General features: G+C 43.8%; 7 protein-coding genes across 7 annotated transcripts; 4 read left to right on the forward strand and 3 right to left on the reverse strand.

Moving 5' to 3' along the window:
* The first annotated feature begins 3,036 nt into the window (after positions 1-3,036).
* On the forward strand, positions 3,037-3,417 carry LOC139664493 (cortexin-1-like). The gene has a single exon (XM_071543341.1). It carries the CDS (start codon positions 3,037-3,039, stop codon positions 3,415-3,417), a length of 381 nt encoding a protein of 126 aa, XP_071399442.1.
* Positions 3,418-4,863: 1,446 nt separating this feature from the next.
* On the reverse strand, positions 4,864-78,134 carry fbn2b (fibrillin 2b). Its single transcript, XM_071543342.1, has 65 exons — positions 78,068-78,134; positions 74,470-74,810; positions 66,814-66,896; positions 66,447-66,548; positions 59,152-59,247; positions 58,439-58,534; positions 48,704-48,901; positions 45,075-45,200; positions 39,220-39,345; positions 35,165-35,317; positions 33,378-33,662; positions 32,987-33,130; positions 32,486-32,605; positions 32,134-32,259; positions 31,866-31,988; positions 31,073-31,348; positions 30,827-30,880; positions 30,577-30,702; positions 30,183-30,308; positions 29,760-29,879; positions 28,799-28,936; positions 28,629-28,679; positions 28,263-28,388; positions 27,841-28,068; positions 26,975-27,100; positions 26,683-26,811; positions 26,284-26,409; positions 25,775-25,900; positions 25,391-25,513; positions 25,057-25,182; positions 24,670-24,795; positions 23,893-24,015; positions 23,335-23,457; positions 23,068-23,193; positions 22,506-22,628; positions 21,833-21,955; positions 21,081-21,242; positions 20,812-20,880; positions 20,468-20,593; positions 20,127-20,252; positions 19,830-19,979; positions 19,642-19,713; positions 19,316-19,441; positions 18,423-18,548; positions 17,821-17,946; positions 17,539-17,655; positions 16,964-17,092; positions 16,683-16,802; positions 16,298-16,423; positions 15,888-16,040; positions 15,695-15,760; positions 15,453-15,578; positions 14,718-14,837; positions 14,489-14,611; positions 14,172-14,303; positions 13,911-14,036; positions 12,911-13,117; positions 12,475-12,600; positions 12,088-12,210; positions 11,698-11,814; positions 11,025-11,153; positions 10,137-10,256; positions 9,095-9,326; positions 8,261-8,417; positions 4,864-8,009 (listed from the first exon to the last, which is right to left on the reverse strand). Exons 2-65 carry the CDS (start codon positions 74,646-74,648, stop codon positions 7,632-7,634), a joined length of 8,712 nt encoding a protein of 2,903 aa, XP_071399443.1. The 5' UTR covers positions 74,649-74,810; positions 78,068-78,134; the 3' UTR covers positions 4,864-7,631.
* Positions 78,135-104,752: 26,618 nt separating this feature from the next.
* On the forward strand, positions 104,753-120,617 carry LOC139664476 (ceramide synthase 2-like). The gene is made up of 11 exons (XM_071543319.1): positions 104,753-104,770; positions 105,832-106,008; positions 109,093-109,210; positions 111,566-111,684; positions 112,470-112,527; positions 112,804-112,854; positions 114,559-114,651; positions 115,647-115,775; positions 117,221-117,327; positions 117,935-118,091; positions 118,333-120,617. The coding sequence occupies exons 2-11, from the start codon at positions 105,833-105,835 to the stop codon at positions 118,537-118,539; spliced, it is 1,215 nt and encodes a 404-aa protein (XP_071399420.1). The 5' UTR covers positions 104,753-104,770; position 105,832; the 3' UTR covers positions 118,540-120,617.
* A 633-nt stretch (positions 120,618-121,250) lies between these two features.
* Positions 121,251-123,782, reverse strand: LOC139664480 (kelch-like protein 23). The gene is made up of 3 exons (XM_071543325.1): positions 122,792-123,782; positions 121,930-122,341; positions 121,251-121,554 (listed from the first exon to the last, which is right to left on the reverse strand). Exons 1-3 carry the CDS (start codon positions 123,780-123,782, stop codon positions 121,251-121,253), a joined length of 1,707 nt encoding a protein of 568 aa, XP_071399426.1.
* A 507-nt stretch (positions 123,783-124,289) lies between these two features.
* lsm7 (LSM7 homolog, U6 small nuclear RNA and mRNA degradation associated) lies at positions 124,290-126,534 on the forward strand. Its single transcript, XM_071543337.1, has 4 exons — positions 124,290-124,316; positions 124,569-124,659; positions 124,905-124,976; positions 125,722-126,534. Exons 1-4 carry the CDS (start codon positions 124,311-124,313, stop codon positions 125,862-125,864), a joined length of 312 nt encoding a protein of 103 aa, XP_071399438.1. The 5' UTR covers positions 124,290-124,310; the 3' UTR covers positions 125,865-126,534.
* An 812-nt stretch (positions 126,535-127,346) lies between these two features.
* Positions 127,347-137,104, forward strand: tmprss9 (transmembrane serine protease 9). The gene is made up of 16 exons (XM_071543339.1): positions 127,347-127,426; positions 128,316-128,543; positions 129,192-129,319; positions 129,405-129,472; positions 129,585-129,760; positions 129,932-129,976; positions 130,701-130,814; positions 131,012-131,177; positions 131,463-131,737; positions 132,032-132,174; positions 133,299-133,540; positions 133,786-133,937; positions 134,037-134,205; positions 134,718-134,983; positions 135,636-135,772; positions 136,523-137,104. The coding sequence occupies exons 2-16, from the start codon at positions 128,399-128,401 to the stop codon at positions 136,682-136,684; spliced, it is 2,388 nt and encodes a 795-aa protein (XP_071399440.1). The 5' UTR covers positions 127,347-127,426; positions 128,316-128,398; the 3' UTR covers positions 136,685-137,104.
* A 177-nt stretch (positions 137,105-137,281) lies between these two features.
* timm13 (translocase of inner mitochondrial membrane 13 homolog (yeast)) lies at positions 137,282-139,381 on the reverse strand. Its single transcript, XM_071543335.1, has 3 exons — positions 139,169-139,381; positions 138,887-138,955; positions 137,282-138,485 (listed from the first exon to the last, which is right to left on the reverse strand). The coding sequence occupies exons 1-3, from the start codon at positions 139,286-139,288 to the stop codon at positions 138,387-138,389; spliced, it is 288 nt and encodes a 95-aa protein (XP_071399436.1). The 5' UTR covers positions 139,289-139,381; the 3' UTR covers positions 137,282-138,386.
* Positions 139,382-143,415: the final 4,034 nt, after the last annotated feature.

Raw genomic sequence — 143,415 nt, forward strand, 5'->3', positions numbered from 1 at the left:
CCTCTGCTGAAGCCTCTCCTCTCCTCCTCTCCTCTCCTCTCCTCTCTTCTCCTCTGTACTTCTGCCCGTTCACCACAGGCACTTATGCTCCATCCATCCATCTTTCCCTCCTCTATTGATCTTCATAATTCTCTTTCCATCTTCCTCTGCTTTCTGTCCTTCCTGCTTTCCTTTTTTTTTTTTTTAAATCTCGATACATCTCTCCAAATGTCTGTCTTTCCATCTTTCTCCATTTTTCTCTTTCCTTCTGTTAATTTCTCCTAGTGCACTCTCCCAATTAGGGAAACAACAACAAAGTCACTGTAAATTAATTATTACAACAAATTCAAATCCAATTTAGAAAACGGTAAATATTCATCTCTGCACCTCTGTCCATTTCCATCCTCCTCTCTCTTTCTCTCTCTCTCTATCCATCTTGTGTATTATCTCAGCGGTGTCCTGCATAACACTTTCCTGCAAATTAATCAATTGTGACAAAATAATTATTGTAATAAATTAAAATCTACTACTACTATTACTACTACTATTAATCTCTCCTCCTTTCTCTTTGACCATTTCTCCCCCCCCCTCTCTCTCTCTCTCTCTCTCTCTATCTATCTGTCCCACTACTATCCATCTTTGTCTGTCTACCCCCTCCCACTGTGCTCTCCATATCACGTCTGTCTGAGCAAATAGCCCAGTCACCGCTCTATTCAGATGGGTGAGCTGGTAAAAATGGATTGCATATCACATTTCCTCTTTGATTTGAAACCTAGTCTGCCACAGGAGATGTGATGTTAGATTATTCATGAAGCATTATTCGGTTCCACAACACTTTTTCTTTCCTTCCATCAAGTGAGCAAATGAATGAAGGGGTCAACAAGTGAACAAATGGCCCACAGTAACACTGCGCTGACAAATGACAGCGATGTAATGCCGTATCAATGTTTATAATCATGTATTCATTACTGCTAATGTGGCCGTAATGACGCTGTAATCAGCTTACTAATTGACTGTCATTACAGGGGATGTTGGTGCTCTGTTCACTCCGCAGCTGGCTAATGTCAGTGTCACTGTTACTTATTGAGCCGAGGGTCATAATAATTATTTCATATAATGAGATGATGTGGGGGGGGAAAGATTTAATCTTCTCCTTATGGTCTAGCTGGTCCCCACTGGAAACAATTAAGCCTAATGCAAAAGTTGAGGCATTCTATATTTTTTTTATTTTGCATGATTTGACTGTGTGCAGTTGTTATATTAAAACAAATGAAATGTAATCATGAGCATATTTTTGTTAGTGTGATTTTTTTTTTTTTACTATAATGGACAGTGATCTCAATGTGTTTCTGACCAGGTGCCTCTTTTGCTTTCAGGCAGCGGAGGCGAACGACCTGCAGAGTTAATAGGAGCTGCAGTGACTCAGTGGCTGCTCGGCTTAAACAGAAACACCTGAAGACTCCGACTCTGTCCAAGTCCCACTGTCCTGCCTGCTGAAGACCACTGGAACAGCACCACAGATTTACTCTCTATTTAATAGACTGCATTCTCTATCAAAGACGGCGCTGACTACAGGCAGTTCTCATTAATACCTGACAACAGACAAAAACACAGGACTCAGCTGCCGGACGACTCACCTTCACAATACCTTCTAACTCATTTCCTACCTCTTGTTGCTTCTCCTCTTGTCAAAAGAGGCAGTTTTTGAAGAGATCATCCCAAAGGGAAATGGGAAAGTAAAGGATTGATTTGAACACTTGACAGCTCTGCAGAGCCTGACCCACTTACCACGGTCCAACTAGCCAGGCTGAGGGAAAACAGCTTATTTAGCAGGCAACACCGGCAAGCTATTGCACTGTTTTACATTCAGGGCCATTGATCCACTGACCTCCTGATCTAATTAGCCACACACACACACACACACACACACACACACACACAGATCCACACAGACAGACACTCACCTGGTGTTGACGGTCTCAGCAGAATCTATAAATAGCCTTGTGTTTGTAACAATTTGGGTCTCGCTGTCAGCTCTTTGACACAAAACCCGTCTCTTCTAGCCAGGTTGTGTTTCTCACACCGGCACACACTTGTACAAAAACACACACACACTCACACACACTTGCAAACATACACTCACATACACACACACTCAGATATACCCACCTGGATGTTAGAGGCCCATCTGCACACAATTAGCTCCCATAGCGAACACTGACCTCCACTGTGATCAGACGGCTGGTGTTAGAGCCGCACGCATGTGGGCTGGTGTGTATCTGCATGTGTTTGTGTGTTGGCGTTAGCAGGTGGCAGTGTCATGTCCTCTCTGCTCTGACTAAGATTGAGAATGACACCTGATGTGGCAGAGCGGCTCCGATAAACACGCATAACATTAGCCGCCTGAGGGTTGGCCACTCACACAGGAGGCCATAGAACTTTATTAGACTGCTTAGTCGGTTACGCAAAATGTGTGACACTGAGAAGTAGTTCATAATAATTTGAAAGGTGTGTGTGTTTGTGCGTGCGTGTGTCTATCACATTGTCAGAGCAGATTAGGGCCAGGCCTGTCTGGGCGATGTGACGTCGGCTGACCTAGATCTGAAAAAATAAACCGGCCAAGGAAGGTGTGTCTGCAAGTCCTGATGAGAATACACACAGCGTAGGCAAATACATCACAGTCTCCACTGGGGATCGAGCTACAGTCCTCTTACTTGCTTACCTACCTACTTTCTTATCCACCTATCTCCTTGCTAAGCCCAACTGCTCTGTAAGGATAAAAGTCCATTAGCAGTGCTTCCCCCAACAAACAGGGTCGACAGTATAAAGCACCTTATAAACTGCTCTTTGTACTTCCACCTCCTCACTACAACAATCGACAACCACCCTCCCATTCAGTCAGTGTGTCTGCTAATATTTCACCAACTCTCGCCCGGGTTCTCTAAGGTTTTCCAATACTGGCTGGCCGCACAAATATAAGGCTTTCTTCGTCTCTAGCCACTTAACCAAACTCCCAACCACCAGTCTGACCTTCCCCTCTGTGGGCCGACACGCCTCATGAACAGCTTCCCTTCCTTCTCCGCACCTCCACCCACCACCCCAACCATCCAGTCAGTGTGTAAGCCGTGCCTCCGGGCCCCGTGGAGGATGAACGATGCCCCCACCCTGGACTACGAGTTGCTGCTGTCCCCGGCCGGCTCCTCCCTCCCCGGGAGCCCCGTCGGCGGCAGCAGCAGCCCCCCGCTGGCCCTGGGTGGGGTGGACGCTGAGCAGCGCACCGCCTTGGCCTTCGTAGGCCTCCTCATGCTCTTCCTGGTCTTCCTGCTGGTCAGGTGCTTCAGGATCCTGCTGGACCCCTACAGTCGCATGCCTGCATCATCCTGGACCGACCACAAGGAGGGGCTGGAGAGGGGCCAGTTTGATTATGCACTGGTGTAGGGTGAAGGGTTAAGAGGGTGGGTAGAGGGGGAAGGTTTAATTGCACACTGCTGTGTATTTGTATATGGGAGGATCTTTTAGAGTATATGCTAATTTAGATGTGGAGATGGACAGTAACTAGGCATTAATATTTGTACAAAGTGAATGCACTGTAAGAGAGTTTGTCGGGGGGGGGGTTTGCCAGATTTTGGTATAAGCCTGGCTAAGTATCACTGTATTGCAGTCTGAGTACTGGTGTAAATATGAGGCTCATGAGAACCCTTTGAAACCACAACAACTCTGGTTCATCAAGAGCCACGCAGACCACTGGGAATCCCCGGGAGCCACACACTCACCCAAACCCAGACCTTGGACCATGAAGGAGAGAGAGGATGGATCGAGCTGCACAGCTGCCTTAACCTGATCTACTGTTCTAGTCTAACATGCAGCCACATCACAACATCACTTCCAGGGCTAGGTTTTCCAAATTTTAGGTATCAAGATGCTTACAGTATGATTTTGGGAAACCCACCCTCAGTCACAATTTAGTTCATAATGTCAAAACCATTACTGACTCAACATGCGGAAAACTAAAACACAGGCAGAACTTAAAATGATGGTGTTTACACATAAGCAGCTGCCCCTTTAACAAACCAGGGTCCATTATAAAGCATCGCAGAGAGAGAAGTGCTGATCAAGGAGCACAAGTCCTCACGTCGTTTGTATTCATTCTGGTTTCTGAAACTAACCGAAAACCCTCGAACAGCACTCCAGTTTCAGATGCTTTATGAAGGCCCAGGCAGGTAGTTTGTGTCTCCATAAGATCTTGTCAATGTATGTTTTGTGTGTTATTGTGTCTATGTATAACTGAGAAGCCATATCTAAACTATATAATCTCTTATTACTGCAAGTAGACTTTAGTTGTTTGTTTGCCCTCTTTGCTTTAGTCAACCTGCCAAGCGTGGTGATGATGCTGTGTACCGTTCAAACTGCAACTTTTAGTGATATCAAAAAAAAAAGAAGCTTTATTTTTCTATTCTTGACTCAAGTTTGGGAGTCTCCTTTTTGCTATCGTTCTCAGTGTTTCCCCTCTTACTGTATCTGAGTCAGTCTTATCTTTGGACTGTGGATTTTCGAGGTAGTCATGCAGCCAAGTCTTGGGAGGCCACATTGGGCGGCAAAGCGGGTAGCTTTGCTTTTTGTGTTTTGTAAGTAGATATTTTTCTGACTATCTGCTTTGTTTTTGCTATACGCTGGGTTGAATCAGTGAAAATAAAAAGGATTTTCTTCTTCAATTCAATTACTCCCTCTAATTTCCGTTGTTCATTGAACTGTGTGGACTGTCCACATCGTTCATCCTGGAAAATCAATAAAACATTTACTACTCCTTACTAATCACCTTTATCACTTCGCCCACAGACATTCACCCACATGACTGAAGAAAAAAGGACACACAGGGCACAATCCTTTAAAAATATAACCCACAATACTTTTATTGCCATTTATGTCACTGGACAAAAGTTTACAATATTATGTGAATCACTCTAATTTTACAGATTGCCATTTGGTGTCATAAATCTTTGGTTTTGTCTTTGCACAAAGAAGAATCACTCAAGATATTATAAGATGTTCCATGAGGGCTGATCAATTTATCCTCAGCTAGTAGACATGGTGTGACTGGATGATTGTCATTTCAACTGTCAGTTGGGCTCTGGTATCTACAGGTGTACAGCTTGTAATCTTCACCATAATGAGAACATTTGAACAACTAGAACTTCAGGCTCCTTGTTTTCTGAAATAAAAAGCACTCGACAGTTTGATCAAAGTTGACGATGACGACAGCATTGTTGTTTCAAGTTTGACACTGAAGCTGAGATACAGTACGCACACGCAACATTCTTTTCTTTAAAATGTAGTGGCAAATAAAATAAAAGAAAAAATTACAAACTGACAAAAAAAGATACAAAGTATACAAAGGTTCCCAGGTTAGAAAAATGGTTATGTATTATAAATATTGCCTAGGCTGTGGGACAGTGCAGCAACCTTGGATGTTCAGAGAAAAAGTGTTTAGTGTAGCACCATAGATACTAGCATGTGAGATGGTCTTGTCATGTTTGCATTGATCCTTTTGGCATTGTAAAGACAGTGTCAGCTTCCCAATACTGAAATAATAAGACAATGGAAATGTTAATTCTAATCCTATGGTCTGACATGCAGTTTCATCTCTTTCACCAGAAAGCCAATAGCGATGAGCTTAGAGACTAATAGCTGATTCGACTGGTGAACAGTGGTTTGAAGGGACACGGTCAGTGATCAACAAACAAAGAGGATGCTGCATTTTGTTTTTGTTTGTTTTTTTCTGAGCAAAACAAAGTCACCAGCACTTAAAGGCCTTCAATCTTGGGTTTACTATAAGTATTTGGTTTGGCAGCCTTGACGTTTTTTAAAAAAACAACAAAACATAAAAAACATCTACATTTCACTTAAAAATATACAATTTAATTTTCAAGAAGCAAGTTCGATAATATTGGTTTTCAGCATTGAGACAATACAAAAGACAGACGAACACAACAATAAAACCTAGTAAAAATGTCACTTTTGCAATCTAGATTCAAGACTGCATTTTCTTTGTACAGCGTAAGAGATGGTATTATCTAGCACCTTTTTTCTCTTTGAGAAAAAAATCATGAGATATGAAAGATGACCTGACGGGTTTTTGATATTTGGTGAGGTTCGGTGTTCACCTGTGCGTGCTCTTACGCTTGTGTGTTAAATATCTAAATGCACTACCTTTAGTAACAGCTTAGGTAATGCTAACGTGTCATGTACCTTTGAGGTTGTTACTGTAGTCAGTCTCCAGTTGTGTGTCTCCATGCGTGGGAGATGGTTCACCCATGTAAACGACGGTCGGACCTCAGACATCCAGCTCACGGTGAAGCCAAAGACGTCGCATATTCTTATTGTTGCGTTAAGCCTCTCAACGCTGGCTGTTGGCTACTGGTCTAGTCTCCTATATCACCTCAGTATAGGACTGTGTGGAAAAACTGATGCACCATGCGTAGCACCAAAAGGCTCTGGCAGCCCCCAAGGGAAAAGACTTTGGACTTAATGAAGAAGCTGGCTCTCAGGTCCAGAATCAGTGCACCTGAAGTCTGAATCTCTAAAGGATAAATACAAATCTGACCTGATCTATCTTCTTTTAAGTCTATGAGCCACTGACTGGCGGTCTTCTTGGACATGATGGATGCTGAGGGCTAATAGCACCCTCTTTTGTTCTAAAGACAGCATCACAGCATGGTTTCCATATAGGGGCATACTTAGTGAGAAGCACTGAGGTAACCAAACATGACAGCACACACACGCAAACACGCTAATCCCTGCTTGTCGTCGCCTGCAGGCGCGACAAAAGTCAGAACAGAATACAGCTTGTTGTTTCTAATCTGAAAATAGTTTGGCATCCAGCTGAACAGACCGCTATGAACTAAAGAACCTGAAATGCTGTGTAAATGTTGCAGTCCTTCGTGTGAACATTTTTCGAACAGTACAAATACATTAAATGGCACACTACAATACTGAGTAGGGCGGACGTGACAAACCTTGTTCCCCAGTGTTGTGATATTTCACCTAGATTACAGAGAGGCGAGGAAGTGCTTGGACCAGCAGCCGACCCCTAATCTCCGCTAAACTAAACAACACGATTTGGTATTGCTGATCCTGTACTGCAATTTAAAGACCAGGCATGTTGCATGAAGACAGTTTTGGCCACTCTCAGCACTTTCTCAATTTCTACTAAAAACCATTTTGTGTGTAATTTATTTTTTTGGTTTGTTTACTAGAAGTGCTTCATGGACCTGTCGGCCACCTGTCAGCCATTTTGTTTTCGTTCTAACGGGACGTCTGGAAGGGGCTGCGGTCCAGACACTCGGCACCTCTCTGCCATCTCTTACACTGCTCTTTCAGTGGAGCGTGAGTGCTGGGTCGGGCGGGAGTGGACGGGCACAGGGGGAAGTGTAGTCAGGGTAACAAACATAAAACAACAGACAATAAAATAAACAGTAACAAAGTGGTGGTAGAGTTGGGCCGGTTGACTCAGTCTTTCAAAGCCCTCGATTACCCCCGGTCGGTGGGGATGGTCCTGCGGGGGGAGTTGGGGGGGAGGAGTTACGGGATAAAAGGTCAGGTTAAAAATCAAAGGTCAGGGGTCAGTCCAGGGCAGGATTGCGAGCGCGCTCAGCTCAGTGCAGGTGGATTTGGAGCTTGATGCGCAGGGCGTCTCCTATCTCTCCCAGTAGGTAGTCGCTGTCATGCTGGTCCTCCAGCTGGCGTAGTCTGCGGGGCCCGAACAGCGGCAGGCTGGCGATCTCCAGCCGGTAGGATCCCGGTGGAGGCGGCCTCCTGCCCAGCCGCAGCACGCTCTTCCCGTCGCGGCGCTCCAGCAGGCGGAAGTGCTCGTTGCCGTTGCCGTGGGTGATGACGTAGCGCACGTGGTGCTCCAGGGGCTGCAGGGCGGGCAGGAGCTCCAGCAGAGGCTCCTTGTTGATCAGCGAGGCCAGGGAGAGGTTCATGGGGATGGAGGTCTGGGTGTCGACGCTGGCCATGCTCACCACTGGTTCCTATAGGAGGAGAGGGAAGGAGAGGGGAGGAGGTTGAATCATTGAAACAAGGAAAATTTAAACTTCAATTCACATAATAACAATAAAAAATTCACTTTCGATGATTCCAGACAACCATGGCAAACAATATCCAGATTATTAATTATGTAGAAACTTCCTGAATTTATTGAAATGAAAGTGAATGAACCCTGACTCTGAAACTGACAGGAACTGAGAAAAGCAGAGAGAGAGCAGTTTATTAATACAAGTACCTGGTTGAGGTCATTATCACCAGCGTTGCGTCTGTGTCTTCCACCCTTTCCTCCTCCGTTGATCTTACACTCGTAGCAGGCCTCAGGAGACAGACTGTCATCATCCTCACCCTCCACATTGTACTGGCCTGGGAAACCTGCCCCCGTTATACAGTGACTGGAGAGAGAAAGACAGTGAGGGAGATTAGTATGTCTTGCAACTACAGTATAAGGGACAAACATTCAGTTAATTTCAAGTTCATGGGCAATACTCCCTGCCCAGACAACAAAGTGAAAAATGTCAAATGTTTGCTGGTGGCAAGATATTCCTATGAGATAAACACTTCTATCCTGCTGGTCCCGTATTCAGGACTATCATTACATTTTGCAGCCAAGCTTTGTTCAAATCCACAGAACTTTAATTTAAATTCTAGTCAAGATCCCAAGGTTTCTAAAAATACCAAATATGTCATGCTGAAGTACAGGGAAATGTGTATAAAATGGTGCTCAAGGGATCTAGATTTTATCCATTTGATGTAATGGTGCAGACATTAAAAAAACGGTGCCTTGGGTTTGAATATTTCACTTTGAATATTTCAAAATATAAGCCAGCCATGACTTCACTGCAATGTTGGAACAAGTGCTGTATGTGACATTGTTGTGAAGTATGGAAAAAAAAAAATTCTAGGGGAAACTCAGGGTGTAAGGAGTTAAAGCAACAATGTTGAAGTAACTCCTTCAGCATTGTTGCCCATCAGAATTACCCAAAAGGTTGTCTAGTGTTTTCACAGCGATTACTGTATCAAGCCTCTGTCCTCTCCTCACTCAATTCATGTAGCATGCGTGCTGCCTCACCCCTGCCCAGCTCTGTAGTATCCTCCCGGACAGCCACACAGGTAGCCTCCGTCTGTGTTGGAGCAGCCGTAGCTGCAGGGGTTGCTGCCCATGGAGCACTCGTTCACATCCTGGCAGCCACCGGCACCCTGCTCAAAGTCAAAGCCAGATGGACACACACACTTGTAGCTGCCCAGTGTGTTGTAGCAGGACGCAGAGCCACACACTGATGCTCCCTGACACTCATTCTCATCTAGAGAGCAGGGAGAGAAAGAGGAGAGACACGAGAGAAAGAGCAAGAGGGAGGGGGAGGAAGGGGGTGAAGAGATGACACAAGGTTAGTGACAGTCTAAATATGCATCAATACTTTCACATAACAGATCACGATCAATATTATGGTTTATCGTCTTTCATATCATGATAAAATAATGATCCTGTTGTGCATCCTGATACACAACTCTAGATTAATGATAAAAAGCAAACACTGATCAAAATCTCTCAGAAAATGACATCTGAAACAAATTACAGAATATTACATACTTTATATAACCAAGTAGTCAGATGCAATGAACATCACTTTCATTATTTATTTTGGCATATAATCACAGATATCACTTTATATCAATGTCAAAATATGATTAGCATGATATTCATTTTGTCCTTATTGTTACACTTTCAGTATAACAATGAACTCATTCGGCCAACTGCGTCAGAAGTAAAAATCATAATTTGATGCCAAAGTAACAACCTCTTAACACTAATAATGATTAAAGGAGAAACATGATCAGGAGTCTCGCTTAAAACTGTACTGTAACCAGAAAAAGATGTTTAGAGTTGAATTAACTTCAACCATATGTCTTTTATAGAAACAATATTTTTACACAAATCCAGGATTGTATTTCAAATCATATCATGAGCTGAACCCCACGATAAACACTGAACGTCTTGTAAAATGACACATGATCTTGATGAATTCCCCCAGCTCCTCTGTACGACCCCGTGCCTACACTTTTATTACTGTTATTATGAGAAACATAGACAGTCTGAGTCAGTGTTAACTCACCCACACACTGGTTCCACTGGTAGTGCTGGACGTAGCCCTGCGGACAGCCGCAGCGGAAACCTCCCAGCATGTTCTGACAGCCGTGCTGACAGCGGTGGTTGCTGCTGCACTCGTCCACATCTGGGGGAAATTAAAATAAAGACTGTTAACGTTCTCTGATAATGTGAATGCCACCTTTAACCCATTAAATCTCTACAAAATCTCTCACAAAGTGAAGAAAAAACAACAGATTTTTTACTTTTCACACCTTTAGTTCAGGATTTGTCACACAGTCACAGTGAAACATAATTTTGAGAGCATCTTGCTTCCATAATTCTATGTATTTCTTGTTGAAACAGGATATTGGGACATAATGCATGAAGGGATCATTCAAAAGTTTAAAAAAAAAAGTAATATCCTTTAGGGGGAGAAAGACAGTTTTATGTGGTGGGAAGGGTGGAGGGGCGGGATTGTTACATTTTTTATTTTTATGTACGCCTACTGGTACAGTATGTGGTAACTGTTATATTATTATACTACTATAAGATACACTGTTTTCCAGAAAGTAAAAGTAATGGGATTTTGACATTTTTAAATTTTTTGGCATTTATTAAAAAATAGGTGTAAATCATGACATGGAAAATTAGGTGAAAAGGGTAAAAGGTGATTTCATATTTCATTGTGACTTTAGACAGTTTACACTCATCCACAGTCTTCTACTGTTGGCCACTAGGTAGCTTTGCTGGAGCTGAAGGGCTTAGTGCCTTGCTCATGGGCACTTCAACAGAGCGCTTCCCAAGACTCAGATGTTCCCAGCAGGTTTTGGGATTTGAACTGACCCTTGGTGAGACACCTGCCTCTCTAAACATGAACCTATAACATCCCTGCTGCAGGTTTGGGTCTGCTTACCCTCACACTCCAGGCCTGTGGTGTCCAGGGAGAAACCTTTGGAGCATTCACAGTTGAAGCTTCCAGGTGTGTTGATGCAGGAGGCCCGGGAACCACACATGCTGTTCTGGGCCGTACACTCGTTGTTGTCTGTGGGGGAGTGGAGAAACAGATCATTAAGGGTTTAATCAAACAACAGCATCTTCTTTTAAAACCAGTTGTGTTTCTTAGTTTACCTGTAGTCCATTTTAAACACAGTGGGAGCTACATTGTTTTTATCCTGATCATTTCACTCAAAACCCAGCTGCAGGTTTACTTCACTAAACATGACTTTATTTTTCTCATTTCTTTTGTGATACTCTATTGATCCACGAAGTAGACCTTTGTCATCCCTTGAGGTCAGAGGTCACATTCAGCTACAGAACAGCGCCACCTGGAGAGATCCAGTGTCTTGCTCATGGACACTTCAGCAGTGCAGATGTGCTTTCTGTCATGGGGTTTTGAACCCTGGAACTGAAGGAACTGAAAGTCTCCCAACTCACTACACAACCTTGCCACCTCCAAATAAGTTTGCATGTTAGCAGGTGGGAGATTTGCAGTCAAATGTCACCTTTAATTTAATTTTATTTCCTCCATCCACCTCCCGCTAGGTGAAGCAGGGTGCCATGCTGGTTTACTCCTGTCCTCTACTCACCGATGCAGGCAGTCTGGTGCTGGGTGAAGCCGGGAGGACACTTGCAGGTGAAGCCTCCAATGGTGTTGACACAGAGGAACTGGCAGTTATGCTGCTTGGTTGCACACTCATCCAGATCTGGGGGAGAGGGAAAAAAGCACTTAGTACCACAAAACCAGAACTGTATACAGGGATGAAGCCACAAAGCCATGAAGCAGGTTTATAAAAATGACATGAGAGCAATAGTAGAGCAAAACACAGAACGCAGACCATTTGGGTATTTGAACAGCAGGATTACTCAGACAGATATAAAAAAAATATGATCTAATAACCTCTCATGGAACTTTATGCAACATCTCATATTTCATAGGATGTTAGATAATAGAAGAAATAGATCCAGAATGCACCCACCTTTGCAGGTCTTTCCGTCCGGCTGCAGGGTGTATCCTCTGGGGCAGGAGCAGAGGTAGCTGCCCTCTGTGTTTTTACAGAGGAAGTTACAGGGCTTCGGAGACTGGGCGCACTCATCCATATCTGGAATACATCATGAAACAGCATTTAGCCCAGGGGACACAAAAACTCCAGGACAACAACAACAATACTACTACTACTATTACTACTACTACTACTACTACTACTACTACTACTACTATTACTACTACTACTACCAATAATAATAATAATAATAACACCACAATCAAAATGTTGCATTGGAAGTACTCGATTATTGATCCAATTACACATGTCAATATGTAATAAAACAAACTGCAGCATTAGCAGGACTGAAGTCAGCCTTACCGACACAGGCAGTTCCGGTGAAGTCGGTCTTGTAGCCGACGTTACAGTGGCAGCGGAAGGATCCGATGGTGTTGATGCACTGGCCGTTCTTACACATATCGGGCATCACCTGGCACTCGTTGATGTCTGGAAGTATGAAGACATTTAAAAAAGCGAACTGGAATAGACAGACACTCACACTGCCAAACACGTAACTCACTGAAGAGCTCTTAGTCTCATTAAGCCCCTTTACGAGAGTCAATAACTTTAAAGTGACAAGAGTTATTTTGGAAGGTCCATTTGCGCTCTGAACCATAGAAATTAAACTTCAAAAGAAAAAAATTGCATTTAACATATCACTCATCTCACTGCCCCCACACCTATGGAGATAGTCTCATTATTTTTACAGTATACACTACATTATACTATCATTTAGTATTATTACTGAGCCTCTCACCTCTGCCGTCAGTGGTGTATCCGGGCCCCAGCGGGCACATCTTCTTGTACTGCACGGTGCCAGGCAGCGGGCACAGCTCACACTGCGGCCCCCAGCCGCGGCCAGTGTTACAACAGCACTCAGACTTGGTCACACTGTTCCTGTTGGTGGACGACTGCTGGCACATAGTCTGCAGAACCTCGGTGAAACAGAAGCCCTGTCGGTTGTCTGGAGGAGAGGATGAAGAGGGGAGAGGAGGAGTGTTTGAATGAACGGATACAAATGAGCTGCCAAGAGAAATACCGGTTCCTTCTGTCTGTACTCTTTTTTTGTGAAAATATAAAGAAATTAAGCAATATTAAGTAAAATAAGCATTAACATACAGTATAAACCACTGTGAGATTATACAAACATATGCTGCTGACAATATGAACACATGTTAAGTATGGGTGGAATGGGTGAAGAATATGGGGATAGAGTATGGATTAAATGATCACATATATTGCATATATGGATGTTACACAGTTACTTACAGATGCTACTTACAAATACAGCACTACTGCTTACTTAAATATATTATATCTACTATTTACTACGGAAAGAATAGGGAAATTTTACAAAAGCATATAAGCTTCATGATAAGTTTACAAACTTCATGATTGTACGGTATTTCCATGTGCTTAATTTGAAGTGCACATTTGTGGTCAGGTAAACGTGTGGATGTATGTGTGTGTGGGTGTGTGTGTGTGTACATTTGTTGTGTGGATGTCGCTGTTGTCGGGTGAAAATGCAATCACATCTCCAAAATGTCAAGTTTTCAGTAACTAAGAAAAACAGCCTTGTTTTCCGCTTGACAGCCATGTAATTTTGAGTTTAATCATTTAATTTTCAATTTTAAAATGGCTTCATAAACCCAAAGAGGAGCATGTAATCTTTCAATTAAAAAATTAAAACATAAAAATCACCAAAATTGGAGTTACACCGACAGCGACAATATGTTGCTCAGCAGCAGTGATCTTACCAATACACTCAGTTCCAGTGGAGCTGGGTTCGAAGCCGTCGTTGCACTCGCAGCGGTAGCTTCCCACTGTGTTGACGCAGCGCCCGTTCTTACAGATGCCAGGCTTGGCACGGCACTCATTCAGGTCTGCCAGTGTACAGAACAAAGGAAGGGAGGATGAAGAGGAGGATAAATGGAGTAATCAGAAATCATAGCAGCAGCACATATTGTGTGGGGACTGAGGGGAAACTCTCCCTCTAGTTTAAAACACTTTCAACTCACCCATACATCCCTCTCCGTCCGGTCTGCGCTGCATGCCAGGGGGGCAGATACACATGAAGGTACCAATCAGGTTCTTGCAGGTCATTCCCTTGGAGTCACAGTCATCCAGACCCTCCGAACACTCATCCTGGTCTGGTGGAGGACAGTGTGACAAGACCGATACGTAAAACAACCACAACTAACAAAACGGAAGACGAGATTTCTTTTGCTAGTCCCCTTTCACTGATGATAATGAAATAATATACTGCAAGGAAAGAGAGAGGTGAAAGCAGAGATAGCAGGAGTCAAACTCTAAGATAAAAGCGTGTGTCCCTCACCTCTGCACATGCGCTGGTCGTCCCGCAGCACGTAGCCAGAAGGACACATACACTCGTAGGAACCGAAGGTGTTGACACAACGGAAAGCGCACAGCAGGGGGTTCTGGGAGCACTCATTGATGTCTGGAGAGAGAGAGAGAGAGGGGGTAGTTAGATTTACTGTGAAATGATGCATAAATTAAATTTACTTGTGGAAGTGTGTGTGAGTGTGAGCGTGTGTATGACTGACCTTCACAGGTCATCATGGGTCCGGGCTCGAAGCCCTCCTGGCACGAACACTCGAAGCCTCCCACCACGTTGGTGCAGGTTCCATTTCCACACGGGTTTCCTATGGAGCACTCATCAGTGTCTGCGGGGAGGAGATAGATGGATTAGGTCATTAAACCACTGCAATATTTATGCCTTAGATTTTAAAAGCAGTCATTAGCTTCATTTAGTGTTCGCCCAACAACAGGGAAAGCGGCAATGCAGGAAAAGACAAGGAAAATAATATCCAAGCTTAAAGTGGTAATCCGCTAAATACTGTTTTTATACTGTTTTTTATACTGTTACTGTCTCTGACACTGATACTGTTTCTGATTTTGGTCATGTCTTTGGTACTAAGCGCTCATTGCTGTCCTTGGATTTTTTGTTTATATAGTTGAGTTTTTGTAGATGCCACTCTTTTCTTTGTCTGTTCAGCCATGGTGGCTATCGCTGCTTATGCTAACTACCAAGTTCTACCATTTATTCCAAACAAACCACTGTTGCTGCTGCTGGAAATGTAAAATACATCACTTTCTGTGTGCCAGAGGATTTTTCCCAGGAAAGACTTACCAGACACCAGGTGTTTAGAACAGCAAATATAAAAGCTTTCATGAACTGGGTATAGGTTGAATCACTATTGTGTATCAGTTCTATTTCTATGAAAATGTTGCAGATTATTACTTCAAGATGGAGTAAACAGGAGAGGCCTGTGTCTCACCGATACAGTTGACTCCAGTGTAATCCAGGTTGTATCCGAAGGGACACTCGCAGCGGAACGACCCGTCTGTGTTGATACAGATTCCGTTCTGACAGATGCCTGGGTTGTCCAGACACTCATTCATATCTAGAGGGAGAGAGACAGAGAAAGGGATTTTTCCAAACATGTTTACAGATCTTCACTGTGGGCCACATTAGATTAAAGACTGATTCAAGGGATTAGATTGAAGTTGTAGCGCTCACCTTCACGGGCGTCGCCCAGGCCAGGCAGAGCTCCATGGCCGTACGGGCACAGACTGTCAAAAGCAGCTGGAAACAGAACAACAACAGTTTGGCTGTGTTAATCTGCAGTTTTCATTAGTGTGCATGTGTATGTCTAAATCATAGTTCAGTGTGTGTGTGTTGGTGTGTGTGTGTGTGTGTGTGTGTGACTCACCCTCGCTCTCTCGGGGGCACAGCTCACAGGGAAGCCCCCATCCCTCACCAGGCATCTTGCTGCAGCAGCACTTGGCCTTGGTGGTGTTGAAGGCTTTGGGGACGGAGCATTTCCCTGCCTCAAATTTGGTGAAACAGAAACTCTCTCTGGTGTCTGCCATAAGAAAGCAAGAAAGTTTCAGTAAATGCAGTACTCCTCTTTTCTACTGTGGATGGACAGGAATTGATCTATTATCCATGATGTGACACACAAAGGCAAGTGCTGTTATGTTTAAAAAAAAAGTCTCTCCACCTTAGTGAGGAGGATAAAATATCTCAGATCTCTACGCTCAGGAAGAAATAATTCACACAGCAGCTCATCAACGCTCTCTGCTGTGGCCTAACGTTAGCGTTTTGTACAGTTTCTCTCACCGAAGCAGCGGCGTCCGTTGTCGGAGAGAACAAAGCCGGGCTGGCAGATACACTGGAAGCTGCCGGGGGTGTTGGTGCATGTGCCAAACTGGCAGATGTTAGGCTCCACCTCACACTCGTTGATATCTGGGAGGGGAGAGAAAGAGAGGGGAGGGAGGAGGGAGGTGAGTGTATGCAGGCGTGTGTGTGTGTGTGTGTGTGTGCTGTACCAGATGGCTGGGTCACTAATGTCTCAGACACCCTGATGTTGAAGTGTAGGTGTGTATCAAGACTGGCTGTTTGAACAGGTGGGTTTGAGTATGTATGGAAGACATAGAGTGTAGTGTGTGTATATCATTGCATGTGTGTGTTTGTGTGTGTGTGTGTGTGTGTGTGTGTGTCTTACCTATACACTGGTCATTTTGCACCTCGTATCCAGGAGGGCAGATGCATCGGAAGGATCCGTCCAGGTTCTGACAGGTTCCCGGAGAACAAGTGCCGGGCAGACTCACACACTCATTGAAATCTGCAGAGAAAGGGGACAACGTAAAAGTCAGCGAGTGTGTGTTTGTGTGTGTGACAGTCAGAGAGAAAGAGAGGGAGAGACATAGACAGAGACAGTGATAAAAATAGCATCAATACCCCAGCCTAATAACAGTATCCCTGAACATGTAATCACTCACTTACCGACACAGTTCTTTCCATCTGGAGTATGCTCATAGCCTTCCTGGCAGAGACACTGGAAGGAGCCCAGCCCGTTGACACACTGTCCGTTCCTACACACTTGGCCCTGGAGGGCGCTGCACTCATCGATGTCTGCATGGAAAACACACGCAATCAGAGGATTAAGCGTCTCCTAACACACCTTTGATTCTGGGCAGTGCACATGGGCAACACTGCCAGCAACAGAAAACAAAGTGAGACATAGGGGCAGAAATATTATTCATATTTTTCCTGGCATCAAGAATTTCTGAAAAAACATGTGTTGTGTATAACTGCCTTAGTTACTCAGTAATGGTTCAATGATAACATTTTAAATATAGTCTAATATACTTACCTACTAAGCCAAGGAGCAGTAAGACTAAGAAAAACTACTCTTGCATCCGGCCAAACGTAGCTATTACTGGCACAGAAATGGATAGAAGATTTTTTGTTGACATAAACTCTAAACCCTAGTCATGACTTCAACCTTTAAAACATAGAAACTCGTAACAGCTGTTTTTTTTTTGTGTGGCAGTATATCATGATCCGGAGGTACGTACCCATGCAGTCGTTGTTGTGTGTGAGCTCGAAGCCGGGGAAGCACAGACAGTTGTAGGATCCCACCGTGTTTTTACAGGTACCGTTACCACACGGCTGTCTGTCACACTCATCGATGTCTGAAATATACACATATACACATAGAACAGTATTGAGAGCGGGTTAAACACTGAAAAAGTCAGGCAGTTGTATAGTGGTTGTAGTGGACCATCCAACCCGCTCTGCAACATCATAAGAGGCACAGTGTTGTGTGTATGAGTTTAGTTGTAGACTGTCCCTCTCACCCAGGCACATGGTCTGGTCTGCAGTAGCCTTGAAGCCGTTGTGGCAGAGACAGCGGTAGCTTCCCTGGGTGTCAATACACTCTCCATGGCTACACACATTAGGAATCTCCTGGCACTCATTACGGTCTGAGAGAGAGAGGCAGAGAGAGAGAGAGAGGGAGGGAGAGAGAGAGAGAGAGAAAGAGAGAGAGAGAGAGAGAGAGAGGGAGACAGACAGACAGACAGACAGGCATGCAGACAGACAACAACAGACAAAGAGAAATAGATGGAAAGAGGATTAACACATTATACAGTATATACAGTATATTACATTAACCACACTTTATTTACAGTCTCTCTGTAAATGTGTTTCATTGAAGTCCAATGTAAACTAACCTACCAGAGGCAAATAACACATAGCAGCCCTTCAACACACTCTGCATCACCTCAGTGTGCTTTCCCACTGACCAATAAAGGCAAACTCTTAACAGTTTACCCTCCACAGGGGAAACCACTGTGTTACACTTTCCTCGCACCACCAACACAATAAATCTACCTGTCCACCCCCCTGTTGTTCTGAGATGGTAAAGTCCAGCTAGGCCTGTCAGAGAGGCCGGACTCACCCACGCAGGCCCCGCTGGGGGACAGTTTGAAGCCAGGCGAGCATTCGCAGCGGTAGCTGCCCGGAATGTTGATACAGTTGGCGTTGCGTTGGCACAGGTTGTCCCCACTGTTACACTCATCAATATCTGAGAGGGAAGAAGAAAGGGAGAAACAGTGGACATCAATCACAGACTCTATAATTGTCTGGTGGGGGCAGGCTGTGATGTAGCTTACAGAGTGGGCAGCAGGACAGCAAACACAACGGCGCCATCTTGGCTCTGGTACAGTACAGCCAGTCGCTGGCTGCCTCTGGGTGATTGAAGGCCCTGGCAGGCGACTGCGGGCTCCCATACAGAGCCAATATACTTGTCTTTACAAGGGGATAATTCATGTGGGAAAGGGCAGCATTAACTCCACTGAGTGGAGTGCTTGTAAAACTGCCTCCCTGCCAGTGAATGAGTGAGTGTGACTGTATTTATGTGCATGGGTGAGCATGTGTGTGTGTGTTTGTGTATATGTGTGTGTATGTGCGTGCTTGTGTGTATATGTGAGTGTATGTGTGTGTGTGTGTGTGTGTGTGTGTGTGTGTGCGCACAATTGTGTCTGTGTTTACATTAGTGTGGAAATGGCAGTAAGTGTTTGTACTTAAGACAGTAACTGTTTGAGAGAAGCATGTTTGATGTGTGTGTGTGTGAGAGAGAGAGAGAGAGAGAGAGCGAGAGAGAGAGAGAGAGAGAGGGAGAGGAAACAGGATATGCATATTTGCCTGGATATTTGCACTATTGTCTCATAATGATGTAAGTAAAAACAATGAAGATATTTCATATTTCACAGCTTGATATCATGATGATCACCTGTCGCACAGAAAGAAGATTGACAGAGAGAAAACGTGTATTTGAGGCCTGAGTCTTACCTTCACAGATGAGCAGTATGTTGTTGTAGCTGAAACCCATGGGACATTCACAGCGGAAGCTTCCTATCTGGTTGATACACACTCCATTGGCACAGATACCAGGGATCTCCCTGCACTCATCAATATCTGCACAAAACAACCAGTCAGAGATTGATATAATGAATGAATGATATAATGCAATATAGAAAATAGTATGTAGTCAAATCCTACACTGAAAGTGGCTCTCAAGACGCACATGAGCCACAGCATCAAAACCAAGTCATGTTTTACAGGTCAGTACTGAGGTATGACCTCTGATTAGAAACTCAGACCTTATATGAACTTACCAATTGGTTTGCCAGTGTGGATGTCGATGATGAAGCCAGGAGCCTGGTTACCACACAGTAACTGGTACTCAGCTGAAACAGAGGGGAGAGCGCCAATGGTATCAAATAACATGTTTTGAGAATTATGATAAAAATGTATACTAATGTATGGGTGGTTGTATTGTGTTGGTGTTAGCATTGACACTCACAGGTGGCCGGTGTGGGACAGGCCTCACAGGGCTTGTTCCAGGCTTTGCCCACATTGTAGGCGCAGCAGCACATCTTCTTGGTCATGTTGAAGGACAGCTCGTTCTCACACGTGTCGTTGAAGTTACGGTAACACACACTCTTCCTCATGTCTGCATTACAAGGAGTAAGAAAATCAAGAAAATTGTCATTTAAAGTTTGTTTTTATAATGAATTTAAATTTCTCATTCTGAGTAACAGGATGAGAATATATTTATAATGTCTAATTTTCTTATCAAAGAGATGGCTCTCCCACTCACCCATGCAGTTGTTTCCTCCATTGACCTGCATGTACTCAGGTGGACACACGCAGGTGTAGTTGCCCAGAGTGTTGTAGCAGGTACCAGGCCCACAGATCCCAATGTGGGTTGTGCACTCATCAATATCTGCACAGAGAAAGAAAAGACACAAGATATGATGACAGATACTAATATAATATTACAGGTGATCCATATGACATGAATGGAAGACCAAAAGATTAATGGAAGAGAATGGATAGAGAATGGATTTGTGAGTCAATACAGCTTGGCGAAAAAGAATGACTTAAATAGCATATAATGAAGTTGAATGAATTCAATTAAGTTTCTCTTTCAGTCCTTACCCTCACAGATGCGAGTCTCCTCATTGAGATAGTAGCCTGCTGGGCATTCACACTGGAAGCTGCCAAAGGTGTTAACACAGTTTCCACCCTGGCACAGGCCCGGCAGCTCCTGGCACTCATCGATATCTGGGGCAGACAGTGAGGATCATTGATGGGTGCATAGTTAGACCAATGTGACAGCTTCTAGTGTCACTTAATGCACTGATTGTATTTAAAAAATTCTGATATACAGTAGAAGGAAAAACTACTGTTTCAACGTGTTGATGCTGCACACGCTGTAGTTGCAGTTGCTGTTGTTGAATAAAAGCAGAACTAGCAAATAAAGAGAGAGATGGATGACTCACCTTCCAGGATAACAGTGATGGGGTTGGGTCTGAATCCCTCTCCTCCAGGGCAAAGAGTCTTGTATTCCGCTACAGATAAGACCAAGACGTATGTGACTGTTACTTTAGCTTTCAGCAAGGCTAAGAAAAGTACAACTATAGCCTTTTTTTTGCTAAGACAGATGATTGTGTCTCAGCAAGACAAGGCTATAGAATAGAATAGCATGTGGATGCACAATTTGCTGTAAATGCTATACTCAATCAATCAGTCAAAGCACTATAGTACATACTGGAGTTGGGGGCGGGGCAGAGTTCACAGGGGTTTCCCCAGGCTCCTCCCAGGGAGCAGCAACAGGAGGCTCTGGTCACGCCCACTCCGATCTCCGCACTGCAGGAGATTCCTCCGTCGCCACGGGCCAGCGTATCCAGGAAACAGTTGCCAACGCGGGTATCTGAGATAGACGCACATTTGCTCGTCAATACATGAATTTTTACCTTTTACTGACAGGATTGTGTGTGAGTGAGTCAATGAAATGAACAGCGCTTTGGCTTATTGTCCCTCATATGATGAAATGCTTTTAATTCAAATGATGACACCACTGGTCTGTTTTGACAAAACTTGGAGGGATGATAGATCTTGGCACTGTGTTCTTGTGTTTAAAAAAATATTCTGATCAGCCTGATGGGGAAGCTATAATTAAAGGTCAAAACTTCAAACTTTGACTTAGACCATTTACACTCTTTAATCTTACTTTAAAATTAAACTTTAATTTACGGTCAAATTTTCGAAATTTGGAATGTCTTAATGTCCAATTTACACAAAACCTGCTACACACTTTACAAATTACACTGATTGGACTAATGAAGGCGCTTTAATGAAAGGTCAAAATTCTAAACATAAATGTGACATCACTAGTGTGCTTGCAGGGTGATGCGTTAATATTTCTTTCTTACTTAAAACCTGTTTTGTTTATTTATTAAGGGTTTGGCTCACCTCACCCTTGCCATAGACTTAAACCTGCCAGTTCTCAGTGCCACTCACCCACGCAGCCGACTCCGGTGGGGTTGAGCTCAAAGTCAGGTGGGCAGTTACACAGGTAGCTCCCTGGGGTGTTCACACACAGCCCGTTGATGCAGTTCACTGGGTCTGCACACTCGTTGACGTCTGCAGTATGTAATGACACACACAAGCTCAAACATACACACACAGACATATTCTGAGCTACATGAACCCATTAGTTCATATAGGCTGCTGTGAAAGGAGAGATACTTTTTCTACTATCCATTATTCACACAAGTGACTCTTGTTTATGCCACAAACTAGCTGAGGGTGCACATTTGAAGGTGAGCTGTAGAGAGATTGAGAAATGAAGGGAATAACGGATGGCTAAAGTAGATACCTAATGGTTGCCAAACTGCAACGTGAATATATGATAGTTGGCATAGTGTCAGTTACAGCCCAAATAAAACATAATATAAATGACACGGTCTCACTCAAGGTAGTACTGTGTCACATTCTTCTGATTTACTGCGATCATTTAGTGGCTGTCTCAGTTAATGACATTTTCTTCCGCTTAGATGTCTGTTTATTTATCTAATTCAAAGAAATACTATGGTGCATGAATGTATCATCATCAGTGAAACGTAGCCATGCCTGTTCTAGTCTGTAATATTTCTGTGCTAAGTGACTACAGCCACAGAGGTCGTATACTGACCGGTGCAGTTTCCTCCGCTGCGGTCCAGTTCGTAGCCGTCGTCACACACACAGCGGAACATCCCTGGAAGGTTCTGGCACGTTCCAAACACACAGATGTTCTGGAAATTACACTCATCAATGTCTGGGGCAAAGGGGACAGAGAGGGAAAAATGTTAATTACACTTCCTGTAAACAAGAGAGGAAGAAAAGAGGGGGAAAAAAAAGATGTGCGGAGAAGTAGATAAAATAGAAATACTGAGAAATTGTGTATTTTCTCACTGCATGTACATTATCTGCTAGGGTTAGACTAATATATCGGCTTGCTGAACTATTGGGCCGATATTGGTCTTTTATTGAATATCAGATATCAGCCGGTCTATGTCATCCATGTTTCCTCCCTGACCACAGCTAGTCAACATAAAAACAGTCTGTAAAAACTGCAATTAAATTTTATTTGCTTTGCATGATTTGTTTATTTCAGTTCAATTCTGTTTTTGTAAATGAATTCTTCATTAAAGGCCTAATCTATCCCAGAGTTTCCCCTACCACTGAACAGGTGTGGTAGGTAGTGAGTACGGTACCTTGACAGGCCTTGCTGTCCTCTGTAGGAGTGAAGCCCATCTCGCACTCGCAGCGGTAGCCACCTGGAGCGTTCAGACACTGGCCGTTCTCACACAGGTTCACGTTGTCCGCACACTCATCCATATCTGAAACAGAATGGAGGCGTGGGTTGTAAGAGAGTGGATTCAGTGAATTCTATAAATTCTGCACGCATGAAGCCCACTGCACATGCAGGAGAGCCAGTATTCATCAGCATTTCAGTGACGTGTGTGTGTCTGCTGTCTTACCTGAGCAGGAGAAGCCATCTCCATTGAAGCCCTCCTTGCACGTGCAGCGGTAGGATCCCGGTGTGTTGACACAGTCTGCGTTGGGGTTGCAGTTGTGATCCTCTGCAGAGCATTCATCCTGGTCTGTAGAGAGAGAGAGAGAGAGAGAGAGAGAGAGAGAGAGAGAGAGAGAGAGAGAGAAAGTGTAAGAAAATAACTTAAACTAGAAGGGTACTTAGAAGGGCCAAGGTTCGTGCTATTGTTGCTTGTTCGTGAGTCGGATCCGGATCTGCATAAAAATGTAATGGGTTCTTCCTTGGCCCATGCTACAACCTTCCACAAAGTTTCATGAAAATCGTTGTAGTAGTTTTTCCCTAATCCTGCTAACAGGCAAACAAACAAACAAATGGCATTGAAAACATAACCTCCTTGGCGGAGGTAATTAAGCAAAACGCAAAATATTCATGGGCACAAGAGACATTTTTGGTCCTTTATTTTACCTGTGAAACTGGTCCCACAATGTAAAACTATCTGGTCTCTGGTCAAACCACTGCTGTGGTAATGCGGGAATGTACTCACCCACACACTTGATGCCGTCTCCCACCCAGCCGTCTCGGCAGCGGCATTTAAAGCTTCCAGGAACGTTGACGCAGGCAGCGTGCATGTCGCAGTTATGAGCCCCGATCTCACACTCATCAATATCTGGAGGGAGATGTAAATCCATTATCCAATAAACAGAGAGTAACACAGACTTTTGTACTGATTGTTTTCACTGGCAACATAAAACAAAAGTAGTTAAACGTCCAATTGTGGTCCAAATATAAACAATAGGGTAGCCTTTCCCAGAAATCTAAATCATGGGATTGGCTTTTATTCTGCATCTGACTGATGGAGGTCTTTGCAAGAAATGAGTGTGTAAAGATTTCATGGTTTCACTGTCTGTTGGACTGAAATGCTCCTGTATTTATGACATGCAATGAGATGTGAAAGTTGTGAAAAGCTTTTTCCCATCTACACTTTAAACTATAAATCTTGATAGGATATAGTTAGTCATTTATAAACTGCAGTGAACTAGCTATGCTTGCCAAGCAGAGAGTTTTTAATTGTGTTAGCAGTGGGGCTGGTGGCTGAGTCTCCAGATACTGTATGCCATAAATAAATGATCAGGTCCAAAAATCTAGACCATGGGCTCCTATGTATGCATGGATGAACCGTCTCTCTAAACCGCTGGCACAGATATGGACACACAGAGGCCAGGACCTCTCAGTGACAGCTCAGCCCCTGGTGTGTGTGTGTGTGTGTGCGAGTGTGTGTGTGTGCGTGTGTGTGTATGTGTGCGTGTGTGTGTGCGCGTACCTGTGCAGCCCGTGGAGCCCTTCTTGACAAAGTATCCCAGCTGACAGTGGCAGATGAAGGAGCCTTTGGTGTTCTCGCAGTCGCCGTGGAGACAGATGTTTGGGTTCAAGTCACACTCATTCACATCTGGACAAACATGGGACGGACAGACACAGACAATATGTGAATGTTCTGGCCTTGGAGACCAGAGTGACAGAAAATGAGACTGACAGAGCAAATCCCATAGATACCCAGACGAGAAGAAAAACAGATGAACTCAGAGAGACTGAACGAATATATGAATGAGATGGAGAAGAACAAAAAGAAAAAAAGGAGAGACAACTATAAAGTAAATGAGAAAGACGGTAACATGTGAGTCCTGAGTAAGTCTTTTTTTTTCACTCTCACCGATGCAGGTCCTCATGTCCATGGAAGCCATGAAGCCATCGTAACACAGACAGCGGTATTCTCCAGGGATGTTGGTGCACTGGCCTCCATCACAGATGTCTGGGCTCTCCTCACACTCATCAATATCTGAAAGTAATTGATGAGCAGGAATACAAGTTATTGCACACAAATATTTTAGAATCTTGTTTATTGCAATATTGTGAACCGTCACACTGTAACTTAATAGCATTTTGGTGTACTTTTTTTTATTTAATGTGAACTTTATGTCTAGGTACAGAGTTGATTGAAATACACATGCAACTATGTATGACAATGATATTTCCTGTTTGATTACCTGCGCAGGTCCTGAGGTCAGGCATGAGAGCGTAGCCTTCACTACAGCTGCACTCGTAGCTGCCCTCCGAGTTGGTGCAGTGGGTGTCACAGCCTCCGTTCATAATGGTGCACTCATCAATATCTGCAAGGAGAGATTACAATTACAATTTAGGCATTCAGAAAAAGTCACTTTTTGTCAATTCAATAGTCACTATCCTTAAAAAGAAAAAAACACAAGTGACAGCAACACAGTGCAAATAAGTCAAAAAGGATGCCCAAGGATGCATTAAAACGTTGATATCAAACATCACATAAACATAAAGCGTGAACCGTCCAGTGTCTGACATGCACTTCAAATTCATATTTCAGTGTGTATTTTTCGGATATATTATGTCCCGCTCACCAACGCAGCCCTGCCGGTCTGGTGTGGCCTGGTAGCCCGTGTCACAGGAACACTGGTAGGTTCCCACGACGTTGACGCAGTGGCCGTTCTTACACAGGTTGTCACTCAGCTGGCACTCATTCACATCTGGGAGGACACACAAACAATCAGAGCTATGTTTTTATAGCACAGTATAGCACATTATGCATAATATGCGATGTAATGTATAATGTACCTCAGGGTAATGAAAACTAATATTCATTCCTCGGGTGGAGAATAGGTTTATTAACATACACCTCAACATTTTAACATTATCTTGCTAATCGTTGAGCTGAATTTGGCGTCAAGATTCTCCATAATAAACCTCTAATAAGAGCAGTACGCTTTACTGTGTGAAACTAGCTTTCCAAGACCTTACTGATGTTACTGGTGTAGCTTTTAAAATGGATTCCAGATGAGCTGAGGATGATGTATAACACCCAGTGTCGGTGTATTTGTGTGCGTGTGTGTGCCAGTGATGTATGACCCACCTTCACAGGCAGATCCATCGGTGCTGAGCGCATGTCCGGGGGGACATTCACACTCGTAACTCCCTTCTGTGTTCAGACAGGTTCCTCCACGACACAACAGGGGGTTCCTCTCACACTCATCAATGTCTGTCAGCAGAGAGGAAGGGAGGGACGGAGGAAAGAAGAAGAGGAAAGATGCAAAAGAAGAGGATGAAAACAGGAATGTGAAAGGAAAGAAGGTAGGCATGGGAGCAGCGGAAAGAGTAGGTGAGCTGTCAAAACGGACTGTGATTTCATGACATGGAGGTTACTGAGTTCAGAGTGCATTGTTTGTTACTGCGTATTTGTGTGTGTGAATGTGTGTGTGTGTCTGTGTGTGTACAGTAAGAGATTCCGTGCGAGTGTGTGTTCCCGACTTACCCATGCAGTTCTTCATCATCATGAAGCCGCTCTCGTAGCCCTCGAAGCACTCGCACTCAAAGCTGCCAGGTGTGTTGACACAGGTGCCGTGGCCACACAGGTCCGGGGAGATACGGCACTCGTCAATGTCTGAAACACACAGATATTCAAAAGAGGATGCTTCATGAGGGCAGTTCACGTAAGGAGTATTAGGAGTAAATCTCAAACGGTGACAGAAACTTATCAGTTCAATCAAATCAATTTTCACTCCCTCTTCTTCTTTCTCTCTTCCTCTCCCTCTTCCCTTCCATACCTGTGCAGTTCCTCTCCTCGGCGGTCAGAGCGAAGCCGCTGCTGCAGCGACACTTGAAGCTGCCGATGGTGTTCCGGCAAGTTCCGTGAGTACAGAGACCCTGGAAGACCTTACACTCGTTCACATCTGGGGAGAAAGACATACAGCATTAACACTCATATTACACAGATCAGTATATTTACACACATTCATTTCATACTCAGGTCCAGATTCACTAAGATTGGGTTGTGTTGAAAGCAATTGCCGCATTTTTGGTGCCTCAGCAGTTTTTTTTTGTCTTATTCACTAAGAAATGTATACAAATCTAATTGGGGTGCAAATTGCAGCAATGATAGCAGCCAGTCTGAATGGCCAAATCTCTTTGTGCAACGTCTTCACACCATCTTTCAAAAGATCTTCTGTATGCTACAATAATTTGCGAAGTGTTAGTGAATTGGGCGCAATCTCAATTTGCATGAACTCACCTGCAAAAAACGATTATGCGAGCAAACTAATAACATTTACATAGAATTTAACTATGTATGACCATGACAGGAACAAAGAGGCTTTATGTTTTTGAAGTGCTATTAGGAACGCTTTCCACTCATTGCACATGGTTAGTGAATAACATGGCAATATAGCACACGCTCTTTCCTGTGCAAACCTTTATTGAATCTGGCTCTCAGTGGTTCTTTAGATGAATGGATATAGCATGGCACTAATTCCCAGTGAAAACAGCTATGTACGCACTCATGGTACTGTGGCGCTTTGGATAAAAGCATCTACCAAATGGCATACATCAGAACATTAAAACAATTGTATCTTCCACAGTTCAGTGAGTTGAGTATGGTAATTTGTCTCTTCACAAACTTGATCTTCTGTCCTACCTTTGTAGAAGGGCCTGCCAGTCAGAATGTCTCCTCTGTTGGCGAAGCCAGGCCCTCGGGGGCAGATGGACCTGTACTCGGCTGTGTCTGGCTTGGGACACTCCTCACAGTCGATACCCCAGGCAGCGCCCACTGAGCAGCAGCACATGTCCACCCGGTATCGCCCTGGCAACGGCTGACCACACTCATCCTCGTGCCACTTCATGTAGCACTGCTCGCTACGCACGTCTAGGAATGGGGAGATCGGAGGAAAGTGGTGAAAGAATGGAGGAACTAAGGTAATCAATAAGAGAGTCCAATCCTATAGCGCTATACTGTACCAGTGTTCAGTGCTTAACTTGTATAATGTACATTTGTCCATTGGAAACTGATGATTCATCGGCTGGTATGAGCTAATGTAGGTGATTTTTTTGTCCTCTTACCAACACATGTGCGTCCGCTCCCATCCAGGGTGAGACCCTCGGCGCACTCACAGCGGAAGGAGCCCTGGGTGTTCACACAGCGGCCATTTGTACACACTCCAGGGAACACCTCACACTCATTAATGTCTGCAGGGAGGAGGACATTATGAGAACCATGATGGCAAGGTGGAACACACACATACATGCACATATGCACACAATTTTACACTCAACTGAAGTCTGCAGGGAGAACATTAAGGCACATTAAAAGGACAAAAAGGACAAAAATGACTTTATGGGACTCAGTGTTGGGTGAAGGGAACACCACTGGTCCATCACAGCTGACTGTTACTGCTCATGTGTTCTGATGTCATCAAGTTATCTTACCTTCACAGTTGAGGCCCTTCATACGAGCAAATCCTCGAGAGCATGCAGTGTCTGCAGAGAGATGAGAAGAGTCAGAGATCTAATAAAAACATTGTATGCATGAAATAAATTCATACACATGTATATATGTATGTATGTATGTATGTATCTGTTTGTGTGTGTGGACTGACCAATCTCGCAGTGTTCACAGGGGCTTCCCCAGGCGGCTCCCAGCGTGGAACAACACTCAGACTTCAGCGTAGCTCCGTTGATGTTGACCTCGCAGCGGCCATCTTGGATGTTCAGCCAGCACGTACCCTTCATACTGTCTGTAGCGCCGAAGAAGGAGGAGCAAAGATTGAGAAATACTGAGATAAACATCAACATGTCACCTACAACTTCCTTTAGTACAACAAAAAATCTGTCTGTGGGCGGGAGGCTGAGCTGAGTAAGGCCCATGCACCATTAAGTTTAATCCACTGCTATTGCATTCCTAATGGACTGAGTGAGTGTATAATCATAACAGTGACACCTTTTCTCCCAAACCACAGGGCCACCCAAACACAAGGCCGCAATTTACTCTCTTTTTTCCACTGAGTGATGAGCTTTAAACATAAAACAGAAATGAACCAAACCAGAGGAATTTCTAGGCCTCTGACAGAGCCAGCTCATGCAGTATGTATGAGTATTTATTTAATGACTCATACTCCAGTCCGGCTACAATAACATCTGTATTCTATATTAGCATATAGATGGCTCTGAATGATTTACCAAACCTGACAAACCTCCAAACAAGTGAAATTTTTAACCTTAGCAAAGGTCTTAAACAAATACCATATGTCATTTTGAATCTGCGAGGATCTCTATAAGGTAAAACAATCTCCATGTGAATCAAGGCCATGCATGCAAATATTTATCTAATGAATCATCTGTGCATGTCAGTTTGCCGAACATCTGAAGATGATAATGTCTCTGGATCGCTTCTCAAAACCTGAGCGACATCAGTGTTTATTTATAATACTGAGGAATAAAGCTTGATTAAAATGATTAGAGTAAAAGATCATCGTCTCACACAAGCTCTTCTTAGGACCCCACGGTGCTGTGCTAATTTGTGTCAGGCATTTGGGAGGGCGGCCCGGTGTCATGTCTTACCCACGCAGATGGTGTTAGTGGAGTCCAGCTTGCTGCCGTGGGAGCACTCGCAGTTGAAGGACCCGGCCACGTTACGGCACACTCCGTTGACACATGGGCTGGACTCGCACTCGTTGATATCTAAAACATACGTACGCACAAACACACACCTCGGGTCAGGGCTGAGAGGCTGTTTTGAATGGATCATTATCATCATCATTTGGCAGGTAGAAACACAACAGTATGCATGTCTCCTTTCCTTGAGCCATATGTTTACTGGAAATAAACTGCAGCACATCTGGTAATAATGTCAACTCGTAATGACCTTGAAAACGGGCAAAAATGACCTAATTTGTGCATGTGAAAGAGCATGAGTGTGTGAGAGAGAGAAAGAGAGAGAGAGAGAGAGAGAGAGAGAATGTGTGTGTGTATGTGCACGCTCACCTTCGCACGTCTCAGAGTCGGGTTTGAAGACGAAGCCCTTGGGACAGGAGCAGGTGTAGGAGCCGGGGGTGTTCCTGCACAGACCGTTGTCACACAGCAGACGGTTCACCAGACACTCATTGATGTCTGCAGGGAGGAGAGAGAGAGAGAAAGAGAGAGAAGGCACTAATGGATCATGATCATTCATTGTTGCTTCATTACTATAGCAGCAGGAAAACAATTACTTTTGCAGCACGAAGGGAATGGGTTTCATACAGTTTAAAACCAAAATGTTATTCTTGGTGTGAAATGGCGGACCACCATGAGTCAAACTGCTAACGCCTCTCACAGTTAGAGGAATAATAGTTAAGACAGGAGTAAAGACATGGATGCACACAGTCCCTAGCAGACTCACCAACACAGTTCTTGCCACTGGAGTCGGACTCGTAGCCAATGTTACAGATGCAGCGGTAGCTTCCTCTCAGGTTCTCACACATGCCATTCTGACAGATGTCCGGGTCCAGAGCGCACTCATTGATATCTAGGGGAAGAAGGGTCACATACTACAGCGTTATTCTACAGTTGTTATGAAATATTAGTGACATGATAGTATTCCATAACAACACTGTAGGAACATTCACCAACACGAAGAACATATTTCTCACCTCTGCCATCAGCTGTGATGCCGATGCCACTGCTGCACACAGCCTGGAACTCAGCTAGAAGATACATGGGGAAAAAAAACATACACACACCTGTTAGTCACACTTAATAATGAGTTGGACATTCAGTTTTTCTCAATAGCGACTTAAAAAAGGGAATTACTTTTACCTAATGCAAAACATTGTCAGCTCTTGGTTCCAGTAAAAAAAAGAACCATCACCATATTCAAACAATCTAGCCAAAGTTACCTGAGTTTCGGGCGGGGCAGGGTTGGCAAGGCTCTCCGAAGCCATGTTCAGGATTGGCACAGCAACACTCTGACTTGGTCACTGCGCCGGGGAACGGCCGCGAACACGTGCCCATCTTTATGGCGCCGTAGCAGGTGGTCCTCATGTGTGTGTCCACACACACTCTCCCGTCCACGTCGATAGCCAGGCCGGGTGGGCACTCGCAGCGGAACGAGCCCTCGGAGTTTATACAGCGGCCGTTCATACAGATGCCAGGCGTCAGGCACTCATCGATGTCTGGTGAAGTGAGGGCAGATCATTTATAAGACACTTGTCAATTTCTGTTTAATAGATGAGGCAGATGTGATAACAGAATGGTTTATTTAATTAACAATGTTCTATTAATTCCGCCAGAAATGACTTTAAAGTTAACATTTTTCTAGAAAGTCAGTTTTATGGATAGTGATGTTCTCTATAACTATCCACATGTTTTTTCATGATTCTAGATGCTTAACATACGGACGATACAAGAAATCTCAACCATCTCGGGCTATTCAATTCAATGAATGAATGATGATTACATTTTCAGTGATCTTGAGGGTTCACAATAAACTCATGAGCAGCAAACTTCATAAAACACAAGAAAAATATTTATACATTTTAGTAAATACTTTTGCAGAATAACAGCTTAAAAGTCAATTTCAGTCCTTTGATGTGTCCCTTAAGATTTGTCCAAGAGACCATCTGGAGATTTTCAAACAACGGCGAGTCTGTCAAAACTCTTTGAGGCAACCTATTTGGCAGTCACACATACCAGTGCAGTAGCGTCCGTTAGGTGCCAGGGCGAAGCCGGGCTTGCAGATACACTTAAAGCTGCCGTCCTCATTGATACACATGCCGTTGAGACACATGTTGGTGGTGGCACACTCATCATGGTCTGGAGGAAGACAGGAGGGGGATTAGGGTCAGTTGCCAACACAAAATGGCTGTATCCTTTTACCTCATGCACTGTGTCTCAAACTGGCGTAATCACAGTGAATGAGACTGTTTGCCTGTCGGTATTTTGTGTGTTGATTCCTTACCAATGCAGTTCTTCCCGTCAGGAGTGAGCTCAAAGCCAGCATTGCAGATACACTGAAAGCTTCCCTCTGTGTTGACGCAACGCCCGTTACGACACATCACTCCGTTCACAATGCACTCATCAATATCTGAGGAGAGGAGAGAAGGAAGAGTGAAAATGAGTCAATGGAAAATGGAGTTCATTCTATCAACCACCAAACATACTAAGCTGTGTGAATGACTTTGTACCACTTCAGTGATACATGACTGCTAAATTAACATGGAAGAAACATTTCGGGGAACTGATTACAGACATATAAAGTACATTGCATGACAGTACATTTTCTCTGGGATAAGTTGACGGCCGGAACGTACCAATGCAGGCTTGTTTGGTCGGGGTTCCATTGTAGCCCTCGTGACACTTGCAGTGGTACGATCCAGGTGTGTTGACACAGTCTCCATTGATACACGGGTTACTCACACACTCATCCACATCTGAAGACAGGAAGAGAGAGCACACATGGAATTGAGAGGAGGAAAGGAAGAAATATGTTCTATCCTGTTACTATGCATCTATGACTCTGACTGTCAAATGTTAATGGATCTAAATACTGAAAGCTATGAAAGCTCATACACATTCTAACTGGTTTCATACTGTCGATTCTAGCCAGCATGCAGCATAACCTGCAGCACTTGTAAATAGTTCCTTAAGCGGGCAGAAGATGGCAGTGCAGTGCATGTAATTAACCGTGGCACTGACACATTCTTTCTGCCTTTATGTCTCAGGGAAATCAGTGAGAGTTGAGTAAAATTTAATGTCGGTGTGTATACACTGCACAATGTTTGCATGTGTGTGTGTGTGTATGTGTTTCTTACCGATACACTCCCCACGGACATCCTGCCTGTAGCCCATGTTACATTCGCAGCGGTAGCTGGTGGGTGTGGGAATGCAGCGTCCATTCAGACACAGGTTGGTGAAATGTTTGCAAACATCAATGGAGTCGTTCACGGAGACGGTGCCTGAGAATACACAAACATATACCATAAACAAAACAAAAAAACACACAATACAAAATACAACATACAAACACAAGCAGTCAAAGAAAGTTGTCCATGAACTTTCAACACCCTAGGAGTGAAATGCTTTAAGTGAAAAGCCAACTCGATTAGAAATTAACTCATTAAAATAAGCTTAATACTAATAATTAATATGCATCATTCAGAGCCAAAGATCAACTCACTTATTCAGATTCATAAATTGACTCACCGATGTTCGGTGGGGTCAGAAGTCCCCCTCCGTTGCCCCCAAATCTTCCTCCTCCGTTTCCTCCAAAACCGCCTCCGTTCCCTCCGAAGCCTCCTCCTGCAACTCCTCCACCTCCGTTCCCGCCGATGCCTCCATTACCGTTACCGTTGGGGAACTTGTACCCATAGCTGTACCCGTTGCCGTTGCCGTTGGGGAAGTGTCCGTTGGGGAGGTGACCATTGGGGTAGCCGTTGGGGAGACCGTGTCCCTGAGGAACACCCACAATACACAGACGCCTGAACTCATCTGCAGGAGAAATAGAAATCATAGGGAAGCAGTTAGTGGATGGATACTTCCTTATTTTTCATTTGCTATCAGTCAGGAGGGAATGAAGAATCACATTTATTAGTTCTGAAGATGGAATCAACAAGAATTTAATGTTTAAACTGGTTATTGCTGATGTAGTTTACTCATTCAGACTCAATAGTACTCCTAAATTTGAATCAACCTGGCCACTCAGAGGTCTGCAGTGCATGTGCTTGTCATCAGTTTGAAACCAGGCCATGACCTTCTTCTCTCCTGTAAATCTGTACTGTGTACTGTCTAAAAACACAGAATTCCCAAAGGTTACTGTTCTTTGCACTGGATTTTTATGTTATTTTGTAAGTTTATAGCAAAGTTGACCTTTCTAACTTTGAGGATTTTCCAGGTTTCACATATGCTATGACTGGAGCCGTGCCTGACCTAGTAATAGCTGAAAAATGTGCATGCATATACATGAACCCCTGCTCTGCTTCGGCATATATTTCATGTTATGTCCTCTATGTGCTGTTTTTCATCGATGGCTATGAACTGGTGTATGTATGTGCGTGTGCCTGTGTGTGTGTGTGTGTGTGTGTGTGTGTGTGCATGTGTTTTCCTCTTAGTTTGGCAGTCATGCAATACTAGATGTCAGTTGAACACCTTAAACAGACAAAAGTTGGGGATGCACCCACACACACACACACACACATTGAGTGAGTAAACCTCAGAGGATGTAAAAGACTCCAGTTGGAGCCAAAGCAAGGTCTCCCACTATAATGAGAACTAGTGGGAGTGAAGGAGTGTGAGTATGTTCCTCCACATGTGGATACAGACCAGAAACACACGCGCATACACACACACACACACACATATATACACACACACACACACACACACACACAAAACCAACTTAGTTCAGCGCTGCCAATGGAAGAAGCAGAAACATTCTGTAACGGATCAGATATGGATCACACAGTCTCACGCAGGGGAAGAGCTCCACATATTCCAGCTTGATTGAAGAGACGTGGGTCATTATCTTCACACAAATCTTTTCCATCTTTCTCTGTTTGGTTTTGTTCATGACATCATGCTCATCAGTTTGAGTTGATTCTCTTGCCTTTCTCTCTCTCTCTCTCTCCCACACACACAAACACAAAGGAGCTCCCTCTCCAACGGCGTCAGTCTTGTCTAGTTTACCCTCATTGTGTTAAAGTCATTTGGCTTGCGGACCATTTACGCTGTCATGGCTTTATTTACTGTGGTTAAGCTCATGCCAAGCAATAGACAATCTATCGTGGAGATTGTCAGTTGTTTTTTATCATCTGAAGAAGGTGATGGATAGTTTGTCCTAAATTCAAGTTCATATGCAACACTTTGTTCAGCAGTGGGATCAACTAACAGAGAGACAGCTGGACCATATGGGGTTGTCAAAAAATGAAATGTGGTTTGTGCATGTATGTGCAGTCCTGTGTGTGTGTGTGTGTGTGTGTGTGTACTGTACTCACCAGACCCCCTGACAGGACACATCTCTGGGATCTGTCCCAATGCCCAGCAGCGGCCCGTGTCGCAGCAGCACTGCATCTTGGTGTACTGTCCGCTCTGCTCCGCAGCACAGCGCCCGTTAGCCAGAGCAGAGAAACAGGTTCCCACGCGTTGATCTGAGGGAGGAGATGAAACACGGAGAGAATGAGACGACTGAAGAGGGGGGGAGCAAAGACAGTAAAAGAACAAAAGGCCATCATACATGAAGGTGAATAGATAACAAAAAACCTTATATATGGCTTACAGAGCCAAGGAGAAAATGTCATCTAACAGTAACCTGGTAACGGTAACAGTAAACTTTCGGTAATGACACAGTATGACAAATAATCACATAAGGTGTAAATTCTCTATCCACATATGAATGCAGGTGTGTCAGTATGTCTGTATGAGGGAAAAGGTTACAGGTAACAGCCCCTCTCCAAACACCAGTGCTGGGAGTCAGAAGGCTGGCCTGCCCTTTCCATGGTAGCAAGGGAGGAAGCTTCTTTATGGGCTGAGAGTGGGAAAGGTTGCCTGGGGTCCCGACTAACTGCAGGCATCTGAAGGGCCTCCTAAAAAGGGGTCCTATTTGTTACAGTTTCCCAGGTCAGGGTCAACGGGGCGGGTGAGGGGGCCGGGGTTCAAAGAGCGTGTGTAAGGGGTAAGTGGAGAAGGGGGGAAAGGGGGTCCCTGGGTATTTGGACTGGGTTTCTGTGTGTGTGTGTGTGTGTGTGCGTATGAGAGAGAGAGAGGGAGAGAGAGAGAGAGAGAGAGAGAGGGAGAGGGTGAAAGAGAGTATGTACGTGAAAAGATTTGTGTGAAGATAATGTCCCTCGCCCCTTCCATGTGAACGTATGCGAAAGAGAATTTTTAGTGTATTCAAAGAAAGAAAAGGGGAAGAAGAAGAAAAAGTAAAGGGGGGAGGGGGGGTTGGGGGGGTTGGAGGGAGGAGCGCAAGTCGATTAACTCGCTAATGAACCAGCAGTCTGGAATTAATCAGTTCCATGTGGAGCAATCCTTGCCAATTAGACAGAACACGAGAGGCTGCGCCGTGTCTGGGAACCGCACACACATACAGTACACATAAACACATTTACATACACGTATACATACAGATACACACATACTCTTACACATGCCCAGGCACATACACAAAACATACAAATACACACACATATACATGCTCGAACACATACATAAAAACACATACGTACACAAACACACTGCAAATACAAACAAACACAAAACATCCCATAGGACTAACCCAGGTAGGGGCATGATGGAGGGCAGAGAGAGAGGGAGGGGGAGAGGGTAGGAATGACGGAGAGGAGGAGGGAGAGAGAGAGAGAGAGAGAGAGAAAGCAGTGAGGGGGTTGCTGATGGGGATGATGATGACTTAAATTGGATCCAGACCGTGGCTTGCTCGCTAGCGCTGCCCCGCTACACAAGCATATGCTTTCATTTGGTGGGGCGTTTTTACAGACTGACTGGACGGATTTTTTTTTGTTTTTTTTTCAGCAGGCTTTCACCGTGTGACAGGGCATTAGGCTCTGATTACTGTCAGCCCCCAACAGCTCCCACTGGCCTACTTCACCATGGTACATCCCGCAAAACACACTTTATCAGCCAAGTACACCTGGAGCAAGATAGCCTGAAGAAGCCCAAAACCATACATCCTGGTGTAGTCGTGCTGCTGAAATCGAGGTTAAAGCAAAGCAAGAAATCAGCCCCATAAAAACAATTCACTCTACGCTTTTCACCTTCTGTGTTCTGAACCCCCCCAAAAAAAGGAAAGGCAAAGGAAAAGAGGACGGGCAGAAGGGGGATTTAATCAAAGTATGTGGGTCACGTTAAGAGGAAACCAGTGGAGCCTTAAGTCTACAGTATCTTCCTCTGCTCACTCGTGCAGGAGCTGGTGGAAAACAAATCCACAGGACCTGGAAGCTCACAACAAAGGGACAGTCCATCATAGTCTGGTTTCAACCTAGCCTGGCATTGGTCTTTAGTTTTAGTGTGTGAGGTGCGAGTTTGGATCATGCTTGGTTTCGTTTTCACTCAGGTTTAGCCTAGTGTGGAATATCCAGAGATGGTTTGGACCTGACCTGGTCTAGTTTGGTTTGGGTTTACTTGGCTTTGCCTCCGTCTCGTCCGAGTGGGACTGAGACAGAGGAAGGATATATGGGGGTTGTGTCTGTTAATTTGCTCTCTCTTTCTCTTTCCCTTCAGCAGGCTACAGAAGAACAATGTGAAACCACAACTAAAGAGAGAAAGGTACAAGATCCAGAAGTTAGATGAGGGGAGAAAAAGGGGGAAATGATAGAGAGAGAAGGAGGACGAGAAAGTGAGAACAAGAAGGACCGCATGAGACAGAGGGTGAGATGAGCTAGAGTTGGAGGTAAGGAGTTAAAACGAAAAGAGAGGGCGGGAGAGACAGAACGAGAGAAACGGTCCAAACAGAGATGGAGACGCGAACTCCGCCAGAGTCAACAGAGAGGATTTCTACTGTAGATCACTGGAATGTTAGCTGAGGGAAATAGCTCTGCTGTGACCCACTCTTTACACAGAAAGTAAAGAGACAGAGGGAGAAAGAGAGAGTGATATACTGTTGCAGGGCAAAGAGGGAAAAAGGGGAGGACAGTGGAGAGGGAGAGAAAAAGAAAAATATGGACACGCATAAAGACAGACAGATGGAGTACTTTGGGGAGGGGTCATTAGACCACTGGGTCAAGGTGTGTTCCCATTTCTCTAACACACACACACACACACACACACACACACACACAAAAACACAGGCACAGACACACCAGTCAGCCAGCCAACAGCTCATTTCCGATGTTGCATGTTCCAAATCAGCTCCCTCTCCACTCTCTCCACCGCTCTGCCCCTTTGTTTAGGAACACACAACCCAAATAGTTTGAATAGTTTACTTCCTCCATCACCCCTTCTTCTTCTTCTCTTTCCTCCTCTCCCTCCATATGTTGGCTCTAGGCCCTCTCATTTACTGCTTTGATTTCCCTTAACTCTCTTTGCCTTTTTCTATCATTTCCTTTCTGTCGTTCGACCCCCTCCTCTCTCTCCCCCCCCCTCCGTCAGTGCCTATATTGGTTCCACCTCGCTGTGGTTAGCAGTGCCATCTTTTGTTTTTCTCCGCTCTGCTAAGCAACACCAGATGATACTGGTACCTCGAAGCTAAACAATCTGCCACATGATACACTACCTGTGAGATCAGCTCCCACCCTGCTTGTGCATGTACACATCTGGACACGTGTTTGTGTGATTGTGTATATAGTGTGTGACCCTGATCATTGTTCTCTTGGTATTTTCAACCTATTCTTTCTCCAAAACATCAACAGACAAGCCCATTGTTTTCCACAGATGATGGAAGACGGATCGCGTGAAAACTAGAAAACAACCTAAGAGGGAGAAAATAATATTTATAATGGAAGATGGGATCGAAAGAGGCTCTGGCCACATGCATTTTCAATTACAGCAATCAAATGGTTCTGCTTTGCTACAGGAGCCTTTAGCCCTCTGATGCTGATGGAGGGAAACAGACTGGCCCTGAGCTGTCCATTTTGGGGCTAAAGCTTGAAATAATATATTAACACCTGGTTGCGTTTCACTGTGGAAGCCATTTTGGTTCAGACGGAGGGGTGAGGATTGCAGGAATACATTAACACCTGGTAGTGTTTCACGGTAGATGTCAGTGAAGTATGTGCGTGTGTGCGAGCGTGTGTGAATGAGTCAGAGGCGCACCAACATTAGAGCAGATTAATGCTGTCAGGGCCAAATAGTGAGCGCACGTGTCTGCGCCTGCACATGGCGACTCACAGCTCTGTAGGCCAGCTTGACTCATCAGAACACCATTCGCAGGAAGGAGGGACGGAGGGAGGGAAGTTACGGTCCAGATGTGAGGCATTTGGCTGGCCAGGGGGTGAGGAAGCGCACGAATGAGATAGAGAAACAGGGGAAATGAGTGTGAGGTTGTGTGTGTGTGTGTGTGTGTGTGTGTGTGTGTGTAAGTGTGTGTGTTACTCACCCACACATCTGGAGCCATCTGTGCTGGTGATGTAGCCTCGTGGACAGGTGCAGACATAGCTGCCAGCGGTGTTGGTGCATTCTCCTCCGTCACACACACCCGAGATGGTGCTGCACTCGTCAATATCTGAAACACACAGTTACATCATAAATTCCACAGTTCTTCACATCACAGGACACAATGTACTTGGCATCGGTTCATTACGCCTTATGCCATTGAAGAGAAATTTTGCAATGTTCTTTGTTTAAAAAAGATGCAGTAGCAGGCTGAAGCTAAAAGTTTATTGCACTGGAGCAACAGTTTCTCCCTTTGGGAATATTACGCAAACCAAATGAATCTGAGATCTGCAGTCTAACATAGTGGAATTACCTCATGCGGAGAAGCCTTTTGGTGTGTTGTGTTCAGTCTAAAACTCAAGCCTGTGAGTCACTGCACACTCATGTAAATGACAGGAATAGGCCAGTAGTAGGTCCTGTAAAGCTCAATGGGTGAAGCATGGCTCTAACACTGCCAAGGTCCGAGGTTTGATTCCCACTAGGACAGTGATTCTCAACCTTTTTCAAATCAAGGACCCTAATTTAGTCCACATTAGAGCCACAGACCCCCATTTGATGAGATTTTGTCTCTCAGACCCAAATCTGAGAATATTGTTATTGTTAGATATGATTTTGTCCAGAATTCCATGGCTGTCTGTATTGTAGATAGAGAGATAACAGTGAAACTATGATCAAAATAGTCATTCTTCTACATTCTGTTGTTGTAAATGAAATAATGGTGAAGTTTAACAATTCATCAGTTTGCTGGGGACCCCCTGGAACCCCCTCAAGGACCCCTGGTGGTCCCCGGACCCCACGTTGAGAACGACTACACTAGGGCAACCCATGCTAAAAGTCTGTAATACTATAAGGCAAAATGTGTTGCTCACCATTTGTCCTGGATATCTGTGCAAATGCTGATAAATCTATACCAAGGTTCACACTAGATGAAGAAAATTCAAAAACTACTCAAGTCAAAGGGAATAGCACTAGCTGACCATCAGACTTCAAGAGTGTGCCAGCCCATATAGACCAGCCTATGGTTTGGCTCAGAGATTTCTTTGAGTATGTATGAAAGCACCTGGCTCCAGTGCTTGGCAGGGCCCACCTCGGCGTGGTACACTTTATTACAGTATAAAGTCGTATTATTCAGAGGGAGGGGGGCCTCTCTGCTCCATGATGGGGGAACCCAAAGTGAAGTACCAGAAGGTATTGGGTTTTTATGACGTGTCACACTTATTTATACGCATACGTAATTACTGTACCACTATGGGGCATAATTACAGCATAAGTGCAGACGTGGTGTGTGTGGAGTATTGCGTGGTAACGGCGGCGGTGTGTGTGTGCGTGTGCAGTCAGTCAGTGGGGTATGCATTTAGTGCAGTGTGGAAAAGGGAAGGGTGTGTTAGTGTTTGTGTTTCTAGGAGTAAAAGAAAGTGAGCGCATGTACAGTATATCAATGTGTGTCTTTCTCTGTGTGTGTGTCTCATTGGGTGTGTGTGTGTGTGTGTGTGTGCGTGTGTGTGTAATGACGCCTGCCGTGGGAAGCAAAGAGGCTGTCCGTCCCCTGCTGACTCCTGTCCGACAGTGGTGGCAAAAGGCCGAGGTGAAGCCGTAAAAGCCCAGCCAAATAAACCTTGTGTCAGCAGCAGCATTAGCAGGCCAGACATTACACTCTGTGGGACTGACCGTGTGTGTGTGTGTGTGTGTGTGTGTGCAGGGAAATGTCTGTCACCTGGATAAATGACCACTACCCAGCCATCAAAGCTGCAATGTGTGCGTCTGCCTGTCTGTGGGTGCAGATATATGCATGCAATATTTATAACACTACTCAATGTGTGAAAAACTTTAGATAATGTATGGATGCAATTAACCCAATTTCCCCACTGGGATCGTAAAGTTTAATCTAATCCAAGCTGATGTGTGAAACTGTCTATGCGTGTGTGTTTGCACAGTGTGAATAAGTGTGAGTGAGTGAGTGCGTGAGGCTCCGTGAGTGTCAAAGCAACGGGGAGGTCCTTGTGTGTAATCAGAAAGTCTCCCACATGCCGTAAGTGTTCCTTTGTTCAGCGCTAACAGCTGGTTTTGAGCCAAAAGACTGTATTTATGGAAGGAAAATGGTAGGAGCAGAAAAAGCAGAAAGGAGGAGGAGGAGGAAAGGAAAAAGGAGAGACCGTTAAGCATAGTCTGCAACTGAAAGCCGGCCATGAAACCAGGTGGGTTGTTGTGCCCAAAACGATCAGACACCCTTGACATCTTAACTGCACTTTATCTTAACTACTCCAAAACCTCACTATAGTCTCACTGGGACGGCTCTCAGTGAGGAGGCTGTGTTTGTGCATTAACTAGGAAGGCATTTCCATAAAAACCTCTCCCAAAGGACCTGGGCTGATTGTATGCAAGATTTCATAAAAAGTGGGTGACTTAAGATATAGGTCACAACTGCACTCTTTTTTTACAAGCTTTAGAAAAACAGCACTCCTTCTGTTCTCACTCTGCAGGCACTTGAACCAATCGCATGATAAATCCTGAAAGCTTCCACCATACCAGGGCTGGGTTCAGTTTAGCCTACTTATTCAGTTCCAGATGTAAATTGAAACTGCCACAAATACAAAATAACGTTAGTGCTTTCTGATAAGAAACCAAAGATTTCCAGAACTCTGAAGAGGATCCATTTCTTGAATTGAGCAAATTGGAAGTATACGACCAGTCAAAAGTTTAGGCACACCTGATTGAATGTTTTTCATTATCTTGAAGCCATTTTGATTTAAAGGCTTATGCTTAAATGCTTGAAATTTGTTTCTTAGACAAATATAAATAGTGAAGTTGATGCCTATATATAAATTTCTTTCCAAAGCCTCCATCAAGACAAAGGGCGGCTACTTAAATAATCAAAAATATAAGATAGTTTTGATTTGTTTAACACCTTTTTGGTCACTGCATAATTCCATTTGTGTTATTTCACAGTTTCGATGTCTTTTACTATTATTCTAAATAAAGAAAAATGTGTGTGTCCAAACTTTTGACTGGTTGTGTAGATTGACAACAACCCTGCTTCACATCAAACTGATTTGAGTTTGGCTGAAACTACAATAAATAATAAGTCCAGTGATAGAATTTCCAAGCCTGTGTGGGCCGATCTGTAACAGTCTCCGCTATTGTGTCTTGCAAAACCAAATGCAGCAACTGCACAAGTAGTAAAACAAAAAAAAAAGACTTCAAAGTTCATGCCTTGTCACGCCGAAAGAATTGTTGGTATGGAAGTGGATACTAGTATATCATTTAGTGGCATTAATGAGTATAATTTTTGCTGGTATTAAATCTAAACCTTAATCATGACTTTTGACCTATGAAACTCATGATAAGCAGTCACTGTTGTTTGCCTTTAAAGGGCAGCATTGTCCTGCCGCTGTCCTCCCCCTCCGTCTACCCATCAGCCCCCGCACCCCACCGCCTCCAGAGACCACGGCCACCTCTGCTGAAGAGAAGAGAGCCGACAGTCGGCGTGAGAATCACAATCTAGCCATTCAGTGTGGTGGAACAGAGACACCAGCCGGTATGTGTGTGTGTGTGTGCATGTGTGTGTGTGTAATTTAAGGTACAAGTCTCTCACCCCTGAGTAACCCTCAGGGTCTCTGAACCAGCTGTTCTCTCTCTCTCTCTCTCTCTCTCTCCTCTCTCTCTCTCTCTCTCTCTCTCTCTCTCTCTCTCTCTCTCTCTCCCTCTCTCTCTCTCTCTCTCTCTCCTTGTCTCTCTTCTCACTCACCACATAATCATCAGTGGCTAATTCTGTTAACTATGGCATGGTAATGAAATTTGAAAAGGATGGTGACCTGGGGAGGGACAGAAAGGATATAGGAGTCTAGAATCCACTTAATGGACATGTTAATTAAGCCTTTATAGAGTGTGCATGTGTGTGTGTGTGTGTGTGTGTGTGTGTGTGTGTATGTGTGTGTGTGTGTTAGTCTTTGCATTCTGTTGTGAGCGCACATAAGCTGCCACATACTTTTCTAGTTTCTTTGAAGCTCCTAATCCTGAGCTCCTCGCGTGTTACCACCTTGTCTCAGTCGAAGCGTCCTTGGGACTAGTGTAGTGTAATTTGCACGGTCCTCTGGGTGCTGTAGACTGTGGATGGAATTTGACTACAAGATCCACACCCAAACCCTACTGAGCGATGTTCAGCACCTCTGGAAGCGCTCACACTCTCCTTACTGTAAGTCCCGAAGCATGGCTGTCACCCAAAACCACAACTGAGCTGGGATTCTGATGAATTCAGTGAAGTCATCTTTCCCCGTTTTCCTTGACTCCAACATAAATCATCCCTTGTGCATCTCTCATGCTAACGGCTTGTCACGACGCTGAAGGCGGTGACACTTGTTTCCAGCCATAGTATTATTAGGATGTATGGTGCACTTGTGCGTCTTATCTGGTACGGCTCGGAGGCACGCTAGAGGTGAATTTAGAGCCAATAATTCAAACGCTGATACAAAACTGAGGCAGACAGTCCAACCTTGGCCTTGTTCAGCAGAATGGATGTCATCTGGCTGAAACAGTTTAAGAGCTCTCTGTAATCCTCCCTAAAGACTGAGAACACATAGGCTTCAGTCCAACAGCCACAACCCCTGCCTGGCTAACTATCAGACTGTTTAGCCTGGGCATTGTTTAAATTCCATCTAATCAACACATTGTAATGTGAACCCACTGTGCTGTGTGTGTTCATGTGTGTGTGTGTGTGCTTGTCCAGACCAGACTGCTTTAACTCTGAACGTATCTTCACATTTTAAGCCCCCTTAGAGGATTGTCAACTGATGGCAGCAACCCACAGTTAACATAAAATCCACAGCCATAACTGTGTCACCATTAATTCAACAACATCTAACTTACATTAAATCTACATTAAATTCTGTTGAGTTGGCGGAATAACATACTCAAGTACATTGCGCTCAAATAGTTCATATACTGTATGTAGTTCATATATTGTGTAACTTGGATGTTGGACAGGGGAATGTGTGTGACAACTGCTACAACCAATGACTGCCATAAAAATAAATAATGTGACGCTTTACTGACTCCCAAAGGGAAGTTCTCATTTCACTTGTCCCCATCCATGAGGAGGAGAGAGTGGAGGATCAGCTACAGAGCAGCAGTCTTGGAGCTGGTAGGGATTCAGTGTTTTGAGCAAAGACACTTCAGCAGGGAGGATGCTTGCCGACACGGGGACTTGAACCCTCGTCCTCCGGCTGAACGTCTGTCCTAGTTCCTAGTCACTGAGCCACACTGGTGCCTCTTTCTTGGAAGAAATGTGTGTTTGAAACCCAGCTCAAACTACGCTGCTGTACCTACCTCATTAATATATCCCTTGTCACTCTTCACGTCGCAATAAAGACAATAATGACACCACATTAAAGATGGCTGCTGGTCTGGTCTGCTTCATATTGACCAGAGCATGTGCTTTCTATGTTGTGTTTCATGTTGTGTTTCATGTTGTCCACTGTTATGTATGATGCACACTTCACTGTACGATAAATGTTCCTGTATCTTGTGCCATTGCTGTTGAGTGCAAAACTTGCATCTCCAAAAGGTCGGTTTTTAAGGAATTAAGAAAAGAACCCATATTCTCCAATTGACAACCATGCATTTTTCATGTGACAACAGCAATATCTATGCTGCATGACAGACTCACCATTAATACAAAACATCTTTGGCCCTCATTTGTTTTTATAATTAAAAAGTTTAATACGTTTTATAAGTTTCTTCTTTCTCTTCTTTCTCTTTCTTGTTGACCAAATGTTACTGAACACCTTTTGTTCACTGACTCACCTTCACATTTGTGGCTGGTTTCACTCTGACGGTGGCCGGCGGGACACTTGCACTCGTAGGATCCCACTGTGTTGATGCAGTTACCTCCTGCACACAGACCTGGCACAGCCTGGCACTCATCCACATCTGAGAGAGAGGGAGAGATGGACAAAGAAAAAGGATGAGAACAGTCGTGGGAGGGGAGAGGGAAGCAAGAAGTTGGGGGAGAAGGGGAGAGCAGGGGAATAAGACCCTTGGTTTAAATAATAAATAGCAGCAGCAGGGCTTTGGTTTAGGAGATGCAGTATACTATGCTCTTAATACGCTGAAAACTACTAAAATCTTTACTACCCACTAACTCCAAACAATACACAGTCCATAAAATACAAAATTTACATCAGTTCGCTATGTATGTAGCACTGTATTCAATCATAAACGTGACATACAGCCCAAGATTCCCTCTCTGTCACTAAAGCGCTGTCTTTCGTTCTCCTATTAAGTGATTTCGCAAAGGGAGTGGGGCAGAAAATGGGGAATAACTTGGCGCTGGCTGTGATTTCTGAGACCACTTCCAGACAGACCAACTACAGCTCTTGTTTGAACAGGAAATGGCTTCATAAATGCACATATTTCCCAGCATTCAATGTGAGTCACTCTTCGTTGGTACTGGGGATATGTCAGTGGGTGGGTTCTGGACTAGTCAGTCTGTGTGTGAGGGACTGTGGAAACCTGTGATCCAGTCTAAGTTGGGGCACACAGACACACACACACACACACACACACACACACACACGCAGACAGACACACACACACACACGCACACACACACACACAGAGTGGGCTTCTAATAGTTCACCTCAGTGCCAGTCAGTAAGCGGGATGCTGGCAGGGATTGCAAATGTGCAGCCAAGGCCTCCAAAAACCAAAAATGCATGCACATATGTGGACACACACACACACACGCACACGCACACACACACACAAAGACACCGCCTGTTTCTAATCATCTGAATACCTTCAATCTCTGCTCCTTTTTAACAAAGGCTGAAAATATGGTCTGGTGTTAAGGAACTCTCTATGCCAAAGGCTGAGAGAGCGAGACACAGAGAGAGAGGGGGAGAGAGAGACAGACAGAGAGAGAAAAAGAGGGGGGTGGGGGGTGGGGGAGAGGGAGAGAGTGTACTGGCCAACATCCTGATGCAGAGCCTGGAATGCAATCCTTACATTTGGATTCATGGTCATGTGTGCTTTGTACTGCTGCCAGCAAGACTTTGCTCTAGGCTCTCAGGCGATTAGGTGTCTCCTTTGGTCTCTGTGTGTGTGTGTGTTTGCGTGTGTGTGTGTGTGAGAGAGAGAGAGAGAGAGAGAGAGCAAGTGAGAAAGTCAGAGAGAGACAGACACAGAGATGCAGAGAAAGAGGAAAGGACGGTGAGAAAGAGAGATAGAGAAAGAGAGAGAGAGGGGGGGGGGAGATATGCGAGTCAGAGAGAGATGAGTGATTAATGGAGAAGGAGAGATTGATGGGAGGAGAACTGGGCGATGAAACCTGCTCATACTGGCATACCTTTAACAGATGAGCAGCCTGGCAGCCATGTCCAAAAGGAAGGAAGTTATAGGGCTAAATACAAACCAGTGACTGATGCCAGATGTATTACCTTTTTGAACAGCTGTCATAAATAACGTATACAGACTTAAAGTGATAAGCTGGGTGCATTGCTATGTTATTATATCGTTATGTTATGTTGTATATATACATTGCTTTGGTGTGTTCTGTTAATGAATTTCAGCCTATTTGCAAAGTGGACATTAATCACTGATGCTAGATATCCAGTATTTTCCAGCCCCTCAAACTAGAGCTGAACAATTAATCGAAAAAAGAAAATCAAAATCGCAATATGAACTGCAATTTTTGGACGCCTGTCTGTTTTAGGGCTGCAGATAATCTTTGGTCCATGAATTAAGTACAATATTGATGAAAACCTTTCATCATACTCAGACTCAGTAAATCCTGCACACTGACATCTATTTTCTTTTAACAAAATACAAACAGTTTTTAAGTTTAAAAAAAATTATGACAAGAAAAACTTCTATTCTGTCAAATAATTGCAATTAGATGTTTTGTCACTATCTTTCAGCCCTACCTCATACTGTATTGCTACCAGAAAATCCAAATCCATTCACAGAATTGCATTTGTGCTAATGGTTAAAATTACAATACATAGACCTCAAGTTATGAATAAATTGTATTCGTAAAACTTTCCCCTAGCACTCAAAGCCCTTCACATGTTGAGGAGGCTCTATCTCTTTGCCCACCATGTCACCGTAGTAATTACACTGTTGTCAATACGTTTAAAGTGTGGCCAGGTGGTTTGAGCTTCACTACAAAAACACGCTTAGACAAAACCACAGTCCCCTTGTGTGCGGGCGTCAGCTAGACATGTACCATTAAAGTCTCCCTGGGGGGATTCTGGGTGGGTCCATCTGAGAGGAGCTGGAGGGGGGCAACTGAGAGTCTAGCTGGGCTCATCTAGCAGGGGACACGACCTCCACATCACATGTGTCATATATTGATGCAGGCTTATTGCTTAGTCCAGTCAGGACCATAGGTTATTAGAGAGGCATGTAGGGAGGCAGGGAGGGAGAGAGAGAGAGAGAAAGAGAGAGAGAGAGAGAGAAAGAGGGGAGAGAGAGAGAGAGAGAGAGAGAGAGAGAGAGAGAGAGAGAGAGAGTTTACACAGGCAGACCCTGGACTGGGGGGTTCTGAGACACCAGCAGGAGGAATGTTGATGAAGAAGGGTGAATCTCAGTTCATATTTGCTCTCCATCTCTCTCCACCTCTCTCTCACTCTCTCCATGTCTCGCTCTTTCTCTCTTGCCCCAACTTAGCCTACCTTTGATCTTTGATGTATATACTGTATCTGTTTAACACAAGTATATACGTAGATTGAGTGAATAGTGTGTATAGCAGCGCAATAAGCAGCAGGGTAAGACATGAAAGGGTTTCTCTTTCAATTGGTCCAGTTACATGTAAATTAATATTCTGATATCATTCGGGATACAAAGTATTCCACTTAAGACATGGTACATGTATGCACCATATCCTGTTAACAATACCCAGGATAAACTTCACATCATTCAACATCTCAACTATGAGAGATACCCCGATATGATAGCTGGGATATGCTGAGACTAGCCAGGATACTGAGGTAAAAATAAGGCAGTATTCTATCTATGCCTCTATATAGGCATATTTGTGACTGGTATATGGAGATATAAGCAGCTTCTCCTGAATAAGACCTTAACTGGGAAATATAAGCTAGCATCCGGCATACTGTGTGCATGTAAACACCCTTGATGTTGTTGACTCTGGGTCGGGGATGTTGCTGGCAGGAATTGCAGCTGAGATGATGACAGATAAAGTAATGGTTACAGTGTTTATTGTGGTGATGGTGTGTGTGAGCATGTATGTGTGTGTTAGCATGTGCATCCCCCTTCATCACTTAACAAGTTTAAAAGAAGATCCTCCAGGTGTGTGAGTTTGTAAGAGAGAGAGAGAAAGAGACAGACAGAGAGAGAGAGAGAGGAGAGAGAGAGAGAGAGAGAGAGAGAGAGAGAGAGAAAGAGAGAGAGAGGCAGAGTTTCCCTCTGACCTTGGCAGGCTCCAGTGCGGATGTTGGGGATGAAGCCTCGTCTGCAGGGGTGCGGCTGGGCGGGACACTGCTCACACGGGTGGCCCCAGGCCCGGCCAATGGTAGCGCAGCAGAGGGTCTTGGTGCAGACGATGCCGCTCAGCTGTCCCTGGCACATCTGGTTGTTCACCTGGGTGAAACACGGCCCGGTCCGGTAGTCTGGGGCGGGACAGAGGCATGAATCCTTTGTTAACTGATTGATTATTTGATTGATTGACTGACTGGATAATACATTCATTCATTTGCTCTGACACATCCGGTGTAACATTAAATGAAACCATATAGAGTATATATATATGAGACGTTATTTCTCATTCAGGGACGAGGCATGATTCCTGGATTCAATAATCCATTCACTAATTTGCTCTGACACATCCAGAGCAAAATTTAATGAAAACCCTACAGAGGATATATACTGTATGAGAAGTAATTTAACTCCAGAGGAAAAAAAGTAAGAATGAAAGTGGAACTTTTTTTTTTACACAACATTAGGAGGAGCAACAACTCACAGGAATGTTAAGTTTCACTGAAGTTTTTAATCTTTGGATTAACAATCGGCTTACAATAAGATGCATTTTCATATAGCGGGGTTTACCAGGATTTAAACAGAACAATATGAGCGGTGGTAGGAGCATAACAGACCATGTTTTAGAACATGTGATTTAATTGAGTCAATCTCTTAGTAATTCAGTTACAATGTCAGACTGAACTGCAATACACATCCACACAGCGGCCTTTAGCAGGAACTTGGAGAGAAGAGTGGAATGGCTGCTATGAATTTAATCTCTGAGAAAATAAGTTAACCCATTGCACTGACACACTGAAGCACATTCCAGTGCATTAACTGTGGCTTGGTGGTGAGCAGAACAGTGGTGGTTTCTGTTCCCATAGATGTAATAGTATAGCCAGCTAATGGCAGGTTGGAAGCGCTGGTTCCCATCAATAATAATTATCCCATGACTATCATTCCTGGTTAGGACCTAAAGTAAAGGTATTTTCACAATACTAAACCAAGTGAAACCTCATTAAACCGTTATCTTTGGTGAACTTTTGCCAACTTAGTAGAATTATCTCAATGATAGATTTTTGTAATAATGATGTGTTAGTTTATTGTTCCCTGTTAGGAATTCTCTTTTCGCTTGCCCCCCCCCACAGGGAGGTCAGAGGTCAGAGCTGGTGAGGGATTGAGCGTCTTACTCAAAGACACTTCAGCAGACGCCTGCTGAGGATTGTCTCCCCACTCTGTACACCACCCTGCGTATTATAGGTCATATTCATGGTGAAATCACAGGAAAAGCTGAAGAGTGTGTATTTACGGTAGAGCGAATGCGTATCACAGTCATTCAAACAGATGTTGTGTGTGTGCAAACACGTTAATGAGAACAAAATGTCCTTAGCTTCAACGATCACCTTGCCTCCTCGCTGCACTGCTGTTTGCCAGCGAGACCACGGCATAATCTTGTTAACTGCACTTCACAAATCAGACACAGTGACCTCATGCTGAAACCATTTCAGCAATATGATGTCCGTCCTTTCAATCACACGGAATATAACTCAACAAAGCGCCTAATGACGGCTTCCTTTGTGGGTGAAACCCTTATTAAGTTTACTACAGTGGCGCCAAAGTTAATATAGCCTTCATTAAAAAGGCAGATTGTTAGATTGTCACAGTGTAGATTAAAAAGAAACTGCATGGTTGGTTAGCCAAGGCTCTGACAGGGGTGAGGGAACCTGAGCTGTGGGGAGGGAGAGTCTGCTGCTCTCTGAGGGGCAGAACGATGCACAGACAGATAGGAATCGGTGGCAGTGTCTGGTGCGATTCCTTCTGTAGCCTTATTGGCATTATTGGTTCCTGGTGCTACATGAAAGGTGGATCGCAGAGAATGGGAGAGAAAGAGAGAGAGAGTGGGGGGGGGAGAAAGTAGGTCAAACTGGTTATGCAGAGTGAAGGTTGGGGCTCACGCCAGCTCTCCTTCTTGTCCATCTGTCTTTATTTCTCTCTGCCCACCTCAGGTCTCTGTCTTCCTCCCTACCTGCCTGTCTACCTACCACTATCTATCTCTCTCGCTCACAAGTGACCAGACAATCTTTCCTGGACAATTTGAGGCTAGGAATGCGAGTCCCCCTCTGAGCTGCCGAGACCCACTGCTGAGCCTTCGGCCGCTCACATCTGGACTGGGTTAATGCGGCCCGGTCGGCGCAGCAGAGGGACAACCTCTCGGCCAGATGCGTCCATTCATGTCCCAAACTCCAATACACCAAGCCACATGCACACACCTGCGTACACACACACACACACTACCTCCTGCTAACTCTTCTTCCACTCTTCTTTCAGTCTATGACAAATTTACAGTTAATACCACCCTCTGAAGCCAAAACCTACTGCTGTTGGATATACTGATAACAACTGCTAACACTGTATTTACTACACACTCAATCTACAGGTCGTCACGTTTTGGGACTAGATGATTAACAAAAGACGCTGGAGACTCAAGAATGACAAAAGAGAGGAAAGGGATAGCAAAGGAGAAAAGGGGGAAAAAATAAAAGGAAAAAGATTGATATTTCAGTGTCCCTTCCAGCCTCCCAGTCTTTGATGTTGAGAAAAGCACGACAGTCCCCTCTAAGAGGAGACTGGACTCTCCCAAAGTCACACCAGACAACCGCACACAGCAGCCAAGTTCAGCAAAGCTGCGTTTGCGTGTGTGCCTGCTTCAATATGTATGCACACAGTCTCTCAATCATTCACCCACTCTCTTTCTCCCTCACACACACACACGCACACACACTCTTACACACGTCTCTGTACATAGACACGCGCCTGAAGAAAAACACGGCATCTGCGATTTCCGCAGTGTCGGGCCAAACAAAAGACTGAAGCAGCAATCCCTGCTTTCTTTTAATGGACTGAATAACAAACAGCGAGGAAGGGCTGCCTGCCTGTCTCACTGTCTCCCAGACGGCCACGAGGACTCTCGCTGCCTGGCGACCTGAGCTGGCAGGCTGACCACGAGTCCACACACACGTGCGTTTGTGTGAATGAATGCGATCGAGTGTTTGCTTTGTATAGGCTTTTGTTTGTCTAGTGAGTGAAATTATGTGTGGAGAAAAACACATTTATGCCAGTGAGATTTAGTCCATGTGTTGACACGTGTGTCAGTGCATGACGGCATGACGGCATGCACATCTGCATGTATGTATGAGTGTATGTATGTATGTATGTATGGAAATCCAGTGGACATGTGCGTGCGTGGGCCAGTAGGTTAGGTGAGGAGAGTAATCCAACATCCTGGCTCGGTCCAGCCGACAACATTCGGAAGCAATTTGGTCTGATTACAGTTCAAATTGCTCAATAGATCAAAAACACTCTCCAGATCCTCCCTTCTCTACTCTATTTTCAATCACGCCGTCTCTAATTCCTCCCCCAAATGCACACTCAACTTAAATCCACATTTAGTAGCCTCTGTCTCCCATCCAGGTGTCTCCAGTTTCATTCATAACCTCTATACCACCCAGCACAGCCAGCACATCCAGCATGCATCACTGTGAATCACAATCCTCTTCTTCCCATAATGAAAAATCATCAGTCCACCCTGTGTTAGACTCAATGGAGTCTCATCATTCTTATGGGTTTGTGTTTTCATTTCATAATCATCACCAGTTCTAATAAAAGCTGCCAGTAATCGCTGGCCAGCTGCAACCCAGCCCAGAGTTTGGGTAACAAGGCCACAGATGCACCCAATGACCTTTCACCTAAATCAGTCCTCACAGATTAGCCAGCCAATCACATAAGGCGATGTTAATATGATCTGGCCAATCACATATAATAAAGTGTTTGTAGTCAAGCCAACCGTATAAGAGTCTAGTATTGTGGGAAAACGCGACCACTCCTCAAAGCCCCTTGCGTTTTTCTTCCTGCTCTGATGAAAGTTGGATGAAAGGAAAACAAAATACTGTAAAGGCCAAGGTGAGAAAGTATTTAATCCTGTCTGGAACGCAAAGTCTTCTGGGAAAACGCTTTCCCATCGAACGTGGCCAGCTGTGAGATCAGAGAGATGGGAGGGAGCAGTGACCTGAGCGCTGGAGAGAGAGAGAGATGGAGAGAGAGAGACAGAGAGAGAGAGACAGACAGAGAGAGAGAGTCAGAGAGAGAAACAGCGATGGAGAGAGTGTGTGTGTGTGTGTGTGTGTGTGTGTGAGAGAGAGGAGAAATCCCATTTCGGAGTGATTAATAACGGCTGATATATTTATAGTATTCCCAGGAAGGGAGTTTGGTGAAGATAAGAAACATGAGTTGATTATATGGGAATCAAGCCATCGCCATTCACACATACTTTCCTCTGACAAGAGGTCAACTAGTCAGATGAATAAAGAGAAGAAATACTGCACATACACTAGCCTCTGTGTGTGTGTGTGTGTGTGTGTGTGTGCACGCGTGTGTGTGTGTGCTTCCTAACCGGATGTCCTCTCTAGACTTTATACAGCTGGAAGATTTACTCCAAGCCTAAACAGACAAGCATCTACACCTCACACACAAGTCATTACGTTACTTCACCTGTTAAGAAAGGCTAATTATCTTCTGTGTGTATGTGTGTGTGTGTGTGTGTGTGTGTGTTTATGAGCACAGACTGAGCACATGTCTAGCTGGCGGGTCTTGTGGAATTTCTGATCTCGTTGTTTGCGTCACTGTGTCCTTGTGCTGATGTGAATATAAATAAATGATTCAAACGCATGGGCTTGTTTGTTTGTGCATATTTGTGTGTGTGCGTGCTTGAAGTGTGTGTGTGTATGTGTGTGTGTGTGTGTGTGTGTGTGTGTGTGTAGTTTATCTTCATCTTGGCTAACCCTAGCCATCTCTGTTAGTGTTATCAAAGCCATTATCAACAGGCTTTAAATCTCTCTTTTCCTTTAGCCCTAATCATTCCTAGAAGAGTCTCTGTTCCATTCATTTCTTCCACACCGAAGGCACTCACCCAAACGTGACTAAATGCTTAACACACAGACACGCACACACACACACACGCACAGACACACAAACACACACATGGGGCAAGAACTGTGGGAGAGTGGCTGTGGGAAAGATAAGCCCTCAATAGCGGATAGCGATCTACAGTGATTTGAAATGCTTTTGGCACCAGTCTAGCTCTCCGGCTGCCTGCTATACAGTGCATGATGTTAATAGATAGCATTGTGAAAGAGAAAACCACAAAAGGTTATTATACAGAACACACAGGACTAGGTGGAAAAACTACACAAAATACACACAGGCTCTCATTAGTTCACTAAAGTGCAACTGCTCGCACCATTTTAATAATTATATGGCTATTTAAACACAATAATTTTGCTAATGTGCACATAGTGACCCTGGAAGTGTGTCCATAATGTTTTAGTGGCATCAACAATTTTCTTACACACCCTAGGTCGTCATTGTTTCTAGAATATCTTTCCCATTGTACTGTAAAAATCTATTTCTACCTCTATGGCTGCTTTTGTCGTTTTTTTGGGAAACTTCCTGTCACAGCACTGCTAAGGAGTGGAACAATAATCCACTATTGAACGCAGACCCAGCCAGGCAAAAAGTTGGTCAGGCAAGTGGGCTCCGGTCTCCATCAACACCCGCTACTCAAGGGAGGGCCATGTTCAGTGAAGGGAAGTCTTTGTAGTCCCTTTTTCGCTGTAGTGAGAGTAAATCAACTGATTTTCCATCGGGCGAGATCAAAGACAGCCTTCACCACTGTCCTGAGAGGCCACTCAAATATTGATTTGAACAGAAGAGAGTGTCTAAATTTGGCTCGGGCACCTTCTGAGAATTTCCTCGCTGTTTGTTTATGACATGGATCATCAAAATTTAGTGCGCCCATGAAAGGCAGACAATAAAAAGCAGCATGCGAAACGTGACTTCCCTAATTACACATAAAACATAACATGATGATGTCATTAGGAGCGCGTAATCATACGTAACATCTGGATGAGGCTGAGGGTTCATTATGTGAACAAAGCCCAGTGAGACACTTTTCCAGACATGGATTAAAACATAGTGCTGCTGGACTCTAAACCGCTCTCACTCAGCACCTACGGCTCTCTGTTGCTGTTAGATATTTGCTGCTGTGCCGCCTGGACACCGCTCCTTTCTACATATGGAAAACACTCTCATGCTTCACAACATGGGTTCATATCATGAGGACATTTCCTACTGTATTAGCATATACTGTCATTTATAGGCTTACTGTAGATCAAATTTAGCAGGGCTCCATATTGTCTGACTCAATAATAAATTGCCATAGGGAATATTTTCCACTGAGACACACCGAGTGACCTGTGTCCCACCCTTTCATCAGGGCAGCCATGTTTATTCCTGTCCAGCCATGTTCTGTCCCCTCTTATCCAGAGTCAATAGAGCAGAAATAGCAACACTTCCTACATTTCCAGGACCTCAACATGCTCCTGACGTCATTGGCTGGGGGGCAGAATAGCTCCTCTGCGATTACTGGTTTATTTGGGCTGGACTGGGTAGTAGGCAGTAGGTCTAACCACTGGAGGCTGTGTAGGCCCATTGAGGACTGGACTGGACTGAGCTGTGTTGGAGCGGAGCCGGCTTAATGGGCCAAGACACAGCGGACACACATCAAGTCCCTGTCCCTGTACATGCATGTGAAATGGTGTGAAAACATGCATTAACACATTAATATATGCTTTGGGACGCATTAGCACACTTATCTATGCATGTAGGTACTCACATAAATATGTATACAGGCATGCACACACACACACACACACACACACACACACACACAGCTGTTGCATATTGAAAGAGGAGTTGGTGTTGGAGATGGTGGGAAATTTAACTGATGAGAAAGTGGCTGTCAGTTTACACTATAACTCATACTAATCTAGCCAAAGTCAGCAAGTGTCAGCCACATACATACACATACACACAGGCGCACAAGCACACACACACACACACACCCACACACACACAGACATGCAGCAGTTTCCCATGACTCCATCACACATACACACACCCAGTTCACCAATATTGGTTGAATTTCACCGCGCCTTCATAATTTCAGCTGAACTGTCCTCTGTCTGAATCACACAGTAAATCTACTGACTCATGGCCTCAGTTACACAAATTCTAAAACCACATTGTACAAAGCTGTAAGGTTACCAAAAGGTTACACCTTCAGTACTTCACCCTCTTCAGTCCAAAACACATATTTAAGAAGGTTTGCAGGTCGTTTATCAAAATAAATTCACAGGAGAGCTCTCTCTAATGATATGCATTCCTTAAATTTGGGAATAGAATGCTATGGCAGGATGCTAACAATGGGAAACTGAAGGACAAATGTTTAAACTTTTTTCCCCCAATGTAACAAGCAACTTGAGAAGAAATCTAAACAACCAAAAATCAAAAAAGGTCTAACCTTCAACTTTCAAACCCGCCACATACTGCACAGGGCCCACAGCGGTCTAATCTTACGTTTGCGTAGCTGGGTCATCCTCATGGCCCGGGGTTACCATCTTGTCTATCCTCAATAACATGTTGCCTTACAAATTCTTACTGTAGTTTATGTGAGAATTACAGTTCATCTCCTCTCTCTTTCAGAGCGGATGAGGTGTAAATAATTAAGGAAAGGATGGACGGAGGGAAACAGATGACAATTGTAAAGTCTGTTCCCGACAACAACAAACAGACTTGAGTCATGATTTTACCGAAACCAGTGTGGAGACCATGGCAGAGAGCGGGCTGTTTGGCACCACACACACACACACACACACACAATGCTCCAAAAATGGGTGTTTCTCGTGTGGCTACTGGGGTCCGGCCGTCTCCCCACTCCTCTAACATGGAGACGAGACTGTTTGTGCTCGCCTCCACCAGACTCTGTGTACACAGCTGGGGAGTCCATTTTCATTTTCACCCCATCCCTCCCTCCCTCCCTCCTTCCATCCCTCCATCCTTCCCTCTCTGCCTCCCTACCTCGCTCCACTCCTCGTCAGGAAATGTCCACCGCTCCACAAAGAAAGTCTATTCTGTCAGTCCTGTGGGGATGGAGGGGGTGGGGGGGTATTTATTGCCAGATGTCTGCAAGACTCCATCTGAAAGACTCAACCCCCCCTATGTTGTGTTTTCCGAGAAAACAAGACCCCAGAGTTGCATGGAGAAAAAGGAAAGAGGGTGGGGGTCTGGGAGAAGAAAGGAGAAGGGTCAGGAGAGTGAGAGGAGGGCTAGAAGCATTATAGTATTTGGTGAGAGGGTGGCCAAAGTTAAGAGCATGAGAAATCAATAAGAAGGAAACAGGATAGAGGAAGATGGGAGAAAGGGAGGTGAGGGTCACAGCAGCAGTGAGAATTTGAAGAAAACAGGGGTTCGGGGGCTTGTGGCATTTTCTAAATAAGCATACATAGCAGTAGGTAGGAAGGAGGAAGAAGGAGGCGAAAAGGTCAAGGAAGCAGAGGCAACGAAGGTGAGGGAAATTGCAGGCCAGGAACTTTCCTCCTCTACCTCGGTGTATGCAGCAGCGGGGGAAGGGGAGGAGCGAGGGAGGGAGGGGAGAGGTGGGTGAAAGGTAAGGGTCAGGGGAAAGGTGAGTTGAGCCCTGCAGGTTTCTGTCCAACTCTGAGCGATAGTGCAGAGCCGCTGGTGCTGCAATAAGATGAGCTGAAACCAAATGCAGCTGATCCAAGTGAGCTGACCCTTCTTTCCTGTATGTGATTTCTCCATCTATCCATCCATGCTTCCACCCATCCATCCATCCATCCATCCATGTTTCTATCCATCCATCCGTCCATCCATGCTTCCAGACATTCCTCCATCTACCAAGGGAGAATATCAGCCACCCAAAACCCCCTACCCTCACTTACCACCCTGACATCCCCCCATCCCCCAACACACATACAGACACACACACACACACACACACATCACAGGCTCCAGGAGACAAACACCCACTGCCTGTCTGCCCTTACCATACATATGAAGTCATCCGAGATAGAAGAGCCTCTACGTTCCGAATGCTCAGAAAGTGCCGAAATAATGAATTAACACAGCGAGTCTAGACTGATAGGAACGTCACACACATCAAACACATCACAACATCAAAGCCCGAACAACTTCCTGGTGCGATATCTTCCAGAACACTTATAGCTGGGGGAGGGAGAGGGTATTGATAAAGGTTGGCATCTCCTCTGCTCTCCCTAGTCAGATCCCCGCTGACTCCCAGGCTTGATGAAGGCCAGTCAGTCAGGGTAAACACAACCACAGGGTTTAATTTAAGGGTTTTCCGTTGCACCAGAACCATTCTGTGCCTGAACTGGCCCTACTACGATTATGGCACAGCATCAGCATCAGCATCAGCACGCATTGGTTTTTCCTACTGGAAAACTGAGTGTGGACTAGTGCCAAATATGTTTTAGATGAAACTAGACTGTGAGAAACGCTGATGATGGCCAACGGCTGAAATACATTAATCTGTTGCTACTGCAGCGTTTTAAGAATAAATGAAGACATATTAGTCTGTACACTTGGAGTCATTTCTTTTTAATTCAGCATCTGTTGCACCTTGCACCTGGTCTGAGACATCTGACCTGTTTTGAGTTGTGTGCGCTATTTCCTGGTCTCTGTTGAAGTGTGAGGAAAATACAGTGGAAAAGCATACCATACTGTATCAGCATGGAGTGAGGATGGGACCTTACCTCTCTCGCACTGCGGGCCAGTGAAGCCGTAGACACAGGCACATCTGTTGGGCCCGATACAGCGCCCACCGTTCTGGCAACCATTCTCACACACGGCTACAGGAGACAGAAGAAAAGAGAGAGCGGTGAGAATGTGATTTACAGACAAGTAAGAATTACACGTAGCACGTCTCTCAAATACACACACATACACACACACACGTCAACCCCCAAGCTTATAATATTTCATCACTTTCTCACAGACACACAAGAATAACTCCAACATACCAACACGCACATAGACACCCGTCCATACCAACACTTACACACACCACTTTCACACTAACACATACAGACACATATTTGTATTGCTATACTTGTGAGGACCTTCACTGACTACATTCATCCCCTAACCCTAACATTAATCCTCTCCACCTTAACCATTATCCCTAAACTAAATGTAATCTTAGCTCTAACCTTAACCATAAACCCAAGCCCTTGTATTTGAGGCCCAGTGTCCTGATAAGGACAGCTAGATGAAAGGAAATCCTCCAAAGTGAGGACATTTTGCAGGATTTTCCTCACCTTTCTATCCTTGTGAAGACATTTTGTTCTCATAACAATAGAAACACAACAAAAACAACAAGAACACTCACACATACACAGACACAGACACAGACACCACACACACATTCACACCCAGGTGTGCTGACTCTGCAGCAGCTTGCACTCACGCTGTCCACAGTGGCTGCCTGTGTAGCCCTTCTGGCAGGAGCATGAGTCCTCCTGGCAGCTGCCGCCGTTCATACACCTGACGTTACAGGACTGAACTATTGGGGAGAGAAAAGAGAGAGAGGAGGGGGAGGAATGAGGGAGAGGGTAGTGGGGGGGCAGGAGGACACAAGGGGAGAGGGAGGATGAGGGAGAGGGTAGTGGGGGGGCAGGAGGACACAAGGGGAGAGGGAGGATGATGGGGAGGCAGGGGGAGACAAGAGTCAACAGATGCACTTTAAACCTGAACATGAGGTCTTTGGATTTCACCATCTGTTAAACAACACAAGCTGTCTTGTTGCCACAAAATGAATAAAAGGAAGAACTTTGAACATCAAAGATCTGCTTTGAGTGAATTACTCCTTTATATGCAAAGTTGTATCATTTACTAGAGCTTTGTGTTTTATTGGTAATACTTCTGAACACATCTGAAACACTACACTTCTACTGGGAATTATGAACAAAACCTACATTTTCAGGAAAAGAGAGGGAGCAGCAGGGGATCGATTGGCCGGTTAGTTTGCATCATCATAATACCCAATCTAAAAGCACATAAAGATTTGTTTCCAAACACGTGAGCGTTGAAGATTGTCTGGACGCTTTAACACATAAAGAGGCTCCTGCCACTTCAATTGGGTTTGCACAGCGCTGGTGTTTCTGCTGAAGCCTTAGATCAACAGACAGGACTCAAAGGCCCCCGGGCCACAAACCAAAGCTAATCAAGCAGACTGGGGGTAGGCTATAAGTCGAGCCAGCTGTATGCTACAGTCAGTCAGGAATGTGCTGAGAGGAGAGAGAGACCGGGTGGTGACGGGGGTGAGAGGGAGGGTGGAGGGGAATAGGTGCAAGTCAGACAGAAAAAAACAAAAAATGAAATCCCCCACAAATAACAGGATGTATAGAGGGAGAATACGATATAAAGCAAAAGAGAGACAGGGAGAAGAGAGGGAGTAACTTTTGGTAGTAATGTAGTCGGCGAGTGAACAGAACATAAAGTGCTGTGGCGTTATGGGTAGTATGATGCGGAGCAGGAGCCTCCTGGCTGGCAGACTGCTATGCCACAGTGTGAGAAGACCAATCTGACTGTCTCAAGCACGTAAGAGAAGCTTTCATAAGAGGAACTAATTGGTCTTCCTGGCATTCTTGCTTTCCGCTGAGCCAGCCTCTTACTGAACATGAGACGAGAGATGACGCCTGCTACACCGGCTGTTACAGGACTGTATTCTCTTAATGTTCCCTCACATCTACTTTCTCTTTTATCCAGCTTCAAAATGATCTTTTATTGTCTTCTAGCCTCTCTCGAAGCTTTTATTTTTCCATCTTTTCCCCCATTTCCCTTTATTGCTATGCTTTTCTCTCTCTGCCTCTCTATTTTTAACTTTAATGCTCCCCGGTCTGTCTCTATTCATCAATTACAGACATTAATTTCCTTTCTCTCTCTATCTATCTCTCTCTTTATCTCTGTGTCTGTCTTTCTCTCCGTCTCTCTCTTTAACATTTCTGGCATGCAGAGCTAAGCTGCAGAGGGGAAATGACTGAGCTTCCCTGTAGCTGAGCTTGTCTAATGAGACTTTCTGAGTTTGCACACTTGCCAACAGGAGGCATTTCAGCCACTGTAATCCACCCACTTATTCTGACTGTACGCAAACACAGTATGACTGTATGAGTCTGGATGACTGTATACACTCTTAGGTAGCTTTCACTATGATTATCCGCGCCTGCCGTACTGGCAGACTTCAACTAAATGAGTCAAATCACAATAGCAAGAATCTTGGATGTGGACCCGGTGTAGTTTCAGTAAATGGGAGTAACTGGAAACGGTGTAATTCACTCAACCTGTCAACAACCCTTGCATTCTCTGTATATGTTTTTAATGAATCTAAAGTATAGAAACTCTTAAAAATCTATCTGCGTCTTAATGTGATTATACTATTCCAACTAGCTTTCTCACATGCAAGACAAATCTTGGCAGTCTCTATGTACAGATTTGGCAGAGACTACTTATTGTCTGGATTGTGTCTCGTGACGACACATGGTGATGGATTACAGTAAATAGTTTGGGACTCTGGGGTAGGGAGGCTTTATGGGTTAGTGTACTAATGTGCTCTCGCTCTCTCTCTCTCTCTCCCTCTCTCTTTCTCTTTCTCTCTCCCTTCCTCTCATTCACTCTCAGCCCCACATGGGAAATGCGTCCAGTCTTTCTCTCAGGTTTCAACCTCAGCTCAACTTAGTTCAAGACACTGCGTTAACACTGCGCTCCACCGAGGCACTTTCCCTCCAACAATAGAGGCGGGGATGTGAAACATGAATAATGACCCGAGTGACTGATTACAGTTTTCCCTGCCGTGGAACAAACCAGTGGAGGGAACCGTTCCAGCGTGCTGTAATGCAAACTCCATCAAAGCCGAGGGCAACTTGGGTAAACTCATCCATTTTTCAGCAAGTCTTCTCCAACCCCCCGAAAAAAAAAATAGTGTTTCTAAATAGGTCAGGGGCGGAGGGAGAAGGAGCTGGGAAGGGGCTGGAGGGACATCAGACGCAGCAATAAGAGCCTCTCTGTCCGTTTACTTTATAGACACTGAACCCTCTGCCCTCGGGAATGGAGGATGCAGGGATAGGGGATAGAGAGATGGAGGTATGAGCTGGTGAGATTCAGCACATGTCATGTGTTTTCTCTGTAACAGGAACTGGAGGGGAGAAGCAGGAGCAGGAGGAGGAGGAGGAGGAGGAGGAAGCAAACAAGGGCATTTGGAGACAGAGGGGGATGATCTCACTGGCTAACTTCGCCTCTCGCCCCCCTCCTCATGGCACTCCATCCCCCGCAGGTGGAGAGAGATGGTTTGCCCCAGTGACCCGTGCCTGGAAAGCTGCACGTGCAGAGCAACAGGGTGGGAAAGAGTGTGTGTGTGTGTGTGTATGTGTATGTGTGTGTGTGTGTGTGTGCGTGTGCGTGCATGCTATTCGAGTCTTCCAGACGTGAGCGAGGGGTTGGGTGTAGCTTTACGGCACCACAATGCACCTCTGTATTCTGGTAGTGTTGTCGGTGAGCTGCTCACATCTGGGTGTTTTTTACGAGAGGCTGGGAAACACAGGAAGCCCAGGTTTGTGTGTCGTGTGTGTGTGTGTGTGTGTGTGTGTGTGTGTGTAATATGCGCGTGTGTGTGTACATATGCGTCTGATGGAACACTGAGCAGCTTTATAGCTGTGTTTGGTCCTGATTTACAAACACCCCTGGGACCAGTGACAAGTCAGCCACCGCTTCAGCATGGATGGGCAATGTAGTGAAATACAAGGCTGCATGCTGAGATGCTGTCAAGGCAGGTTGAGGGTCAAACATGAAGTTTTTTCCACTCTAGGTGACTGACTCACAGTGCTGTACCTTGTTTTCAGGAGTTAACTTTGTACCGCACACACATCATCAATTTAGTGTGTAAATTAGGCCAATTTCCTCGCTTATGAGAAACATACCTCATACCTAACATAACATAGCATTACATTACTTTGAGGTCTAGATGGACTTTGTTGAAACAGCGTGGCTTCTAATTAAAGAGGCCCCTCTCCGGACTGCGTTTCCCAGGGTTCACCAGTACCCCTATAGTCGACAGCCAGTGGAAGGCTGTTGGTCTAAAGACAGCTGTTTCTGGGCATTTGGGAGGGAATGTCCATGGTAATCATTGGGTAATTATGGTTATGGGAAGACGAGGTTATAAAGATGACCCTATATGATCTGCAGCACAGCTGCTCTGCCCTGAACTGACAGTGGGTTTATTACAAGGGTGACTTAAAGCTTGGTCTGAACCATTGTCTGCATCTGGACACCATGTCTGAGAGCTAATATGTGTCTTCACGTATCAGTCAATGTGACTCACCATGAGCATGCAGTCACTGAGCCACCTTGGCTTCACAAAGATTTATTTTATTCTATTTTTGGAAATGTGTAAATTTCTAAAAGTCTGCCAGGTTATCCACGGAAACATGTGCATGTGTTGTTCACTGGCACAGAGCACAGATTCCAGGAAGAGTCATAAAAAATATCATAGAAAACCATCTGTGTGGACAATAATCACAGACATGTGGATTACATATACAAAACAATATAATCACAGACGTGTTGCTGATTTATTCAAACCTCTGCATTCCAGAGGCAAGATGGAGACATAACGATGCTATCTATAACCCAAACCAGCAAACCAGGGTGCCAAAGTTAGGCTGTATAATTAAGGCAGAGGAAATTAGCATTTCCAAATAGATCTCCATAGAGCTACAATTTGTTTCCAACTGCACTGAATTATCCTGTTAAAAGGTGGACTTACTCCAAAGGCACCATTTGGGAGTTGCACATTTTGTAAGACAAGATCTACAGTGAAGAGTGTTTCCCTTTCTGTTGGGATGGCCTAAAGCCTTGGAGAGGGATAATGTTGTGAAAATACACTTTTCAAGTTAGTAATTTGTTTAACACACCTTGCACAGTGAATATGGCTCTTCGGGAATTCAAATCAAAACAAAGCTTTACAACCGAATATCAAATGGACTAAAATAGAAATATGTAACAAAGGCTTAAACACAATGGAGTTCAAAAGTAGTATGGCTGAAATGCCTGTTACACCTATTATGGTGAACAAAATAAGTGAGAAGTTATATAGGTGAGTGAAGTAACAGAATATAGCTTCATGTTTGAGACAGAAGATCATTTGATGGCAGTGACAGCTAACCTTTACCACCAGAGTTCATCTCCATGGTTACTCAGCGCCACTCTAACAGCATTTGGTACACTGATGGGCATATATTTACCTATGCCTGTTTATCTCAGGTCATAAAACTGTTTGAACTCTGACCCTCATTAAAGCTGCCAGAGAGGCCAGAGCAAGGTCTTCCATGGCGATACACATACACCACTAAAACACACACACCTCTAAAACATCTTTCCCATTTGCTAAATTGGGAAATGCGGAACAATAAAGTTGTCTGTGATGACAAAAGGAGAAGAAGGGGAGCTGAGCCCATCTCCGGACCAGAGGTTCCTGTCCTGCCTCACCTTTGCCTGTAAATCAGGTCTGTAAAAAGGCGCCATAAATCCCCGCTGTGGAAAGCTGAGAATCAGAGAGTATGACAATCAGTTCGCTCCAGCTCTGGGAAGCTCTCGCTCCGATTTATCATCTCTATTTCTCGTGCTCTCCCTCTCCCTCTCGCTCTCCCTCTCCCTCTCCCTCTCCCTCTCTCTCTCTCTCTCCCTCTCTTTCTCTCTCTCTCTCTCCCTAAGGAACATGACTTCATAGCTCTTTCCCAAGTATTGACATTGTATTTATCCTGCCGTGTATTCACACTCTCACAGGTTGGAGGCTGTTTTCTCTGAGCATAAAGCTTCTCTCTCTATCTCTCTCTCCCTCTCTATCTCAAAATTCAAATTCAAAAATGCTTTATTGGCATGTCAGTGTTGCCAAAGCAATGAGGTGTACTCTCTCTCTCTCTCTCTCTCTCTCTCTCTCTCTCTCTCTCTCTCTCTCTCTCTCTCTCTCTCTCTGTCTCTCCATCTCTGGGTCAAACTGGCTAACTGATGTTTGTTGCATGTGTTTTTGTGTGGGCATGTCTGTGTTTCTGTGTTTGTATATGTGTGTCAGTGTCTATGTATATGTGTGCGCCTGTGTGTTTCTGTGTGTGCGCTCCTGTCCAAGTGTGTGTGTGTGTTTGGAGGCTTAATGGAATGTGAGTGTGTGTAAAGGGTCTGGCAGGGGCCAGGCGTGACTGACGAGATGACTCTGGCCTACTAAAGCAGTGAAGCTGAACACATTGCATGCTACTTAATACACACATCTACACATACTTTCCACGCTCCCAAAGTGGTGCTTAACTACAGTGTTTTCTGCATGCCCAACACATATTAACTTCATACTCTCTAAGCCCGCACACACTCTACTAATCGCGCTACGACAAACGTGATTTCACACACTCCGCACGTGCAGTAAAACACCTCGCTCCTCTCCACACACACCAGTCCACATCCTGAGTGGGGTGTAACTAGGCCCAGCGGACTGACCCGGGGCAGCCAGACTCTCTGCTTTAATCCTGACAAACCCTGTGACCTGCAGGCTTTAGCACAGGCCTGGGACTCTCTGCACTGCTATTATACTGGCTAAACTACTACACTGGCTCCCATGAGAGAAGGGTGGGGGGAAATAAGTTTGGAATCTAGCCTGGCAATTGGGTTAGTAGCAACTAAACCTGGTCAGTGCAGAAAGCAGTATCATCGTGTCAGTGGTTTGGGCCTCTTAATCACAAATTAGGTAATTAAATGCTCAAGAACATTTCAGCAGGGTTAAAGGACTACACTGACTATTTGGGAGTTTGGCCCATTGGTCACTTTTCCCAATATGTGCAGAGAAGATTGGCATCAAAATCATCTGTGTGAGTCCAATAGCTCTGACTCGCATTATCCTAAAAATAAGAAAATGAGAACTTGTAGCAGTTCTAAGGCTGGATGGTTTTAATCTTAATGATGAATCATAAACTACCAAGCTTGTTTAGGGGAATGGTAAAATAGACAAAAAAAAGAATGCACTCTTTGGAACTACTTTAAATGGCAGAAGATCTCTTTTCCCGTAAGACTTTGTGTGTGTGTAAGACTTCTTTTGTTTACACAGGAGGTGAGTGAAGTCAGCCAGACAGCCAGACAAGCCAATGCTTTTGATTCATTATGGACTTCACTAATGATGAAGACTGAGATTTTGTTTTCAGAAGCTAGGAATCTACAGGCCATAAAATAAAGACCAGTACCAACTTTGGATGACTAAAAGGTTTATCTTCATACTTTTGATAATGCCTTTGATTACTTACCAACAGCGATAGCATGTGCAGCAGACAGAACTATCTACCGGAGACTTTTCTTTTGTCAGATATTGGGTAAAGTGACCAATGGGCCAAACTCCCAAAAAGACAGTATAGTCCTTTAATGCTCACCAGAGGATTGGATCCGGGAACTCCTGTCCCTAACTAATATGCCATATTGCCACTGCAGTTGTGTAAATCAGCTTTACATGGTTCAAGTGCTAAAGAAGCAGACCCTTGTGGTTTTGAATTTAGGTGATTATTTTTTGCGTTGGCTCTTACACTGAGCCCCCGGATCTAAGAGGATTGATGGGGATTGTTTGTGGCTACCAAGCTATCCCTCTGCTTTACCTCTGTTTTGCGGTTAGTAACTAATAATGATAGTGTTTCAGATGAAGCTAAAGATATTTGTTGGTTGTGTGCCACTGTTACTGACCTCCTGCTCCTGCTCCACAGCTGGGAGAGAGCTGGCCGTTTGAACAGGTACACATGTTGGGTCTGGAACAGAAACCTTCACCACATGAGTTCCTGCAGATGGCTGGAGAGAGGAGAGGAGAGGAGAGGAGAGGAGAGGAGAGGAGAGGAGAGGAGAGGAGAGGAGAGGAGAGGAGAGGAGAGGAGAGGAGAGGAGAGGAATGTCAATTTAATTGATTCACTGAAAATGTAATGCATCTTTCCTGTCTTTATCCGAAGATTATGATAACATGAACAGAATTATTCCCACGTCTGTTTATTATTGTTATCTTATCCACTGTGCTGTATGATATTATGTATAAAAGATGGTTTAAGGCGGAGATACTTACGGACTATACACTGGTTCCCTCCAGGCAGGGTCTTCCAGCCAGGACAGCAGTAGGAGTGGAAGCGAGAGCCACACACATTGGGCCTGATAGAGTCAGAAAGACAGAACAAACAAACTCAATACTCACCCAGACCTCCCAAAAATCATTTAGTAAAAACCCTAAACAAATACACACAGTTATGAGTTATTTTCTGAGCAGTCCGAGACCTGCACGGCCTCTACTTTCAGTGTAAACAGAACTAACTTTGATACAAAGCCTCCTCGGATGATGGATGGAGGCATTTTCAAGGAGGGAGGAGGGGAAGGAAAGGGTGGGGGGGGCTGCTACACCATGAGGAGCAGCAGTTTGTTTTGAGTCATAGCTGAATTTAAACTTTTCAAGACAGGATGTATAAAGTCCTCCTTGCTCCCAAACCCCATGCCTTGTCTGTGCTGTGCTCTGGCAAACAGTCGAGTCTTCGTCTTATTGGTGGAGAGCCTGCAGCGACCTTTGACCCTTTCTGACAGATGTAAGAGTCATCACAGCTTATGGGGCACTTGATTGGCCTGACAGGTTAGCCACAAGCTTTCCTCTGAGGAAATAGCAAAACCACATCTAGAGATGGCTGGCTCTGCTCAACACAGACACACACACACACACACACACACACACACACACACACACACAGACACAGACACAGACACAGACACAGACACAGACACACACACACACACACACACACACACACACAGAGGAACTGATGTCTGCTGCTGGCTTACAAGCTAACAGGAAGACTACTTCAGTCTTCGTCAAACCTCTACCATTTTCCATTAATAATTATGTACATGGCTATAACTCAGTTAATTTAAAAGCTTGATGAAGACTGTGATATACGGTCGGTTTGACTACTGTTGACAAAATGTACTTATTATAAGTCGCTTTGGACAAAAGCGTCTGCTAAATAACGTAATGTAATGTAAAAGCAGATTGAAGTCAAATTTACTGCATACACCAATCCAAGGACCCAAAACCCAAAAATGTACTATAAGGAAATGTGTGCAAGTTAACGTGTGCACTCAAGTGAAAGACACTAAGCTTTCTTAACAAGCTTATATTCCCTTATATTCCAACTGTGGTTGCACTAATGACATCCTTAGTGACCTTTCAAAGCATATAATGACGGGTATATCTATGGTGGTGGTTAGCTGTTTGCATTTGATGATGGCATGACTAAGGATTGAGGGACCACAGCTTGGTAACATAGGATAAAGCTTGGTCCAGATGCTCATGGTAAAGTCATTTACCGTAGGGATCAGATCTCTTTGGTCTAGACAATTTCTGCCCCCAGGACATGATTTAGGGCCGGTTAAACTGGCTCTAGATTACCCAATGTTTTTTGAAACTGACCTAGAACTAACAAAATCAAATTAAATAGCTCCTCAAGCCTTTAAAATGAAGCCATTACATTTTAGTTGGTTATTTCTCTAAATACTTGTGACATTGTGGGGGGAAAAAAAGTTTCTACAACTGTCGTTCAGTTTCCCTAAAATTGCTTGTTAGCTTTATTCGCATCACTCATTGAAACCAAAGGATATAGATAGCTACAAGACTAAAATTAGACATGTCAAGTGATTCTGTCTATTCGTTTTTTTGTAAAAGCAGTTGTGTTAGCGATAGACTTCAACAGAAATGTGCAACTTTTATTGGAATATGCAGTCAAGAACAGGTCCAGAGCTAAAGTGGGGAATTAAACGCAAGCTCAGATGAAGTTTTCAAGTTCTTCCTGTGTGAAACATAAGATAACCTCCCTCTCCTCCTCACCGGACGGTAACCGTAGTAACCTCCGGCTGTCACCAGGGAGATGACAGCTGGGGTTTGGATCTCTGATGGATGGAGAGCAGAGCACACCTCCAACCACATTACCAGATGGCACAGGGGGACAGAGAGACAGACAGAGAAAAAGAGAGAGAGAGAGAGAGAGACAGGCAGTTGGACAGGCAGACAAGAGGTAAGTATGTAGGTAGAATGAGTAGTGAAACAAAAAGGGAAGAGTGAAAAGTTACAGTGCAAAAAAAGAGGAAGGGTGGAAAAGAGAGGAGGGTTCACTGAAGCTGAAACGTGAGGGTTGGTTTTAGAGAGTGTGAAGAGAGTGAGAGGAATGACGGTTAGGAGGAGGGAAGACAGGATGGTGGGAAAGGAACAGGGGATCAGTGGGAGGGAAAGCAAAACAAGTTTATGTTGAGAAGAGGAGGAAGGAGGAGGAGTGGGAGCGGAAAACAGAGCAACAGATATGGAAACAGAGGAGGGAGCAGCATAAGCAAGGAGAGGCCAGACCCTTAGGGGGGGTTCCATTTCTGGGGCAAACATACACATCTGAAGGGACTGGAGAAGGAGGGATCCAAAAAACTGTTTCGAAATCCATAGAGCAAGAGATCAACATTCCAATACTTAATGAGGGGTGAAACCAACTTCTTCCGTGATCTATTTCCCCACAAAGGGTTGAAGATTTTCCACTGTTAGAGACCTGGGGGATGTCAATATATGAAGGATTAGGGGTCTGACCCTGAGGTGCTCTGGTTTGTTATTCTTTCTCCCTCGCTCTCTCTCTTTCCTCCAGGTCAAAGCCTGGTCTCCTATCAGAGAGAGGAGGGGTTAGAGGGAGAACTGAAGTAGAAGGGAACCAAAGACAGACACAAAAAAGAGAGTTTAAGCCCCAGGGGTTTTCCTCAATATTGAAATGTCCTACTGTTCTCGGGGCTCAATCTAAAGGAGATTAACTCTTCTGTGACCGTGCCGCAGCCTTTGAAGTTGCCTCCCGGCCCGTGGCCCGCTCATTAACTGCCATTAATAGTAATAAAAGGAAAATGGCTGCCACCTCATCCAGGGGGGAAATATGAAGACTGGAAGACAAAGGCCATTTTTGTCTGAACTCGGCTACACTGAGAGGGCGGGAGCAGCTTCACAAACAAACGCAAAGGGACAATTTTCGGACATGGAGGACGCCAAATAACTATATTTACGCAGCACTTTTCCAAACAAAGTTACAAAATGCTGCACAATAAAAGGCAGGATAGCTGCATGAATACGTATTTTTTCATTCTGTTTCACAACGCCCTGCCACTTTGAACATTTTAAGGTATCTTTAATCTTCTTTTATATTCTTCTTTTATTCTTTTGAAGTCTTTAAGTTTTTTTTACGTCTTACAGCAGCCCCACCGCACAGAGGGAGTCCCCTCAGGCGGTCACCAGACGCCCCAATCTGATAGAAAGTGCAAACTCAACAGGTTCTGAGGCTGCGGCCAGAGGGTCCACATCACATGTGGGATTCCAGAGGGTCAAAGGTTAAGGCAGTTCGGAGCAGCAGGCCTCCACTGAGTTACAGGGAAGGACAGCGCCGGGCAGGCCTGGAAAATGACTACAGACAGTCTCTTTCTATGAAGACACGGACCAGAAGTTCACAGTTGCCAGGGCTCCAGGTCAGGTGTGTGTTTGTGTGTGTGTGTGTCAGTGTACTGGTCATAGGGTCAGAGGTCATCTGCCTGGCATTTGACCCCTTCCGGAAGACTGTTACGTATTGCAACACCTGGGCCTGCTGCTCTCCTATCAGATGTAGGCGCGGGGAAAAACTAAAGTCAAGGAGGAGGAGGAGGGGGAAGGATAAAGGAATGTAGCACAGAAAACGACAGAACTGGAGATGGTGTAAGAGAGAGAGAGAGAAACTTCTGACAGTGAAATAGTGAGCGGGTACACAGAACATAAATGCTGCGGTGGTGTGTGTGGTATGATGTGAAGCAGGACCCCTCCGGCTGGCAGACTGCTATGAGAGAGAGACAGAGAGAGATGGAGATACAGTTCTATAGCACAATAACTTATAGTGCGGTCCACCACCACAGTATTTCACAAAGCCCAGAGGGAACATTTGACTGTTGTTTTTCTGTTTTCTGTCATCATCCAAGATCTTTATTTTCTGCAGATGATTTGCTGCCAAGCTCATGTTGTTTGTGATCAACAGTAACGATGTACAGAGTTTATAGCTGCTAGAGTTTTATAACTGTAAATCAAACACAACTCTGCATATAAATAAGCTAATGCCATGCCTTTGTGTGTGTATATGGACATTGTGATGTGTGTATGTGTGTGTTTGTGCGTGTTGCAGTGTGTGTGTGTGTGTGTGTGTGTGTGTGTGGTGCAATGTCAAATGAGGGTAGTCAACTGATGGCTATATCTCCTCATAGAGTCTGACATTAAATAGGAACCACATTATTTACAGACCACATGCCAATCAGCTGTCCTAGATAATCCTGTCTTTATTGCTCAGCCTAAGCCTGCACATATGCATAAAATGCAGACAAATAAAAAAATCTGAAAGGAAACCTAATGTGCATAAAACAGAAATGGAAGCTGGCTATCCTTCGCCCATCCCTAATATGCATTCTTCTCAAACGTTTTCGTGAGCTTCCCCCCTTTTTCTTCCCTCTTTCCTCAAAATTCTCCTGTAGTAAAGAGGTTTGCGCTGCGACATCCTAGACAGGGGAATTCTTTTATTTTCTTTCAAATTAGGCATATGCCCGGGCAGACTCTCCGGGGACTGCAAGCTAAGGACACCGTCCAGGCCCGTGGGGTGGTATTGACATTATCCTGGAAGGGGCTTGAGCGGCTGAATGCAATTCTCTGCTTTGGGGCTGATTGTCTGCCAAGTTAGCCAGCGTCCAAGGCGTCTCTCCTGAGCAGAGCTGGGTGAGGCCGGGCCAAGCTGGCCTCGGTTAATAAGTTGGGTTGAAAGCAGGTCTGGCTGCAAAAAAAAAAAAGAACCTGGCTGGATTCCTCAACTCTAACATACAAGAGATCTTATTAGACTATAAATATTCAGGTCTCTGAGTACGTAGGGCATGGGAAAACAAAAGCAAACTCTCTCTCTCTGTCTCTGCCTCTCACTTTCCCTCTCTCATTCTACCAACCAGACGGTCATCCATCCATCCAGCTAACCAGCCAGTCAGCCTCAGGTCTGATCTGATACCGCCCTAGAGTGGACTGATGCCAGGCTGCAGTGTGCTGTGGGAGCCAATAAATCAGAGTCAGTCAGCATCAGACCCAGTGCTACCAGAGACAGACCAGGGGATATGGAGCTCCAGCCAGCAAATAAACACAGTTCCTCAGCTCAAGGCCAGCGTAATGACCATCATTAAACTAACCTCCCTCCATCTCCCACACAGAGAATCTGTGAAACCCATACTGTGTTACTGACAGTCCACTGTGATTGGTGCAACTCCCTGATGGAAGCCTTAAGATACAGGCCAGGGTCTTGCACTGTACTGAGGACTGGGGTGACTGAATGGGAGATTTCAAAATCTCTCTGTTCGTAAGAAACAATTGGCCCACACTGAGGAGAGCCTTATCAACAGCCAACGCACGCTTGAGGGTTGTAGCAGGGTTACTCATCACAAACATGTGGTCAGATCACCCCACGGCTTCCTTCCAGAGGTGGCCAGATGAAACACGCTCATAAGGAGATGACTAACTTTGCCCAAGCTCAGAAGAACTCTGATAGTTTCCAGCCAACAACAATCAAACAGTAACTGAAAATAAATTCAACACATTAGAACTATTTGCTTTGGCCAGCCTGCAGCGGCACATGGGAGGCGCTTTAGGTTTAGGGATAATTTAAATGACAGTTACCAGGCAACACCTAGAAATCCAATAAAAATAATCAAGTAGATTTCAAATAGTTTGTCAAATAGGTCAGTTTGTGGTACTAATACTTGCAGGCCAACATAGTGTTTTATCCTTTTAGTTTCCTGAGTTTGATAGACCTTCCATGTAATCGAATCACCTACAGTATTTACTTCAGTATGCAAAACTATCACTGCATGAGCATTTAATTCCTACACAGTAGTGTTTCCAGAACCCAACAATGTAATGGAAAAAGTCTGCAGGCTTTTGTTACTTGTTCCTGTGAAACCATGGACAATTTGATGGGAACAATATGAGATTGTGCAAGTTCTGCTGGTTCCTTGACTTTCTCCTCGGGCCTCTCTCTCGCTGTCTATTAGCCGGATTGTGAATGTGAATTATTGTTCATTCAGATCATTTATTCAACATTTTGATTTCAATGCCAGTCACCACATGTGTGGTTCACAGAGCACCTGGGGTGTTTCCAACAGGATAAGCCTGTCATGTTGGCCGTGAGCAGCACAATGTACATGAGAGTGGAAATGGCAGAGGACGAGGGTGGCTGCTCAGTCTTTGGTACAAAATGTCTCCTTTAAAACATGTCTGGCTCCCCTAAATGTTGAGGGAGTATAATTTTCTTTATTTAAAGTGCAGCAATGCCTGCCATATTAATCAGAATGAGTGACAAGACAGACAAGTATATTTATATTACGCAGCAGGAATCGTCACTGAACATGTTGTTAGAGAAAACACCGGTGCTATGACTCTGAGCTTTACTCACCACCGTTACTAAGCCATAATTGAACACGATTCATTTCATCCCTCCATGGAGGCTAGTTATTTCTCTCCTGTGCACTCTTTCTCTCTTCCATTTTCTTCTTTCTCTCATCTCTCATTTCTTCACTTACTCCCTCTCCCTTACTCTCTGTCTTACTCCCCTTAAACTCCCTGTCCTCTCATGCTTTCTGTTACTTTGTCACCTACAGCAGTGAAACAAGCGCCCCTTGTCACACGCCCCTCGGGTGATACGAATACCTCATTTCCTGTGGCTTGGCACTGGGGGAACCATAAGCCGGGACAGATGAGAGTCTGATTGGAATAACTGATGCCGACACTCAAAAAGGGCCCCAACAAAACATCCTTTGTTTTTCAAAGAGGGGGGAATTATACAGTAAAAACTCTTTGCTCCATTGACATACATCCCACACCCAGTTTCATGGTCATTTGGGAGAAAAATAAGAGACTTGGACTGACGGAAAGAGAGAGAGAAGGGACAGAATGGGATGGAGGGAGGGTGAGGGGGGGCTGTAATTAATTTCACTGGATACCCCCCCGACACACACATACACTCAAACAAACAAAACCTTTAAATACATACACATGCATACATACAGTATATGTACATACCCCCACACACACACCATTTCCCCCCATCTCATGCCTCAGCTTAAACCAGCGGGGCCAGCAGCCTCCCCTCCGCCGCCCTGAACTACTTTCTCAAACTAATACACTCAGGGGAATTTGGGTCATGCTTTTCACTCATCATCCCCTCATTAGATGTATAGACTTAAGGCTTTTTTCCTCCCTTTCCCATGAAAATGTCAATTTTCTGTAAGTACGCTGGGAGTTTTCAGTGTGGCCAGCAGCCTGTTAACTTCGAACATGTGCTGTTTTTGAGAAAACAATGTGGTAGTATTCAGCAGCATAATTTGGTATAAGGCTAGCTTGGCCTTAGCCCAGAAAGCACAGCAGTTGAAAGAGAGCTGCCAGGAAAGCAGAGAGGGGAAAGACATTTATGTTGTAGGCCTACTCCAGATACGAGTGCAAAGATACTGAGCTGTGTGTTCGAACCCGAACTCAACTGCAGCTCCCCCTCCTTCACATCACCACACTTGATATGTACGCTTCTGTGATATGGACAAAATCAAAAGACAAGTACATTTTGCCCTTTTGATAGCAGATGACACACACACACATGCACACACACACACAGATCCTCGTCCTTACCCTCTCAGTGTCTCCTGGCCTCGGCGTCGGACCCTCTGCACCTCTCTCTGGTCCACAGCGCCGGTGAAGCGGCTAGCCTGGTACGGTCCGTCCCCGGTCTGAGCGCCCGCCACATGGGCCGCCGCGAAACACATCGTCGCCCATCCCAGCAGCACCTGGGCCACCTTCCCTGATCCCATTGGTCGGTCTGGCTGTACCTCCAACCGCGTTACTCCCCAGTTACCACTGACTCTCTGACTTTCTGTTCACCGTATGGACCCAGGGTGAGCAGAACTGCACACGCGCTCAAAGATCTAGACCTGGATCCAGACCAAGTCCTGGTGTGCACTCCAGAGTCGGGGCTAGACAGAGAGAGAAGAGATGAAAGCTTAGAAACACATGTTTTGACCAGTGGTTCTCATCAAACTTGCACTGAAACCCAAACTTACTCTTGTCCATGAATTCTTGACCCAATAACTAAGTTGGACTTCATTACACAAGTTTGGCTTGTCTAACAACTGAGAAAACATGAAGGCATACAGCAGGTCAAATCAGTTTTATCTATAGGTGAAACATTGTAGGAATTACTTTTTGAAAAAAGTGAAAATGATGCTCATCCTCATAAATTTTATGACCCAAAAAACTTGAAAGCAGACCATGTAATTCTCATGTGAAATGGCTTGTTCTGGAAGTATCCCATTGTTTGATTTTTTTTTCTTGTTTGTGATGTGCTCAGTGGTTATAATGAGAAAAGAAAAAGAAAATACGACTTAGAGGAGAATAGGGAAAAACAGGCAAGGAAATGGAAGAGCCACTTCAAAGGGCTCCAGTGATCTCTGCTTTCATTAGACTGAAATTCAAAGCAGTCCTATACGAGATTTATCAATCCAGTGACACAATATATGTACAAGTAACACCAAATATACTCCAGTGACACCAAGTATGCACAGGTAACAGACTACAGAGGGACAAGTCATCAGTTTGAGGGATTTCCTAACAAACCACAATTCTACAAATCTCTGTTGAGACCTGGGAGCCTCTGACGGATGCCCATTGGATGTTCTTTATGGATTGTGTGATTGTACCTTGAATATTGTATCTTGCAAACCTGATGAAACCAGTTGTTTTAATGTAATCGCTCATTACAAGGGATATTAATAAGAATCCTGACCATATAAAACCAAAGAAGCTATTTTTTACTTGTAACATTTCTAGATTGTCCACATCCAACAGGATACATTTTTTTCCCTCTGACCCACTGAAAAAGGAAGGAGCTCGCACTCTTCTGTCCTCCAACAACTTTACTGGACAGACAACTTTTCAAGCACAACGGCTCTTCGTCAGGTCACATGTTTAAATTTTGACTCTCGAGCCTCCATCCATCCATCCTGATATTGTCCTTCCCTAAGTGAGAACCCTATGCCTAGAGGGAGCCAGAGAGACAGAACAGAGGGAGGATGGGAGGAAGGACAGAGGTGAGAGTGGAGGTGAAGAGGATCAATAAACTTAAAATATTACTCTCTCTCTCTCACACACACACACACACACACACAGAGGAAGAGAAAGAGAGAGAGAGAGAGAGAGAGAGGGAGAGAGCGCAAGAGAGAGACTCATTTTTAAATTTGAGGAGAAAAAAAAGACCAATTAGTCATTCCACATAGAGTCCCAAATTTAATTATCCCCATTATTATTCATTATGTGATTTTGCAGAGTCTGGTCCTTTAAATCAAATTAATTTGCAATTACTGACCCCACACATATAGTCTTACGAAGGCTGCAGTGACTGCATTAGGGCATATTAAATTGAAAAGCATCCAGAGTCCAACTGGACAGCCATGGGGTTTATTTTCTCTTCTCCGCCTCATTATAGACCAGCGTTAAGACTGAACTGTGGGCCCCCGGTGATATATAACCTCAGCAGAGCCTTGCTTCCAGCCGCAGAGGAGAGATGGGTCCAACCGCATTATCTAGGCTGGAGAGAGACGGGTGGCTTGGGAGGAGGAGAAGAAATATGGCCCCGCATCCCACTGACTCAGATTAATTTTAATGGAAGATGAGAGATAGATGAGTGGTGTACTCACTCATGCGTGCACACACACACACACACACACACACACACACACACACACACACACACACACACACAGAGAGAGAGGAGAGAGAGAGGGGGAGAGAGAGAGAGCTGTAATGGACAAGACAGGGACTAACAGGCAAACAGAGGGAGACAGAAAGAGAGATTTGAGTAAATCCTAATATGAAAGTAGGCCTAAGTATAAATCCATATTGTAAAATGAATTTGTGAATTTGTTCAATTTTCCTGTTGTCATGACAGTTATTTGGGGGGAGAGAATAAACACTAAAAATATCACTATAATAGTCCTATAACATTCCAATAGAGATTTATAGTATGTATGTGCCTGACACTGAAGAGTGAGTTTATACTGACCTTAGCCTACTTTTATCTCATATGTGATATTTATACAGGCTATATAGCATCCTTCTAAAATGTATTCTTTCTTCCTACTATATGGTTCTGTTTTTCGTAAGGGAGAGGCACAAGTACAAAAGAAAAACAAAGACTTTCAACTCAAAAACGACAAGGACAAAAAAAAAAGTTGTGGCTTCAGCTGCTTGCAGTGAGAAGTGGATGAGGGCGGGATCAATGCCGAACAAAAGAAATGCCTGATCAATTACCGAGTGGCAGGGCAGCGATATGCCGAGCGCTGCTCCAACCCTGATAGTCCGCTGTCAAACTAACCGGTAAAGTCCTGCTTTATCAATTAATCCACTGATCATTAGAGTACAATAGCCGGCACATGTGTTTTAAATCAAACTCTTTTAAAGCTGCCCTTTTCATATCCTACGAAAAAGAACTAGGCTATTGTAATCTATAATACATTTTAGAAGGAAAACTATAAATCCGCATAGGAATGTTATAGTGATGCCATAGGAGGTAAAACAATACCATAAAGTACGATAAAGTCAGTATAAACTCACTATTTATTACCACAGATACACTGTAAGTGCCTAAAGGAATATTATAGGGAATTTTCGCCATTGTTCCTTATGCTACACTTGAATAGTGAGAAACGGCTTTGGAAACAGCTTGCTGCAGGTTGACAGAAAGACAAATATGGTATTTCCCCAATTTTGCAGCACTGAACCGAGCTCCGCATGTCACCGCAACTTTATGAATGGGAAAAACGCAACATCAGCGACTACTCGCTGAAACACAAGTTAAACCAAAAGGGAAATTAGGTTAGACCGCCTTTTATTCCGTTTTACTTGCCAGGAACCGCTTCCCAAAGTATGAAAATCCAACAAAGCGAACAAACTAACTGTAAAACGTGACTGGCCTGTCGTTTTTTCTTTTTCTTTAAGTTTCTCTAAAAGCCGGTAAAACAGATGCAACTTCTGAGCCTTACCCGCACAGGGATTAATTTTCCGTTTTGACCAAACTTTTTTCCACGCTCCTGCATCTAATTATGAGATTAGACATCCATTCTATGTACCACACTTGCATAAAGCGATAATCTCCTGTGAAACAGCAGATTCCTAAAACAATAGTGACTATCAAGGCAATTGATAACTATTGTCATAAATCAATAATGCACAATACCTTGCAACAATTGGAGTGGCTTGGCGTCGAGGAGCCCAGAGTCGGAATTTGAGACAGGATATGTGCCCCAGAACGGAATATTGAACTATAGCCTTGTGAGAAAAAGAGAAAAGTTAGAGAATTGCCCTGATTGGGAGAGGGGAGGGGACAGAGGGAGAGAGAGAGGAGGGGGGTAGTAACGGACTGCAGGACAAACCCACATTCCTCAAGACTCCTAGAGCTGTTATAACAGGGGCCAAGCAGAAACCTTCACACTGGGACTAACATGGCTTCACCAACATCATTCTGCAGCAACACTCTTTACCTGTGTAATAGGATAAAGGTCCCATCAAAGTAAATGATCTTTGTTGACTGTCAACCATCATTTGCATTTGCATCAAGCTGTAAAAACCCAACAATGTCCACTGGCATATCAATAGAAAAACTAACATCATCCATAAAAGGTTAAGAGGTCATGATCGCTCATGATGAGCATTTCAAAAAAGAGAATGACTGTGATTAGTTGGCATATTTTCCTCCTATTTAACAGAGATGATTTAAGCTACTTATTTTTGCCCTTTCTGTCTTTTTACTAGATAAAAGTAGAGAGAGAAAGACTGGGAGAGTGAGAGGGGAATGACATGCGACGAAAGGCCCTGGGCCAGATTCAAACCCAGGATGTGGCATCCATGTAACACGCACCCCAGACCACTAAGCCACCAGGACGGCTAGATGATTTAAAGTCTATGTTTAATTTCATAACTGTGTCTCGAGGCTTCACAAGTTGCTGCTCAGCACGCCCCCATTATCTGCCAATGACAGCCAGTCAATTTGTAAATGAATGTTAAGAGCAAAGCCTAAAGAGCATGTTGCTCTGTCACAGTGTGACAAGTTTACGCTTGCTATTGAGATAGTCCTGCTATTTACTGCCTCGGCCCACTGGGGCTTGTGATTGACGCATCCTTGTGCTTTGTTGCCACGAGTGCTGATAGGAAGTTAACATTAAGAGAGAGGCCATCTGGGTGGTATATTGGTGAGGACAGCTGAGCACATCTCAAATGTTGCTACCTACCGAGCGGACTCCTACACTCTTAACAAAAACGGTTCTATGTTGCACAAGGAAGGAGGTTCTATTATGAAAGTGCATTTTCATAATAGGATCAAACCATTTTTGGAGCTACAGATGTTCTCAAATAGTTCCATATTGCCTGTTTATGAACCATACATGGTTCTTTATTCTGATTTGTTTGTTTTCATTCCAACAGTTCGAATTCAAGCTGTGTTTGAACCTGGTTATCAATGGTTAAAACTTAGAGTGCTTCACTACTGAACTGTCAATGTTGGTGTGAGGAACTTTCAAAGCCCAAACCTCTGATGAACCATTTGACTGAATAAGGAACCACCAGGTTTTTAATGGTTTTTAAAGGCTCAAGTGGTTCTTCAGACAGTGATGAGCACCATTCAGCCCACAGCGGACCTCTGAAGAACCGTTGGTTTTTAGGGTGGAGGGTCCCTGTTTGTCTTAGGAAACAGGTTTGGGGGACAACAAGCAGAAGAGTGTTTGCCGGGGACAGCGACGCTAAAATAGTCCCCTCTCCTCTTTCTGTTCACACACACACAGGTTTCGTAAGGGCGGCAGTCATAAATACTGTTTCCCACAACAGGGCGCTATGCAGACTTGGAAGCTATCTTGAAAATGTTTTACATCTCCCTCATTATATTCTCCCAAACATCCTGCGAACATCTGCCCATGAAAAGGGCTAAGATGTTTTGATGTAAAGCTATTGTTGTAACATCTTTGGCCAGCGTTCAGGACAAAGATTAACAGAGTTGGATAATTACTCTCATGTGAATATGCTTTTTGTCTCTGTAGGACTTGGCATAATCTGAGTTTACCTAACTGAATGAAGGGACCGCGGCCAGAACTTCTGGGGGAGAAATGATATAAAACTAGTTTTCATTATCTGGGGATGTGGTTAGATTTTACCTGAATTCCAACGCTCAGTTGATTGGAGGACACTTCCAGATTCTCTTCATGGGAAAAATCACTGTTTGGCTTTGTTGACACTGCTTGGTTTGAACAACATTAAAATTAATTGGGGGAAATTTCCATGAAATCATATTTTAGCACTCTCACATTCTCATTGTAACATGAACATGCACACACACTCACGCACATACACACAAATGCACACAATTTAAATACACATCAATTGCACGTTTTTACCCCCCTCCCACTTCATCCTATGGCAATCCATTCTAACATGGAACATGGAGCATGCTGTAGGATCAGCCTTGAACATGCAGCAGAGTCACGCAGGATGATTTGTGGTGTGCTGCAGAAGCTCTCAGGGAGTCTCACAGTCTCACACTGACACCATGAAAGCCTGGGATGGATGGGAACAAAGAATTAGACCCTTAAGGACTCTCTAACTTATGTGTGTGTGTATGTGCGTGTGTCCCTGCTCTCTCTTTCTTTTTCTCTCTGTTTGTCTCTCTCTCTCTCTCCCTCTCCTAGCAGTCCCTCCCTCCTCCCCACTAAACAGAACCACATTTCGCCAGCCGTGATCTGGGCTACAGTGAAAACACACCACTGTCTGTGCGTATTGTACATGCAGAGCCCAGGAAAATACTTTTACTAGCCCTCCCTTCCTCTCTTTCTCTTTTCGCTTGCTCTCACTCACTCTCTCGCTCTCTCTCTTTTCCATCGTGTATGCATGTATGTAAACACGCCTAGACACTCACACATGCAGACACACCACATACAGTATGTCTACCCATGGTAAAAACATAAGGCTTGATGAACACGCTGCCTAAACGACCCAAGTGCAGAATATGCTTGTGACGTCAATGACTTCTCTCACCGCGGTCATTACAGTGGAAGAGAAGACATTATTTGTACACTGAATTCATGTTTAAAGGATTTGTTAGTGCTGTAGATAAGCTCAGCAATGCAAACATACAACATGACCCAAGTGCTTATATTTTTTACACGATGCAGTTGCACTGTCGGCTTTAATGATTGTTATTCCGTGGTAGAAAAATGCTCTTAGTGAGACTTACTGAAAAGATAAAAGCAAGCTATTTGATAAAAGCAAGCTATTTGTTTTACATGGACCAGACTGCAGTTTTACATGTGCGTGGCCTACTAGGAGCAGGAGTTTGGGGGGTTTGGGAGTTGTCGCAGCGCAGAGGCTGGGGTCCCTCTTGTAGCTTGCATGATATAAGGGATGACAAGCCAGTACAAAAACCAGATGGGGATCGCTTTGTCCCCATATGAGGCTCCCAAACACAGTCGCACACTTGTACATTTACACACAAAGACACACACGCACACGCAAAGCCCGCCTACCATTCGGATCCTGCCCCTCGTGAGAAGGATTGATGTCACTTTTGTTTCTCTGTATTATTCATTGATGAGAGAGATATTGTGATGCTGCGTGCTTGTGTGTACGCTTGTGCTCGTATGTTAGTAGGATTCTTGATATCATGCCCAGTCTCTCCCACTGCTGATGGAAGGAACCAAGAGAGACCACCGGGGACCTCCAGGAGCCTGAGGGGGCTTTCAGACTGTCTTTGACCCAGCCAGGAGATCCGTCACTGGGCCAAATCGCTTCCATGACAGCCTCTCAGCAGGGAGCGATTCGTAGCCAGCATTAGTCATACTGTACTGCTGCCCATATGGGGTGAACCGGTGCATATCTGGGTCATCAGAGGTATGAATGGGCCTGGAGGAGTTTATGTTAAAGGATTTAAATTTGTTTCCATGAAGAAATATTACAGCTTACTTGATATAGCTGTGTAATATACTTTTGATTGTCAAAAGGGGGCAACAGCGAGGAATTACATGAACACCACTATATGTTCTCCTTCATGATGTAAAGTATAAAACTCCAAAGGTCATAATTCATATAAAGGTTTCCACATACACATAGACAGAGACAACATTTGTCCTGAGAAAGGTCTTCTGACCACAAGGTTGATGACACAACAAAATATGTAGAGGTGATTTGAGTGCCTAGAATACATATGTCCATGTCTTTATGGGGAATTCATTCATACTATTGTCATAGCCTTAGTGTCATAGCAGTCAGTGTACTAATAAATACAACAGTAAATCATTAAGTCTTTGTATAATTAGAGATACAAAACACCTTGCCTCACTCATTGATACAGAAAAACTGCCCTTATGTTAAAACTCAGGTGTGATTCATGATATTCTATTTAGACTTATTTTGTAGTTTTTATTTGTACTTTAGTTAGTTGTTATACTTGATATTTACTGAGGAGCTCATTTGCCAATCAATCACTATCTTATATGTGAGTTTTGCAATACATTAGCACCAGCGGGAGACATAAAACATATGCTACAGTATCATGTGTTGAAGAGATGCGAGGCATACGAGGACATGAGAAGAAAAGCTACAAAATTAGGGGAAGGGTTGTTATGAATCTGCAATTCACAGGGTTAGAGAAGGAGGATGGGAAGGGGGTGGGGGTGGGTATGGGGGTGTAAAAGCAGGATATTGCATTTTGTTTTTCATTTTTTCAATCCAAAGCAAGACAAAGTCAAATGAGGTAATGACTATGTTTACTGCAGCCTCTTAAGTCCTCAAGCAGTAGAAGAAAACCAGATCATTCTGCAGTTTGTGTACAACACAGACCCACATTCACTTTCTGCCTGTCTAACTCATGGTATGTTTTGGAAGAGGTCAGCCTTGAGGTCATGGGAGCACAGAGGTGAGTGTGTGTGTGTGTGTGTGTGTGTGTGTGTATGTGTGTGCAGTAAGGTGGGGCTGAGGGAATCGAGGTTGGCTTGGTAGTGTCATCATGGTCTTGGGGTTTGCGGTTGGAGCTGTGGGGTCAGGGTGGAGTGTGGCCTGGTCTAGAGATGATCCCAGCTGGGAATCCTGTGGTCCGCCAGTGGTTTTTCCCTGGGTGGATGAAAATACGATCACTGCGCCACACTCACACACACACACACACACACACACACACACACACACACACGTACACACACATACAAACAAAGAAACACAAACACACTCACTGATAGTGGAAAAACGATTGATTGTTATTTGTTGAAAAGAGGGATAGATAGATAGATAGATAGACAGACAGATAGATAGATAGATAGATAGATAGATAGATAGATAATAGATTTCCCTGTGACTCCCTTTGACCGACACACAATGAACAAACTATTCACCCAACCTTGTTGATGTTTTGTTTCCCAGAGTTCCTCAAAACACAGCGCGGGCCAAATATAGTGTGTTGGTTCTGTCTGTGTCCTAATACTGTGTCCTCAGGCTTGACGGGGTTATTTTCGGCCCATCACTCCCTCTGACATCATCCTAATTATATCCGCAGCCGCCGTCTGATTTTAAAGGTCTCGCCGGGAATACAAAGTCCTCAACATCTCCTCACGTCCCGGGGTGAAGGAATATCCCCCTTTCCCCCTTTTCGTCCTTCACTTCCCTTCTGTTTCCCCCTGCTTTTTCTCTTCCACCTCCTCCCTCCATCCTCCCTTCCTAAAATTTCCATAACCGCACCTGTGTATCTAGTCGTTAAGGTATGGATCCTATCCTCCTCTCTCTCAATCTCCTCTTCCAACTTCTCCTCTTCCTCTTTCTGTTCAACCCCTTCTTCTTTCTCTCTCCCTTTTCTTCTCTCCTACTTCTTCTTCCATCCCTTGCTTCTTGCTTACAAGACAGCCATCTCGTCTCCAACCTCACCTTACCCGGAGCGCTGCTCTGCTCCGCTCCGCTCTGAAACCTTGGCCCTGTACAGCTGTGCTGCCCCAGTGATGCAGTGGGAGAGGAATGCAGCACTTCAAAGTACAACATGAGCGGAGACAAAGAAGTGCAGTGTTCAGGGGGGGATGAGAATGTGTCATCTCATAAAACAGCACACAAACACATTGGTCCACTTATGCAAGGTTAGGGTACAGAGGAAGAAGAGGAGGGCAAGGAGGAGGAAGAGGAGGAGAGGAAGACCTGCCTCACATGTCCTCTGCCTGCTTCGTGAGAGCCAGAAGAGGAAGAGGAGGGTGAACACGTGAGGTTTCCCCCCAGTGATAGGGCACATTGTAACTCTGCGCAGCCCTCTTGGCTATGGTTAAATGACTGTTAAAATATACAATGGGGAGAGGGGGGGAGAGGGATGGGGGGGGGGGGGGGTGAACAGGAGGATGGAGAGAGAGAGAGAGACTGATGTGGCCGATATGGCTGATATGTTTGAAGGACTTCGGTTTCAGTGAGCCATGCAGTTAAGACTTCCTGGATAAGAGCTCAGAAATTCCATAACCCTTGTAACTGCAAAAGACAGAGGTTGGACCCCCCTCAAAAAAAAAAAAAAAGAAAAAAAAGGAAAAAGAAAGAAACGAGAAGAGAAAAGAGGCCGAGAAAGAAATGTTGCAAGATTCCAAGAGAGCGGAAAGAATCCTCAGACTGCTTGCTAACAGTTTGAGGGGCTAATGGCTTTCAGATGTGCGCGACGTCTTTTTATTTTCAAAGGAGCATAAAACATTCCGTCTCCGAGGAATCCAAATAACGGCTGGAATTCACAGGCTTAAAAATTCATAACAGCGGTCAAAACTAAATATTTATCTTATGTTCTCTTACATTACGAGTATTCTACGTTTATATATTTGCAGACAGGCCTTCGATATTTTTAAATCATCTCCTTTGCTCTTCCAAACTATTTGGGCTCTGCACTTTTCTCTAATGTTAATGTTTTCTCCTCCGCAGTGCTTTAATGGGTGTAAGGGGTTTCGGGGGGGTGTTCTCCCTATTTCCTGTTCAAACCTTGGGGGAGCTGGGTCTTGGACGAGGTGAGGTCATTTCTCGCTCCAACTGTAAAGCTAACTGCAGAAGGGGGAGACAGCGGAGGGTTATAGTCTCCCTGTCCACTCTCACATGCACACTATGGCTGTCTGATGAGGGACAGGGGCTTCAACTGTGTCCCATCGTCAGCTGAGTCAAAAACATGTGAAAAAGATAACACATTCATAAAAGCTGTGGTATATCATCTTATGCAGACACACTAATTGACTGTAAGACAGATAGACAGACAGTCAAACAGGCCAATAAACAGACAGGCATTTGCAGATGTCCTGGCATTATTGATGTAAAAAACAAATGCTCCACTGTCCTAAGATAGTCCAGTACCCCCCCCCCCCCATATGAACCATCTGCCATCCACACATTCATAAGAACCCTTTATCAAGATCCACATGGTCTCACTTTACCCTGAAAAAAAAATCAGATGTATTTACTGATGGATCTAGTTGTTTTCAAGATGAAACACCTTTTCCCTCTTTCCTTACCCCACACCCCACTTCCCCCACCCCAAGTCACGCTTATTCTGGGAGAGCCAAGCCCAGAAGGTATCACTAGTCTTCCAAAATAAAATACGAGCCATTTAAAAAAAAATTTACTCATATTCTTACCAAGGACAATTGACTGATGTCAAAATAAAACTCATTTTGGAGAAACATTTAAAGTTACTTGCATTGACATTTGCACACCATTGTTAAAGATGGAATCGTCTATATTTACTTTTTACCACTCAGTAGTTACAAATACAAAAATTCACCTCTCACTAGCAAAACTGATAAAAAAGAGGTAAAATAAAAGTTAAATGACTGCATGGGGAAACTGTGTAATTTGACTTCAATTCAAAATAACCACATAGGAAGGAATAGGAAAGTACTATTTTTTCCTAATAATGCATATTTCAGAATGAAACCCTTCAAGTATTCTCCCCAAGGCCAGCATCTGTGGTGAGTTTGTGGGTCTCCATATTGAGGTGTGGTCCTCCAATATGGGTGACTCATGCCACTGAATAAAAAAAGGGAAAAGGGTGAAAAATGAACCCCCCCCCCACCCCCTTCTCCTCGGCTCACAGGGGGGATGGGCCAGGGCAGCGACAAAGGAAATGGTGTCTGGATTTTGGAACAATCTGTCAAGCAGAACCTGAGTATAACAACTTTGATATGTCCCTCCTCCCCTCCGCTTGAAATGTTTGCACTTTAGCATGCCATAAACTTGTCATTTCCATTCCAGTGGAGTAGTAATTTGTCCGCTGCTGAAGTACCTATATATACCTGTAGGCCTATAGGCATTAAATTCTACTGTAGTTTCATGTTTTAAAAGGCTACAATGTATGTTAATAATTTAAAAGTTTGATATTCACTCAGTGGGGATTATGTATCCCTAAGGTATAAAAATAAGGTTGTAATGTTCTGCAGTCCAGGTGGGTGCTCTCCCTCTTGTCCCGTCACCCAGATCAGGTATTGGATTTCACACTGCACATTTTAGCCCAAGTTTATCCTTATCCCGCAGAGTTGGCCTAGGGCTTATTCTGCCCATTTCACACTGATAACCAAGGCTTAATCTCTATTATTCTTTGACTGCAGAACCCTGCTTCATGTGCCAAAATTAGGTTGGTACATCAGGTCGCCCAGAATTAAAGTATTGGATACTCTTATGCTGTTCAGTATCATCAATCTGTGATGTTCAAGGCATTCCAAGAGTTACTGTGTGATGAAGTGTTGTAATGTAACTTCTTGGTGTTTGCACTTTCCCTCTACCTGCCTTGTCTACTTTTACTTTAGTTAAATTTCCCAGAATGCCTTTGAAAAAACCCCAGAGAACATGTTTGTGTCAAATGTGGAGGTTGGGAGAGCAAAAGTAAGCGCGAGCAAGAGAACTAGTTTTTGCAGTAGAGAAAAAGAGAAAGTCGAGACCTTTACTCAAAACACAACATGTCTTTGTCTTATGGTTGCGTTGCATTGTGGTCTATTGAGGCTACTGTCAGTGGAGAAATTGGTATCTCTTTCTCTTCTGCGATGGATTTCTCCCTGTTGAACGTCGGTGCAAAATGGTGAGTCTAGAAAGAAGCCCTTGCTCTTTGACTCTGAGGGACTGACACCAAAACCTGACATTTGATGTTGTAGAAATCTGAAAATATTTCCACTATTACACTCTATTGTAGTTGCACTTGAAATAACTTGACATAACGTCACATTGTCTTCGTTTGGCCAGTTATCCACAGGAATAGGAAAAATACAACACCAAACAACAAAATGCACCTAGAAATGCAAGGTACATCGCCAATAGCTGTAATTACAGTTACTATTACAGTTTTAAAGTGTTTTTGGCTATATTTTTTGTTTTCAGGCTCATTTAAACCAGGATGGAAAGGGTGCTGCAATGCTTTTACCCTGGACTAAGTGCAATGTGCACAGGACTAGTGTAGTCTGGGTCTAGTCTTTAGCAGAGGTGGCCAGGATTGAAGCAAAATCGAAGCAAAATTGCAGAAGCAAAGCTCAAGCTTCATGGTTAGTATGACAGTCTTTGGTGAAAGAGAGACATATAGAGAATGATTAAGTGTGGATATGTGCGTCTCACTCTCAATGACGTTTACTGTCAGAGGTTTTATCCTCATTCTGTTCCCATTTCCACACACATGTTCACACTTTCTCAGACATGAGCGAATCAGAAGCCTGCAGCGAAGAGTAAAGTGGAGCAAAGTCGATCATTCGAAACATCAGCTTCAGCATAGCATACAAGTTAGCAACTTGTCTGTATCTCTTATTTCCTGTGTATCATCATCTGTCTAATTGAATATCCTGTGTGTTTTCTTTGCCTCTACTTGTCACACAGTCTAGTTCTCTATCAGCCAAACTATCTGAGTGTCCTTGGGTCTTTTTTTTCTTTCAGTCTGCTTACTTGACTCTTAAAATGTCCTTGTATTCTTCTCTATATCTGCCTATCTGTCTTGTGTCCTGTCTGGGTGAAGGAATAAGTTAATAAGCAGGAACAGGACGTAGGTTCTCAAGTGAATGGATCTCGGGGCAAAATCATCTCCCTCAGTCATAATAAACCAGAAGACTGTGGTCTCACTGTGCTTCCGTAGTGACCAGACCTCAGGCTGCTATAGCTGGTTGTTTTCAACAAACAAAATAATTAATAATTAGAACAAACAGCAAAAAACTGTAAAAGAATGTATGTCAAACAGATCAAGTAACATATAACACACACAGAGAGATTCACATTAATTACTTGCTTCGATGATTTGCTGAAAAACTGAATGCCAGTGGTGACATCAGAAGCTGGCAGAACTTCTTTGGAGGTGTGCAAACCAAAAAGTGAAAATACTCTTCCAAAGTCAGATATCGCTCTAAGCACACCGGCCCAACAATTGACCAATGTCCTCCATCTGGACACTGGAGCGCTCCCATAACAAACACATTTCAATCTCTGTCAGCTAAGAATAAATGTTTATCCATAAATGTTAGCTTGCCGTCTGCAGAACAGGTGAAGATAGCTGTAGGAAAATCTGATCATCAAAGCCAAAGGATTGAACGTAACATGTTTTGAACCATGTCCTCGTTTTTATTATCATTCCAATCCACCAAGGCACTCCTAATGATTTAGAATCAGGCCAAATAACATGAATGGCCTGCCTGACCACAACAACACACCAGTCTGGTCTACCTCCACAGGTGTGTGTGTGTCTGTGTGTGTGTGTGTGTGTGTGTGTGTGTGTGTGTGCATGCTCATACACATGCATACACGTAACACACCACTAGTCTTGTGTGCCTCCACTTGCATGTGTTTGCGTGCGAGCATGTGCTCATGTGCATAGATATAGATATATAAAGGTGCGAGTGTGTGCGAGTGCATGTGACAGTGTGTGTGTCTGTGTGTGTGTGTTGTCAGCGTGTGGGTTGGAAAAGCCACAAAAAGCCTTTTATGAGTGTGAAACTCCAGTAAAGCAGGTGTACTCGGGACAAATGGGAGAACGGGACGTCCAGCTATAGCCGGCCTGCTGCCCGGCCGCTCTGCCGCTCTGCTGCTGCTGCGCTGCCATCATTAGAGGTTTGGACAACAGATGCTAAGATGCTTGGAACATCCTTTTAACCTACCTGCCCATCAGCATTCCTTCCACCTTTCAACCAGCCACATTTCCTCCATCCCTTCTTGCCCTTGACTCACACACTTCCTGTCCAACTGCAGCTGTTTTCACAGGGAGACACATGGAGATAAAGGAGAAAGTAGAGGAGAGGAGGATCTGTCGGCATGCAGGTGTGTGTGTGATGTGAGAGCGAGAAAGAGAGAGAGGGAAACAGAAAACAAGAGCGAGAGAGTGTGTGTGTTTGTGAGAGAAAGAGAGAAAAAAAAATAATAAAAGTGAAGGGACAACGTCAAAAGATGGATCATCCAAGGAAATCCATCCATCCAATCCAAGACTTTTAACTGCAATAAAACAAAACAAAACAAAACAAACAAAAAAATGTATATACAGTATAGCCTCAACAAAACAAATTAAAAAAAATGCCTCTCTGATCCGCTTTATGGGAAACTGAATTCACCTCCCCCTATCAACACAAACGGATCCTGTTGTTCATCAGCCACATTCCCCCCGTTCCCTGCGACTGTCTGCGACACATTTGTTTAGGGTCAAACCTCTATTGCTGTAAGACACGCATATGCTCTGAGGCCTATTAAAGCCGCGTATCAATGGACCACCCAGGAGTTTTACACAAACCAAAGGGGGGGGCGGAGAGGATTTAGTCTAGAAACAGAGAGCGGAGCATACGTAGTGACAAGGGAGAAGATCTGAAGAGATTATGAGTCAATTTTCACGCTCTGAACTGCTAATGTATACAGATGGTCCCCTCACACACGTTTCCACGCACGCACGCACACAAACCACACACCAAGACACACATACAGCACACACACACACACACACTCCACATACTGTAGTAGTACGTGGCTTTGTGGTCACTGCCGTAGTGTTTTTTTCTGAGGGCCAGTTTAGGTTAAAGGCATCAGGTGGCCAGCTGTGTTTGCTACATCATGATACTACCTCCCCTTACTCTCTTTCTATATCTCTCTCCCTCTCTCTTTCTCTCTCTCTCTCTCACACACACACATTGTTTTTACACTCTTTTATCTGATTCAGTCAATCCAGGTCACAGCGAGGTCTGTGCTTTGAAGAACAGATGCATCCATCTACAGCCACCTTCCGTTAAATGCCTTGTCAGTTCCCCTGCTATATCAGGAGTGCCTTTCTTTGCTCTGATTGTTACCAGTCGTCTTATCTGCTGTTGCTTTCCCCCGAAAAACGAGGGTTTGTGGGGTGGGTGTTAGTTCAGATCCTCCCTAATCACTGTCAGTTACTGCCTTAAGTAGTTTTGTCAAAATGCATCGCAGGATATTTGTACTCTGCTTTCAATTTTCTGTACATTCTCAGGGGAAACTGATGAAACTCAGAAAGTCTGAGAAGGAGAGAGAATGCAAGGAGCCAAGAAAAGATTATCAGGATTCATCAAAGGTGCTTTTCCAATAAAGCTGATCACTCCCTCTAGAGTCACTCACTCACTCACTCACTCACTCACTCGCTCCAACCAGAAGTCACTCACACCCAATCTCCAGCGTGTGTTTGCTTGGTATTAACAAGTGTGATCCTGTTCAACTGGGCTGTGGCTGGTTGTCACCCCACTGGAGCTCCCACATGGGGGGCTTTGAAGTGTCCGAGCCCCCCCACATAGAGAGAGCAATGGGTGTAGGAGCAGACAGAGGGGTGGAGGGGCGGAGGGGTGAGGGGGGGTGAAGGGCGGTGCTGCAGCAGTCCAGCTGTTTGCCCTGCCAGCCCAGCGGCCAGGGGACGATATAGGATACTGAAGAGTCAATATTTGCCGCTCAGCGTGCCTGGTTGAGTCAGTAATAGACTCTGTGAACTCTTGAGAGGGTCTTTGAGGTCTTTGAGGTGCCAGTTGACTTATTCCTGTGGTTCTTTTAAATTCTTCTTCTTCCAAAAACACTTTTAAGATATTGTAACAACTTTATCACGCTCGCTTTACCCTCTTGGAGCCGTAACAGAGTGTAAACTTGGCCACCAGTTCGCTGAGACTTCCTATGATGTTTCTTGGAAGTGAAAAGAGCAGAGATGTGATTGTGGAGGTGTGTGGTCTCACTGAGGAAGTGTGTGAGCCTTTCTAGAACATGGTCTCCAGCATCTGGTACTAGTTGAAGGCTGGCGGTATGATTGTGCTCTGCTTAGCTTGAGAGCCTCAGCCATGTCAATGCAGCGTGTGCAGTGGCGTAATTGTGTCTAAAACATTGGGGGGGACTAACTGAAGGTTGGGTGTCTGGGGCTGGGGGCCCTCCCCCAGAAAATTTTACAAATTTTAAATGCATTTCCTGCAGTTCTACAGAGTTTGGCATCACTGTTGAGCTTCCTTGAATACAGTAAAAGATAGATTAAATCACCTTCACCAAAAAAGGAAAATGCTAAGTGACAAACTACTGATATATGTAAGCGTAAGTTTTGAACACAATTAAAAAAATTTTTAATACCATCCTTTTCTCTATTAGTTATATATTTTTTCTTTTACAGTATAATGTGTCTACTTGGAAAAAAGGGTAGCTACATAAATCTTACCAATGTCAAAGGCTCTCTTTGGGAACCTTTTTACATGGCCCTAATTTCAGACCAGTATTGGACGCTTGATGGGTGTGTCTGGAAACTCTCTTCTCTTTTTAAGTTTTCTTTTTTTCTAGTTAATTTTGATAGTTTGGACCAGGTGGCGTGGCAGCTAGCAAAACCAGTTCGTTGAAGAGCTGGTTGGTATGAAGTGGCGTTTCGCGTCCCGCTGAATCCAACCTGCCAGCCGCTCCAAAGGTGTGGTCTGGCAGTTAGCGATGGCAGTTTATTAAAAGAAAGCCTGCCAGTCAGTCCAAATGGTGGTCTGGTCAAATGGTAGTTGAGACGTGATTCGCCTCCTGCTGCAGCCAACCTGCCAGCCGCTCCAAAGGTGTGGTCTGGCGGTTAGCGAAGGCGGTTCATTAAAAGCTGGTGGTAGGTTGGAAGAGACACCGTTCGAGGAGACACCGCTCGCCTCCCAGTGAAGCAAGCCTGCCACCCAGTCCAAACAGTTAGTGCTCCAGCCTGTCTTGCAGGAGACCGGGGTTCAATTCCCTGATGGGGAGGCAAGCTTAGGGTATAGTGTTATCTTATATTATCTTATAGGGTTGTAGGGCCTTGTCAAAGTCCACAGTAAGGGCTTTACCAGGGGCTGCACCTGGGGTAGGGAATGTGGTCGGTGCTGCTGATGCTCCTGCTGCTGCAGCAGTACTTTTAAGCCAGGTGGTATTAGTCAATAGTGGCAAGCAACAACCCTGCTGCTGCTGCTGCTGCTGCTGCTGCTACTACAGCTGCTGCAGCAGTATAGGCCTAGTAGTGGTAGTTCCAGTAGTTTGTGTGAGTTGATTATCGTAGCCTACTACGTTACACACAGTTTCTGTGTGTGTGTGTTCTTGTATTTCTATACTTATGAGGACCGAATGTCCCCACAAGGATAGAAAGATGAGGAAAATCCTCTAAAGTGAGGACATTTTGCTGGTTTTCACTTTTTCAAGGGGTTAGTTTAGGATAAGGATTAGGATTTGGATTTATGTTTAAGATTAGAATTAGGATTAGATGTTAGGGCTAAGGTTAAGGGTAAGGTTAGTGCAAGGTTAGGATTTGAGTTTAGGGTTAAGATTAGGATTAAGACTAGGTTTAGATTTAAATCAGAGAGAGGGTTGAAGTTTTGCACGTCACTAAATAAAATAAGGACTCCATGTGTGCACCTCACTAAAATATTTCAGCGCTACAACGCAGACGAAGTGAGGAATGAATGCCAGTGCACATTGGCCGACAGCTTGGTCACCTTTTGGCTTTCCAACAAGATTTGTCGATGTAGTGAGAAAGGACTCAGTGCGAAAAAGAGAATCCCCGCCCTCTGCTTCTTTCCCCTCCTCATAGGCCTGCATGTGTTCACAAGCACACACCCAACACACTCTTTTGTGCTTGTCTGTGGGTTTCTGTGTGTGTGTGTTCTTGTATTTCTATACTTATGAGGACCGAATGTCCCTATAAGGATAGAAAGATGAGGAAAATCCTCCAAAGTGAGGACATTTTGCTGGTTTTCACTTTTTCAAGGGGCTAGTTTAGGATTAGGACTTGGATTTAGGTTTAAGATTAGAATTTGGATTAGATTTAGGTTAGGGCTAAGGTTAAGGGTAAGATTAGTGCAGGGTTAGGATTTGAGTTTAGGACTGAGATTAGGATTAGGACTAGGTTTAGATTTAGGTCAGACTGAGGGTTGAAGTTAGGGTTACAGATTTAGGCGTTAGGGAATGAATGCAGTCAATGACGGTCCTCACAAGTATAGTAATACAAATGTATGTGTGTGTGTGTGTGTGTATGTGATGGCCCTAATCAGAGGACTAGCATGAGGAATGCGACTCCCACTGTCAGCCCTCTCTCCAGCCCGTCCATCTTCATTATGGCCGTTCCCACATACTGGTCATGTGATTTACAGCCGCGGCCCCGACTCCGGAGATATAGGGCAAATTCCTGACCGGGATCAGTCAAGTTCCTCACACACAGCAGGGGTCAGGAGCCTAGGAGAGAGGAGGGATGGAGCAAGGGAAGGAGAGAGGAGACAAGGAGATAATAAGATGGAATCAGTCAAACACACTGAGGCAAAGAGTTTATAATAATTTCAGAGCGAGGAGAGAGGAGATGCAAAAGAAGACAGGAGCTGTGCATCTGGGAAACAACAATCAGGGGGTTGGTTGGAGGAACTATAGGAGAAATGGGGCCAATGGGAATAGTAGCTAAGGCACAGGAGCTAAGGAGAGAAGAGCAAGAGATAAGACCCTAGAATGAAAACAACATGATGGATGTTTACTATTAACAAAATAACACTGCTTTAACCCAAGTACAGATAAGGACAGGATTGGAAAGGGAAGGAAAGGAAAGGAAAGGAAAGGAAAGGAAAGGAAAGGAAAGGAAAGGAAAGGAAAGGAAAGGAAAGGAAAGGAAAAGTGAAACTAGTTAGATAAATGAAGGGCCAAGGAAAGACGTAATGCATCTTCTAATCATCAAGAGGTCGCATGGCTCCTCTCGGGGTGTCAGGTTGGCCCGTAGGGGTTTATCTTAATGAGGGACTGATTAACACTTGCAACAGCAGGAGGTATGTGGCTTTTTTATGACATCAATTAAGGACATTACAGGGGAAGAGAGAGAGGCTAGAGACTGAGGGCAGGGTGGCAGAGAGAGACGACTACTCACACTGAACAAGAGAGAAACTAAACAGAGCAAGAGTCACTTCCAAGTGCAGGGTTTTCTCTGAGAGGTGTGAGGTTTTACAGTGTTTAAAATCTGCGATGCCTTGTTGACACAAGACCTCAGCAGAGATCACAGGCCAGAACGGGGAAACAGCCAGCTAAGTACCACTGCTGCTATGGGCTGCATGGCGATCAGCTACTAAGGTAACATGTGCCATTATGCTGTATGTCAGACGCTTTTATCCAAAGCAGCTTACAGTGCATTTTCACCATGGGTGGCCTTAGTGGGAGTTTTACAGACAGCACTTATAGACAACTCTTGGCTAGTTAAATACAGAACTGAGGTTAATCTAGCTATTACACACAAATAGATTAATTGTATTCATTATTCTAATTTTGGCACTTACGTTAGCTTGCATAAAAGCAATACAGAAAGACAATGAATTGTTTCCATGACCATAGCTAAGAGAAATCTATGGCAGCCCCACCTTCTCGCTAACATATGGGCAAGAAGGAAAACAATGTAATAGGTTGGCAACAGCTCCAGTAATTCCCATACATTCCTGCCTGTCATTACTGATGTTAGATAAGATTGCCGCAGTGGAGTGACCATTCCTATCATTGTGGTGGTCAGCAAGCTATTACACAGCCCATTGTAAAAACGACAAGGCCATTATCCACTCAAACAAAGAGTTGGGCTTGTAACATGTGAGATAATGTAGAGGATGTGGTATGCAATTTGCCTCAAGCCACTTCAAAAAGCAACCAGCCTAATAACTGGGGGAGTGTAAGGAAGAATCAAAGTAGAAGGAGTTGGTGATAATCGTTGATCACAAAGGTGAGATCTGCGGCGAGTGATAATGATGACGCTAGCGAAGATGTTGATGATGCTGTAATTATTATTAAAGTGATAATGATAAGAGAACAACACGTACAAGAGCCATTCACAGTCTTTCATTCAGGTGGCAGATGCTGTCACACACCCTTTCCTCAGAGGATTACATCTGAGGAACAGCAGAAGTAGGCTCTGTAGATCTTCCATTGGTCTCCAAAATATTCACTCCCCACCCCAACACCCCCCCACCCCACATGCCTCCACTGCACCCCACCCCACCCTGGCTTTTCTCCGTCTCTCCTCTTGTTATTCCCAGACAGTTTTTTCTCATGACTGCAGAGGGAATCAGCCAAATATGATGCAGTCGGACAGACCTTAATGGCCGCCTGATAATGATAATCATTACTGAAATGATGATGAAAGATGTGTCGCGGTGAGTAATTCTATGATGTCACTGGAAGACAATGAGAAGCCGAGGTGAGGAGAGGCAGCTGTGCGCGTCCCGACCTGTAAAGCGAAGGGACAGGGCGAAGGGCAGCTGGGATGAATGAGGGATCACAGGGCTCACAGAGCGAGAACTACAGAGGTAACGTTTATTAAAGGGGAAAACCGCTTCATTTACAAATTCTTCCACGTTGTTTCTATGGTCTAAACCAGTCTAATAAATATTTGTGAACATGGACAATTCCCTCCCAAGGCCAGGAACTAGAAAGATAATGTCATCAGGTGTAAATCTGGAACTGTTCCAGCTGTTGAAGGAAATGTTAAAGAATGAATCAGGAAAGACAGTAAAGGTGAAAGAGAGAATACCCAGGGGGATTTTCTGGGAATAACAGAACATTTTTAAGTGACATAATTGACAAAACAATGAATGAATGAAGCTCATTCTTTTAAAACTACAACAAACATTTGGTGAGTCAGTCTAATGTACATGGCCAGCAGCGATGGAGGATCCATTTGACTGTGGAGTCTTAGTTCTCTCGTTCCTGGATTCGGGAGAGACTTCTTCATGCTTACAAATATTAGCTGGACTGTCTTAGACCATAGTAACAACATATAGGAATTCCTAAATTGAGTGGTGTTCCCCTTTAAGGCGAGTCCTCTGGAAAGCTAAACAGAGTCTGCAGAGACATCTATAGATCTATAGTGCAGCCATACAGTCACTATAGGCACGAGCTGCTAATGCACTATTGGACATGTTTCAATCTAGAGGAATTATTTACAGTCGGAAACATTCCTTTTCTGCCCAGCTGTATACACCTCGCTCCATTCAGCAAGAGGTTCAAGTCTTGCCTGCTGCTCCTTCATTCTATGTTGTGAAATCACCCTGCCTGTCTCCATCTGTCATCCCTACTGTCTAATAAAGTCTATGGAAGTCTATGGAAAATGAGTGTGGATGACCCACTCTCTTTTGGAAAATACAAAAGTCATGTTCTCAATCTGTCAATCATGGCTTTTTGCCCGGCACCTCCTCGGTCCTTTTGACGAATATCAAAGGTCTACCTTAATTTTTCAAAAACAATCTCTCTCACCCACATTCAAAGAAGAAAAGAACCAATGAATTATCATTAGATTTTCAAATACAACTTGACAAGACTGGAAGACAGTGTGGGAAATTTTGATTCACTTGAACTTGCTAAATGAATGAATACTCAGTATGAAATCCAACATGTGAATGTGTTAGTATCCATAATAAGCAGAAGTATCCATGATAAGTGTATTCTCATTTATTAAAGTCTTATTTTTTTATCAACATAATAGCACTGCAGTAAATAATGGTGTCTCTAGATGAAGAGAATGGGCGGTTTGCCCAATGCAGATATGAGAGGTCATGATGACCTGTAAGGGTAGCAGATGTGGGAGTAGACACCATTAATTTGATAAAACGGAAGAAAGACCCCAAGATAGGTAAACAATGGTGTATTGACAAGGAGGAAAGTTTGGGGAAAGATCAGAAGGTGGGACTTTTCAACTAAGCCCACAATGGGAAGGGTCAACAGAATGACATAAAAGAAGATGCATTGCAGAGCTTAGTTAGTTGCTCCATGGACCAGCTCGGTTTACGTGTACTCTGTGTGGTTTTGCAGTAAACCTATATCATATTGAACTCTTCTGAATCTGTTTGATTATTTGATTCCTGAGAAACTTAAAGTGTGGTGAAAGACCTGAAGACATCTGGCCCAGCTGAAGGTTTTTCTCCCACAACAGAGCTGAGCAGCTGCAGAAATAGTGGAGGTCATTCTTCATTCCCTCCTGCTGAGGAATGCCACAAAACAGACCTATACCTGCGAATACCTTTGACCTTTACCCCAAGCAAATGTAGCTGAACAGCAGTTGTACATAGTTGCAGGTCATTAGTGAGGTGTACCGTTAGCTGGGAGGAGAGGTAATAGCCGATAGCAACAGTTTTACTGCTCGGCTTCACCTGGTCTCTCTTTCAAGAAGTTTTAGAGCTCCTGGGTTGAGGGCCAGGTACAGGTAAGTATTAAGGTGAGAGCCTCTCCTCCCCTCAGGAAGGGTATCCAATCATGACAAAATTGGGTCTATTATCAGAATAAAGACAGCAAGACCTGGGTCAAATAGTATTTGTTTGTTTTAGTGCACTTTGGTCCTGGATGGCTGAGGTTTACCACGTAGGAAAATACAATGAATGCCAGAAACTTTAGACAATCACAGGAAAGTATTTGAAAGTCAAGTTGGTGTATTCCTCTGGGTTTCCCAACTTGTCTGTTGTAATTATCATAGCTGTCCTGGAAAATTTTGGATCAGGTTGAAAGATTTTTTTTAATAGCAATTGCCATTCTTTGTTTCATGGTTTTGCTTTGTGGCTCGTGGCTTGTTTGTCTGAACCGATTTCTTTTCTTTTCTATTCTGTTCTATTGTTGTTGAATGTTTCCGTGTTAGAGATGTTGTTTGTATTTGCCCTGGTATGCAGAACACACCTGCAAATACAATTAAAAGTGTAACTTCTATAAAGGTTTAAATTGAATTAAATAAAATTAAACATGCCGTGTTTATTTGTCATTACCGACCCTATTATTGCTATTCTGTTTATAAGAACAATATCTTCTGAAAACTGTGTCCCATTATGCTAGAGAATGACGCCAATACTCTGCGTTGGTTGGTTCTCTGGGAGATTATGGCTAACGACCCCGGGGTCTCTTAAATACTTCCACAGTGAGGCTATGAGAGACTGACCCCCAGCCTGACACGACTCATGACGTACCCTCCATTTGACTTAACGTTTGCCTGTTAATTAAGCCCATAAACAGGTGGGTGAGAGAGGCTTTGTAGCTGACTTTATACTTGACAATCAAACTTCCTCACTTGAAGTTTACTGATGTTTGCCTCGGTAATCTCCTTGAAGGATGGAAATGTACCTCTCATAGAGTACACAAGCACACAAACGCAAGTCTGTACGCAGACAAATACACACACACACACACACTGAGGGATACCCAGACAGCTGGCCGCTCTATTAGGTCAGGTGTTCTCCCTCTTCCTAAGTTGCTTCCAAAACAGAAATTAATTTGGAAAACTACACCCATCATACACTTGCTGCATATGATGGACCTCAAAATAGCTATTGTTTATTGTATGGTCGCTGGAGTGGTGACCATGAAGGAAAAACTGCTTCTTCCAGCAGTTTCATGAAAATTAATCGGAGGATGCATTGTACGGTTGTGTCAGCAGCAAAACAAATAAAGCCATAGGTCTCCCAAAGCCACAGGAATGAGAGTGCATATACTCTGCATCACATTACAGAGACAGAGGAAGACATATGGGCCACTCAAACCACTGCTACTATTCAGCTTAGAGTAGAAATTTCACTGACCTTCACTGGGTTTTTGTCATATGGACTTTCTTTGTTTCTTTTTTCATCATTTCATGCAAATAAATGAATTAAACTCTAGACAAGAGAGACTAGAGAGTCTCAGGCTTGCATATGAAATTATAAATTCCGTCTAAACGCTCTGCCAGCACAGTGGAGACTCTACAGACTCCCAGACATACAGACTGTCAGAGATCTGAGGACGCTGCAATATCTGGTGCCCTCTGCTGGAACGTAGCGGTAGCACTTTTTAGTCCTGGGTAGGAATGAGGTCAAACCTTGTCAACGAGGGAGACTTCCAATTACCCCTGGAGCAACATTTTTACTGTACGCCTCGAGTTGTTGTGTTAGCTCGGCCTCAGAGAGGGTGTGGGGTAAGGAGGAGAGGCCTGAGCTGTTGTCTTTAGAGCTTAGAGCCGGAGAGTTAACTGGCTTCACTCCGGGGGTCCGAGGGGGAACTGACGCCAAAAACAACAGGATGAGAAACAACAGTGGAGAGCTGGAGGAACGGCAGGAGAGGGGGAGAGAGAAATTAATAGAGGGACAGGGGGACAGAGAGACAGAGAGAGAGAAAGGGGGCAGACAAAGTGAGAGTGGGAAAGACAGCATGCATGTGAGAGAGAGAGAGAGAGAGAGAGAGAGAAAGCCCAGGCAGCAGAGAACAGAGGCCCTGTTGTGTTGGCAGCCACAGGGAGCCGACAAAACACCTGGCAGAGAGAGGGAGAGGGGGACGACAGAGAGAGACCAGGGGGACAACGGAGGAAAGGAAGAACAGGAGGGCTTGTATGGGCGAAAGTGTGCGCATGTGTGTGTGCTCATGAGAGAGAGAGAGAGACAGAGAGAGAGAGAGAATGAGAGAATCAGATCAGACAGACAGTACATAGGAAAATGGGCCAAAATGTGCATGTAACTTAGAGTATGTGTGTGTGTGTGTGTGTGTGTGTGTGTGTGTGTGTGTGTGTGTGTGTGTGTGTGTGTGTGTGTGTGTGTGTGTGTGTGTGTGTGTGTGCACTGTAATCCCCAGTCAGGGTCCCGTGGGAAAGCTGTGAGTGTGTGTTTCCTGGAGGAGCCCCCCCCACCCCCCAATACCCCCTAGCCCCTGGCTGAAACGTGACTGTGCTCCGGCCAGGTCCTCCAGCAGCTCAGCTCAGCTCAGCTCAGAGCCGCCGCCACCGCTGCTGCTGCTGTGAAATACTGGTTTCCTGTGCACATTCCCCACCTCCCTGGCTGTGTTTTTGTTGGCCCAGACGGAGGGGGACCCAGCTAGGGGCCTTGCAGGGGCCTCCATGATCCCGACTCCCCAAGGCCTGGACTGCCCAGCAAGACACAACGTGGAAGTGGATGGTGGATCGTCAGTGGGTGAGGTTGTTTTGGGAGCATACCATTTACAGTTCTCACACTTTCTATGCTCACTGTATTTTGTCCTCATTATGTTTGAATGTTACAGCCCTCTTGTGGCTGTAGGTAGCACCAAAGTTGGGGAAAAGCTGTGTTTGATGCGATGTGGAGCCAGTGGAGAAGAGTTTTGATCACACAGAAGGCCTTCACTGTGGAGGAGAGGAGAGGAGAGGAGAGGAGGAGCAGAGGAGAGGAGGAGCAGAGGAGAGGAGAGGAGAGGAGAGGAGGAGCAGAGGAGAGGAGAGAGAAAAGAGGATAAAACAGATCAAAATAGACCAGGGTAAAACAAAATAAAGCTGTTAAGGTAATAAGGTTACAAAGATTCCAATGGATTAAATGCACTCCAAGGGATTATACATTATACATAAATAACATTATTTATGCAGTCTGGGCCCCTTTTATACATGGTCTAAAGTTGAACAGGTTCAGAGTGTCATTCTGCAAGTTCAGTGTTGGTTAATTTCAGCACCTTGCCCACTGCTGTGTTTGTGCATCTGTGTTGTGATTGGCTGTGAAACAGGAAATGAGCTCACTGGCTGCCATACTTGTTTGGACACCAGCGTTCTGCGCGTTACAACAATAATAGCTGTCCAACACACACACACACACACACACACACACACAGTTTTACTTTCATGAGAAAACCACAGTATAAAGTTCTCTGGCCTAATTTCAAAACCAACTTTGAGTTGATCTTTTTTGCAACACTGCTGTTTTAAGATGTTGCAACATCTTTGTTCATCGGGATCCGGGGGTGTCTCTCTCTGTTGCCTGTGTGTATGCAGGCAACTGTATGTGTGTGTTTGTGTGTTCATGCCACTATGCTTCTGTTCACATGTGTATAGATGCTGCCAGTGTGATCGACTAAATGAGGTTAGATAATACAGTATTACTCCAGTCAGGACACATTCCATCTCAGGTCTAATAACATAATTTATTCGCTCATGGCTTACCTTGAGAAAATTCATTATTTTGCCTGGAGCCTGATGGCAAACATGCGCTGTGACAAGTAAACCCTCTTTAAACAAGGGGGAAGCAAAAAAGTGTGTCTCTGTGTGTGTGTCTGTGGGTGTATGAGTGAGTGTGTGTGTGTGCATGTTTGAAGCATGTACATGTGTGTGTGTCTGTTTGTGTGTTTGTGTGAGCATGTGTAGGGAAAGGCTCGTCCCACAGGCATAAAGACATGAAAAGCATTAGGCCTGGCACGTCAAACACAGAAAGCAGATCGCTAACACAACAAACGTGCAGCGATAACAGATCACACCCGGCCAGGGAAATGACGCTGCCCTCGCTATAGAGATGCTATCGTCGTGGCAACAAGTAAACCTGTCAACCAGAAGCCTTATCAGGGTTTCTGTGGTGCCACTCTGGGGGACAAAAGCAAAACACAGCAAACCTCAATCCTGACCCTGAAGACAAACCTGCAGCTGTAAATCACTCTCTGAGGCCAGCTGATAACACAGACAGAAATTTGCAGAATATAATCCTTCTTTTGTGTGAGTGTGTGTGTGTGTGTGTGTGTGTGTGTGTGTGTGTGTGTGTGTGTAGGTGTGTGTGTGTGTGTGTTAACATTCAAGTGTATCCGTCATTGCAACATTTGCCCCAAGGTTACAGTAAATAATCACCTCTACATCTCTTCGTCATAACTGCTTCAGAGGAATCACATGCTCAGTCTGCAACGTGTTCAGAGGCAGACACACACTCTGTTTGAATTCCCCAGGAAAGAGAGAGAGAGAGAGAGAGAGAGGGAGAGAGAGAGAGGTTGGTTTCCAGAAAGAAGTGCTGCCTCACACACAGACATGGTGATCTTTCAAAGAGGAAACTGAGGACACACCCAGCCTCCTGCAAAAGTGGCTTTGCTTTGCCACTGGCAGTATGTGGGTTAAAAAGATATGCAATATTTCATAAACTGCATTTAACGTACCAGACTTGCTCTCAAGTGGCACATCAATAAAACTATTTTCAAAAATGCAATTAAGTGCGGTCATTCACTAATTTGTTCATAGCAGTCCTACATGAAGGAGAACAGCTATGGGAGAACGAATTACAGATACTGTATAGTGTCATGTGAAGGACACCGTGCAGCCCAGATTAGAAATCTTCACTATGCATAACATGTAACTAATATGTGACACACAAGGGTGCTTTCTGTGGATCTGTACATTTCAGCTCAATGACATTTGATACGCTGTCAGCTGCTCCCTATTTTGTGCAAAGATATAGGTGTTGCCATGTAGGGTGTAAGGCAGAAGGATACTCCTGATTAACTGTATTCATCTGTGTTTTTTCTTTTCTAATTAAGGGAGAATGTGAAGAGAAATCATGTCAACCAAGGAAAAAAATAAATAAATACTCTGCTCTCCATAGGTCAAGATCAACACTGATGGCATTCAAGCATTTTTGAGCTGATAGCCATAGAAATCTAGGTGCAAAATTGCCTCCACCATCCTAAGTGCCTATCACCAGTCATATTACATTAAAAACTATTACACCCCATCACCACCTCCGCCTCCAAATATTTACCTCATGCTTCATAGCTTTTTGCAATACAGAGAGTGCTGTTAGAGTATGATTGGTATGAAAGGCAGCATCATGTGAGCATGAGTAAATGTTATCAGCTCCTTAACTCGACTGTCGATTGTTATCAATGACAAGAAAAAAAAAATCTCCGCACCAGATTCCCCTTCTGTGGAAGTTAGGTTCCACCCAAGACTGCATGAGTCTCCTCCTGAGTTTCCTCTGGGTTGATAAATACCTTTAATGATAAACTGTGACATGACTTGTTTATGCACAACAGTAAACGAGAAACTGGCTCCATAAAAAGTTCCAAATTCTGGGAAACAATGATTTTACTAATTAGCAGTGGCACAAAATACAGGGGGGGGGGTTACCAACCAGTGATGTTAAAAAAAAAGACCTCCTCAAAACCAAGAAAAGATACTGTATTTGCATGCTTTGCAGATCTGAAAAAGCTGAGATTCCTCTAAAATACATGGCTAATGTCATAGACTAGTCCCTTTGTGTATCAATATAATGAGTTCACCAGTGTGTGTGTGTGTGTGTGTGTGTGTGTGTGTGTGTGTGTGTGTGTGTGTGTGTGTGTGTGTGTGTGTGTGTGTGTGTGTGTGCGTGTATGTAACCTATATTTTCTTGGAAGGACTGACCAAATCCCAATGTTGGTCCCCCCCACCTGACACACCATGCATCCATGCTAATTATAAATGTCACTATGGGCTACCTGCAACTAAAATAATAAGCCCTCTGTCACACAATGTAGAAGCAAAATGAAGTTCTCCTAAACTCCACCGATACCGCCTTGTTTTCCATTGTATTCTCCCCCCTGTCTGATCTGTGTTCCCTCTAAACCCAGTCTGGTTCTTGCAAAACCCAGATAAACTTGTATAATCCATTTCACTCCTGACTGTGTCAGCTGCTTGAGCTTCAGGTGTTTCGTTGCTGTAATTATTTGTGCAAAAGGAAGAAGATGCTTTGATGAATGGCATATATAATGGGCAAGCACCAAACAACAAACCTATGGTGGAATAACCATTAAAATGTGTTGTGTTTTTTTCAGCATGCCTTTTGGTTACAGAGTTGTTACTATTTAGGAAAACTGGATGGCCCCCTTTTTAATCATGCACTCCCTCCTTATGTCACTGTTCATTTCCCTTTACACACCTTAAGAAGTAGGACAAGAGGGAAGTAGGACAAGAGACAGACTCCTGTGGTTTTTTCCAGAAATTTCCTACGTGTTGCTCTTTGTTGACTAATAGCCAAAACAGGTAATGCTGCCACAAGCAAAGATGGTCAACTGCAGTAGTTTCAGCAGGTTAGGCATTGACTTGCCCTTTAGTAGTTCACTGAACAACAAAAAAATCCATCTTACCAAGTCTTTCAAGTCATTTTGCATTGAGTGTGAGAATCAGATTTATCTTTAAAGAAGTGAAAAAAAAGATCTGTGGGGTGAGACAGGTTCACTTGTTTCCAAAGCAAATCAACTTCTTGAATATTAGAGTGATCTGCTTTATTCAGCCTTGTTAGAAGATATTGACAGTTGTTTTTAGAAATTTCCTGAAACAAGTGAAACTGCATGGAAACAAGTAGCTATCTCGCCAATGAGAGAATGTCTCACAAAAAAACAAAACAAAACAACAAAAAACAAACAAAAAACAACAACAGATTTTGAGACTTAATATGACACTAATTGACTTATTAAGATTGACCAAGTGAATCACACAGTGTCTAATGTGGGGCAGCACATTTTCATAACTATTATGATTTTGTCCATTGTCAGAGAACTGCAGCGTGCCGTGTTGTGCTGTGATGATGATCGGCTCATAAAACGCGTGTCTCGGGGCTACAAAATAAAGACCATATGCTCATCCCATGCTGAGTGACATAAAACCCAATGAGATGATGATGACAGCGCGTCCCTCCGCCCCCAGCAGGAGCAGGTTGCGTCAAACGCTCCTCCTCGCCCATTTGCCTCTGTGTGCTTCCCATCCCCATCACAAGAGCGCGGACAGGTAACCCCTATGTTGCATTTCTATTCTTTTACAGCTGGGCATTTAGGGGTTTCTAGGGGTTTTGAGAGGTTGATCTGCTTGACAACATAGGCTGTTTTTCTGATCGGGCTGTTCAATCAAGGCTGTTCGGCTATAGCAGGATGTAAGAGGCAGGCTTCTCCAGCGCTGCGAGGCTTCATATGATCATCATTATATGTTGCATGGCTTTTAGAATAAAACCTGATGTATTTGTCTCTGTGGGGAAGGCGTGTGTCCTCCTACGCCTATTCCGCTGCGCTTTATTTCTGGCAACGCTGTTGTTGTTGTTCGGGTGTTTTGGTTTGTCCTGCTGCCAGCTGACAGCAGGCTGTTATGACAAACGTTATCATGTTGTGTGCCGCTATAATCAATATGGATCTGTGGTAATATTTATGTGGCAGGTTTCTAAACTCAAACCGATCAGCCTGTCAGCATGTGATTTCATAATCGCAGAAAGGTACTCTGTGTGTGTGTGTGTGTGTGTGTGTGTGTGTGTGTGTGTGTGTGTGTATGCGTGTGTGTGTGTGTGTGTGTGTGTGTGTGTGTGTGCGTGCTCTAAGGCTGCTTTTTTCAGGTTTTCTTTAGATGCATATATAGGCTTATACTTGGGTCAGGGTCCACAAAGGAGCTTTTTCTGGTGGGTCCCTACATAAGTACTACAGAGCTGGCTTATGGTTTAATCAACCTGGGTCAAGAGAGTATTTTTCATATATTGGCACCATGCTAGAAAGTTACACCAAACCAGTAAACATTTATGGTGTGGAAGACGGTCTGGAGCTCATTGTGAAGTGTGAACATGCAACAAACTGTCTTGTAGCCTCTCTGTGTCTTTTCATGTCTAATCTGGAGGGTCCCAGCTGCTGTTTGACATAAATATTAAAACAACATCAATGTTTTAACAGGTCGGGTTTGCTTTGGAGACCGCCAAACACTCACACTGAAAACTTGTTATCTTTGTGTCCTTTCCATCCTCCTCTTCTCTCCGCTCCTCTCCGCTCTGCTCCTCTCCTCTCCTCTCCTCCCCTCTCCTCTCCTCTCCTCAGGATGGAGGCGATATTAGATGAGTGGCTGTGGCAGGAGGACTACTGGCTTCCTCCTGGTATCCGCTGGCAGGACATTGAGATGCAGGACATTGAGGGCCGCTATCCTCTGCCCAGGGATCTGCTCTACACCCTGCCACTGGCCCTCGGCTTCATAGCCTTTAGATACGTCTTTGAGAGGTGAGGCTCACCTGCCTACTTCCCTGCTGTGCCCCAACACAGCCGGCTCAAGCGGCATTTGAAATCATAGACACAAGATCTTCTTATTCGTCGTGAACTTTCACAGTCACCGACTCAGCAGAGCAGTAGAGTTTCCAATATTTAAGCTGGACCTACAAGCATGATCTTGAATGGTATATGATTGATAGTATGTGTTAAGTCAGTGTAAAGGAACCAATATAAATGTCCTTCCCCTTGCCATAGAATGCAAACCCATTTGACTCTCACAGCAGGTGTAAGCAAATATTTAAAAGCATTAAATTTGATTTCCTCTTTCTCTTGGACTCGCCTCCTGGCTGGCTGACTGGCTGGTTTGCCGCCTGCTAAGCTGTGTGTGTGTGTGTGTGTGTGTGTGTGTGTGTGGCTTGCCAGCTAGCTCAGGATAACGGCTGCTTTACCCTTCAGATGTATTCCCAGCAGATGGAGGGTGTAGATCAGACAGGCAGGCATCATGAGTGGACAGTTTTAGCTGCTGACACTGTGAAAGCCCTTTCTCCTCCCAAGGGGATTGGGTTCAGCTTTATACAAATCTAATGTGTGTGTGTGTTTGGGGGAAGGGAGGGTAATGGTGATATGGTGATGATGGCGGAGGTTTGCCCTATAGCTGATGTAGGTATATAGCATCCTACACTACTAATGGGATAAATTGAACTCCCTGATGCTGAATGGCCACTGATGCTCAGCTGATTCAGTGTAGCAATTACTGGAAAAAACGTATAGCCTCTGCAGCCTCTTGCAGTTGATAGTTATCAGTGCTCATCAGCAGTAAAGAAGGGAAACAGGGAACAGGGAAACTGTGCAATGTAAATTCCCAGTAGTGCTTATTATAAATGTCCTGGTGCGGTGTCTAGAGACTTCACAATAAAGTTCAAAACACTGTAATGACGAGATGAGGGAGTGGAGTCTTATCTCTGATAGGTGATAATGAAGATGAGCAGACGTGAAAAAAAAAAGAGTTTAGTTTCAATTTGAGGGACTGGAAGTGTGCTTTGTTCATCTTGAGAGACACTTAACAGCCTCCAAGGTTACATTTACATTACAGTTTATATTTCAGCCATTTAGCTGATGCTCATGTCCAAAGCTGCTTAAAATGAGTGAGCAGGTAGAGGTGCAGCACCCAGCTCACTTTGACAAGACACAACGCCATTGCAGGAATCGAGCGTGTGATCATTTGGTTACAGGACGGTCTCTGTAAACACTAGGCCACTTTGCCGAGATGATGTCATGTAAGATAGGATTCACCCAACAAGTGTTCATTATTTATTGAACTTCTAATTTCCCAGGATCTGATTGACACTGTGTAGTAGGTGAATACATTTCAGGCTAGTCTCGGCCTATATATAAATTCTAGGGAAAAATAACTTGTTGAGCACATAAGAATGCGAATTGGTGAATCAATCTCTTCTTCAATTGGCAATATGGGGCGGTAGACAAGAGGTTAGATAAGAAGGTTTGTGATCAGAAGGTTGCTGGTAAGAATCCCCAGACAAGCAGGGAAAATAAATGAGTAATTCTCTCCCTTCCCTCAACAAATAGTGTGAGGTTCCCTTGAGCAAAGCAGCTAATGTTGTACTGGGCAGTGCCAAGGTACGATAATGTGTGACTGTATGAATCTAAATCTGGTAGAGTTAAAAAAAAAAAAGGTTAAACCTGAAAAGTAAGGGTGTATAGGGGGCAGCTTCATGGTCAAAGTGCCTGCACAGTCGATTAGTATTGCTATTAGTTGGTTGTTAGTAGCAGGACAGGAATTCAAGGCAGAGAACGCTGCAGACAGAACGTAGAGACATGTGATGGATGAACAGATAGGAGACTCGTTTTTTGCATGCTTTCCGTTATCAGATACTGTGTGTAGTCTGTCCTAATGTTGAACACTGCATGCACTTGGCCAGCTGGCTGCTGCTGTAAAACCATTACCATTGTTTGTTTGTTTGTATCTTCATCAGGTATTTATTAGCACGAGTAGTAACATTATATGTACTAGGAGCAGCAGAGCAGGGTGCAGTGAATAACAGCATATGGTGAATACCAGCATGCACCTGTGTTTGTCGGTGTGTGTGTGTGTGTGTGTGTGTGTGTGTGTGTGTGTGTGTGTGTGTGTGTGCATCTGTGTATCCACTTGACAGCCTGATAGTTGTTGTGACGGAGATGGGAAGTTGAGCTTCTAAGGTTTTGTTTACGTCTGAGCAGCAGGTCAGTCAGCTGGAAGGTGAAAAGGTGTGTCTTCATTTGAGTAGCTCAGGCCGCAGCTGGTGCTTCCTCTGTTGTGGTGTGAGTGTGTGTGTGTGTTTGTGTGTGTGTGTGTGTGTGGTGGAGGTTCCTGTAACCAGAGAACTGTAGTGTCGTTGTGTAAAGCTATCCTGACCTTCTCATCCACTCTGATCTCTCCCTCCCTGCCCACTTCATTCAGGATGATTATCTCTGCGCTAGAGTTACACACCTACACGCATGCACAGACGCACGTGTACCCCCCTCCACACACACACATACACACACACACACACATGCACACACACACACACACACACACACATGCACACAAACAAGCATGCACACTTTTATCAAAACATCTCTCCTGTGCTTACACTCACGTTGTCTCTGTCTGTCTCTGTCTCTCTCTCTCTGTCTGTCTCTCTCTCTCTCTCTCTCACCCACACACACACACACACACACACACACACGCAGATCAAGTGTCTCTTGATTGCATATCGGCTAATGACAAAGGCTGTCTGGCCAAATGTCACAATAAGCCCATGGGAGCTGCTCTACAGGCTGTCAGGACTGGCATAATGAGCTATCCTGTTCCCACTGCACTGTACTGTACTGTAGGCTCACACATTGGACTGTTGTTGTTGATGTCATTACACCGTAATGAATCTCTCTGTCTTGATAATTACAGTTATTGTACTGTCAGGATATGGAAAATAAATGGTGTTTTTTTCCTCTCTCCTCTCCTCTCCTCTCCTCTCCTCTCCTCTCCTCTCCTCTCCTCTCCTCTCCTCTCCTCTCCTCTCCTCTACTCTACTCTCCTGTGTTCTGCTCTCCCAGGCTCATTGCTCTCCCGTTAAGTAGACATTTAGGTGTTAAGGACCGGATTCGGATTCGAGCCCCTTCTGTCCCAAAGCTGGAGACTTTCTACAAACAGAACAATCGGCAGCCTTCACAGGTTCGTATTCCTATGGTCTATATGTGTATTTGTAACACACACACACACACACACACACACAGGCCTTTATGCCTGCATACACACAACTCTTAGTCCCTCTGTCAACGTTAATGGAGTACAGATCGTACAGTACATCAGTAATAACCAGGAACAGATTGGCATGCATGAGAGATTCGTGCACTACCACTCTATACTGCATTCCCTTTTTTGCTGACTATAGAAAATCTCTCTAGTCCACAGTAATGATATTACCTCAGCAAATTCAATCAGTTTGTTGCAGCATGCAGAGGTAAAACTGTCTGGAAGTCATGTTTAATGCCAAACGAGTGCACAGATAGGCCATATAACTCTGCAGAACAGATGCAAAGCCTGATGGGAGTTTTCACCTGGAGAGACCAGTCAACTCATTATGAGTCTCACCCTCAAGCGTTTATAGGTTACAGGAACATTAAAGCAAAAGGCCTGATATCCTACTAATGTAAGCGTTTGCAGAAGTTTGTGAAATACATACCTTTGAAAATGAAAACACACAGTGAAAAGGTCAATGTTAAAAATGGTATTTGTTCTAGCATTGAGACAATTTCAGCTTTGTTTTTTGGGGGCATTAACTCCAATGCATAGTGAATTGAGTGTGGCTGCATGGCTCAACTGGAGGATTGTATGACTGTATGTTTTAGCTTGATTTGGGCAAGTTGTCGGCTGTCTCTAGAGGAAGTCATAGCAGGTTAAAAAAAAGGTAGTTCCCGGAGCTCACATGAATCATACTAGAGTAGGTGAATCATACTAGGTGTTTGATAAGGTAACTAGTCATGATGCAGGAAACTTAAATGTTTTGTAATAGGTGGTTCTGCACTGTGTGAATATTATGTTGCTACTTCCTTGTGACTGTTCGGCTGTCATCGTCACCTTTTATAGCCACCATTACCTTTTGTGAATAAACATAAAGGATTTTATAACACCTTAGATGTTGATCTAGCTTGGATATAAAAGAAACTACTTCTCAGAAATGTCTGTTAATCCCTGCATTAAAAAGTAATAACAATTATGAACTAGTCTCATTTTTGGTGTTGCTTGTGTGTTTCTTAGTGCAGAGAGAGTCAAGTAACAGAAGGTTATAGAAGGTCATATGGAAATCCTCCACCCACCTCTTGGTTTTGTTTGGCATCAGGACTCAGATGTTCCTGTGTGGACATGCAGGGCTCTGCACCTGTCAGCACAAGTGACTTAACTAATCAAATAGAAATACTAAAAATACTACTCCATGAGCATTGTTCCATGAGCATTGTTCTTTGCATTGATGATTGTGAGTGTGTGTGTGTGTATTTGTGTGCATGTGTGTATTTTAGTGTGTGTGTTGTGACTTATTTGGAAATCTCCCATTTCCATGCGGCCTGCTGCGGATTTTCTACCAGCTGCACCTGTCTGATACCTTTGCTGTGCTGCCATGAACATACAGCACAGCCAGATTACAGGGTAGTCAAAGTAGTAGGATATTGATTCATGAAAGATATATATGCATTTACCACTGCACAATATAATACTGTTGTCAGGGGAGAACCTTGTAACTCCAATGTTGTCGATTCTAATTTTTTACTTGAATCGAAGGATAGCATGGTCCTGTACAGATTGAGAATATTTAATGACACTTGCTACTTATGAAACCCTTCAAAATCCCACTGTATGTTTTCAAAAACATGCGGTTGTCAATCCAAAACATTGATCTATCAGTTCTTTTTCTTAATTCCTGAAACATTAACATTTTGGAGATACCAGGTACCTGACATTAGCTATAAGAATATCACAATGCACGTTACCCAGTGTGCTACAGATTAATAAAAAGTGTATTGTCTTTTTCTGAGGCCTTTACTGTATCTGTATCATATCAACTCCCTTGCAGCATTCTGCCCTCACTCAAAATGACACGTTCTTAGAGTAATTAAGTGTCTCCCGTTACAAGGAGCTTCCCTACAGAAACACAACACTGTGTAAAGTCTCAGGATGGAGGGAGGGGTGTGTGTGTGTGTAGAGAGACAAACAGTAATCCTGTTACACACCAGTCATCAGAAAACAAACAATTGGATTAAGCACTTTTGTCACTATAGGAGTCCTCCATTTTGACAGGTAGAATATATGGTTTGTAATATTTACATTCAACTCTAACAAAGTGATAAAGAAACTGGCAGTGAGATCAGTAATAAGCTCAGGATGGTGACACATCACATCTGAAACATGGCATGCTGTAGTGATAGATAACTCAAATGCACCACCAAAATACTCTCACATGTAAATTTCAGCGTAACCCTGTATGTGTGTGCATGTATTTGTATGTTTGTATGTGTGTGTGTGTGTGTGTAGAGCGAGGTGGTGAGCTTGGTGAAGCAGTGTGGACTCTCCCAGAGAAAGATCCAGACCTGGTTCAGACACAGACGGAACCAGGACCGACCCAGCAACACCAAGAAGTTCTGCGAGGCGTCGTGAGTCCTTTCACAAACACATTTCTACATGTCTGTCCGTTAAAGCTGCACTAGGCAAGATTTTTATGTAAGAATACACCCGTCTTATTAACCTGAATCACAAAGTGGAGCGGCGACAGAGAAGAGCGTCCCATCACCCCAATTGAGGCGATGTTGGTTTCCTTTGGTATAAAGCATCACAGACCAGCGGGTTTGGTGAACATGACTGTACTGTGTCCAGTTTAGTGATGTCACGTTACTTGATGTCTGGGTGATGAAGGTTAAAACGTTTACCTCTCGCTGCCATTTTGGGCCGTCAATGTGCAAATAGCTTTTTCATGTTTTTTCATGGTAGGTGTTGTGTAGTCAGGTCTTTACTGAGGTCTTTGGGGAAATGCCCCTGACACATTCAACAAATCATTCCTATATAAGATCCACCATTTCAAAACAAACTGATGTCTACTCTTACAAAAGTAGCAAAAAGTAAAGCACATTGTGGCCTACGATTAAAGTTTTGCTTCTCTTTGCCCACAATATAGTTATTTTTGAAATCAGAGTCATCTGTGTTTTCAAAATACTGATAGAAAATGAATTAATTCCAAAAGGTATTTGATTTGATTGATTGATTTTATTTTAAGTGTCCTGCACCTATAAGATGCCCAGCCCTCATGGGCTTATAAGACACTCTTTTACAATGAATTAATAGAAACAAAAGCCCAAACTGTCAAAACTATTTTATATAGACAGTAATGAATGACATCAAATGATCATTCATTCATATGATTTGTTTGTTTTTGTCTGTGCAGTTGGCGTTTTGTCTTCTACCTTATAGCGTTCACAGCAGGGCTCGGCTCTCTAATTGATGTAAGTCTATTAATCACTTTAATGTCTGCTAACAGCTATTACAGTTGCATACTATTTACACAGACATAAAGAATAACAATGGGAGAATGTTGGCCCTCCTTGTGGCTGATTTATTGCAGGGTGGGAGCACTATGGACTTATATGCATGTCATGATCCTAGGTGGTCTTATTCTCATATTGTACACTATAACTTACTATTTGCTAACAAGGTTTAATCTTCAAGAGTTTGGCTCTTCTGGTGACTCCGCTGATGTTGATGTTTCCTCTATCCTCCAGACTCCTTGGTTCTGGGACCACCGAGAGTGCTGGAGAGGCTATCCCAAACAGGTGAGCAGAAAACACTTTCCACTCAGCATGATTCAAAATGAAAGGTTTTTATCCCTTTTGGAAAAAAATTTGAAATTCATCTGTGAATATTTCAAAAACACAGATAAATCTATCCTCAAAAACCGAGCGAAGGTCTTCGGATGCCCCGTAACTCATAATATAAATCCGCAAAGCAGCAATGCCAGTAAGAGTAGGTTATTTTGATTTTAAATGAAACTTTTCAAATAGTCTCCGACACCTTCAGACAACACACTAAACACCTTTTTAAAAAAAACAATCATTGTTTTAACAGTAGCTGGGAGGGACCCACCAAAATCTGCAGGCCCAGTCTTTAGCCACACCACTGACCATGGGTCCACAACACACACAGACCCTCAGACCCTCTGGTACCCTCCCTCTAACTTTCATGTCCATTCCTTCACTTCCTTTACACTAGAGTTGTTTTTTTATGTTAATGGCTCTTTCTGTTTTCATTAACCCTGCCTTGAGTTTGAAAGGCTAATATTTCTGAATTGATGACAGCTCGGTATGCCTGGAGGTCGGCCTCCTCCAGCTCCGCTCATTCCCCCTCTCTCTTTTTCCTTCTCATCCAAAAGTTAAGACATTCCTCCAGGGGACCCAGCCCTTCCCCAAGGGGGTCATGACCTCGAACAGAAAACACTAGAAAAAAAACACAAGCCTGCAGCTCTCTTTATCTGCAGTTACACCGATTACAGCCCCTGCCCAGCCATAATGCTGCTGACCTTTTCCTTTTCTGAGGTTTTGTGGCCTCTAGCAGAGAGGGAGGATGTGTTTTTAGGGGTTAAACGCTTCAGTCAGCTTCCTTCTATTGTGTTGCTGGGGACTTTGAGTGCTGCATGCTCTGCGAGAGGTTCGGTGTTTTGATTTTAGATAGCGCACCGCCACTCTCTTTGAAAGTACACTCATTTCCCACTTTTGAAAGCAAGTTGTGGTTTGCGGTATGCACTGTATGGGAGTGTAAAAGACGCTCTGATGTGTGGAGAGTCTCCAGAGCCTTGACCAGTCATTCATGTGCTCCAGGTGTGCTGAACCATGAGTTTCTCTATTTCAGCACTACACACACACTCACACACACGCACACACACACACACACCAGACAGGGTCAAGTTGTAAATGCTCAGCTGTGGTGTTTTTTATGGTCAAATGAATCTTTCTCAGCCCACAGGTGTGGGATGGAGCCGAAGGCGATCTGTAGTATCAGTCCATTCCACTCTGTTAGCTCTTGATTGACCTCTTCCTCGCTGTTTTATTAATATAGTTAAAGGAATACACCAATTGTTTTTTTCGCAATACAAGCACTTGGATTGACTTACTGTTGTGGTTAGAGACTGGCAGCAGTTTCACCAAAATGTGTCAGGGGGTTATTGAGTTTGTCATGTTGCCTGCTAATGTTTTATTGTACTGTGTGTTCAGTGGATGATAAATACCATCTTAGCATCTCAAAAGCACTGTAGAGCACTAAGTACTGAGTGCAAAGAGGTGAAACTGTTGTTGATCAAAGAGGTTATTTGCCAAAAAAGTCACCTGTATACCTTTAATTAATATCCACTTATTGTACACATAAGGCTTTATCTACAGTATCTTTTCCCTGTACTACACAGAGAAGTGCAGTTATGGAAATGACACATTTCTATGTAAACTTTAACACACTGTCTCTCTCTCTCTCTTTCTCTCATTCTCTAGCCTGTGGCTGATGCTCATTACTGGTATTACATCATGGAACTGGGTTTCTATTGGTCGCTGCTTCTCTGTGTCTCTGTGGATGTCAAGCGAAAAGTGAGTGTGAACCTGATTCTCAAGGACGCACCCACACATACACACACACACACACATACATACACACACACACACACACACACTCACTCATTCACTTTAGCAGAATAGCTTCCTCTTGCTTTTGAAAGTGCTTTTAGTCCATTCACAGTCTGTTCAACAGTTATCTTGTCTGATGGGTGTTATATTTCCTCTTATCTGCCGCCTGGGATTTGAGCTTTTAATCAAATGGTCAAAACCAAAAGCCAAATGTCATCACTCAACCTCCGTTTGGACTTGTTTTTTTTTGCATCGTGCACTCCAAATGTCGATTGAACCGTTAACCGTCAGTAATTTGTTTTCCTCTTGTACGATTATACTTAATGCTGGATTAAGCACTGGATTATTTGCTGCACTGGATTACATCACAACTTTGTGTACTTCCAAATGTTCCCATTCTAAAACCGGGTGAGGACTATTTTCTCAAGGGGATGCAGGATTTAGAATCGTCATCCACTTCAGAATGGGTTTTTTAGTTTATTTATTTTTACATAATGTATAAATACACTACAGCAGAAATAAAAGAAAAAAATGGATATGTGTGTTCAGTCTTATGCCGGCCCCATCCCCAGAAACTAAACCAACCCAACCTAAATGTAGCCTAGCCAAACCATCCAGACTATATTGTTAAGCTACCAACTATCTCTCAAAATTACTGGGAACTAATTATAAAGGTCAGATACTCCACTCCATGAATATAACACATGGACTGAAGTCTGTTTGTAGTTGGTGTCAGGTACAGTACTGATTCATATGAGGTTGTAAGATGCTGATGAAGGAAATTTGATATTGAAACACAACAACAAATCAATCTGGACGGTATATAAATCGGTCTTTCTAGTTCATGGACTGTACTGATTTACAAGACCACAGATGCAGAACTGCTGAAGCTCGGGTTATACTATATCTTCCTAATACTGTGTGGTCTTTTTGTGTGTGTGTGTGTGTGTGTGTTCCAGGATTTCAAGGAGCAGATAATCCATCACATTGCTACCATTTTCCTCATTGGTTTCTCCTACTGTGCCAACTATGTGCGGGTTGGCACACTGGTGATGTTGGTGCACGATTCCTCCGACTTCCTCCTGGAGGTAAAACACCAGAGCTGAATTCCGATACTTGTTAAATGATTCATTCATCCCTGTTGAAACATTAGAAACAGTATAATTTCCTTGTTCCTTTCCCTCCTTGCATCCTCCCTGAGTCCATTGTTAAGAATATATTTGAGGAGGAACTACGAGGAGGAATCCTTCCCAGACCTTGTCATGCACATTTTTAGAGGCAAGAGAATGAGGAAATACAAAATGACGTTGATGTAAATGAGTCTAAAGAATTGAAAGGTGAATGAATGTCACTGGCTACAAAGTAAAGCCTATTGATATGCAATTCTGGGAAATGCAGAAAAAGTTGCACATGACTGTGTACAGTGTGTTCATTCTTCTTCGACTCTCCTGACAGTCATTTCACAGAAAGGTCACGGGGAACTAGACTTGAATACAGGCATTGTGTATTCACTGCTGGAGTATTGCCATTCTTACACCCCTAACACAATATAAATCTGAGTCCAGTATAATCGAACACATCGGGGTTGTAAACAGCAATGCATTACAGTCTGTGGTAAAAATAAAAATACCCTTTGTGGCTGCTAAATTCTGACCTCCTGAGAGACTCTGAGGCCAGCAGGACAATAAGGCCTTTGTTCCTGGTTTTATGAAGCTGTTTTGCCTGGGTGTCACATTTCACTGATAACATCTGAAAATAATGATTGTCACCGTCATTTCGGAGCTGATGAAATATGTAGAACTTGTCATGTGACCTGAGGCATGACTGGCTGCCGTCTGTCCTCTGACGCAAGGCAAAAAGGGACAATAGTATTCAGGTTCAGCCAGAGACTTCGTACAGCCAGGCACTGAACTTGTCTAGTAGAAATGACTAATTCTAATATATTTTATAACTAGTAATTATTAAGGAAATCGCATGTAGAACCATAAATGTAGAACCACTGAATTATTTATGTTAGAATTTCAAATATCCAAACTGACCAGTTGACTAAATTAATCCAAGGTGCTGTATGTCCTTTTGACCTTCACTGCCTGAAGTTCATCATTCAATATCTCTGTCCTAACAGTTATTTTGTAATAGGTGTCTCATTTCGGAGCAAAACCCTTCAATTTCCTTTTTTTCAACTGCACATTAGACTATAGGGAGCATTTTGGAATATGCAGGCTTGTTTTGTATTTAGAATATAAATTGTCCCAGTACTTGAATATGTCCTTAATTTGAATATTTAACTAGTTGAATAGCTGCCATTGCCTAATAAGTGATGTTTTATCTACTGTATACTGTGCCACTGTGTGCTTTGTTTAATTTGAGTTTAATTTCAAATATTTAAAACACTATTCTTCCATTAATCAAAGTTAATAAAATAGGGTTAGGGTAGCCTTGTGGTTAGCGAGACTGCAATGTTTTAAGAGTGTTTGGTGCCTTCTTTGTGCATTCTGTGATAACTAACTACGACTATCCTTTCCCCCCTAAGTCTGCTAAGATGTTCAACTATGCTGGCTGGAGGAAGACATGCGACACGCTGTTTGTCATCTTTTCTCTGGTCTTCCTGGTCACCAGGCTGGTCGTGTTCCCTGGCAGGTAAGACATGCTGGTGGAAAATAGTACTTTAAAGGAGATATCATGTCACAGCCAAGGGTAATATAATGAAGGAGGGCATTGTCAATGGTTGCTATGTTTCCCACCATTCTCATGTTATGCTTCCTTTACATGGGAACATAATCAGCAGCCTAGTGCTCTAGACTTCCCATCCAGCTGTACACATTCGGGTCTATATGGATCAAAGAGTCTGGTTAGGACCAGGCAACAAAATCAGAGAATAACATTGGAAATTTGACACAGACGAGCAAAATGTTAATGTCTGTTAGTAGCAGCTTCAGGTAGTGCAACTATTTCACTGATATTACTGTACTAGTAAATTGAAGTGCACTTGATTTATGAACGGATAGCATATATTCTGATCATATCAACTGGACCTGTAGGTTGAATATGATTGAATATGTTTACATGTGAAGTCATTTGCTATTGTATTAAGCTGCTTGGTTTCTGCACACGACCCAGGAGAGTGGGTCAACACTTGAGAAAATACCAAAAATGTGTTTATTGTAATTTTTGAAGTGTCTTGATGTACCTGCAGTTTGACACCTGGTCACCTGGGTGATTATTTCTCATTGTGTGTGTTTTCCAGAGTGGTCCACTCAACCCTGGTGGTGTCTCTGGATTACTTCCAGCCCTACTTTGGTTACTACTTCTTCAATGCCCTGCTGTTGGTGCTGCAGGCACTGCACATCTTCTGGGCTTATCTCATCCTGCGCATGGTCTACAAGTTTGTGTTCTTGGGCAAGGTGAGAGGACTCCTTTGTTAAAGCTGTGTCAAACTACACAGCTCTGTGCTTTCTGTGGGAATCATATCACTGTATAGGAAATACAGACAATCCACTTTAATTTAGTCTGTTATTGAGGATATATAATCTATTGATGCTTTAACCCAAGACAAGACACAAGCTCTTCTCATTCAGTGCATTCAGCAAATAAAGAGTAAGGAGTGCTGTCACTTTGGTACATACAGTCATTTTGTCTCTGTAGGTGGAGCGAGATGAACGCAGCGATGAGGAGAGTGAGGTCGACGATGACGAGGAAGAGGAGGAGCCTGAGGAGGAAGAGGAGGAGCGCAGCTGGGAGCAGAGGAAGGGTACAATCAACTCCAAACTGGCATCGCTGGCTAACAACTGTGTCCTGAACAACCTGACCAACCAGAGGAGTATGAACAGCAGGCTGCCCAAAGCCAGATAGTGAAACTGTCCCCTTCCCCATCTGACCAGCCTCACCGGACGAAAGATGTGTTTCTCCTTCCGACCACTGGAGATTAAATCAATACTGACATGTGATTAATATTTATGGCTTGTGTACGTCCCACTTGGTCCATTTATGATTTCAGATCAGGGCAGGTATTAGGGATATATACCTTATTACTGTCACCCATGCTACTGAATGTTGTAAAGATAAATTCGGCTAAACAATCAAACACTGAATTTAATTTGCTATACGTGTGTTACTTTCACATCAAATAGTATGTGTTGGTTTTTCAGATTTTATATTCTTGCCTTAGGTGTTTTTTCACTGTATGATAATGGATTGTTTGTAAATACATTAGGATATTAGTACCGACTCTGTTAGAATGCATTTGTTATCCCTTTCTTGACCTAGAAGAAATAACTAAATGACATTCAAGTTAGCTTTTTATACAAAATCAAGCTGTTATTTAATATAATGTTATGACATCTTTTAAACTGCACATACTAAAACTATATATAAATAGTAATTCACTCTCCTAGCTTTGTACCCAGAATACACAGTATGATTGATTGTACATAGCCTAGTGAAGAAAATTGATTGTAGTTAATCTGTTGATAGATCACTGTATAGCCTAATTTTCTAACGATTTACTGAAGAGGTAACTTCGAGAGATAAATTGTTTTAATCTTTGACAGAATACATAGGATAGCGTCTGCAGAAACCCCTTACATACAGTATGTATTTGTGGGATAAAGATATATTTTTCTGTGGTAGGTTTTTGTCAATGTCATGTTTTAAGATCACTTCTTAGAATAGTTATGGTGCCCCCTGGTGCACAAAAGAAGAACAAATCCCTGTAGGATAGGCGCTTCCCATGCCTGATATGATGATGCCTTTGTAAAAAAAAAAGAAAAATGTACTTCTTTCAGAAATAGGGACTTACTACAGTATGTGTGCTTTTTTGTTTCTTTTTCTATTTTGAATGTCATTGTGACAAGAGAGTGGCTAGCAGCATGATTTACCCACAAGGTTTTTGTTTAGGTTTGTGCTACTGGACTTTGTTTTGTGCCTTGGCTGCTGTTTTTACACTTTTCTGTGACAAGCACTTGATATTTAGCTCTGTGTGCTGGTAGGGATACCTTTACTTGACAAATATATGGGCAGGGTCTTACTGTGACTCGCCCCAATGTTTTGCCGGAGGATTCGGAGAGCCAGGTAGTGCCTAGATGAGCCCTGAAGAGTACCCACACTGATGGGTTTTATTGAAATGTGAGATGATAATGTAGAAGGCTATATGGCTTTGGTGAAGAAAAGTCTTACTGAAATGTAAAGATTTAATGATTTTGATAAAAGTTGATAACATATTTTGATATGAATAAATTGGGTTCTGCCACTTTGCTAGGAACAGGAGATAATTAGCTGTATTTTAATGCTTGTATTTTTGCTCAGAGAGATTTGTCAACCATGACATGTATTTATCCATCAGACACTGGAATACAGTGTAGGAAATGGCTCAGAGACTGAATGATTATGTTGTTGCTAGGCTCCGACCAGGTGGGTTACTATGGTTTTGTGATCGTCAACAGTACAGCATGGAGGTCTTGTTCAGAAACCATCGTAAACTACATCACACACACTCACACACACACACAGTATCTCATACACTACCAAGAGTTTGTGTCACATTTATTTCTAAGAGGTTAGTATGTTCAACCCTTTATGGTATGTGGTTGTTGTGTCTACATACTGCATCTAATGTGTTCTATAATATTTTATATCAAATGTTAAAGAAGTAGAAACTGGTTTCTGAACATGGCCACATTAGCAATGTGGGATTTAAAATGTAGAGCACTAAAAGGGCTGATCCACTGAATGACTCACGCTAATGACTGCTATCGGATTATACTTTTTTATTAGAAATATAACGAAAAGTATATAACTGTCATAACAGGAGAGATGCCATGGTTGCCATGGCAATAACATATGACTGGTCTTTTTTTTTCTTTTATGAGTGCACATGTCTTGTTGGTTTGCTCAATCAGTTCAACACTTTCAATAAATTACTTTTATTGAACAACCAAATGCTGTATGCTGTCTCATTCAAAGCAGTGGATTTTACTAGCATTCAATGTGTGTTCATTCAAAACCTGTTAATACGACTAAGAAATGCCTTTTCATATCTGGATTCAATTCAGCCAAATAGAGCTGCAATGATTAATCGATTAATCGATTAGTTGTCAACTATTAAATTAATCGCCAACTATTTTGATAATCAAATTAATCAGTCATTTTAATCAGTCAATCAAATTAATCAGTCATTTTTAAGAAAAATAAGTAAAAATTCTCTGATTCCAGCTTCTTAAATGTGAATATTTTCTGGTTTCTTTACTCCTCTATGACAGTAAACTGAATATCTTTGGGTTGTGGACAAAACAAGACATTTGAGGACGTCATCTTGGGCTTTGGGAAACACTGATCCACATTTTTCACCATTTTCTGACATTTTATAGACCAAACAACTAATCGATTAATCGAGAAAATAATCGACAGATTAATCGACAATGAAAATAATCGTTAGATGCAGCCCTACAGCCAAAGATTCTGACTATTTACATTCTGAAAAAAAATCCATCTTTGGCCAGAATGGCACTTCTAGTAGACTTAACTACAGGTGGGGATTTACAGTAGGATGACATCATCAGGTACCATCATGTGACCATTCTCATGGTGACACACCCTCTTAGGGGCACTGGGCAGGGAATGGCATCATCTACTTCAATGCAGGTGTCTATGTAAGGGTCCAGCAGCACCATGTTAGGGAATGCTTTGTTGGTCTTCTTCTCACTGACCAGGTAAATCTGTCCGTTGACTGTGGTGCAGCCACAGAAGAACTTCCTGTCCAGGCATTCCTCCTCTAGTACAGTCCACTCATCTGTCTCCACATCCAGACGCAGAGCTTGGCCTCCGAACAGGTAGAGGGCACTGTTGAGCTCTGTGGCTACAAGGTCATATCTGGGGATTGGGCAAAAACACAAATGGGTGTATGTAATTTGCAAGGTAATACATGTAAAATTTCCCTGTCAACCAAAGCTGATCAGAGAAGTTATTTTGAAACTTAATGATATGCTACTCATCAATTTTCAGTTTTACAACATTAGAGAAAGAAATCTAATCCCACACACTGTCTACACTTCCATGATACTTTATTGCGATCAATAAGACCTGATGACAGTGTGCAGGATTGTATTTCTTTCTCAGTATCTACATTTTTGGTATTTGACTCTTAGGTGTGCAAAAAATATTTTTTCTATAGTTTTACAATGTCAGCAAGCAAAACAGAGTGCAACACATAGAGCCAGTGCATGTTTGATTTGAGATTTCACTCACCGTGGAAACGGAGAGTAAGAGACCACATCCCACTGATCCTCCTCCACCAGGTACCTCTGAATTCCACTGTACACCTCCCCGTTTTCGTCCAGGCCGCACGCCACATAGACACACGATCCCAGAGTAGCAGTGGCTGCCCTCTCCACTGCCCTCACCATGGGGCTGACCCCCTCCCAACCCTCCTCCGACCCCAGGACTAGCCTCTCTACGTCAGCCACGAGCCCTTCGTCCATACTGCCGCCCAGGACGTACAGCACCGACTCCAGCCCCACTGAGCAGTGGCTGTGCCTGGACTTCTGCAGGGCCGGCCCGTCCACCCAGCGCTGGTTCCCACATTCGTACATCCGGACCCAGTCCACGCTGAACCACAGCACGTCCCGGAAGTAGCCGCCGGTCACAACCACACTGTCTCCTAGATGATAAGAGAATGAGACAATAAAGAAATCACAAACATGATGTTGAAAGATACATGAATATTGTCACTGTCGGCGAAAACCTTGTAGAAAAACAGCCTTGTGTTTAGCTTGACCACCATATATTTTTGAGTTTATCCACTGGGGTTGGAAAGGCCAAGGGTTGTAGAATTTGCTCAACCCATAGAGGAACAAGTAATCCTTCAATTGGTTTTCACATGACTAAATGTTAATATGCAAGATATGGGTTATGTATTATATGCCATGTAACATAAGGAACAAAAGCAAATGACTGGTAAATCCCTCCATTTACCTACTACACCTAGACAATAAATACACATAATCAGCACCATGATAATTGTTCAACCCTGTACTAATCATCAGTTTCATTACCATCCTCATTTTCATCATCATGAACATCATCACCATCCTCATTATCAAACCATTACCTACTGCAGCAACAGAGTACTGTGTGAGGTTCTTCCTCTGCAGAGGGGCACAGTTCTGCCATCTGCCGCTGAGCGGGTGAAACTGGTACAGTGCCTGTTTCTCCTGGTCATGAGGCCCGCCCAGGACAAACAGAGTCTCCCTGGCTCTGTTTCTACACATTGACCTGCCCATAGACCAAGATGCTGGGAAATGTTCATTCAATGCACAGATGAGCTTGGCTCTGGGGTCAGACCCTTTGATTCTGGTCAACAGTTCAGTCAAATAGGGCAAGGAGAGACACTCGGGCCTCACCAACTCTATTAGCTCCAGAAAGTCTTCCTCTCGTTTGGGGTCAAAGATCGCCCAGCGCAGGGTGACCTCCAGGGCCAAGTCATCTCTGGGGATGGACAGGTCGTCGCTGGCGAGAAGGTCTGCCACGCTCTCCTTGGACAGGGACAGGAAATCTTCCTCAGAGGCGACAGCGGGGAAGTGTGTGAGCACCACCTGCCGTGCCGCGGTGTACAGCTGTGTGCAGCCCAGCTGCCAGGCGTAGGCCATCATCCCCAGACAGTTGCTGAGGTGGAGCTCCCGCTCCAGGAACTTGCAGCACAGCAGCCTGGCTCGCTCCAGCTGGAGGAAGTCTGCGGTCTCAAGGATCCCCAGAACGTTTTCTCTGTCCAGAGGTAGGACGGATGTCTGGCTGTACTCCATCAAGACCCGGAAGTGCTCCAGGCGAACTCCTTTGATCTCAACCTGCCTTTTGCTGCTCTCTATGCCACAGCCGAAGAAGAGAGCCCTGAAGTAAGGGCTTTGGAGGGCCAGTTGTTGACGGTTGACATAAAAACTCTCTCCCTCTACCTGTAGCATGGCGTCAGGGATCACATCAGGCTCAGAGTCAGGCTCTTCTTCATGTAAAGAAGATTCATCCTCCTCCAGTGTTGTAGTCTGCTGAGAGTGAGCTGTGAGTGTAAAGCTCTGAGTTTCCAGCTCCTTGTCGGCTCTGCAGGCCATGTCACGACAAACAGCCACACCAACAGTCCTCTGCTTACTGCCTCGGTCCTCTCTCTGGTTTAGAGCACACCAGCCAGTGGTATTAATAGTTTACCTCCCCCTGACTGCCTGTTGGCTACCCCACTGATGCAACAGGGAAAGGAGGTCAGTTTGGAAAACAGATGCTAATTATAACCCTAAGGACCCTCTGCATGCCAGTCACTTTTTAATTAAGCATTCCATCGCATTTTATTATACAACTGTGTTTGTGACTCTGAGCATGTTATCCTGTTTGTTAGAAGTTAGTAGAGTCAACAAATTAAAATGTTAGTTATAAATACTGGTCATAGATCAGTGTCAATTTAAGTGCCATTTAATGATGTGTGAAAAACATTATAGTGTGCGTTTGACAAGTAACCATAAAATATTTACACGGTTTCGTCTTGATCATGCATTTTGCTATTATTTTGCTCAGCTACATGCGCTCGACGATTTGATTGGTGGAAGATTTCACAGGTCAAAGTTGAACTTCCGTGTCACTCTGCGAACATGGCGGTGAGTTCGTATGATTTTCGTCTCCATTGAAACAGCATATTACTTTTAAACACGGAACATTCTCAGTTATATTCTTGGCAAACGTGTTTTACTCTTAACATAACACGACATATATAATAACTGTTTGCAAGCTAAACTTACGTAATGTTTCTTGCATTTGCTAACTGGTTAGCCAAACAAAGCTAACTAGTGTTTGTGCTGGCTAACTTGCATGTGACTTATCCAAAAACAATGTCCCTTTCCACTGTGTAGGATAAAGAGAAGAAGAAGAAGGAGAGTATCTTCGACTTGTCAAAATACATTGACAAACCAATTCGTGTGAAGTTTCAAGGAGGACGAGAGGGTGGGTAGATTAACGCTAGTGAATAGGCTAATCCAGCTAGCTAGCACCTTAGCGTTAGTCAATTAAGCGTTGCATTGATAGATTAATGTCAGAGTCGTTTTGTTTTTGTTTGGCCACTTGATAGTATCAGGGGAAATGCAACGTACATGAGAAGTGTCTGTGGTCCAGCTGTTAAATTGTCACCGTATAAGTCACTGCATGATTCCTCCTGAATCTAATCCTTACACTTTGTTTTTCCCTCACAGCCAGCGGCGTCCTGAAAGGTTTTGATCCTCTGTTGAACCTGGTGTTGGACGGCACAATCGAGTACATGCGTGGTAAGAGCCACAGTGGACATCTGATCTGAGAACCAGTTGCCTCTTATAGGTCACATCCTCAACTAGTCCGGATACGTGGTGTTTTCTTTTTCTTCCGTTACGGGAGAGAATGCCACTTGAAACTCCATGCCATAATGTGGTGGTTTAATGTCGCCCTCCTTATCAGCACACACGCTTACCTTGTGGAACATGACTTATAACCTTTTAATGAATTGTTAGCATCCATGTGATCCACCAAACAACACATGGTTACTCAGTTTCAACCTTTAGAAGTAGTTTGTTATTCTTCCAATCATCTAAGACCAAAACACACAATGGGAGGTGGATGTGAATGTGAATCAGCTAAAGATAAGATTTTATTGAACTATATGTTGTGTAGTACATCATATGGTGAATTTACCATCACAGCCTAACAATTTGGCAGCTGATCACAATCCTAAATGTTCTAATTTGCTGATAAGCAAAGGAACATGCATCTACCAGATTTGGCATGGCATACCTGCCGTTCTTTCCCATATAAAGGGGAAAAGAAAGGTTGACACATATTCAGGCTTATCCCAAGTATACATTCATCAATTTATTTCTTTTGAAGCACAGTTTTGTATCAGATTGCACACATATACCAGGAGATTTACCTGTTTGGCTTAGTCTTAGTGCATTTCAATAGACAGTAGTACATTTCAGTGTTTTAAAAATAATTAAAATTGTAAGCTTTGACTCTTATGTGTAACCCCCGTCTGTCCAGACCCAGATGACCAGTTAAAGCTGACAGAAGACACAAGGCAGTTGGGGCTGGTGGTCTGCAGAGGGACGTCCGTAGTGCTGATCTGTCCTCAGGACGGCATGGAGGCAATACCAAACCCGTTCATCCAGCAGCAGGATGGCTAACGCACAGCCCCTCTCCCTCGGTCACACATATACACACACATGTACACACACTTATCTATTTTGTGAAGCATTTTTTTTTGTTTGTTTCACAATCATTATTTTAGTTTTTTCAATCATGTAACAGTAATAATGCATACCACAAAGCAGATTTCTGTTGTGAAGAATCATATGTTGATCAGAAAAAGTACACTTGAAAGCACTTCACTTGTTTGAGTCGTGCAAATTTGATAATGATGTTTGAGTTGTAAAGAACCCACTATTTTGGGCAGTGTTAACAGTACTGTTTTCTTTTTATCCAGAATAAGTCAACTTTTTACTGTTCTTTGTTTTTGATAAGAAAATAAAATAAAAAAATCATATTTGTCAGGTCTTAAATTGTGCATTCCCTTGTGCTCTTGCACATTTTAGATTCACAGGAGGAGAACTAGATGGCAGCATTTCACACACTGATTTTAAACATGTTGTAAGAAAACTTTAATGAACATTGACATTGTTTTCTATTAGTGGCACAGCTGTAGTCTTGAGTCGAAGAGCCTTTTTCATCTTGCAGGGACTGAGGTCTTTGATTGTGATCTTTAGCGTGTGTTTATGGAGATAAAGGGAGTGTGTGTTGCGTGCGGAGATAAGCCATTCAAGCCTGTCTGCACACCGACAAAGAGACATTTGTGGTTTTAACTGCTTTGGGTTGAGAAGCGCTTCAAGCTGGGTGGGGAATAATGCAAACTGATTTACCTTTGTTAGGATTCTTCCTTTGGGTGGATGGCAGGAGGGGCTTCATGTATTATTTCAGACACATGCCAAACTAAATCTAAACCATTTTTGTCAAAACTTGTTGCCAGTTATTGTCTGAGATAAAAAGAGGAAGCTAAATACAAAGAAATTAACTCTACCTTATCTCTACTTTTTAATTGGTAGTGTTGTGTATTTTTCAAGACTAGTAAACATCTACATCTTTTGGCCTCCATATCTCACTTAACATAAGTAAACCTCGATTTGTGAATGTGTATTTTTACAGCTCATATTTAACTCCTTCAGCTGGACAAATCAAATACCACTGCATGTGGCCCTGTCATCCTGAGCGGAGCACTTAAAGGCATAGTAAGGGACCAGAACTGATAAGAGAAGCAGGCTAGAGAGACTGTAATCCTGGTAAAAGAAGCCTAATGGTTTGCCAAGTGTAGTGAGCCCAGGGCATGGAGCCAGAGGTAAAGGGAGAATTCCAGGGCGTTTTGCCCCTCCTCTGCTGCTCAGTCACTGTGTCAATGGAGCAGGCAAGGCTGCAACTAGAGGGAGTAAAAGACTTTACTGAGAGGCATGTCGACTTTTTTCCATCTATTTTAAAACTGCCCTTTTTCTAGTCCTGTTTTTCTCTAACTTTCTGTAGCCTGCGCTGCGTAAAGAAGATGTTTTTGTTTACCTGGAGATTATGGGAGTTATTGAAGAGACAGTAGAAATGCCTGTGTACACCGGTGTGTAACCAAAAAGCGCCGCTGCGCCCAGAGGGATCAGGACCGGTGGGAGGAGGGTCGGCAGGGGATTTGAGTCGACGAGCTAAACTAAAGGTGAGCTGCCTCCAGGAGTGACACGGCACGCCCCTTGGCAGGTGGAACAAATAGCGGACCTCTTGCTCCTGTCTCTTCCATCCATGTATCTATTCTTGTGTGCGCCAAGTCATCCACCGACAACTGCGGTATATTGTGAGTGTCAGCGTTCAGAGGTATCGGAGACGGAAGAGGTGAGTGAGTGTAGTTGTAGAACATAAAGCCTTTATTGTTTAATGCCTCGCAGTGTTATGCACCTGGAGGCGACGTGCGTAAAATGCTGGTGGACTAAATGTCTTCAGGGAGTCCAGGCATTGAAAACTTTTGATCTGTGAGCTGTTAAAGTTTCCGAACATTTCCATGTTTTTACTGTGCCATTTTTCCACATCTAATTTGTGATCGGCAAGCAACATGGCCTCCCTGGTCTCTTTTACGCACGCCCAAATAATCACAGCCAGCTATCCCGAACGGAGTTAACGCTGCTGACTACTTTTTTTTATGACGCTTAGTTTGTCCTCAGGTGCACCCGGTTGTTTTGTCTTTTCTCTTTAAACCTATAGCCGGGCTTTATTCAGTTTGTTTCCAGGGTACATTCCCTAACCCTAACCCTATTTAGATTAATTTCACCAATGGGACATCATTCCTATATCCTTAGGAACACCGCGCCCATCATTGTGAATGTCATTGTTGTGAATGTATTGTTAAAAAAATATTTTTAAAATGGACTGCAGGTACAGGCTGCCTATCACATGCTGTATAATTCTGTTGGAGACATCTCATTCTGATTTTATATAGGCCCCTCTCTCTCTCTCTCTCTCTCTCTCTTAGATAGGTCTCTTATGATTTTAAGTAATAGTGAAAACAGTGAATTATAGAGCAACTGTTTTTTGTTGTTGTTTTCAAAAACCAGGCCTGGCTCATTTTGTCTTTTGGGCAAATATGATACTGGAGACAGTGGAATGTGAGTTGTGAGGTTGGTGCTGTGAATCCAACATGGAGGCGAAGAAGGATGGAGGAGGGCAGTGGTCCTCTGCAGGAGCCTCCTCTGCTCCCTCCAGCCCTGCCTGCTACAGGAGCATCCTCCTAGTCTTCCTCCTCGTCTTCCTCATTGTCGGGGTCTTCGTAGGCCTGCTTATCGGTGGGTCCAGTCACAGTAACTTCAAGTTCACCACAGGATCACATATACATAATTACCTTTTTATAACATACAATATCATACAGGTGTAACATGTAGTGAGTCACACCTATACTATGCTATGCTTTGTGAAGCCACAATCTGTCATTTCTAAACTGATCAAATGAGTTATTCTTACCTAAGCTTTATATAGCATTTATGCCCTTTAATTACAGATGGCATCTTTAGGTTAGGGATGGAACAAGATATTGAAATTCAATATATCGCAATACAAAAATGTGACAATATGTATCATGGGTCAGAAAAATGAATCGTGATATTAGCTCCATTTTATTCTGCTGTAGTAATCACAAATGAGGTGATTTCACAAGCTCTCCATCCAAATTATATAATTTGCACTTTGTAATGACATTTTGAAATAGTTGTTTACATTCTAGCAAGACAATGCCATTGCTAGAAAGGTTTGTGTCTCAGAAATAAACATAATTCTGCACTGTCAGACTTTGTTGTCATTTAAATTTTATTTATTACATCGTATCATGGTTGTATCGAATCGTGAACTCCATATTGTATATTGAATCGTATTGTATCGTGAGATAATCGTCCCATCCCTACTTTAGGTATTAACCATTTCTCCTCTGTCATTGCCAGCATACCTGGTGCAGGAGCAGCATTACTTCATGGAGACAGTGGAGCTGAAGGGTCTGAAGTACGACCCCGTCCTGCAGGATGAGAACTCTGGCTTCTCCATAGTGCTCTCCTCCGTACTGAAGACCAAGGTTAGAGCCAACCAGTAGGCTACCACTCTGAAGGCCTGTTTTTTTTCTTTGCAGTGTTTAATGATTCATTTTCACTTTCTTACAGATTAAAAATGTCTTCACTGCCTCATCAATATCACATCACTTCGTTGATTGTAGTATTGTTGCCTATGGGTAAGTGAGAACTGGACCACGGTAGCTAATTTTCTCCAAGTGAAAAATCATGTTGGGAGTCTACAGATCAAACGGAAAGGCAGGTCACGCTGTGTTTTTCCTGTCTTTCCAGTAACATTAATGGTGATGTGATGGCAACGTTCAGACTGGTCTTCAGGGTGTCCAAGGTCCAGCAGTATTCGGACAACTTTGTTCAGGACTTGCTGAGGGTGGGGCTCAACTCAGCACTGCATGGGAAGCCGCTAGAGGTGCCTGAGTTTGGAGACATCAACGCTATCATCTTACTGGGTAGTAAAACTGTACTGTCATCAGTCTATGGTCCATGGTCCTACAAGTGTATATATTTGGAATAACAAAAATAGTGTGCTGTGTTTTCCAAAATACTCTTATTTCTCCACTGTATATTGTCCATAAACCTGACTTTATCTTACTGTTTGCTTTGGTTTCTCCTTTCCCAAGGGGCCAGTGGGAAGTCATTCTATGCTATTGGAGATGAGATGATAGGTGAGTGTATGTTTTGCAGATCTGGGTCAAATGGTAGTCGCACATAACTCTTAACCTTTGTTTACATCTGCTCGGAATACCAAATGGGTCAGGTTCACTATATCAGGGCAGATAGCGAGAGGGAAGTTGTTAATCACAGCAAAGTGTGGTAAATTGAAATGTTATCCAGTGATTGTTTTCCACATTGTATTGCACTATGGAGCAAACCGCACCCATCTGGCACCAAAATACGAGAAAACAAATCATAAAAGATTATTGTTTATACTTTGTTTGACCCAGTTCTGATGTTTTCTCTCAAAAGATTCCGTAACACTTTATTTGGATAGTCCAATTTTGATACTTAACTATCAGGTGACAATAGTGGAACAACGTGTAACTTGCCTTTTTGGTGCATCTCCACAGATTATGTAACCCTAACACTGACCTTATCCCATCCCTAACCCAGATATTGAATATCTATTATAGACTACTAGACTACTATCACTTGACTTGACTAGACATTTAGTGACACATTAAAGTCACTGGGTAGGAAGTTCAGTATCAACATTGGACTATCCAAATAAAGTGTGACCAAAGATTCTTCTAACTTCCTTATTTACTCTTGGTACTCTTTAGTCTTGTACACATACATATGTTGTAAATATTGTACATATTCATATCTTCTTCTCTAACTCTCGTCTTGTTGTTTATCCTCCCATCGGTCCAACCCTGTTGTGCTCTCCAGCCAGGTGTCCTGACAACACCTTCACCTGTGACAATGGGGAGTGTGTCACCAAATCTAATCCAGAGTGTGACTTCATCACTGACTGTGCTGATGGATCTGATGAAGCTCGCTGTGGTGAGTGACTGGATTTTTTGTCGAATTTGGTTACCACACATTGGAGCAGAATATATCGGCACAAACAGGTCGTATTGCAAATATTAATTGATTGACTTACCAGTATGAATAACTCTCTCTCCCATTACTCACTCTCCCTGTCTTCCTCCTCCTCCTGTCCTTGCCTCTGTCTTTGATCACCTCTCCCTTTCCCCCAGCCTGTGGCACCCGTCCCGCCATGGGGAGTCGCGTTGTGGGTGGCGAGGACGCTCGGCTGGGGGAGCTGCCATGGCAGGTCAGTCTGAAGCTGCACGGACGCCACACTTGTGGAGCCTCCATCGTCAACGAGCGCTGGCTGGTCAGTGCGGCACACTGCTTCGAGAGGTAGGCTGCGGTTATTGTCATTCACCAATGAGTATGTTATCACTTCTAAGTCAGTGAAGAGTAATTTGTAGATCTCTAATACAGTAGTACATGGTTTTATACTCCACCTGTTTTGTAAGGACTACATGATAATCTAATTTAGGAGAATTTAGGGACCATTGCATTAGATGGTGTATCATACTATTCAGTAATTTATATGCATAATCCTAGGTAAAAAAGGAAAAAAAAATGTTAAAATGTTTAAAAAAAATCTGACTCTCTCATCTCCCTCTCTTCTGCTCTCAGGGACAACGACCCCAAAGAGTGGACAGCCATGGTCGGGGCCAGTCTGGTGAGTGGTGAGGAGACCGAGTCCAGAACAATTAACATCAAGTCGCTGGTGGTGTCGCCATTCTACAACCCTCTGACCACAGACAACGACGTGACTGTGCTGGAGCTGGAGACACCACTCACCTTCAGCCCCTACATCCAGCCCGTGTGCCTGCCCTCCACCTCTCACACCTTCACCCCGGGCCAGAACTGTATGGTGTCAGGGTGGGGCGCACTAACCCAGTTCAACAGTGAGTCTACACCTGTACATAACAGCATGACGAATATAAAGTGAAAAGGAGCTGAGTGACAGAGTTCAGTCATTCAGAGAGTGTTATCGTCACATCCTCGACCAGACCACATTTTTCTGTCTAGTAGTTATGTAGTTATTCGAGACTTACATGTTATCCTCTTATCCTGTTATTCTAGAATATTGAGATCACTGTCTATGAAACAGCTCTTCATATGAACTATTTAACTATTGTTGTACAGCTGTATGTTGAAATATGAGAGTAATTCTAGTGTCCTGTGTGTCTTGTGTTCAGCTGAGGTGCCTCCCACACTGCAGAAGGCAGTGGTGAAAATCATTGACTCCAAGGTGTGCAATAAATCCTCTGTGTACAGAGGTGCTGTCACTCACAACATGATGTGTGCAGGATTCCTGCAGGGCAAGGTGGACTCCTGTCAGGTCAGTGCTGGAAAAAACTTGCTTTCTTGTATTGTCTTGCTGTTATGAAACTTCACAGCAACGGATGTGTCAGTTGGTTGACTTTTTCTAGCTCTGATCCTAACAATTAGGGGGATATAATTAATATCTACAAAACAATCAACTAGTAGTACACTCTCGTTTGTTTAGTTTTAGCCATAAAACTTTCTGAGTGTAGTTGGCTTCTTTACAACTATATGGGAAACAGTACAGAGAAGGTAGCTGCCATTGTACATGAGCTATCATCTTACATTTTCTCACAATACAGTTTTGCCTTGCGGCAGAGGTGTACAAATACACTAATGCTCTGCTCTCCTGTTGTTGTCCTGAATATATATGTAGGGCTAAAAGTGTACATTAACACTGGTTCCAACCTAAAAATAGAGGTCTGTAGGCTCTTATTTCCATCTTGAGATGAGGTTGTGTGCTGTTAGCATAATAGGGGAACCATGTTTGAAATGTGGAGAAACATGTGATTCACCCCTAGTGAAGGCTCAGTCCCAGCCTCCCACTACAGTGCAATCCAATTTAATTCACCTGAATTCTTCAAATTCAAATTCAGTTCACAGCCCATCATATGGCCAAAGACATACAAGTGATAATAATCTGACACTTAAATGATCCAGTATGGAAATTCTCTTTTCCCCTGGAGGCAGAGCTACAGAGCAGCGACCCTGCACCTGGTTTAGTTGGTTTAGTGTCTCGCTCAAGGAAACTTCAGCATGCTTGCTTACATGGGACTTGAACCTGGGTCCTACTACACCACCCTGCTGCCCTGCCCCAATAGTTACTACAGTATACTGTACATATATATCGTTGTCTGGGCAAAACTTTGTATCTACAAAATGTAAACGTTTCAGGAACTAAGAAAAGAAGCCTTGTTTTTAGTTTGACCACCAAGTATTTATCCACTTGGGGTTTTTGAAAGTGTTTGAAATGCCCAAAGGTCATAGAATTTTCTCAACCCACAGAGAAGCATGTAAACCTTCAACTGAGGTTATAACAGGAAAATCACCAAAATAACATTACAAGGTTTTCACAGGACAATAGTGATATGCTGAGTTCCTGCATGTCAAAGAATCAGGGGTCATGTGTTTTTCCTGCAGGGGGACTCTGGAGGGCCCCTGGTGTGTGAGGAGGCCCCCGGGAGGTTCTTCCTGGCCGGGGTGGTGAGCTGGGGCGTGGGCTGCGCCCAGATCAACAGGCCCGGGGTCTATTCCCGCGTTACCAAGCTCCGCAACTGGATTCTGAGCTACACAGATCCCAGCCTGGTTCCGCATCATCATCAGGCCCTGTATGTTCCCACTGTGCCAGTTACCGTGCCGGGGGGAACTTCAATAAGCCGCCTGTACCCAGGACCATAGCCATGGCCGTGTCCTCCCTGCCACCCCTACCTGGTAATATCCTGGGACACTGATGTGTGTCGAGAGCAACTTGACTAATTAAATAATTTATTCATCAGTCCAACATTCATCAATCACTGTACAAAGAGGAAATGTGCGTAATTATGCAATATGATAAATCAAGTCTGGGAGATGAAGTCAATCATAAATATGGTGCCACAAATACACTACACACTGATTTATTTTGCAGTCAAATTCCCATGCTATTCTGTCCATCGTGTCTCCCAGCCTTGAACTGCAGTGGGAACTTCCAGTGTGGCGCGAGCTCCTGCATCAGCAAGGTGAACCCGGAGTGCGATGGAGTCCTCGACTGCCCCAACCAGGCCGACGAGAGAAACTGTGGTTAGTTCTGACTGCGTCCAGCACACTATGCGTCACGAGGAAAATACACACAAGGAATCGAGGAAACAGTTTTGAGATGTGCTTTTGTTCTGGTTGCAGACTGCGGCGTGCGTCCTGCGCTGGGCTCCCATAGGATCGTGGGTGGGGTGACGGCTCGTAGAGGGGAGTGGCCTTGGATCGGCAGTCTCCAGTACCAGAGGCTGCACCGCTGTGGCGCTACGCTCATACACAGCAAATGGTTACTCACTGCGGCGCACTGCTTCAAAAGGTACCGTCTCTCTGGTTTCATACACAGAATATCACCTTATACAAACTTACTGATTTACTTGATTTAGCACAGAACAACATTCAAAATCGTATAAACCATTCATAAAATGATATAATGATGTACTCCAAGACAGTCAGTAAAAGTTTGCTTCAAGTTGAGCTGAAACTTTATTGATAAAATTTTACCTTAACATTACAATTACATACTCTAATATAAAAAATAACTGTGTTGATCAGAAGAGGAACGCTGCAAATATGGGGAGTCCATATGTAGAGAAAAAAGAAGAAAAAAAATCCAAGACACTCTCCTCTGTATAAAGTTAAAAAGCCTTTATTATTCTGGGCTATTTCATGTTAAAAGGTTAGAAAACGCACATTTCTGACATTTTAACATGAAATAGCCAAGAATAATAAAGGCTTTTTAACTTTATACAGAAAAATAACTGTTTAGTTTTATCCAGAATGGTGTTGAGCATGTTGTAACACTGTCTCCCTTCCTGCCCACACCAAAAGTGACCCCAGCCCCTCCAGCTGGTCAGTGAGCCTGGGCTCGGTGCTGCGGTCCGGGGTCGGAGCCCTGGTCATCCCCATCCAGAGGGTCATCCTCCACCCGGCCTTCAACGGCACCAGCATGGACCATGACGTGGCTCTGCTGGAGCTGGCTGTACCGGCCCCCAGGTCCTACACCATCCAGTCTGTCTGTCTGCCCTCGCCGGTCCACCGCTTCCTGAAGAACGCAGAGTGCTACATCACAGGCTGGGGATCCATGAGGGAAGGAGGTGAGAGATTTAGGTTCTTACTGTCATTCAGGCACAGTTTTCCCAAAAGTGTCTCACTAGTGCAGTAACAGTGTGGATACATTACAACAAACTGGATCGTTGTAAATGATAAGCCAGATGGGATTTAAAGGTCAAAAAAGGACAAAAAAAATCTGGTGCACAGTGTGTGGATAGTGGCAAGAAAACCATCAAAGGAACAAAAAATGACACGTATTCTTGGCTGTAACCGCACACCCAAGACCCAGGACAATGGAGTTGGTGCATCCCTTTTAATCCCTTTTATTGGAAGATAATAAAGAGCTATGTGGCTTTATCAGGCTCCTTCAGAGTACAGAAAACATGTCATGTCATTAGCCAATAGGCATTTTTTTTTGCTCCTTTGGGATCTAAAGACAATTAGTGCAAAATAGGTCTGTAGGTGAGACAGTGGCTGATGAACACACTTGTAGCTCAAGTGGCAAAAATCAGCAAACTAGGTTCATGATGAAGTGAGGCGCACCAGGCAGTGACATAATTTTGCTCTCTGCCCATTCACTTACAAGTGAATATGATCCAAAATGCTAATAAGAAAACCAACCCTTCTCAACATAGTCCAATTCCATATTCTGATCAAAAAGCATAAACTGCTAAAATAACTCTACCCTTTCCACAGGTTCGTTGACCAACCTATTGCAGAAAGCTGCAGTGAACATCATCGACCAAACCGACTGCCAGCAGTCCTATGGCAATGTGCTGACTCCTAGCATGATGTGTGCTGGGTACATGGAGGGCGGCAGGGACACCTGTCTGGTAAGATGTGATACAGCATGCGTGGCCAAATACCTTTTTCACAGCCTAGAAATGGGCCGGGCATCTGGGTGGTACGAGCTTGGCAGCAGCCTAGTGGTAAGATCATGGACCAAGATTATACTGGGGCTCAGAGGCTCTGGGAAATAGGGCCATGGCCCAGATAATTCTTTTTACAGTGGTTGGTTAACCAGGCCAGAGCAAAGTAAGGCTTGCCTTTGACTCTTTACTGGTTTTTAAGACTTGTTTCTGGACAAATTGGAAGATATGAAATAAATCATGGCTTGAAAATAGTATCATACTAATGCTTTATTATAATTATGGTGTGAACTTGGCGGAGAAAACCAGAGTATTGTTTATTCAGGGACATTACTGCGCTTAAATGAGAGATGCTTATCTGACAGGAGAGAGTAGACTTTCCTCCCTAAAAATACAGTGCTCCCCTTCTCACCCTCTCCCTCTCTGTAATCTTCTTATGTAAGGAAACCCACATGCATTCCTGTCTCGGTCAAAGCACCTGGCATCTGACTAGCTATCCAAGTGACATTCTCTTTGTACCTCTTGTGTCTTTCCCTCTCGCTCGCTTTTTCCTCTCCTCCCTAATCAATTGTTTTATTCTTCTTTTTTAGCGAGTTAAATATGATTTTAATGATATTTTTTAGAGTTAAATATGATTTTAACAACTTAAAGGAGGTTTTTAATAACAGCCGCTCTCTTGATCCCCCCCTCTCCCTCCCTTTTTCTGTCACCCAGGGCGACTCTGGAGGGCCTCTGACTTGTCGCCAGCTCTCTGGCCAGTGGTTTGTCGCTGGGGTGACGAGCTGGGGACACGGATGTGGACGAATGGGTTACCCGGGGGTGTACACTCGCGTGACAACTGTCAGGGAGTGGATATCTAAATACCTGCCTTTCTGAAGTCACACAGGAGGAGAAAAAAAAAAAAGGCAGTTGCACCCAGAGATGACAATCCACTCGGAGACGCTGGATATTCCCCCGATACATCTTCTCCAGAATATTGTACTGTACAAGACATGCTAGTAGACAAGTCAACACACACAGATGTCAATTTTATTGTCTGACCTGTGTGACCTACTGGTCATGGGTGCTGTTTGTATTACTGTGCAATCACCTGGACTGGGACCATCCTCTCCAACATGTACTGAAGAAATAAGGAGAGCCCAATGGAAACATCGTCCCGAACTGTGGCATATGGACATTCTACTAGCGCATGCATAATGGGAAGTTGTGTATTTATTTTACAGTTATTTATTTTCCTGATTGATAAAGCATACATTGAGCTATGTAATTTTTCATTTGTGTGGGGGTTCAGAATATATGTGGTTCATTTATTGGTATTTTTTTCCTTGTCTTTTTTCATATCCATTATTACAGAATTATAGAGAGACTAGGCCACAATGTACCATTCATAAAAGCAACTCAACAGGTTGCCTTGTTGATATATTTGCAGTCTTTTTGAGAAGAAACACTGATACAAAACCAGCAACAAGAGACTTGATTGACAGGATTTATTGATTTCTCATTAAAACCATTCCATTTGGTCACAAGCACACCTCCAAACACACAGCAAATAATGTTCACTGGCTTTTTTTGGCTCTTACTTCTCTACACAAAGTCAACGGGATGAAAGAGGGATTTCGGTTCCCAGACATCTGACAAACCGTGCACACAAAGCTGAGAAGGGTTCAGTACCCTGTCTGCAGCAAGGCAGACCCTGTTCAAACAAGCCCACTACTGTGGAGGGCGGCAGATAGAGTGACAACTAGAAAACAGGTCAGACAAAACAGTTTTGTTCTCAAGGCGTACTCCGATATAGGACTGTTTGGAGGCTTTTGAATGTCAAGTTCACGGTTATGAAAACACAAAGTTGTTCCTCAATTCTTCCTGGTGATTGAAAAGTAGGTCTGTAGAGTAATAGCATGCTAATGAAAGCCTGCATTGCCCCTGTGGGGGTTCAGCTGTGGTTCTTCTAGTATTTTTAGACACTCACACACACACTTTGTCTGTCTCAACACACACACTGTGACAAAAGAATGGGCACCATGCTGACACAGTGTTTTAGGGAGCAGTTGTAGAGAATTGGACACTTGGGCCCTATTAACCCTAGTCTTTAAGGAAATCTGTATTATGTGTCCCAATTATACCGCCTCTGGAACTCAAGATACTCATGTATTTCTTTTTCTATTGTAGCCACACTGTAGTAAACACATGCCAGTTGAAATACTGCAACAACAAAGGCTGTGGTGCTGCAGGGGAGTTAGTCACTATTGCAGCATTTAACAATACATGCTTAGCTGTTAACCATCTGGTAAATCATTTATCATATAAAAACATAATCTTATAATAATAATAGTCAAACTTAATTGTTGAACTGTTCCTCAGTGTGAAATGAAAATGTCCACAGATATATTGTTATGGCTAGAATGCACAGGCTCTGCCCGCCTGTCTGTGAGGTATTATTACCACAGAGAAGTAGACGATGTGCGGCTGCCGTCACACACCCATGCCCAGCTCACAGCCTCGGCCGGTGCGCTGCGCTCTTCCTCATGTAAGTCGAGGTGCAGTAGCCTGAGGAGGGGAAGGGTGGAGGGAAGGATGTTCATATGCGAGCTCTTTCCCTCTGTAGCCTGGAGTTGTAGGCTCGGGACACAGTGTTCCAGGCGTCCATATACCGGTCCATACACATGGCAATACATTTCTGCAGTGACAAAAAAAAAAAAAAAAACACACATAAGGCATAGAATTCAGTCATATAACTTAAAGTAATATATGAAAGACGTGGTTATGAGTGGTTAATCCGGATTGAGAAACAGTGGGGGTCACTATTACAGTGTTTCCCAACCCAGTCCTCAAGTGCCCTGTCCTGCAAGTTTATGTTTTCATCTTTGCTCTGAACCAATTAAGGGCTTAATGCTGATTGGTTGAGGAGTAGAAACAGATCTACTTGAACAGGGCTAGCATTAAAGTATGTGGCCCTTCACTGGATCAGGTGTACAAGAGTCCAACTGGACAGGGGGTGCTTGAGGACAGCCAGGCTTGGGAAACACTGATCTATTGCATTTGAAAGGGTCAAATTGCTCATCTGATGGCCCAGCATACCTGCTCAGAGTTGTCCAGCGTGCTTCCTGGTTTACCTATGCACTTCTTGAAGCATTTGTCTGTCATTCTCTGTAACATGATACCATGGAGAGGTGATTAGTTCACTAGTAAACGACGTCAAATGACATTTCTGGACGATGCAGATGAAGGCAACATTAGCAAGCAAACAAGCATGAGGCTAACAAGACTCAAAGCGCATTTATGATGTAAACTTTCACAGAATTGATAACGTTACACCGTAAAGGTTAGCTAGCAGCTAGCCAACTTTATCCAATGATTTACCTGCAAGAGCTCCTGTGCGTTAGCTACCGCAATCTGGACCTTGACTTGCTCCATGATCGTTCCGGTGTCCATTTTACCGCCTGCCCCTCCAGCTGAGAAGTCTGAACCGAACCCGTCCATTTCTACCTGGGTCGATACCGAAAACTTAAGATTTGTTAATCTTCTGTAGCTGCACGTGCGGAGAACCACTGCTAAGTTAGCTAACGTTAGTTGCCCTTGAGAGCGGCGGAAAACTCGATACGTCATTTCCGTATGGACGACTCATGGGAAATGTAGTTTTTGTGTTATATGTGCTATTCACTATTACTGTATAGCTGTCAACTTTGTTCACTTGACTTTTATGTATACTGCTGTTTAAAAAAAAATCTGAGTTTGTTGAAGTTGTTAACCTGAAAAAAATGAGTTTTTGGTCAGTGAGCTTTGCCGAGTGTGATAATATAGCGCCGCTGGAAGGGCAAATGTTTTTATTGCATGATGCATCTGCCTGCGTAAGCCCCATATTTTGTAATACTTCAGAGACACCGACGGCCTGTCAACACCACACACACACACACACACACACACACACACACACACACACACACAGACACTTGCTTGCCACGCGGTGGCGTTATACTCCAATATATAACTTCACTCTACTCTAGGAGATTTGGATTATAGGAGGAGATGTTTTTATTTCACTTTTGACTTTGAACTAGGCCTACTTAAGGGGTCCCAGTTATAACAATAACATTTTCCTCTTTTTCTATACATTTGATCAATCATGTTTTATGTTGACCTTGTCAAAATTAGATTTTGTTTTAGTGGTTATATTGATGGTTATTGCTCCATCCTTTTTAAACAGGCAGTTTTGGTCTGACTCCAGTTGACACATTACAACTGGACTTGGCCTTGACCGGCTCCTTAATAATTATTACAATCTTTCCAAAGAGAAAAGCTTACAGCATTTGAATCGATAACCTCCCTTCCCTCCTCATTGGTTTACCTCATTTGAATTGTAGGAGCTGGTACTGTCAGCCAATCAGGGTCCAGTATTGTGACTATGGGGACTTCAAATTCATTTAATAAATAGCTTTTCATTAAATTACATTTATTTGCAAAACATCATGAGGAACATTTGTATTTGAAAGCAAAACCATGAAAACAGAATAATATGGAACCTTTAACAGTGTATGATTTTGATTGGGATGAGCTATATTCCCCTTTACCCATTCCATAAACCACTCTTACCACTGCCTTGTTGTTCGGTCAGTCACTCCCAGGCAGTTACTGTAAATGAGAACGATTTCGTAGTCAACTTGCCTGGGTGTATGGGTACATAAGAATTACACACCAAACTAAAATGAGCTTTGAGACCATGAGTTGGCTGCATATATAAATAGACAGTCATTATAACTCTGCATTGTTTTGGTGTAGAGGCCCAGACATGAGGACGACCCCTCTGAGGACCCCTCTCCTTATGTTTCAGACAGGATGACCTCACCGAGACGACCACCTGCCATGAGTGCATGAATACGTGGTACAGTAGGCCAACAGCCAACAATGGAGTGACGGTTACTGTCATCTAAACTGACACCCTTTGAGCGTCTTGTTGCAATGCTGGGAGGACTGAGGAAGAATTGCGGGGGGTCTGATTGATGGCGTGCCTGCCTAAGAGTAATTAATGACCAGTTACACAATGCACACACACACACACACACACACACATGCAAACACATGCACATATGTCCACAGACCAGTTTGGCCTCAAGCCACGGGGATGAATGGGGGAGGGGGGGTGGGGGTTAAAGTGCAGCAAAATGAATTAACCCTAGATTACAATCATGAGTTCATTAAACTAATCTGCTTAAATTCTTAATCTCCCTTTGGCACACTTGTGTGTATGAAAGCATTTGGCTCAGAGAGCTACATGAGGCTTCAACAAGCGCTGGCAACAATGGCTGTGAGAACGTGACTTGCCCATGAGTGTGTTTATGAGTGTCAAACTGTGAGGTTTGACTTAGTGTTTACTTCGGGACAGTAAGACAAGACATTTGGTAGCTGGAGATATGAGCAGAACAAGAATACAAATCTCATGTAAGGAAACAATGAGGAATAATAGATAAAAGGAAAGCTGACTGGCTCAATAAGTCTCTGTTTCTCTCTAAAACATACACACACAAGATCAGACAGCGGAGAAACAGAGCAGCGGGTTTTAATCTTCAAAAGCAGCTGTTGAGTGACAGTAAGAGGGCGAGAGAGAGACGGAGAGATGGAAAGAGATGGAGAGAGAGAGAGCCAGAGGGACAGAGAGATGTAGAGAGAGAGAGAGAGAGGGGAAACCTGAGCAGTGTGGCATCGACCCTGGCCAGCTGGTATAGTGGTGCTTGTGGTGTTGATGACGGTGGTGTTGAACCCGGGTCCCACGCTGCTTTGAAGATCAATGGGGTGGGTGGGCGGCCAGTCTCTCCCAGTCAGTCAGTGTTGGGACTGAGCAGTCGACCCCCCCACCCCCCACCCCTCACCCAAAACGCCCCAGAGCCTCCTCTATTGTTGGAAAAAGTCTGAGACCCCAAATATGAAAATACCCCTGTTTCATTCTTCTTGATCTTTCAAGTGGATCTCTGGTATTTCAATAGGTTTGAACAATATATCTCCATTCTATTGTTTGACATACATCTTAGTATTTTTTCTTCTCCTGACTATACCTATCATGCAAAGTAGGATAAGGTTTTTTTTTTCATTGCAGTGTTGGAAACGCTCTGTTCTGTTCTGTTTTTATTCTATAAGTTACATAGCTTCCTGTCAGTGCAGTCAGTCGGGTTCCAACACAGAACCACATGCATACTGTACATACTATTTGCTGCATTTCTACTGTATTTTTTTATATTCTATTTACACTCTCTATATTACTTGTACTTCAATACTACTTTATTTTGATGTACTACTCCTAAACACACACACACAGACAGAGAGAGAGAGAGAGACCTATTGCCTATATTTCTACTTTTAAAATTTTACACTGCTTTTTATATTTTTTGTGTTTTGTGTATCATATTTAATGTGACCTACGTGAGAAGCCCACCAAGTTGAAATTCCTTGTATGTGCAGATTCTGATTCTGATAGGCCGGTCTGAAGTGAGAGACATTCTTGATTAATTTCTGCAAACCTCATGATTGCTCAAATCCTTCAGAAAATGCAAAGAATTCAGCTGGAGAAAATACCCCACGGTCCTCAGAGGGACTTTAACCTGCCATATGATCATTAAGACTGTTAGGTTGTGTGGAGCCTGCACACAGACCCGGGTAACGCTGTGCCTGGTGCTGATTATTGAGTTAATATGGCATTCAGTGCTCCTCAACTGACCATTATATTATCAGTATTAGATTGTCTATAGGTTAGCTTCTGATCAGATGTGTCATACTTTATCGATCCCCGTAAGGAAAGTCTTTTTGCTTGCTCACTTCCACAGGTACATAAACACGGTCAGCTTCAGAGGAGACTGGAGCTGGTAGGGATTCAGTGTCTTGCTCACTTCAGCAGGGCGGCTGCTTGCCAACATGGAGGCTTGAACAAGGCTTGGGTTGGGTTGGGTTGTGACGGAATACTTGTAACCTATAAACGTGTAATAGTTGTTATATATTCTAAACAAGAAAAATTAACTGTATTCTCTCACGTTAGCTAAAAAAAAATGTTTTCTGATTACAGATACTTGTGAATAATTAGAGGATTACTTCTGGGATTATTTGAATGCCTAAAACTCAGGGCATTTAAATAGTGGCACGTGTTAATGTGGCACACAGGACATTGTTTTTGCATGCAAACCTGAAATAAATAAACTTTTTTTTTCACTTTTTCCAATCTGTATAGTAACTTTTATCTCTCAAATATGACAAACTAATCTGGAAACAAACAGAATATACATTGCTGAGTTTGTGTAACCCCTTGGATTACTGATTACAGTCTTGATTAGGTAACCAGTAACCAGTAAAATGCATTTCTTAAGTAACCTTCCCAGCTCTGCTTGAACCTGAGTCCTCCCGTTGAATGATGGACTCTCCGACCCCCAGACTGGATAAAAAAAAAAAAGTATATTATATTGAACTGAGAAATGAATGTGGTTATTTGCTGCTGATGTTCAGGCCAGTTCAAGGGATGGGAACCTGAGCCCATTGGACAATAGCCTGTGTGGCAGCTGAGTGGGAGGAGCCAGCCTCAACACTACCAGTGCCTTTGCTCTTTCTCTGTGCAAAGCTCACTGCTCGTC

Source organism: Centroberyx affinis, unplaced genomic scaffold, assembly GCF_046629955.1.
Source record: "Centroberyx affinis isolate AG114_WGS23_722 - 3 ecotype Tasmania unplaced genomic scaffold, CSIRO-AGI_Caff_v1 ptg004288l_1, whole genome shotgun sequence".
In the NCBI taxonomy this organism is placed as follows: domain Eukaryota; kingdom Metazoa; phylum Chordata; class Actinopteri; order Beryciformes; family Berycidae; genus Centroberyx; species Centroberyx affinis.

Bases quoted from the DNA above. Each gene is read 5' to 3' on its own strand.
- LOC139664493 (XM_071543341.1), top strand. From the start codon at position 3,037: ATGAACAGCTTCCCTTCCTTCTCCGCACCTCCACCCACCACCCCAACC.
- fbn2b (XM_071543342.1), bottom strand. From the start codon at position 74,648: ATGGGATCAGGGAAGGTGGCCCAGGTGCTGCTGGGATGGGCGACGATG. The intron at 30,309-30,576 runs GTGAGTCTGCTA...TCCTCCCTGCAG, and splicing joins CAGTGGCAAGAACTGTGTTG to ACATCAATGAGTGTCTGGTG. The intron at 22,629-23,067 runs GTACCGTACTCA...CCTTTGCCCCAG, and splicing joins GGACAGCAAGGCCTGTCAAG to ACATTGATGAGTGTAATTTC.
- LOC139664476 (XM_071543319.1), top strand. From the start codon at position 105,833: ATGGAGGCGATATTAGATGAGTGGCTGTGGCAGGAGGACTACTGGCTT. The intron at 106,009-109,092 runs GTGAGGCTCACC...CTGCTCTCCCAG, and splicing joins TTTAGATACGTCTTTGAGAG to GCTCATTGCTCTCCCGTTAA. The intron at 114,652-115,646 runs GTGAGTGTGAAC...TGTGTGTTCCAG, and splicing joins CTGTGGATGTCAAGCGAAAA to GATTTCAAGGAGCAGATAAT.
- LOC139664480 (XM_071543325.1), bottom strand. From the start codon at position 123,782: ATGGCCTGCAGAGCCGACAAGGAGCTGGAAACTCAGAGCTTTACACTC. The intron at 122,342-122,791 runs GTAATGGTTTGA...CTTATCATCTAG, and splicing joins GTACTCTGTTGCTGCAGTAG to GAGACAGTGTGGTTGTGACC. The intron at 121,555-121,929 runs GTGAGTGAAATC...CCCAATCCCCAG, and splicing joins TCTTACTCTCCGTTTCCACG to ATATGACCTTGTAGCCACAG.
- lsm7 (XM_071543337.1), top strand. The intron at 124,660-124,904 runs GTGGGTAGATTA...TTTCCCTCACAG, and splicing joins GTTTCAAGGAGGACGAGAGG to CCAGCGGCGTCCTGAAAGGT. The intron at 124,977-125,721 runs GTAAGAGCCACA...CCGTCTGTCCAG, and splicing joins CACAATCGAGTACATGCGTG to ACCCAGATGACCAGTTAAAG.
- tmprss9 (XM_071543339.1), top strand. From the start codon at position 128,399: ATGGAGGCGAAGAAGGATGGAGGAGGGCAGTGGTCCTCTGCAGGAGCC. The intron at 129,761-129,931 runs GTAGTAAAACTG...TCCTTTCCCAAG, and splicing joins CAACGCTATCATCTTACTGG to GGGCCAGTGGGAAGTCATTC. The intron at 129,977-130,700 runs GTGAGTGTATGT...TGTGCTCTCCAG, and splicing joins TATTGGAGATGAGATGATAG to CCAGGTGTCCTGACAACACC.
- timm13 (XM_071543335.1), bottom strand. From the start codon at position 139,288: ATGGACGGGTTCGGTTCAGACTTCTCAGCTGGAGGGGCAGGCGGTAAA. The intron at 138,956-139,168 runs GTAAATCATTGG...ATCATGTTACAG, and splicing joins ACGCACAGGAGCTCTTGCAG to AGAATGACAGACAAATGCTT. The intron at 138,486-138,886 runs GTATGCTGGGCC...TTGTCACTGCAG, and splicing joins CGCTGGACAACTCTGAGCAG to AAATGTATTGCCATGTGTAT.